Here is a 103,323-nt window from a genome sequence, read left to right on the forward strand (position 1 = left end):
TCATTCCAAACCCCTAGAATTGAGTACGGAAATCAAATATACGTTCTGATCTTAGCACTTGTTTAAAGCTTGCTAAGTGGTCATAAGGATCCCCAGATCCACTGTATTTTTTGACCCATTTTTGAAAATCAACTGGTCTGACGTGTCTATTTGGTTCAACTCCCGGTCTCCTGGCAGTTGGTCCCGTACGGAGTCCTTCGAACCAGTGTATTGGAAATAGTGACTCATGTAGCCCTGGACTAGCTTTAGTGTCACCCGGTTTTCTTCGTGATGAAATGGTATCTGGTTTCTTAACATTACTCTCGGAAGATCTCTCACGGTGTTCTTCTCTTGGAATAGTTTTTGGTCCTTGGCCCAATATCCAATCCCTTATGCAGTACCCTTGGTATTTGGCTTGTTTCACCTCCTCAGGAGTCATCATAACAAAGTTGTTGTTATAACGATTCCTAAATAGGTAAGTTGGTAAATCTGTTGAACCCTTATCTTTGATTTTGAAGATATAGATGATCTTCATGGGTGTTAGTTGTCCTGATGTGGCATGGGAAGTCCATAGAAGATCTTTGACGTTTCTATCTTCCCAACAATGACTCCGATCCTAGGATTATCCGTACTAAGCCGTTTCAAAGGCTTCAAATCAACTTGATCATATCTCTCGAATTCTAAAGTTGGTGGTCCTTCTTTAGCTGCCATATCTGGAATTATGGTGTTTACTTCTAACCCCCATTTGTCTATCACGTCAGGCTTTTTAACTTGTAAATACTGAGTTCCGTTTCTATCCATGAATATTTTTCCTTGTTTGTTTGCCCTGATTTCATCTTCGAACTCAATCCATGGTCATCAATGCGAATAGCATACTCTTCGTTAGGATCCAGGTAAACCTGAGCTCCATGGCGATTAGTCTTATAAAAAGAGAGTATGTGCTTATAGCGCACTGTCGTTCCGGTTTCTGAGTGAGTCGAGTAGCACGACATTTCAGATGTTGAATCCGAAAAAGTGTCTAAGACTTCTTCAAGGATAGTGTGCAAGGGCAGCTTATCGTTGGATTGACTTGTTGTCAATTTTTTCCACTTAATTTGAGTGCAACTTCTGTCAAGCTGCTAATTCCTTATCTGCAACCTGATTCCTATATCAATTTTGATCAAGTTAGCTATTCTTTTGCAAAGATTGTATAGTTTTTGCTAACTATTGTGATTGTTCTATGTGTATCACTTCAAATCGAGCTAATTGAGTCAGCAATTGAGACCTTCATACCTTAATTTTGCAAAAAGTCAAAGGCCTAATCTGCAACCTGAAAACTGAGTGAACATGTATTAATTTGGATCCGATTGAATCCAAAATTTCCCGGTGGCCTTGTATTATGTTGGTCTAATATTGTACAAGTTTGAAAGTAAAAAATGGTGTCTCTATGTAGCAGTAGTAAATAATCACGATTATTTACTTTTATCAGTTTTTTGCACTTTTTGGCTTGATTTGCCAAATATACAACCTGTTAAGATCCCTGGACAAGTTTCACTAAGTTTGGACAAAATCTGTTCAATTTTAGCAACTGTTTTGTGTCCGCAGACTCTGATTTCAAAAATCTGGCTTAAGTCTCACTTTTGTGATTCAAATTTCATTAAACTTGATTTGTGTGGTCTACTTGATATGCTTGACCTTGTGGTATACTCAAATGTGCAAGATTATCAGTTTTTGAAGCTTATCCACTAGTTCATACAACTTTTAAAGCATACTCTCCAGTCGGATTGAGTGGTTGACAGTCTTTTCGTGCTATTTTCTAGCCGTAGACATGAAATTCTGCAACTTCAAATAACAACTCACAATTGATTCTTTCCGAGAGAGCAATGTTCTGAAATCCACTTTGGATTCTACTTACCCTACTCCTAAGTTCTATTGCAATGGGGTTGTGGAAAGTGTCCACAAACACTCGTTTTGTTGTTTTTTATGGTTTTCTGAGCATTGATCTTAAGACTTGTCTCGTCTATCGATCATTCTCAAAATCCTAATCTAGTTCTACAATCTTACAATCCTAAAGGCACTCAGCAAGTACGATTACTTCCAAGCTACCTCTACACAGCAAAAGACGAGAATCTTAAGCTATGCGGTTCTAAAAGAAAGTTTTGACTCTAGGAGATCTTAGAGGAAATTAAAGAATAACTTCACAAGACGCTCGTGTTTCTCCCTAATTTACGTCTCTTCGATCCCCGACAACGGTGCCAAATGTGGGACGGGTGTCTAACCTCACTCCTATCTTATTGCAGACGTAGCGAGAACCACGATTAAATTGTCAATCCATGGGACGAAGCTGACTCGACTAGTGCATAGAGGATACAAGAGGTTGTCAAGTTCTTGGAAAACAACAAACAACTCGCATCTAACTCAAGCTACACTCAAGTGACTGAAATCACTAAAAGCCAATCGCTCATCGGCAAACAAATCACATCGTTACAGCATCAAATGACATCCAAATGTAACAAAAATTATAGGACATGTTTATAAGACCTAAGCACACATGCTTATGGTCTCAAATCTCACTTTAGGTCAAATGCAAAAATCGTGATTATTAACAGCAGTGGATTTTTGACCTAGTCGTTTTTGACCCAGAATGCATCTAAATGCTTAGCAATGATGCCCCAATACCCCGCCTATGTTTAGTTTTTTATTTTAAAGTGTAAATTCCTACTTATGATGAAATGAGGCTGCGGATTGACGACGCTAAAAGCTACGAAATACTATAAAATGCTTACGTCAATGCGTAGAGCTCTTACCTACGGTTGCAACGCAACATACACGATTGCAATGTGACAACCGGGGAGGGAGTAGGAAGTGTGAGAAGGAGAGAAGTGAGTGTTGTTAGCTCATGCTGTCGTGCCTCTCCGCTCCCCTGACAAGAAAATGAGCAAAGGAATGTTGATCAAGAGTATTTGAATCCTGCATGGTTAATCAGCAGTTATAAGGGCTTGCTAACAAGCCAAATTATAAGCTAAAAGTGTGCCAGATGTGGCTCTAAGGGCCAAAAGATGCATTGGCAATGAAAAACAGTGAGTATGCTTAATATGGTTATAGCTGGGATTTTATTAACCAGAGTTGAACTACTTGAAGAGCTCTACATGCCTGTCTTTATGGCTCGTCAATTGGAGCTACAGATAAGAAGTTATGACAGTTTTAATTTCAGTCAGTAGCAGATCCGTACCGGATTGAGCACCTGTTGATAAAAGGTCAAAGATGAAAGAAATGCATGAGTCCGAAGTGCTCACTTTCAGGAGCATGACCGTCTTTCCAGCTCATCAATCGGGGTTTCGGTTGGCAAGATATGGCCAGTTTAAGTATCGCCGGGGGCCGGGTTCGAACCACCCCGGTCGCCCTGATCAGTCACAGTCATTTGGCTTAATGCAGTGCGGTGCCCGATGTGTATGCCAAATGTGGGCCAATGCGGAAGCATTTTTTATCATAAGCCTAGCTTTGACGGACACAGATACTTGCATCGTGGAAGCCATGGTGCCATTCAACACACTAGAGTGGGCAATAGAATTCGCGGTGATATTGCTAATCAGTGGATGTGGAAAATGATGTCAAGGAGGCAAAGCCTTAACCGATATTTATGCCAAATGTGATTCCCTTACAATGACTATGGCCGCCAATGAAGAAGCCTGCCAAAGCCTTGGCCGGTATGCATACCAAAATGTGAGCCTTCTTATGGAGAATGGCATTGCTCGGCCGATAGGTATGCCAAATGAGATGTTTTTCAATGGTGCCCTTTAAGGGCCAATGCCCGCCCAACTCAACCGGCCGCCCCGGGAGCGAAGCCAAAAGCCGCCCTAAGTAGTGTGGCCCCCCATTAAGTCAAAAAAGGGGGTTTTTATTTAACCTAATGTGAAGGGGAAGGAAGGAGATGACGGGCGGCAGCGAACAGAGGAGGAAGCGGGGAAGGTAAGCTCGCGCAAGGCAATAGAAGGCGCAGATGATGATGCCGATGAAACGAAAAATGCTCGGCTTGCCTTGGCGCACCATTTCGATCTCGTTCCCGCTTGGTTTTGCGCCGGTCGAAGTTTCAGCATGCCACATCATCATGAGCCCATTCCCATAAGCGAATCGCTAATGGGATGGCCGAGTATAGAGAGTTTTTTGTGCCATGCAATATATAACAAGGAATGTCGTGTGATATCAAGCTCTCCTCATCTAGAGAAATTGGGGACTTCTCCTCATCATCTTGAGGTCCTTCCTCTCTCCGGGAGAAGGAGCCTAAGCTCTCATAAGTGGAGTTAATCCTATTATCCCTAAACCAAGCAAATCACCTAAGCTCTCACCAAGCCCTCTAAGCCGGACCACTTACATTAATTAAGCTAAGACTAATCTTTAGGCCAAGCCGTTTTCTTAAGCTCTAAGCTAACCTCTCCTCATCTTATGAAATCCTCTTCTCTCCGGAGGTGATTGGCATGCTTAACTCAAGCAAGGCGATTAAGCACAGATTATCAAATCGAATTCCTAAGCTTCTTAATCTCAAAAGCTTGAGCCAAGCTCTCTACATCAAGCTTTATTTCTAATCTCTCGAGCTAGTTCTCGGCAAGGCATGCAAGCAAGGAAGATAGAGGTCGAAGCTTGAGAAGAAGCTTGTCAAGGATTAAAGCAAGTAATGAATTGAAGCCTGTAGGATCCACGGAGCTGAGCCGATGCCTAATCTCTTGAACCGAGCCAAGCCTAAGCGAAGGTAATCTTAATCTCATTGAGCTTAGCCTAATCTCGAGCTTCTAATTCTAAGCCTAATCCCTTTAAGCCAAGCCAAAGCTTTCAAGCATTGATTAGCCATTCAATTTCTCGAGCTTAACCTCTATTAGCCATCATAATCCTATTCTAAGCATTCGAATCAAACCAAGCTTAAGCGGATCACGATAAGCTTTTTAATTAAATCCTAATCTCTATATTCTTAATCTCCGAGCCTAATCTTAAACCATTAGCCGAGCCTAAACCCATTCAATTATGGAAGACAAATCAGATGGCCATTGGAAGAGGAAGTTCCTAAGCCATAACGGGAAGAAGCAGAAGACAAAGTTAAGCAGGTCATTATCACTTTTCTTGATTAGCACCTGGATTAAGCCAGGTTTCATCTCGTAAGGAGCATTAAGACTCCATTAGTGATTGATTAATCATGGATTCTGTCGATTAACTGAAATTAGGCAAACTATTTGTTTTGAATAATATTGTCTAATTGTGCCGGCAGCACCTCTTTTCCCACACCTCTGACAGCCAGGGGCCCGGTGCCTTCCTGACTCACCTTTCGCACAATTATCCCCCGACAACGCTGTGTATTTCATTATCCAAAGCTTAAAAATAACTTACAAAAATTGGCTTTTATACCTTAGCCAAGACTAATAATCTGGGAGCTCTAACTAAAGATAGGTAAAGATAGGTTGATACAATCTAGAAGCTTGTAGCCCCGGCTCATCAATTACAAGGTTTATTCGGAAAATAGCAGTTACAATATTCCCGATTCATCAAAATAATAAATGTTTTTACAATGAGAGATCCAAAAAATGGTATCCGAGTTGGCTTGCTGCTAACACTCAGGTATAAACTTCTATGGGTTATGCACATCGAGATCCCTTTACACAGCTTGTGGGAGGTGTTGAGTCTCAGTATTTTGACTACCACCCCTAGGGGTTACAGCACCTTGCTTATATGACCCAGTGTAGCCGCAAGAAAGAGTTCCTTGTCAGGGATTTGCTGGCACACATCACCATGGTTGTTAGTTGGCAATCTCAATACCATCTAGGACAGGTGCTTCCCTCTGCAAGCCAGCAGTTGGCCGAAAGGGCCAGTTTGTCAAGAGCAAGGCGCAACCGTTTATGATCCATCTTATGGCTCCACCTCCAGAGACAAACTCTTTGGGTGCTACAATGGCGACAATAGCGATGACACTCTCTCTAGGTTGACACGATTGGGAGAGCACAACTTAACATCCATCGACAATTCTTTTTTCAGCTTACTTAGTACATGCGATTTCCTTTCATAATTTTTAGTGTTTTCTCTCACCGAGACGATGAGTGGTCTTGTGGCAGGCAACTTGTAGCAGGGCTACAATGTAACTTGCACAGGATAGACAGTTAGTTACAATTGGTTTAGATTTCACGCTGGACAAACTCTTGCCTGGGTAGTGTCAACGTGGCAGTGATATGTGTTGTGGTCTAGTGGACACCGTGGCCAAACCACCATCACCATAGTTTGGAGATAGACTTAGCTAGGCTGGGTTATTTTGCTAGCCGTTGGTGGCTTTCCATGATTGTATCTATGTGTAGTTGGTCTAGTCATTGTATGCTTCAGCTACTTTCTATGGTCTAGCGTCTTGAGTGTGTCTTGTGTCCAACACCACATATCTGCACTCTCCTTGCACATTGAAGGCTTGACACCCCCATTGTACCTGTGAGTTCTAGGCTTGGAGCTAAGTGTGCTTCCAGCCAGAGTCTGTACTGGTTCCACGAGTTAGTCGCGTTCCATGGTGTTTTGAGTCTATTGTTGTGTCTCTTGAGTTGTGGGTTCCCTTGCTATCTTGTGTTTTCCTTCTGTTGGAGTGAGGTTTCACACATACACCCACAATAGAGAGCACGACACACTTTTCCTGCTACAAAAGGACCTCTTAAAGATTAATAAAACCAAGTGCTTAAAATGGATATTTTCTATTGTGTCGATGATCTGCTATGATTTGTGAGCCGTGCCTGCTTCAATTGATGAGGCCTTAAATGCTCAGAGTAGATGCGGATTTCTATTTATTACTCGGAGCTAGTGCTTTGGTAAGTGTTACAACCGTCACATTCAATGACTTAAAGCCACGTGGATACAAAAGTTGTGCTCGATGCTTTGGCCAAGGCTAGCAAGATGCAGCTACTGGAAAAAGATGCCCTCGAATTATTGACAAGCATGTTGCAGATAATTCAATGTGTGCTCTCCTTGGTCTATGCCAATGGTTGAAAGTGACCACCGTTGTCGCAAGCTTATCGAGCCAAATTTGTGAGGATGATTTTAGTGCCCATCAAGTAGGTTGTAGTGTTGTTGGTGATTTACACACAAAAGGTGCTGATTCTGGCTTATGCACTACTAGTGATGTACATGCAAAAGGTGCCAATTCTAGACTATGCAAATTGGCAGTTGAGGGCAGATGTAGCCACACGAGTCTGGCTAATGATGCCAAGAAAAGGCTTAGAAAAACAACAAATAGCATACTGCATCTTACTAAATTGAACCCTAATGCAACCTAATTTTCTTTGCTTATTGCTTTCGATTGTGTACCAATCCTCCTACTCACTCTACCTTTGCTTTGCCCTTCTACAATACCCGACTTGGGGATTTGAGCAGATGCTAAGTGTTCGTTGAAAACGGTTAAGGTCCTCCTTCCTTTGTGTTAGCTAATGTCAAGATCACTTGAACCCTTCCAACCTTATCTTGTCAAGGTTACAACCTTAGACTCTTCCTTCCAACAAGCCAAAGTCTTAATACACTCCTTTTGCATTCAAATGTACCTTCAAACTTGCAATGGTAGGTTCTCAAATATTGGTGCTCAGAAGGAAAGAAAACAAGAGAGACAAGCTTGAAGTGGAAATTATGTACATACACAAACTAATCAATGCTTAGTTGACCTCTACCCAAAGGTAGTGGCACAAGGCATTGCCAAGTACATGTCCAAATAGAACACTATTAGACAATGATTAGTGTCATGCTTATTAGAGTACGAGTTAACTATAGAAAGGGAGAGGGTAATCCGAGTAGAGATTAATAGCTAATGTCACACCACCATGTCTCTGATACTAGTTGTTAGGATCTGCAGTGGGTGCAAGAGTGCACCATTCATGGTGCATGTGCGGAATGGAAAGAGATAAATGGACACAATGAAGACTCTAATGATAACTAGATTAGATTAATGAAAATGGAAATGCAAGCCTCTTATATAGGCTTCATAGAGAGTGACATCATGGCTATGTCATGGGGTGATATGTCATCCTATACATCATTTAGGTGGAAAGCTACACATGTTGTCACATGGATTGTCACATGGTTCTGCTACACAAGCATTGACTAGAGTAGGGTAGTGCACACATGGGAGTTGGCATAGGCTAAAGGCCACATAACCAACATTTGCGCTATTTATAATAGGAAATGATCAATTGGACAATGGGGGATGAAAGAAGGCTATGCAAGAAGCCAAATCTCCAAAAAGAGTGGAGAAAGGGCATTCTATATATGGATATCTCTTTCCCTCAGAGAAGCAAGTTGTAGTACCTACACCAAGGCCCTTCACAAAAATGGGCATAACTTCCACATCCATTGTCAGAATTGTGCAACCAAGGCCTCAATGGAAAGCTTTCTTCAAGCTCTAAACGTACATATATTATTTGCATTTTTTGGGAGGGTTTGTTATATTTTGTAGAAAAATAATTCATTGACATGTATGCTCCCAAGAGAAGGTTGTAGAGAAGAAGAACCTGAAGACAACTGGTAAGGATGCAAGCTCTATCTTCTTGCGTGGCTCTTATGATTCATGAAAAATCACAAGAATGTAATTGTTACATGAGGGAGAGGAGAAAAGAAAGATAGATTATGTTTATGATGATGTTATGGTGATAAAAGGAACACCCCTATAACAACGTGATAAGGAGAGTTGCATGCAGTTATTTGCTATGCATCATAGTCACATAATATACTATGTTGGTTCTTATGATAGAATGTAATCCAATTTGATGATTCATATAAATTTGAATTAAGATCTTCTGTAAGATGCAAGCAATTTAGAACCCTAACGGGGGTTTCGCCCATCCCGATCCTCACGAGTGTGTACTTTCTCCGCGTGTAGCTCTATGTGTGTGTGTGTGTGTGTGTGTGTGTGTGTGTGTGTGTGTTTAATTTTTCTAAATTCAATGACATGGTTAGGAGGCTCTCCAAAAAATATGGTTGACCCTATAATTGGTGAAAGGGTGATGTAATCCACAAATGAACATAACCATTGACCCCATACTAGGGAGGAAAGGATAGTTCTGGGCTACATCTACAAAAACAAAAGGATAGTTATGTGCCACATCCGTCTTTGCTGCTACTACTCTCTCTCTCTCTCTCTCTCTCTCATCATGTCATCTTCTCCCCTCCTAACCTTTTCCAAACAATACCCTCTCTCTTTGTATATTGTCAGTCCCTTTCACTCCCACCCATGTCTCCCAGCCTCTCTGGCTCCCTCCCTTTCACGATATTCATAACTTTTACATGTTTGCAAAGAAATTCTCATGAAACCTCATCTTTGACAACATTTTCGGGAAGATTGTGAATGGGTTGTAACAAATACCATTAATTATTATGAGAGTAGCATTATTTGGAACCTAAAGGGGAAAAAGTTAATATCGGCAATGAAGAATGAAGACGTGTAAACAAAGGGAAGAATGAAAGAAGCTATTTCTAGCCATTTCACAAATCTTTTGGTACCTCATTTGCTAGGATATGGACAATGATAACATATTGGAGCCCATTCATATGTTTAAGGAATTGGTGGAATGCATATCTTGCTGAAATAAAGGGCTTGGAACACCCTATGAAGGTGTTGTTCATGACACGAGGGATGCATGGAAAACAAGGGGGCAAATGTGACCATTGTGTATGCTCCCTTGTAGCACCTAGCTACCATGAACAATTTGATGAATGCATGGAGCTCATGGGAACAAAGTGGTGGAATAAGGGGTGCTTTTGAGTTGTATCTCATAATGATGGCCTAACTTAGTTGCAAAATATGACATCCCAATATGAAGAAACATTGCCCTTACAAAGTCCGTACAACATAAATATGCACTCATATAGGAATGCAGAAATAGTTCAAGCATTGTTCTTCCGGGTGACTTTGCTTCAACCCATTTGGTCAAGTAATCTGTGGCCACAATAATTTATTGCACCTAGTCTTGCATGTAGGTGGTTGTATTGGACCAAAAAGTGTCTATGCCCCACTTAGCAAATGTGTGTCCTCCGATCATAGGTCGCAATGGCATGCTGTTGATTCTAGTTGGCATTTTTGCTTGTTGGGACAAGAGCCGCATCGTCGAGAACAAATTTCTTCGCATAAGCAAATAGAGTTGGCCACCAAATAACCACCATCAATATAGCTCTAGTTGTGGTTTTGTGGGAGAAATGACCTCCTACGAGATTGGTGGGGCTTGTTCCAAGATAGAAAGATATTCATCCTTGTTGCCACACTGTCTGAGTTGTTGGTCCCTCCCTCTTCTATAGAGTTGATGATCGATCATCACATAGTTGGTTGCTTTAGTCTTGATCGCTCTTCATCTTTGTTTGCTCATGTCTTGTGGGAATTTCCTATTTGTCAAATATTCTACCAGATATCTACTCAATCTCGGTGTAATAGAGATCTCGAATAATGTGGCCTATTTTTTCCTTACACTAGGAACAATTGTTCATATAGGCATGAACATCTTGTTTCATAGTAGGCCAGTAAACTTCTAACTAGGTTAATCATCGCAAGGTTTGATCTTCTGCAAAATGAATCCCTACTACCACGGTATTAACTTGATTCAAGTAGTTTTCTTGTTCCTTAGGGCTAATGCACAGAAGTAGAATCCTATCTTTGTTTTCCCGATACAATCTCCCAGCTAGCAAACTGATATAGGAAAGGTTGCTCTATCAGTCGTGGTGTAATTGAAAGTGGGATTTGTGAATCTACTTGAGCAATGGTCATCAAAGAGACAAGGTTTTTTTACCATCTAAGAATAATTTCTACTATGAGAAGAGATAAGCATCTAGAAAATTATTATCTACCCCTTTCGGAGGCTCCCCCAAAGTTACCCTTAACAAGTGATCCGCTCTTTGATGCGTGATTCTCTTCTTAACTGCCACTGTAAATCAAACTCTAGTAGGATGATAAACCATCTTACTATCCTTCTCGTGTTGCATGGATTATTTACCAAATAGAGCAAGGCTTGGTGGTCCACAAAAAAGACAAATTTATTGGCTAATAAGTAGTGTCGGAATTTTTTGACTGCAAACACCATTCCAAGGCATTCCCTTCCAGTTGTGGTGTAGTTCTTTTTGGCCATTAGCTGTCTGCTAGCATAAGTGATAGGAAAATCCATTGTCCCCTCTCTTGGTTGAGTTAACATGCAACCTATAGCAAAACTTGAAGCGTCGACATACACATGGAAAAATTTATTCTATTGAGCTTGTAAGTGATTGAGGAACACATTTCCTCAACGGGGTGATATAATTGTTGCATGATTTCATGGTAATCCATAAAAATCTACACCCTATCTGAATGGCCAAGCAAAACATACAAACAAGATCTTGAGCTCACTGCTTACTAAGATTGTAAGCTCGGGAAGAGTTGATTGGGAAATGAATCTTCATTCAGCTTTGTGGGCTTATAGAGTGTCATTCAAAAAGGATTTGAACGATACTCCCTTTAACTTGGTCTAAATCCTTCTTGTGGTGGTTGAGGAGGCATATACATGTGTGAAAGAATCCCTTATTTTCCTTAATCTACACACATCACCTACCGTCACTAAAGCACTAATCGAATGAGAAAAGTGTCATTACTTGGCACATGTCTCATTTCACTCCATCGTATCTTGAATGACCTTGCCCTCCAAATCTATAATGCAAGGTAGTGAGCTTGACACATGCTTGTGATCTACAAGGATGTTATCATTTACCTCAAAAATGTCAGCAACCAATTCACTTGCATGAAAATCATACATTGGTCCATACATCGGTCATGGAATGCTCCATGACCTACTAGCATGAGGATAGTGATGATCGATATCGATACATGGGGGCAAATGAGTCCCATTTTTTGTGTCACCAGTTTTCTGACATCCTAAAATCAATGTAATGTTTAAAAGTGGACACAAATTGTCACCCCTTTACACTATCTTCTTGAAACACATACATCTTTATCACAATGGAGTGCGAGAACAAGATGCAATCTTTTGTCAGTTTCCTCACCTTGTTGAGTTGGAAAGAAGAGTAAACATCTTGCTCATTACCAATAAAGTTAGTGCTACAATAATTAGAAACCAAGTTAGTGCTACAAGCAGTAATGTAACATTTCATTATGAAATACATATCCACTATGCATCAAAATATTAATTTCATTTCTCAAAATGGGTATCACCTACTACGAGACGAGACCCACGTCTCTATTTGACAACCTCATTTATAGAGGGGATCTATGGTCCCAGTTGATTGTTCATTGTGGACCATTAGATTTGTATGGAGGAAAAAATAAGGGTTGGGTGAGATTTGACCTCATAATCTCCCTGTCCCAAGGCCATCGATTTACCACTAGGCTATTGCGCACATTTTGATAGGCAAGGAGAATGGTAGCACTACACAATGTAGTTCTAGCTTGTCGCTAATTCGAGACAACGAGTTCACATTGAGTTTACACCACAATAATATAGTACATATAGTTCAAGTTTACATCAAGTTCACACTTGGGATCAACGGTTGTGATCTTCACCGAAAAACAACGCCGATTTTTTACCGTAGATCCCCTCTAAAAAAATGAGGGTGAGGAGGCTACGAAACGGCAGCAGCGACTAGATCCTCGTCCTCGCGTGAACTCTTGCGCTCCTATCATCGTCCTCTCAAAAATACACAAAGAACGTGTAAATCTACCCATCAGTTTCCTTTACGGAAAAGCTTGTAATTTCAGCTTTAATGGCGTCGGATTTCTGACTCTGAAGGACAGAAAGCATGTGTTCAGCTTTTAGTCGAGCAGCGTCCGACTTGTTATGATTGATTGCTTCTTACCCCGTCGCTGCATTTGGGTTGCGTTTACGAACCCGCAATTGGAGCACACAGCTTTGATGCAAAGGCTTGTTCCTCCATTCCCAAAGCCCTGTTTGATTTCTCGGACGACTGAGCGGATTCAACACAAAAGTCTGCTAATTCTCGTGTGATTCGATTGAATGCACTCGTTCAATGGGCTGGAAGTACAATGCAGGCTTGCTGCTCATAGGCTCAGTAGTCATCATATGGGTTACCTCTGCAGAAGTTACCCAAGTAAGAGCTCTCACGCACTACATTTATTTTTTCCTCACACACGTCACAAACCAGCGTTTCCTGGTCTGCATAATGTGTGGATACTGTGTCTTGGCATGAAATCTTTTTGTTAGAGTCTTGCATTGATCTTGCGTACATCACCATTTGGACAATTGCAACTAATGCATCATCCATCATTGAACCCGATTGTTCAAAATGCAAATTGCAGATACATTTCTATAATGTGCATATTTCAAATTCACGTACTAATTGGGGAGGACATGTATGCTCATCAATATCTCAATAAAATCAATCTCTGTTTCATGAGATCGTGCAAAAAAAGAAATGGGTTTTTATGTTTGCTTCATCAGTTTTATTGCTCTATTCTGTGTAGAATATGCTTTTGTCTTGTATTGAATTCTACTGTTTTCCAGAGCATCTTCACGGCATACAAACATCCTTTTGTGCTTACGTTCCTTGGAGCATCTCTCATGGTTGTGTACCTTCCGGTTGCCCTCTTGAAGGATTTTATATTTAATTTAGTGAAGAGAAAATATTCATTAAAGCGCACTGCTTCATTAGAAATTGTTCCTTTAAAGACTAACAGTGGACACCCTCAATCACCGTTGAAAACGAATGGTCTGCAAAAGAGTTCAGATCCAGATTTACAAAATCTTTTAACAAGACATGAGGATTCTTATGTTTTGGAAGAAGGGACACTGAGTAAAGTAGATGACAGCAGTAGCTTTTTGAGGAGTTCAAATGAGTTGAGCTCATGGGAAATTGCAAGGAGGAGCTTTCTCTTAGCCCCATTGTGGTTTCTTACAGAGGTATGCAAAGAATTTTTGTATCTGTTTTCACTTGTGCAGGTGATGCATTACTAAAGATAATTTGAGCTTATCATTCACAAAGGGTAGAAGGAGGTTTGATACATTGATTGTGTTTTATGCTCACAGTATTTATCAAATGCTGCTTTGGCAAATACAAGCGTTGCGAGCACCACAATACTCTCATCTACGTCAGGGCTGTTCACCCTCTTCTTTGGCTACTGCTTGGGCCAGGATTCTTTGAATATAAGTAAATTTGTTGCAGTTTTTGTCAGTATCACAGGCGTATTTATGACCACGCTTGGAAAGACATGGGCAGCAGATGATACGCAGATCTCCTCAAATGAGTAAAGCTTCTTTTGAGGTTCAGCAAGTCTGTAAGAGCCAATAATTGTATGTGTATCACTAAAGGGATGAACTCAAGAAAATGTATTTTGGACAGGATGAGTGAGCACTCAATACTTGGAGATGCATTGGGGCTGCTCTCTGCAGTTACATATGGTATCTTTACAGGTGATAACATGTCTAAGAAACAAGCATTGTTTTTACATTTTTGAAGCTTGTGCCATTTGGTACTTACATGCTTCATTCTTCTTCCTTGTGTCGCTTATGGTGCAGTCTTGCTGAAGAAATTTTCAGGACATGAAGGGGAGGGTGTTGATGTCCAGAAGGTGTTTGGTTACATTGGCCTTTTCACTCTAGTCGCAATGTGGTGGTTAGGTGAGGTTAGTTGATTGGTTCTGCAGCATTAGTTCTGGTTAAAGTCTTGTCATCTGATATGTGTATATCCTTGTTTTGCATTACTATGATGCAATGCTACTGTTGTCAGAGTTTATCACCACCTAGAGCTACCTATAGCCTATCTCCCAGGAGCTATGTAGGGAGTGAGGCTGCTTTGTGGCAATGTTTGAGGTGGTTCTCTCATCTCCAGCCACGTTTGGAGCCCTATCAGTGCCTCGTGCTGAATATGCTGCCATGGTATTTTTCCCACCTTCTGAGTCTTTTTTCTTGTGGGAAACAGCTGAGAAAATATATGCATTAATACATCCAAATTAGAGTCTCGGGCCCATATGCAGTTGTCCCAAAATACACCATTACAGAAATAGGGGTCTAGCCCTTCCACAAGATACTACTATCAGGAAAATAGACTCCCCCAGGTTTATTAAAAAAAAAAAATCCTTTAGCGATTCCTGTGGGCAATTTTATGTATCTCTTAGCAACTTTCTGAATGTGCTTGGCAATAATTTCGTTGGTACCAATCAGGTCTCGACTTGATCATAGAGCTTCACATGTCACTTGTCAATAGGACCTATATATGCCATATTAAAGTCATGGTTTATTTGTGTATAGTCTTGGGCTCTCTTTTAACATATTTTTTTGGATCATTCGTTCTCAATCAGCAACATTTTCTTGCATGATTTTTTCAGAGCCACCACCTAAGAAGGAACTTCATGGAACCATTCTTTATCCACCGGATGTGCATCATTAAAAACCTTATTATTCCTATGAATATTAATACACCAAAGATTCTCTGCTTTGATTCCATTTGTGAACAAAGGTGTAAATGCCCTAAAAAGATGTTTCCATGAGAGGTCAATTGGTCATGCCCATCAAGTATAGTCATATCATGGTATTGTCATCATTGAAATACTCTTCTCATGCATTCATAAGTCAAGGATTCAAGCCCTCTTGCAGTCCATAAGCTGTCTCCACCTAAACGGTCCACCAACCTCCACCATTTACTCCCTTGAAATATAGGCAGCTGAGACATTGAGCAGGGGTAAGCCGTACGGCTCCTTCACAAGGCCATTGTATACACTAGCCAAGTGGTGTTAATGAATTAAGTACTCTAGTTCATATTTAGCTCGTGTCTACTTTTCATTTAACGTCCATTAACCATGACAACTGGTATTAGGCGAAGATCTAAACTTTAACCCTAGTTAGAGTTTCATTCAATTATCATCAGTACTATGCATGATGGAGCTGATGGTTATATTGTCTTGTGGGTATGTCGTGGTATTTAGTCAATACTATGCATGATGGAGCTGATGGTTATATTGTCTTGTGGGTGACTACCATGGGTCTATACCTTGCACTTTCCTTTATGGGTGAATCTAGGCTTATCCTAGATTCATCTAGGTATATTTTTTAGTCGTATAGCGGACATGCAGTCTTCACATTGTGAAGTTTTCGTCCGAGTTACGACCAGTTGATATTGTGCTAATTCTTTCTATCTTTGTGGTGCGTTTGCCCTATCAACTACCTCATTTTTGTGCTAATTTTTCCGATTTAATGCTTCTTTTAGTGCTAGGCTTCATTCTGGCTGAGTCTGCCCTTGATCTCCGGAGTCATGACAGAAACTCAGTATGTTGAACTTTGTGTTGATGTATGCTCGTGTGTGTGTGTGTGTGTGTGTGTGTGGTGTTGTGTTTGGGAGCATATGTTAGTACCTAGTTCTACACCCACTATTGGGCACTGACGACGTTAGTGGGGATGTCGTGGTATTTAGTCAATACTATGCATGATGGAGCTGATGGTTATATTGTCTTGTGGGTGACTACCATGGGTCTATACCTTGCACTTTCCTTTATGGGTGAATCTAGGCTTATCCTAGATTCATCTAGGTATATATATCATCAGTATCATGTAGTCCCACTAAGATCACATCCCAAGTAGGTTTAGTCATTTTCAATCATTATGAGCTTTAATCAAGCTCTTTAGCCCTCAAGTCAAACCCTCCCTAAACGGTCCACCAACCTCCACCATTTACTCCCTTGAAATATAGGCAGCTGAGACATTGAGCAGGGGTAAGCCGTACGGCTCCTTCACAAGGCCATTCATTGTATACACTAGCCAAGTGGTGTTAATGAATTAAGTACTCTAGTTCATATTTAGCTCGTGTCTACTTTTCATTTAACGTCCATTAACCATGACAACTGGTATTAGGCGAAGATCTAAACTTTAACCCTAGTCAGAGTTTCATTCAATTATCATCAGTATCATGTAGTCCCACTAAGATCACATCCCAAGTAGGTTTAGTCATTTTCAATCATTATGAGCTTTAATCAAGCTCTTTAGCCCTCAAGTCAAACCCTCCCTAGAATTGCTGTTAAAGAGTACTCTTCACAATCAATCCTGTAGGTCCCTTAAGGGAAAGCTCTCTTCTGCCTTTTGGAGGCCAAATTAGTGTGGGCTTCAACACACAAAGGTGTATGCCATCTAAGGGCGCACGATCTTATTGCCTCAATCGTTGCAATCAATTCTAGTTGCCCAAGTAAGGGTTGCTTGCCCAAGTAAGGGTTGCTTGCCCACATGGACAGTGGCAGGCAGTAGCTGAAATTGTGTAGCTTATATACGTGCGATTGGGCTGCTTGCTCCTAGCTGTGCGCGTATGTTGCACGTGTCAATGCAAGGAACTTGCCGATACACTGTGTGCGAGCCACAGATGGCTCCAAGCACGCAACTAGCCTAAACTAGTAAGCTCAAAGAGGACGATGGTGTGTCACTCACCGCTCTACGCTTGCTGTCGTGGAGGATTCCTCGTCGCGAAGAAGAGGGAGACGCCGCTACGCCGCGCTCAACCGCCTCGCCGCCGTCGTGCACACACACAAGGAGATGAAGAAGAAGAAGATGGAGTGTAACCGGCCTGTTCTTTCCAAAAAGGGCGGTAGACTTTACTTTAAACCTTGATTTAGCTTTCACCCATTATTAGTCGTCTATTTTACCTGTACTTTCAAGACACAACAAAGGGGAGAGGGATACAGGCTGCTAGATTGCACCTGTATGAGTAGACAGACACCAGATTGGCCCCTAACTTAGGCGCCCCTTTCGGTATTTCTTTATTGTTCAAAAGAGGGAATAAACGCTGTGGTTCCTACAAGCTGCCCCGCACAAACTCGGCTGAATTTCCACTGTTCTAGCCCGATTTCGGCAGCATAACTGTACTAGAACCCTTCACGGTCAGTATTCCCACGCATTGACTGACTTTCCCGACGCATACGGGCACTTTGCAAAACCTGGCGAGAATCTGCAGCACGCTGAATTCTCTGTTTTCAGCCCTGAAAATGCTCCAGATCGCCTGTACAGCGGTCCCCTTGCGTCCCCGAACCTCCTGGGGGTATTAGGGTCCGTTTAGGGCCAAAACCCTAAACCTGCAAAAATACACAGCAGGCTGTAATTCACTGTTTCGGGCTCCGTTTCGCGTGCCGGTCGCATCCATAGCAAGTCCTCGAGCTCCCGCACCTGTAGGGCTACTTGCCCTTTGAATCGGACGAGATTTCTGGCGTGAAACCTCTCCGAATTCACCTGTACCTGCGGGGGGATTAGCCGCTAGCTAATCCAGTACCTGTGCAAGAGGCTCTTGCCTCGGCAATCGCGCATGAACCCACACAACTGTACATTGGTCAAATGAAGAGCCCACTAGAGGGGCATAACATACTGCCAAAGGGGAGAGAGAGGGCAGTGCATAGCGTGCAAGGCATTACTCCTGGCACCGCACTGTGCATAAGAGGGAAAGCAAGCACTCCATAGCTCTTAACCTGTGACAAATCTGAAAATGAGGCTCTCCCCCTCCTAAATTCAGCGCCACTTCTTGTTGCATGAGGCAAGTGCACCAGAAGGTGCCACTTGGCACATTTACAAGCATTTTCCCGTTTCGGGGTTGCCACCTAAAAATATCCCAACCGGTTGCCCAGTTGACTTCACGGCAGAGTAAGAAAATATTCCCCTTGTCATTCCGGCAGTAATGACGTCAACACATTTTCAGGTCCCAAAATAGCAGTTCCCTAAATTTTAGGAGATGCTGCCATTGTATCTTTCTAGGTCATCCGACCCTCTTTGTACACTGCGGCCACACCCAGAACTGAAATGTAGCCTCTGTAGCAAAGGATTCCACTTTGGCTAGTCAATGACCCCACTTGGCTAACCATAGTCCTTGTCCAACCTTAGTGCTCTCTTGCCCTCAGGCCTAGACTCCCTCTGAACAGTTCCACACTAGCTATGCAATGCAGGGCAGTTAGATTTCCCGAGGGGTGTTTCCAAAAAGTGAAAGTAAATAGATAATAAGAAAGAAATCAACAAAAAGGATAGATAGTAGTCACACGCTGGTGACATACCCCCCTCTTGAAATCTCAAACGTCCTCGTTTGCATCTATGTCGTACATGCTTACTGTCAACACTGATGTATTCAACACCTGTCAACACATATACGACACATACATGCTCATTGTCAACCCTGGTGTATTCAACACCTCGTCGACTCATGTATTGCCTGCGTGTGAACCCTGTCCCAATGACATAGTGGTAGCTTCGCACTCTGCCATTGCTTTGAGTCACTAACGTTCCAATGACAAAATGGTAGCTGCACATTTTGCCAGTGTCTTATAGTACACGTTGGATCCCGTAACACTTTCGAGCATACCCAAACCGACAGTTTAAGAATGCAGTTACACATGTACTCTTCAATAGAAGCAATCACTGTATCCTTGACAAACTGACAAGAAATACTCACTTCTATAGCACTAACCAAACTTTTGGACATTCCATAAGAGCAATTGCCAAACTGACAATCTGTACAGCTCTAACATTCATGTAACAGGTATTTCATTTGAGCTCACTTTAAATACCATGTACATCATTTGTTTCAGAAGCCATTGTCACACTGACAATCCATTTAGCTTTGAAACTCAAGGGGTCAAGGTAGGTTGCAAATCGAAGGCTTCCAGGTAAAGTGATAACACAGTTGGTGACTCTGCAAGTTCACCTTCTTCCATCCACTTAGCATCCATTGGTGGATAGTTTCTGAACTTTACCAAGTAACGCCTAGCAACCTTGCCTTTCACTTTCCTTTCTTTGTGTGCCAAAATCTGTTCAGGGACCAAGATCTCGTCAAGTTCCTCGACTTCCGGCTGATCTTTAGCTGGCATATCTTCTGGCACATCACCCACATAGGGTCTGAGAAGACTCACATGAAACGCATTGTGAATCTTCCAACTGTCAGGCAATTTCAGCCTATATGCAACATCACTGATTATGTCGCATACTTGAAAATGCCCATAGTAACGCATGCTGAGCTTTGGAAACACTCTTTCCTTGCCCTTCATCTTCTTTAACCTTGCCTTTTCAAACCGTAGAAGCACCCAATCACCAAGTGAATATACCACTTCACGACGGTGACGATCAGCTGCTTTCTTTTGCTTTGCCTGAGTCCTTTCTAAGGCCACTTTGACCTTCTTGTACATTTCATCCATGTCCTGAACATACTTATCTGCTTCAAATATCTTGTCCTTTGTATGCAGTATGGGAGGAACTTTCTTGCCACCTTCAACTATCTCAAAAGGTGCCTTGCCAGTTGATGAATGCACTGTATTATTGTATGCATACTCCACCAATGGCAAATACTGCTCCCACTTTCCTTTATGCTCTGACACATAGCACTTCAGCAGATCTAGGACAGTAGAATTTGCCTCTTCTGACTGCCCATCTGTTTGAGGATGAAATGACGAAGAGAATTTGAGCGTGGTACCCATATTCTCAAACAAGCCTTTCCAGAACAAACTAGTCATGCGTGGATCACGGTCGCTAATAATCGACTGTGGCATGCCATGATACTTGAAAATATTGCTCATAAACAAGCGTGCCATTTGATCTGGCTTTATCTTCTTCCTGACAGGAATAAAATGAGCCTGTTTGCTGAATCTGCAAATAATGGTCCAAATACCATCATTTCCTGTCTGCGTTCTCGGAAGATCAAAGATAAAATCCATAGCAATACTTTCCCATGGTTTATCTGGAATAGGTAGTGGTTGCAATAACCCTGGTGCCTTTTGCCTGTCAAACTTGACCTTTTGGCATATTAGGCATTCTCGCACAAAGGCATCCACATCCCTTCTCAATGTAGGCCAATAGAAGAATGTCTCTACCGCTTTAACTGTAGCATCGATACCACGATGCCCTGCATACGGTGGGACATGACTCTCTTCCATAACTTTGCGTCGCAATGGCTTTGTGACACACAATCTGCCATGCATCATCATGAACCCGTCTTTAAGAAGATAATGTTCATGACGTTGTCCATCCATTAGCTGCTCGAAGACCCTTGCAAAATCTTCATCATTTGCATACTGTTCTCTCATATCATCAAGTTCATGATGATAAGGAATCGACACAGCTGAAATTTGTGGCTTCCTTGACAAGGCATCAGCCACAACGTTCTTCTTGCCTTCCACATGCACAATCTGAAAATGGAACATGGACAAGATATTTGCCCATCGCATATGCTTCTCAGATAACTTTGTCTGTGTCAAGAAGTATCGCAAGGTCTGATGGTCCGTTTGGACAACAAAGTCTGCACCTAGCAGGTAGTGTTTCCAACTTAAGAGCGCATGAATCACAGCCAGTAACTCTTTCTCATAGACCTGCATGGTCATCTCTGGCCCTTGCAAAATTCTGCTCTCATAGGCTACTACCCTGCCATCTTGCATTAGCACTGCACCAATGCTACTACCGCAGGCATCACACTGGACCACAAATGACTTCCTAAGATCCGGCAACACAATGACTGGATCTGAAGTCATCTTTTCCTTTAAGAGATTAAAAGCTGAAATCTCTTTCTGTGTCCATCTGAAGGTGACTGCCTTCTTTTGAAGAGCATGTAAAGGTGAAGCAATCTCAGCGAAATTTCGAATAAACCTTCTGTAATAGGAGCATAGTCCCAAAAAGCTTCGGACATCATGCACCGTCTTCAAATTTGGCCATGACTTGATCGCTTCAACTTTTGCAGGATCCATTCTGACACCATCCTTTGAGACAATGTGTCCCAGAAAGTGAATCTCTTCCAGAAAAAAACTCACTTTTCTTTGCATTGATGAGCAACCTATGACTGCGTAGCTCTTTGAACACAATGGCCAAGTGATGCCTATGCTCCTCTTCATTCTTTGAGTAGACTATCATGTCATCAAAGAACGTACCAACAAACTGCTGGTGTGGACGGAAAATTCTGTCCATCATCCTATTAAACGTAGCAGGAGCATTTGTGAGACCAAAGGGCATCACTAAAAATTCGTAAAGGCCAAACGTTGTTCTAAAAGCAGTCTTGTGCACATCCTCTGATCTAATGCGGATCTGATGATACCCACTCTTTAGATCTATCCTGCTAAACATAGCTGCTCCTTCTAATTTGTCCATAATATCATCAATTCTAGGTATAGGGAACCTATTCTTGATGGTATTCTTGTTCAGTGCACGGTAGTCGATGCACATACGCCATGAGCCATCCTTTTTTTGCACCAACAATACTGGAGAACAAAATGGAGATGAACTGGGCTGAATCAGCCCTTTTTCTAACAACTCCTGTACTTGGCCCATTATCTCTTTCTGCTGAGCCGCACTAACCCTGTACGGAGGCTTATTTGGTGGGCTACAGCCTGGCACCAAATCTATCGCATGGTCCTCGGGTCTCTCTGGCGGTAGTTGAGACGGTAATGAATCGGAAAAACAGTCACTATACTGTTGTAAAAACATTGACCTTTCTTTATCTAGCACAGATAAATTTGATTCATCACAATCTGACACTTCACGTGCAAAAACCAAGTACGCAGAAAGATGCTTTTTCATTACAGAAGTAATAGCAGAAGCTGATACAGTAGGAATAGACTCCCCTTTAAGCTTTACATCCAGAATGTGAGTCTTTCCCCTGCTCTGTACAGTGATCTTTTTGTTGTAGGCATCCATGATTCCCTGTACACGAAACAACCAAGGAATACCTAACAACACATCACATCCGTCCAGTGGCATGATGTAAAATTCTTCAGCATCTACATAGGACTGGATATGTAGACGCAACTTTCCAATGATGGGTGTCACAGCCTCTGTATGGCCAGGACATGCCAAACCTGCCTCTGCTGTATACCCCATCTCTTCAGGTCTGATTCCCAACTTTGAAGCCAATTCTGGGGAAATGAAGTTGGCTTTGGCACCTGAATCAAAGAAGATAAGCATTGTTTGATCCCTGACCTTTCCCCACGCTCTGCAAAGCTCACTTGCATCTGAATTTGGCTTATCGCCCACCATATCTGGCACTAGACCAGCCATGGGCTTCTTTCCTTTCCTGTCTTCCTTGTCATCAGAATCAGCTGGCCTTTTCTTTGTAGGACATTTGTAAGCAATGTGGCCAGGCTGCTCACATATAAAGCATTTGTTCTCTGTCCTCAGGACCTTCTTTTGCTCTTCTGACTTGCGAGGAAAACGTCTTTTCCATTTCTTTGCTGGTCCTTTTTCTGATTCAGCCGTAGCTTTGTCTTTCCCTGCATTGGCTGACTCCTAAGTCCCTTTAGGAGCCTCATTGGGAACGTGCTTCTTGGCTGAATTTTTCTTGCCTGATCCTGCCTTGACGCCAGTGTTAAATTCACAATCTTCTCCCTTGAGCAAACCATTGCCAGTGTTTGCTACCTCGATGAGCTGCGTCAAAGTAGCGACTTTTGTCTTTGTACAGTACTTTCTCAATCCTTTAGGTAGGCCACAACAGTATTTTTCAATCTGTTCTGTCAATGGCACAAACCTATAGGAAGTTACTGGAAGTAGAGCTTTCCAAAACTTCCGATTGTAATCATCCAGATTTCTACAAGTGGCAGCATTAAGTCGGTGCCATTCTGTCATGACATCTGCTTCAAAGTCATCAGATAACCATGCTGCTGCAAAAATCTGCTTGAAGTAAATCCATGTGGACGGAGCTTGCCCTTGAAGCAATAAAGTTGTCCACCATTGTCCCGCATTCCCTGTCAAGAAAGTGGCTGCCTTGCGGACCTTTGAAGCCTCTGTAAAGTTTCCCCCTGCATAGGCCTTGTCAAACTGCTGGAGGAATGAAAGAGCCTTCTTCCTGTCATCAAACCCTGTAAAGGTCGTGAATGACACTCCTTTGCCACCTTCTTTGTACGGAGTTGGCCTCTCCAGCGGCGTTAAATTGTCATATGGAAGTGACTGAAACATGGGAACACTATTAAGGTTCATTTGTGTTCCTTGGCCGCTATTAACTTGACCTGGAAATGCCGTATTTGGCTGCTGATTTGTAATTCCAGCCATACCAAAATTTACTTGTGGCATCCCAAATTGTCCCTGAGTGCTTTGAAACCCTGGTTGCATACCCATGACACTGTACATGGGGTTAGGCATCATCGTTTGAGCACCCGCAAACACTGTTCCTGGCGTATAAAACTGATTTCCAGGTGCATGACCAGCCATGCTCTGAAATACCGATCCACCTCCAAAATAGCCAGGGTGTACTGAAGGTGGTGGGAAGACCTGTTGCATAGCCTGTAAGTTGCTTCCCTGCCCATTAGAACCAGCTATAGGCTGTTGAAAGGTGGCGGGCTGAATTGGTACAGCTTGAAAAACTGGCATCTCAGCCACCTGTTCTTGCACCTTAGGCACAGGTTGTGGAGACTGCATGTTCTCCGTCAAGTGTACAGGTGTTTCCATTGACTGTGTGGTATGAATCACCTGTGCTCGAGCCTTAACAGGCTTTTCAATATGATCGAGTGACCCAACTTGCTGAGACGGAACAGGAGGTTGCAGAAAGGCTAAAAACCTCGGATTCTGCATTACTTGTGTGAACATAGCCACAGCAGTAGCCAACTGGGTCCTGAATATATGGTCATCTGTCTGTCGTGGTCTTGAGGACTCACCCACTTCATGTGTCTGTTGACCCTGTGAAGAGGAAACCTCTTCAGTCACATCATCTGGTCTGTCAGCCATAATTGCAATTCCCTGTGTCTGGTCTATGATCCCCTGTGTCTTCAAGCCGAAAACTGCCCAAGGCTCACTTCTATGGGAAAAAGTGATTTAATCCCGTCGATGGAACCATGAAACCGGCCTGTTCTTTCCAAAAAGGGCGGTAGACTTTACTTTAAACCTTGATTTAGCTTTCACCCATTATTAGTCGTCTATTTTACCTGTACTTTCAAGACACAACAAAGGGGAGAGGGATACAGGCTGCTAGATTGCACCTGTATGAGTAGACAGACACCAGATTGGCCCCTAACTTAGGCGCCCCTTTCGGTATTTCTTTATTGTTCAAAAGAGGGAATAAACGCTGTGGTTCCTACAAGCTGCCCCGCACAAACTCGGCTGAATTTCCACTGTTCCAGCCCGATTTCGGCAGCATAACTGTACTAGAACCCTTCACGGTCAGTATTCCCACGCATTGACTGACTTTCCCGACGCATACGGGCACTTTGCAAAACCTGGCGAGAATCTGCAGCACGCTGAATTCTCTGTTTTCAGCCCTGAAAATGCTCCAGATCGCCTGTACAGCGGTCCCCTTGCGTCCCCGAACCTCCTGGGGGTATTAGGGTCCGTTTAGGGCCAAAACCCTAAACCTGCAAAAATACACAGCAGGCTGTAATTCACTGTTTCGGGCTCCGTTTCGCGTGCCGGTCGCATCCATAGCAAGTCCTCGAGCTCCCGCACCTGTAGGGCTACTTGCCCTTTGAATCGGACGAGATTTCTGGCGTGAAACCTCTCCGAATTCACCTGTACCTGCGGGGGGATTAGCCGCTAGCTAATCCAGTACCTGTGCAAGAGGCTCTTGCCTCGGCAATCGCGCATGAACCCACACAACTGTACATTGGTCAAATGAAGAGCCCACTAGAGGGGCATAACATACTGCCAAAGGGGAGAGAGAGGGCAGTGCATAGCGTGCAAGGCATTACTCCTGGCACCGCACTGTGCATAAGAGGGAAAGCAAGCACTCCATAGCTCTTAACCTGTGACAAATCTGAAAATGAGGCTCTCCCCCTCCTAAATTCAGCGCCACTTCTTGTTGCATGAGGCAAGTGCACCAGAAGGTGCCACTTGGCACATTTACAAGCATTTTCCCGTTTCGGGGTTGCCACCTAAAAATATCCCAACCGGTTGCCCAGTTGACTTCACGGCAGAGTAAGAAAATATTCCCCTTGTCATTCCGGCAGTAATGACGTCAACACATTTTCAGGTCCCAAAATAGCAGTTCCCTAAATTTTAGGAGATGCTGCCATTGTATCTTTCTAGGTCATCCGACCCTCTTTGTACACTGCGGCCACACCCAGAACTGAAATGTAGCCTCTGTAGCAAAGGATTCCACTTTGGCTAGTCAATGACCCCACTTGGCTAACCATAGTCCTTGTCCAACCTTAGTGCTCTCTTGCCCTCAGGCCTAGACTCCCTCTGAACAGTTCCACACTAGCTATGCAATGCAGGGCAGTTAGATTTCCCGAGGGGTGTTTCCAAAAAGTGAAAGTAAATAGATAATAAGAAAGAAATCAACAAAAAGGATAGATAGTAGTCACACGCTGGTGACATGGAGATGGAGCAAGAGCACTCTTGAATTGCACAAATGAGAGAATAAGTGAATTTTAGGTTTAGTTTACTTTTATATGAGCTCGCCCCATTCACACTTGAGCGCCCATGCTTAGCCAACTAATCCCTTGGATATTCCAGTTAAAGTGCGCCTCTCATCGGCGATCACTCTTACCCTTTTCCTATTGGACCGACAAGCCCGGTACCTGACTCTAGCAAATAAATAATACGGCGTCCGTCTTAGGTGATAGGAATGTGCGTGAGGGTTAACATGCTCCATTCCTGATGTAGATTCCGTCCTCGGAGGCTATTGAGTTGAAGCTCGTTCGTCGAGGTGGAAGAGCGTTTGAGATGAATGTCCTTAGCCTTCTTTAGTCATTGCAAAATCAAACAACATTGGCACAGTAATTGCATTCTCATATACAATTAAAAAGCATATGCAATTTAAGGCACACAAATTGATTGGTAGCATAATCTATACCATTTGTCAGCAATAAACATTAAATTGCAATATAATCAAACGTATAAACAGTTGGGAAGGTAAAAAACTAAACAAGTTCGGGGTTGCTAATTCAACGGTCGAAAGGCACTAAAGATTGACCATTAATACCATGGGTAAGCTTCTTAATTTTCTCTGGTCAATTAAGTTGTTTAATCGCGAGAGCTAAGTATTTCCTGTTCGAGGGTTGACTAGAGGCTATATCTAAAAGACCTTGTAGTTAAGCTACGATAAAAGGAATTTCTCATGAAATCATCGCCTTATTGATTACCTTTTCTTTGGCCCCCCAAAGTCTTTTCACAGTGATTCAATTTTGATGTGTGTGCTTATTTTGTATGCCTTAGGTTTTTTGCTTTTCAAGGAAAAGCGCACACACCGGGAACCTCTAGGGCTCTAGTACCATAGGCGATACATGTGAGTGGAGTACCAAATCAAGCCGAGGTTTCTCTTCCAACTTAAGATTTTACATTGTGGCACTTTGATTTTTTGTTTGTTCGTTTTCAGCATTTTAATTTTGTAACTTTGGGGGGTGATATAACACTGTTACTCTCCCCAGGCTCATCACAGTAGTAAACTCCCTTTATAATACTTAAGCTAAAAGTCAATAGGGACTAAGCCCACTAAAAAGCCCTAGTACATTTCACAAAATACTGCCTAAATTGGATTAAGAACCTAAGTAACCGTTGATTATTAGGAAGGCATTTCCCATGGTATTAAGAGAAGATCTCTAACACCGAGCTTGGGCAAACTAGCTTAGTCGGATTGCTTGATTTATAAACCTAAACAAGTGATTATGACAAAAAATTACATTGAATTAAATGTTTGATACTAAGCAAATGTGATGGATATTATGCTATCAATCACAATTAAAGGAGACAAACATGGATGCAAAAAGATAAGGGGCAATGCTAATGGACAAGAAACACCTGTTTGTGTTGATGGTCGCGCTTGATTTGAAGTGTTAACGAGAGAAAGATTCCATGAAGGTCCAAATCCTAACCATAGCAACACGTTCCTGTACATACGAGGAAACGCAAAGAATACCTCTAGGAGGCACATCAGTGGGAAGAAAGAACTTTGCTAATCACTAGAACTCTAAAACAGAAACACTCCTATCATACTAATTCTACCTACCCTCCATCACTCGAGTGATGAGGATCAAAGGTGTTTGATGATATAGGTTTCTGTTTCAGTGTACCGGATGTGAATGTATAGGTCTAGCCAATGTTTTGACTTTTATTGTGCATACTCGTTTGCTAATTGTTGTTGCTCTTTATTATTTTTGTTTTTTATGGGTATAAGGCTTTATATATACATTCCCTAAGATTGGGAGATTGAGAGGTCAGGGAGGAAGGTTGAGAGGGGAGTGAGTGAATGATGACTGTCAGCAAACACTCCCCCCTTCCTTGGGTAGATCATACCGTTTGAAATGTACTCGTCACTCTTTGAAACTAATTGTTCTAGTTGGTAATATGTGAGGATTTTTGCCAGTAGTTTTCTATTACCTTAGGTACCTCGTCGAGTTGCAAGGGTGGTAAGGTACTCTCCCAGGATCGAACTTGAAGTGGTTCATCAGGTGATTCTTGAACACTGGGAGGTGTGGATTCCTTTGTAGCTTTATGGAGGTCCACTATTGTAGGTGGAGGCTGCGGAGAAGCTTTTACCTCTATGGATACATTACATGAGGAGCTAGAAGCTTCATGGGACTCCCCCCTTCCTGAGCTAGGTGGAACAAATTGTTTTTTCTTTAATACCCAAACTAGCTCTGGAGCGGGTGTGCAACATTTAGTGATTTTTTTCTTTCCACGATCGTCAATCCGTTTTGGAGCTACAGGATTAGGCTCACATGGGTCAGGTGACAAGTAAGAACACAATCTACGTTTTGGCACGTAGATTTGATCATTTCCTTGATAGTAGCGTTGGGCTTCCAATAGTCGTCTAGGAATCCACCGCCACGTTTCCTTACATTTTTTGAAGCGAGTGGGACGTCTCTTACCAGGCTCTTGTCTTTTAGCACTAGCTATGGTCGCTAAAGAAGCTTTAAGGACCCACTTGTATGTTTTCTTCGTTATATTAGGATAAGTCTTGTCAGAAGTTGTATGCATTGCTTGTAGCATATTTAAAGGTACAGGGTAGCATATTTAAAGGTACGGGCATTTCATCCCCCTCAGGTGTTAACCACGTCGTCCCCCTATTTCCCAAGTGTCTATGGTTGCTGCTAGGTGGACCCAATCCACATTGTCCGACTTAGTCATCCCAGGTAGTACATCCATATAAGGAGAATCTTCCCCAACATCAGTGTCCGCTTTACACGTGTAACAATACTACAATGGGGCCGAGTGAACTGTGGTGTCAGATCTATGATCAATTATAAACTTGTTTCCTAGAGGATGTGCTCGACCAGTCACAAGATCCACTCGAATGACAGAATCTTGGAACTGCAAGTAGACATGGTTTTTAGACCAGTCATGCACCATTTTTGCTTTCCTCATGAAAGGACGTCCTAAGATCATCTCAGATGCCATAGTGTGCTTAGAGAAATCCATAACAATGAAAGTAACTCTTATTTTATGTCCAAAGACCTGATCTTTAGATCTTCTAGCATCCCAATAGGTTTAACAATAGAACCATTGGCCATCTTCACTACTATGGTTGTGGTTGCAGGATGAGGTCTTCCCATAGTTTCCCAGCAACTTTGCTAACCCCAGCGCCACCATCAAGGATTCCCTTCACAGTTAATCCCTTAGTAGTGATTGGTATGGTCGCATTGGATTCATCACCCGCAAAGTATTGTCCCAACTTGTTAACAGGTATTTCTATAACAAGGTTCTCATCTAGGTTAGGTTGTGGATCTAAGTGTTTCTCCTCTATTGGCATCTCCCTAGCTCCATCCATCTGTGCAAATTGTGGTAGCCCAAACTTTAGTTCTCCATTGAGGAAGGCTCGAAGAGCTGAGAGTAGCTCAGGGTCTTTATATAATTTGGACACGATGGTGGTTCTAACTTCTGAAGACATGAAATCCATCAATTTGGCAATGTTTAAAGGCACCTTTTGGACTTCAGTCCCTTGACGTGGGAAAGATGGGATCTCCATTTTTTCGATAGGATCAGGTAGTCCCTCTGTAAACATTCTTTCCATCAAGAAGTGTACGCCCACTTTTCCATGACTTTAAGTCACTTTCTTCTTAGATGACACTAGGTATGGCTAAGGATCTATGGACTTGGTGAGGTTGTTGTTGCGTAGGGAACACGGTGTTTGTAATCTGGATATGCATAGGTGCTGGTTCTAGATCCCTTTGGGTATCTTCTACCAAACTCATTGATTGCTTGACGCGCACATTTTTGGCGCCGTTGTCGGGAAATGCCATACACTATCCTTGAGTGGCACTCTGTGCTTCTTTTGTGGTGCAATTTCAATTGTAGGAAAGGTAGGAAAGGAAAGTGTGTGTGTTGATGAGAAGGATTTTGTGTTGCTACTGTGTATTTCTTTGTTACTGAAGTTTTGAAAGGTTACTGTGTTTTCTCTGTGATAAGGTCTTAGTATTAAGGTTGTTAGTTCTGTGTAATGCAAAGTAAAGTAAGTAGGAAGTAGATCTGTGAGAGCTAATGAAGTGTGTTAGTGTGTAACAGAAGGTGTATTAGTTGTAAGTAGGTAGGTAGAGTGTGTGTGTGCTCGCGCGCAAGCCGCGGCGACCTTATCTCCAAAAAAAAAAAATAAAAAAAAATAAAAAAATTTAAAGGTAGAACTGGGATCGAGAATATCTCCCAGATCCAAGCTCAAGCTCACGCTCAGGCTCACGCCTCAGTCGCCCTTTAAAATTACGTATTTTAGCTTCACACGTAGCTAAAAATCGACTCTTTTGAGAACCAACGGAGCTTCAGGTGACCGAATGTTGTGTTGTAAAGCACACTGCGATCCTTTGAGTGATACGCTCGTTTTGAGCTATCACACACTTTAATCAAAAAATCGATCATTAAAAAACTTAAAAAAACATAAAAAAACGAATGCCTAAAAAAGTAAGCGGTTAACCTTCGAGGTTATTTGCAACGCTTGTAGGGTGTCAAAGGCACATGCATCTGCGCTCTGGTCGTGTGCTAGAGACGGAGCAACTAGAGAGAATTTCGACTTAACGCGAGTTCTCATTATCCACCTAACTTAGGTTCCGGACCCTCGGCGGGGACCCAAGGTAGTACAAACCAAGACCTGAACATTGCGGCTAGTGACTCTTCCTTTGACTACGACGTCATGGAGGGTTTCCCAATGCCTAATCCCGATAGCTCAAGCCAAGACATGCATGCCATGGGTCCGTGGTCCGGGCCGAGCGTGATTAGCCGCTTGAAGGAAATCTTTAGTAGAGCCACTCGCTCCGAACATGGAGCTAATGATATAAATTAGGGAGGTGGAGAAGTAAATTCTCCATTCATGACCAACGTAGACTCTAGTCCTTAGAGAGTGTGCACGTGAATACTCCATTCACTGCACCCCTTGACTCTTTAGAGCTATTCCCCTCCGAGGTTATATTACCTGATGGTAGAAGCCTTGCCGAAGTGCAAGAGGTTGAGCGGTATATCCTTGGAATGAGGGAAAAGGAAATCGAGAGCTTACGCAAGGCGGAGCAACGAAGAGAGTTAAAATCAAAAGCTCCTATGTCAATATCCTTGCTAGGAGAGCAATCGAGGGCTCCTAACTTAGCAACCGCTAAGGGCCAACCCCTAGAAAGTAACATTGCATTTAGTTCAAAGGACACCCCTAGCACCTCAAGTTTAAATGGAGCGTTCCTAAATGAGAACTGGGAGTACGAATTACAAACGGAAACTCTAACCGACCTATACACAGGTCACACCTATCACGTGGGTTGGTTAGATGTCCTACAATCCACAATGGGTGCTACTAGTGTGGAGAATCAACAACAAAGAGTTTGTGAGGTCATCCATAGGGTCATTGAGTTAGAGAGACAGAACAAGGGGATCAATTACACATCGATTACACATGAGTATCGGCATTGTAGACGTGTTCGCTTGATTGGTTTGCATTAGTGTCGCGTTCTTTTGTAGCCTAATAGGACACTTGGCTACACGATGTGGACCTCCACACTCATAGCATGGAAGAGGTGGTCTCTTAGCAGTGTAATTGATATTTTGGCCTCTTGCCGCAAGAGCAGCTACTTGATTGACAGGTTTTGACTTGTCCCCAATAGTCTTCCATGTAGTATTGTGGACTTTCTTCAAGCACATCCATCCGATAGGCAATATTAGGATCTATATCTTTCTCACAGCCTTCCAAACAAGCAATAGATGACTCACAACCCACTTGATTCAGTGAAGTGATTCTAGGATGTGGTGGTTGCGGTCCTAGCACTGGAGGTGGTAAGGGTGTTGTTTGAACAACATTTTGGGCCCTAGGGACTCGAGGTGTGTCTGTCCATGCTAAGGTTGGTCTATTGGCCATCGCGCGCTTAAATACTATGCAATCCTTAGCTTGATGACCATACCTCCACACGCATTGCAGTTCCCATTGAATTTTATCCTAAAAGTAGGGCATTCACTGGTACTATGCGGTCCATAGCATACTGAGCACCATTGTTGCTCCCTTCTTGGATACATATGATTGTTTTGCGGAGAACCATTGTCTCTAAGACTCTCTTGAATAGCCTCGGTGAGATCTGCTAAAGTCATCTCATATATCTTTGGCTCCTTAGCAATAGGCTTTAGGGTCATTGACTGATGCCTTGATGCTTGCGAGCTAATAGATTTAAGCTCAACAGACACTCTTTCTCCTTGAATCATTAAATTATCCTCCAATTGGATTGCATTGGTGGTGACTGCTTCCCAAGTGGTGATACCTCTAATGACTAGGCCATTGTAGATATCCTCATGTTGTAATCCCCTAATGAATCTATCAAGCAATTGATTATTATTGAAGCGCTCATTTGGATTACAATGAGAATTCAAATGCTTCAAGCGACTAATAAAGTCTCTCACCGACTCTCCTTCCTCTCGTTGGGCTTCCTGGAGCTGAGAGGCTACTCCCCAAAGCACTCCCTCTCGTATGTATTCTTTCAAGAACAGTCTCCTAAAGAGTAGGGTAAATCGTTTTTTCTTCCACCCTTAGGGTTCTATACCAATCTCGAGCCTTTCCACTTAAGGTTAGGCTTAAAGCATTACTCTTATGCAGGTCATTGTGTTCTCCTAGAGAATCGCATATTTGTTCAAACACTTCGATATGCTTTCTCACATCCCCGTCTCCACTAAATTTTTGTGTGAGCTTGGCTATTTGTACTACCTTACTTCTAGGCTCTCTATCAGGTGTGTGTCTCATATTCTCAGCAATAGATCGACCAATAGCTTGAGCAAATGTTGCCAAGTCACCTAGGTGAGCAGGCACCGTGGGTGAAGGTGCTCCAGAGACTACATGTGGAGTAGGTATCGGCATTGGGCTTGGCGCGTAGGAAGCCCTTGGGTTCCACGTTGGGTACGATGTTGTGCCATGTGGTGGCCCAAAGTTCATATATGTGGCTCTAGGCATAGCAGACGTCGGATGTGACATGCTAATGCTAGCCGGTATCGTCCCATGGAAATAAGAACTTTGGTTTTGTGGTTGTGGAGCATATGTTGTTGAAACAATGGGAGGGACAGGGATTGCATGAGTACGAGGACCCATAGGTGCATACGATTGGTATACACTTGTAGGTATTGTTGCAGGCATTGAGCTACCATGTAGTGGTGCTTTAGTAACAAATGAGGTCCATGGCGTGTTTCTCGGCATGCCCATCATTAGGGTGGGCATGGTAGCTGTGGTATCATCAAGGAAAAGATGAGTTAGACTTGGAAAGGTAAAGCTATCACTTGTGGGCTCAGATTGCACCGAGACCCCTGGCGAAACAACATATGGAGGATCCCTCGGACTTACAGAGGGAGTCTCCATTTGCGATAAGGTCGATTGTTTAGCCTTTCCTGTATCCAAGAATCTCATGAGACCCGTTGAAGGCATGTTGATCCCCTTGTTCTGTCTCTCTAACTCAATGATCCTATGGATGACCTCACAAACTCTTTGTTGTTGATCCTCCACACTAGTAGCACCCATTGTGGATTGTAGGAGATCTACCCAACCCACGTGATAGGTGTGACCTGTGTATAGATCGGTTAGAGTTTCCTTTTGTAGTTCGTGCTCCCATTTCTCATTTAAGAACACTCCATCTAGGATTGAGGTGCTAGGGGTGTCCCTTGAGCTAGATGCTATGTTGCTCTCTATGGGTTGACCCTTAGTGGTCGCTAATTCAAGAGCACTCGATTGCTCTCCTAGCAAGGATATTGACATAGGAGCTTTTGATTTTAACTCTTTTCGTTGCTTTGCCTTGCGTAAGCTCTCGATTTCCTTTTCCCTTGCTGCAAGAATATACCACTCAACCTCTTGCACTTCGGCAAGGCTTCTACCATCAGGTAATATAACCTGGGAGGGGAATAGCTCTGAAGAGTCAGGAGGTGCAGTGAATGAAGTATTCACATGTACATTCTCTAAGGGCATAGGGTCTACGTTGGTCATTGATGGAGAATTTACTTCCCCACCCTCCTCATTTACATCATTAGCTCCATGTTCGGAGCGAGTGGCTCTGCTAAAGGTTTCCTTCAAGCGGCTAAGCACGCTCGGCCCGGACCACGGACCCATGGCATGCATGTCTTGGCTTGAGCTATCGGGATTAGGCATTGGGAAACCCTCCATGATGTCGTAGTCAGAGGAAGAGTCACTAGCCGCTATGTTCGGGTCTTGGTTTGTACTACCTTGGGTCCTCGCCGAGGGCCCGGAACCTAAGGTAGGTGGATAATGAGAACTCGCGTAAGTCGAAATTCTCTCTAGTTGCTGCCTCTCTAGCACACGACCAAAGTGCAGATACATGTGCCTTTGGCACCCTACAAGTGTCGTAACCTCGAAGGTTAACCGCTTACTTTTTAAGACGTCCGTTTTCACTCTTTTAATTTTTTTTTTTTTTTAATGATCGGTTTTTTTGATTAAAGTGTGTGATAGCTCAAAACGAGCGTATCACTCAGAGGGTCGCGTTGTGCTTTACAGCACAACATTCGGTCACCTGAAGCTCCCTGAAGCTCCCTGAAGCTACGTTGGTCCTCAAAAAAGTTGATTTTTAGCTACATGTGAAGCTAAAATACGTAATTTCAAAGAGCTACTGAGGCCTGAGCGTGAGCTTGGGCTTGGGTCTGGGAGATATTCCCGATCCTGGTCCTACCTTACAATTTTTTATTTTATTTTTTGTTTTTTTGGGATAAGGTCGCCGCGGCCTGTGCGCGAGCACACACACTCTACCTACCTAGTTACAACTAATACACCTACTGTTACACACTAACACACTTCATTAGCTCTCACAGATCTACTTCCTACTTACTGTACTTTGCATTACACAGAACTAACAACTTTAATACTAAGACCTTATCACAGAGAAAACACAGTAACCTTTTAAAACTTCATTAACAAAGAAATACACAGTAGCAACACAAAATTCTTCTTCTCAACACACACACCTTTCTTTCCTACCCTTCCTATAAATGAAATTGCACCACAAAAGAAGCACATAGTGCCATTCAAGCTTAGTGTATGGCATTCCCCGACAGCGGCGCCAAAATTGTGCGCGTATGTCGCACGTGTCAATGCAAAGAACTTGCCGATATGCGAGCCACAGATGACCGCTCTACGCTTGCTGTTGTGGAGGATTCCTCGCCGCGAAGAAGAGGGAGACGCTGCTACGCCGCGCTCAACCGCCTTGCTGCCGTCGTGCTGTCGCAATGCTCGATCGCACACACTCTCTCTCTCTCTCTCTCTCTCTCTCTCTCTCTCAGGCATATACACACACACAAGGAGATGAAGAAGAAGAAGATGGAGATGGAGCAAGAGCACTCTTCAATTGCACAAATGAGAGAATAAGTGAATTTTAGGTTTAGTTGACTTTTATATGAGCTCGCTCCATTCACACTTGGGCGCCCATGCTTATCCAACTAATCCCTTGGATGTTCCAGTTAGAGTGCGCCTCTCATCGGCGATCACTCTTACCCTTTTCCTATTGGACCAACAAGTCCGGTACCTGACTCTACCAAATAAATAATACAGCGTCCGTCTTAGGTGATAGGAATGTGCGTGAGGGCTAACACTAGCAAAAGTCTCCCCTAAACATTCAATATCCTCCCAAGATCGAGGTAATTTAGAGATATGTTCACCTTCCATGGCTTTTCCTCTTGCTTACATGCTTCTCATCACACGTGCATTGGCCCTTGGTTGTGGGTTGGCCACCCATACATCTCCTAGACAGGGATTTCAGGCGCTCTTAGGGTTTGCACCAAGATTTTGTTATCTCATGCCTGTCTTGGCCATCTTATTGGTTTGAGGATGAGGGTGCTATTTTTGGTCCTTGCATTTGACAAAGATGTTTGCCCGACCTTACCCTACCTCACTATATATGTCGCCTAGGGGGCTCTCTGTTCTTTGTCTTGTATTATTTGTAGATTTCTCCATGTGGAGTGTTTGGGCTCGCTAGCCTTTCATCCATCCATCTCTCTCTCTCTCTCTCTCTCTCTCTCCGGACAGAGGACACATGACGTGGCAGCAGGCTGTACATACAGATCCGTGATTCGTGCTGACAGGTGGTGATGTGGCATTAGTATGGTGCCGACGTGGCTGCTGTACGGAATTTCGTAATTTGTGCTGGCTGCTTTTTGGCAGTTTTTGGGACTTTATGCTTTTGGAACAATTTGCTTTTGAGTTTAATTACTTTTGGGGTATCCCTTGTAAGAATAAATAGACCCTAGGGGCCTCACTCTACAGAGCATCTGGACGTAGAGTCTGAGAGCAGAGGTCCCTTTGGGAGTTGTAACTTTGCTCAAGCATTAATATAAAAAGAAATACCGAAAGGGGCGCCATATTTTGTGGCTAATACTTGTGGGCATGGAACTACGCCGGGCCGTGTCGACTCAAATTTTAAAGTTGTGAAGTATTTAAGTGATTCTCTCGTGTGTCGTCCCAGATTCTCGTCTTGGGGTGTCCAAGATTGTGACAGTGGTATCAGAGCTCCAGGTGTGTGCTAAGGTGCTTTTCTCGAAGCATACCAGTCCTACCAAAGAGCTGACGGAGCACTTGGGCACTTTAGAAATTGTTATTAAAGAATCTTCGTGCCCCGACTCCGCACTTATTAGCCACTCCCACCCTTACTTTATCGTGCATCGGACACGCTCCCGTCTTCATCACTCTGTGTTACAAGGCATAAGCCATAAAGAATCCCATATTACACATAGGTTCTCGTGGAGAAATTTGATAGAGATAACATCTCTCGGTGGGCAGGCAAAGAAAAGTTAAAATCCGGTGTGGGAATTGAAGAACAGAATGAAGAATACGACAAATTTTCGGCAAGGAAGTTTGCCAAAAGACCTTAAAAAATCTTTTCAAAGGTTGAGAATTTGGATATGTGACAGAAGTCAAACTAACTATTAGGAGCGAGGAACATGCATATGAAAGCATGGAGCCGGACATCGACTCTTTTGCAAAGAGGTTGATCATTTGCTTGAAATTTTACCTGCTTTGTAGGTGAAATCGAGGATGACATGGCAAGGAATTGCCTTTGAAAGCAATCGGGAGCAACGGCAACTCAGGAATGAATCAGTCGATTCAAGATAAAAATGATGGATTTTGTTTTGCAATTTGAATGATGAAATAAGATTCTAGTACATCAAGATTCCCATATGAATGAGATGACTGGATACTGTGGTGAGCGCATCAAGAGTTCCCGTGGAATGAGATGGCTACTCAGGGATCTAGGTGCATCGAGATTTCTGGACGGATGAGATGACTAGACTAAATGATTGAAACATTGTGTTTAGTATGAACTAAGTGTGTGAATGAAGAACTTTGGAATAGAATTTCCGAAGATGATTTTACTTTATGTATTAAAAAAAGTATTTCTGGAAGAACTTGCTATTTGTGAACAGATAATAGGTGAAATCGAGAATGAGATGATGATGGATTCGGCGCAATGACCGCTCTAGAATGAACCCGATCATGATCATGAATGATGATGATGAATGATTGAATGGAACTGCCGTGAGCGCATCAAGAGTTCTTGAGGGATGAGATGGCCACACAACGAGAACTGAATGATTGAAACACTATTCAATATGAACTCAATGTCTGATTGATGGATTGGAATTCCTAGAAATGATTACTCACGCATGATTGTGTTTGAGTGTAGATGGAATGATTGACGAAATGACTGCAGCGTTTCGATCTCGAGAAATTTATGGACATGATCGCAATATAGGATTAGTTAATCTGATATCAGTGAGGTCCGGTGCGGATCTAGATGCGATTGCTAAATAGGTTGCCAGGAATCATGGTCCTAGATCAGCTATGTGATATGATCTGGATGTGATGTGACTATCGTCTTTGTACAAGTGCTGGATTTGTGTCGTCTAGTGCGTCGGTACTTAGAGTCAGTGTCTACTCAATTGGTTTATGGCTTATGTGTGATTTTGCAGGCGTAATCGAGGATGATTACAATTCTTTCAAGAGGGGGGTATGTCACAAAATGATGATGTGGTAGTAGTACGGATTTCCGCATTATGCGTTGACATGCTGACGTGGTTGCTATACGGAATTCCGTAATTTGCATTGGATGCTTTTTGACAGTTTTTGGGACCAGATGCTTTTGGAACAAGTTGCTTTTGAGTCTAACTGCTTTTGGTGTAAGAATAAATAGACCCTAGGGGCCTCACTCTGCAGAGCATCTGGACGCAAAGTTTGAGAGGAGAGGTAGCCTCTTGCTCAAGCATTAATATAAAAAGAAATACCGAAAGGGGCGCCAGATTTTGGGGCCAGTACCTCTGGATACGGAACTACGCCGGGCTGTGTCGACTCAAATTCTAAAGTTGTGAAGTATTTTAAGTGATTCTCTTGTGTGTCATCCCAGATTCTTGTCTTGGGGTGTCCAAGATTGTGACCTCCCCCCCCCCCCCCCCCCCCCCCCCCCCAACACACACACACACACAAAAAATAAGAAAAAGAGGCTGATTCTATTACTTAAATGTCCCTCAGAACGTCCAAATGGTGCTTATTCTCTCTCGTCATTCTCTCTTTCCTCTCTGTCCGCCGCTGCACACTCCGACATGGCTCAGGCTCCCACATGCTAGATCTGCCATCGCTATCTATGGAGGAGCTTGTGGGCCGAGTTTCATTGTGGGATTGTGCCCCTCTTTGTCAGCGTTTGTTACAACTTGCTGCCTTTTTGCAGTTTTGACATGGTTTACCTGCTCGGTGTCCTTCTCTTGCCTGCTGTTTTACTCTCTGGCTGATCGCCTTGCCTAGACAGGCCAATGTTTTTTACATACTCTATAGCATTTTTTTGAAACACAGCCTCTAAGGTTCAGTATCTTTTAAAATTGGTACTCGGGGTTAATTTTTAAATGCAAGGCTACTGCAGCATTTTACCTCTAGCTGCGATCTTCCACCCTTTGGGCAGCACTTCTGTTGCTAAATGGACTATTTTCTTATTTTCTCGAGTAATTTCTTTTTATTGAAATTAGGATATTTAAAGATGTGTACTTGAACCGTAAGGTTAGGAACTGTAGATCTACTAGAATTATTAAAAGCCATTAGGAACGGAAAACTCTGATGCGTCATATGATGGGTGACACTAAGCATCGCGAAAGGGTTTTACCGTTAGTTCGGTGGGAGAGACCAGGAAACGAATATTCCTGATGCGTCACGTGATAGGGTGACGGGAGCATCGGAAAGGGAATATCTCGTTGGTCTGGTAGGAAACCCGAGCTGGAAAGAGAATACGTGTAAAGATGCAAGCACAAGAATAAAGATGGGTTCTGAGAAGCTTTTCTTAAAAAGCGGAATATTTTAACGAGTTTTCCAGGAAGACCAGACGCTTTCCCACGAGGAATCTATGTTTGCATTGCATTCTTGCATGTGATTGCATCCAGGGATGCCTGGGAAGTGTTGTGAAAGGCATTGTTTTTAACTTATAAGGTTTTATTGAGTTTTTGGGTAGGTTCAGACCAATTTTAAAATATGCTGGCCATCCACTTAATAAGTGGGCAGCCACTTAGAAAATAAAGCAACAAAACTAGCCAACGAATTCTCTCTCCCTATTTCGGGTAGAACAACGCAAAAAAAAAAAACCGGCTGCGATCTCTACGCGAGCAGTTATTCGTGCCATGGCCAAGGAGCTATAAAAGCACCACATGCCCTCACTGAAAGAAGGTTACAACGTCAGCAAGAGAAGACTCTATCGTCAGATAACGCAAGAGATCGTGAGACTATGAAGCACGGAAGTCGCTTTTCCCACACAAGAGCGACATGTATCTATTGTGGATTCGCCATACGAATTGTTGTCGCGTGTTTGTGTGTGTGTGTTTGCAGGTACTTCATCGCGAAGGAGAAGCGAGAAGGCTTTGGCCTACGCTTGGGAATTCCCGGAACGGAATTCGGAAATTGTCTGTGGAGTCTCGACTCCGAGTACAGACGGAAAAAGGATTGAGAGCTCGTCTCTCGGATTTCCTTGACGGGAAGGAACGACCATTGAGTCAGAGATTTAGAACGGAGGGGTTTTCTCCGGTTCTTGTGCTTGTAAAAAGATTCTCCCTAATAAAGGATTCTCTTTAAGGGGGGGGGACCAGCCCATCTTCTGGTCCCAAATACTGTGTCGAACTTCTCCCTCAACTTTGTTTAGTTGAAAGATTATTTATTTTTATCTGGTTGATTATTCGTGTGCGCTCCCGTTTGTGATAGTGGTATCAGAGCTCGGATTTCTCTTTTCTCTGCAAAGAAGGACGATTCCGGGAAGGAACGGGAAGAACCATGACAAGCCACGGAAGGACCGCTGAAGACGGACTTCAGCAAGTGCGAGCCCAACTCGCGGAATTGCAACAACTCATTTCGTTGCCGGCTGTCCAAAAGGCTTTGGATGGAATCAAGAAGCCGCAAGGAACAGATGCCGATGAGCCTCAGGAAAATCTTGTTAATGGAAGCAACCCGCAGGTGGATGGTGCGGAAAAAGGTGCCGAAACGCACAAGGGATCTCCGGATCAGGACAAACGGCCTTCCAAGAGCAAGGGCAGGAAAAAGAACCTTCTCTGCTTAATGAAAGCAAGGATGTCTCTATCTCTTCTTCATCATACTCTCCTGATTATACTACTATATCTACTTCTCATACAATACCTAAATCTTCTCCCAAGAAGAAAACTCCTACTACTTCCCTACATGCTACTAAAGAGAAGCCCCAGTTCAAGAGGGATAACCGCAGACGTCACCGCAAGATGCGGATTTTCAAATCCGGTGACAAGGATGTGAAGTTTGATAACTACACAGGACGGAGAGATATCTCCAATGCACTGTCTTTCATCAGGCAGTTTGAAGTTGCTTTTGCCAACGGAAACTTCACTGAAAAATCCAAGTTGCGTCATGTTGGGATGCATCTCAAGGAGACTGCAAGCAACTGGTGGCTAGCCAAAATTCTAGAAGGTACTCAAGCCAGAACCTGGACTCAATTCAACGCTGAATTCTATGAACAATTTCTTCCACCTGATTTCGAGAAGGACATTTGGAAGGAATGGGACTAGCTCGCCTGGAAGGAACAAGAGAAAGTCACGGCTTATGTTGATAAGTTTTGGTCGGTTCTTCTAAAAGTTATGCCTTTTATGAAGATTTCCGATGAAGAAAAGATGCGAAAGTTTGAAGCAGGTCTTCAACCACCGCTTCGGAAGAGCATGAAGGTGTACCCACATGACACCCTTCAGTGGATGATGGAGTCGGTAATCATTGCCGAGGATTTACATTCCACTGGTACCCCCAGACGGATGGAACATAGCACATACCGTGCAAGGCAAAGAGCGGTCTATGATGACCATGGCAACCAAGGCAAAAAGCGTTCCCCAGAGGATCCTGACGAGCCTAAGAAGCCAGAGGGTACCGGAAAACGGCTTAAGTATCTCACACCGAACCAAGTACAAACCTTCAAAGAGCAAGGAAGGTGCTTCTAATGTGGTGAAAAAGGACATATGAAGCCGGACTGCCCTGTTCGGCAGCAACGGCAGGAACAAGCATCTTCGAAGAAGGAACAATCGAAGAACGAACCCGCTCCATTGAGCTTGAATTCCATTCTTGATGTGCAAGGGAATACAGAAACTGAGAAATGGAAGCGCCAGCTCCTTAAAGGCTGGGGATCTGCGAATAACCAGCGGATGTTGATCCTCTACGACCCTGGATTGACGGACAACTTCATCTCATTGGAAACTGCAGAACGTTTGGGCCTTACACCGGCTCAACTTGGAACTCCATTCACTTCCGGATCGGTATTGAGGGGTTGACCACCAATGCAACTCCCGTGCAAGGACAACTCAATCTCCGGATTGGTGTACAAGGACCGCGAATGTTTTTTGATGGCACCTATCGAGGGATGTGATATCATCTTGGGTATGCCATGGCATTACCATATGCAACAGGTCCCAGATTATGTAGAAAAGACCCTCGCTTTTGAGCATGAGGGCAAGAACATTAAAATTTTTGTGATGCAGGGGATTGGCTATTCCCTATTGTAAGCCATATCTCCATTAAGAAGGAAATAAAGAAGTGCGTTTCTGCTTACTTGATTTTCGCACGTGAAAGAGATAAAACTAATGAGGGTTCGTTCTCTATTTTGGAAATTAAACGTTTTCAATTTCTTGAAAAGTATAAAGATTGTTTCACGGATACTCTACCAAACAAGCTACCTCTGGAACGTCCGGAAGATCATTGCATTGATCTCGTACCAGGTAGCTCTCCCCCAAACCTACCCCCTTATCGGGTTAGTCTTGCTTAGCAAGAGGAAATTTTGAAGCAAGTCAACGAGCTTCTGGAAAAAGGTCTAGTATGACCAAGTACTTCGTCTTACTGCTCTCCAGTTCTACTGGTGCAGAAGAAAGACGGCACGTTTCGAATGTGTATAGATTATCGATCTCTAAACAAGATCACTATCAAGAATCGCTTTCCGATACCCCGGATTGATGATATTCTCGATAAGCTGCAGAGAGCAAGCATCTTTAGTCGCATTGACTTAAAAAGCGGTATCATCAGATACGCATAGCCCCTGAAGATGTCCATAAGACTGCCTTTCGCACAACTTTTGGACTTTATGACTTTTTGGTAATGCCGTTTGGCTTGACCAATGCTCCCGCCACATTCAATCGAATGATGGACCGAATTTTCAGCCCACACCGAGCTTTCACAGGAGTGTTCTTTGATGACATACTCGTCTTTTCAAAGACCGAGGAGGAACATCGGAAGCACTTGGATATAATGTTTCAGGAATTGCGAAAGCATGAGTTGCATGTGAATGCAAAGAAGAGTGAGTTCTTCCTCACTGAGATACACTATCTCGGCATAGTCTCACACAACCAAGTGAAAATGGATCCCGCAAAGATCCAACTCGTGCAAGATTGGCCAACTCCCACTACGGTACATGATGTACGAAGTTTTGTGGGATTGTGTTCTTACTATCGGAGGTTTATCCAAGGCTTTGCTCAAGTAGCAGGACCACTTCATGACCTAACAAGGAAAAAGATCCCTTTCAGGTGGGGATCGAGACAACAAGGTGCCTTTGGTAGGCTAAAGTACCTATTAAGCTATGGACCTATTTTGATAGTGCCAGACTTACGGAAACCATTCGAGGTTCACTGCGATGCTTCAGGTGATTGCATCGGTGCAGTGCTTAACCAAGAAGCCCATGCAGTGGCTTATGAAAGTAGACGACTTAAGGATGCAGAATTGCATGCCTCGATTTACGAGAAGGAACTTATGGCTGTGATCCACGTCTTGTCTACCTGGAAGCATTATCTTCTAGGAGCGAATTTTGTGATCAAACCGATAACCAGAGTTTCTTATGCAACGGAAATTATCTGAGAAGCAAATGAGATGGGCCAACTTTTTGTCCATGTTTCACTTCCAGATCCTCCATACGGTTGGGAGTAAGAATGTGGCTGCAGACGCATTGTCTAGACGGCCTAGGGTGAACGCATTTACTTCTGTGTATCACCAAGAATTGGAATCACTTCCAGAGTTGTATCCGAATGACCCAGACTTCTCCTCCACTTGGAATAGATTACAAAACGGAGAGGATGAATATCCCTATTCTATTCAGGATGGTTACCTCTATCACCACCAAGCAATTTGCGTGGCAGAACCATTGAGAAAGAAAATCATGGAAGAAGCACATGCTTCACCATATGCAGGTCATCGGGGAATTCTCCCTACGACCTTAGCATTGGAAAGATATTTCTTTTGGCCAAGCCTTAAAGCAGACATTGATCAATATGTCAGGGAATGCTTGGTTTGCCAAAAAGTAAAGTATGATCGGCATAAGACGCCTGGGTTACTCCAACCTTTACCTGTGCTTGATCAACCTTGTGAGAGTATTGCTATGGATTTTATCATGGATCTCCCAAAGACTCAAACTGGAAATGATGTGATCTGGACTATCGTGGACAGATTTAGCAAGCAAGCTCACTTTATTCCAGTTAAGAAAACAATCAAAGCAGATCATATGGCTAGAATTTTTCTAGCACAGATCTTTAAGCATCATGGGCTGCCCAAGTCTATTGTGAGTGATCGGGATCCTCGCATGAGAGGCAACTTTTGGTGTGCCTTGTTTGATAACCTTGGCACAAAGTTGAATTTTTCTTCTGCATATCATCCTCAAACGGATGGGCAGAGTGAGATCGCTAATTCCACAGTATTGGATATGCTGAAATCTTATGTGTCAGAAAGACAGTCTGACTGGGAGAAGTATTTGCCCCTTGTTGAGTACGCGTATAACAATACCGTGCATTCATCTACGGGGAAAGCACCTTTTGAGATTCTCTAAGCCATCGATCCTTGTCACTAAGGATAAGATTTTCGCAGCAGATGAGTTTGTCCGGGATTTGGACACGGCCTACGGACAAGTTAAGAGAGCAATTTTGCGCTCTCAGGAAAAACATAAGAAAGCTGCGGACAAGCACAAAAGGAATCTGGACTTAACAGTCGGTCAATTAGTTTTACTCAAGTTTGAGAAGGCAAGACTAAAGAAACAAGCGACTCATAAAGGGAAAGTGGTAAAACTTTCCAATCGCCGTTTAAGATAATTGACCAAGTGAACGATGTGACGCTCTGATTAGACTTACCATCTAATTGGAAGATCCACAATGCTTTCCATGTTAGTTTACTCCGGCCATATGTGGGACCGCCTCCAAGTCAACCTATTGCTGATGAACCTCCTGAGGTTGAGGAAAGGGAAGAAATACTCCAACCGGAATAGATCATTCATCATCAGGAGCGGCCACTTAAGTCTGGGAAGATTACACGGAAGTATTTGGTAAAGTTTAAGAATTATTCTACTCTAGATGCTCAGTGGATGACCCAGTAGGAATTAGCACCCTATCTCGAGATTCTGGAAGGATATGTACAAGCACTACAGTTGAGGACAACTGTTTAGAAGCCAGAGGGATGTTGCTAAATGAACTATTTTCTTATTTTCTCTAGTAATTTCTTTTTATTGAAATTAGGATATTTAAAGATGTGCACTTGAACCGTAAGGTTAGGAAGTGTAGATCTACTGGAATTATTAAAAGCCATCAGGAACGGAAAACTCTGATGCGTCATATGATGGGTGACATTAAGCATCGTGAAAGGGTTTTACCGTTGGTTCGGTGGGAGAGACCGGGAAACGAATATTCCTGATGCGTCACGTGATGGGATGACGGGAGCATTGGAAAGGGAATATCTCGTTGGTCTGACAGGAAACCCGAGCTGGAAAGAGGAATACTCGTAAAGACGCAAACACAAGAATAAAGATGGGTTCTGAGAAGCTTTTCTTAAAAAGCGGAATATTTTAACGAGTTTTCCGGGAAGAGCAGACGCTTTCCCGCGAGGAATCTATGTTTGCATTGCATTCGTGCATGTGGTTGCATCAAGGGACGCTTGGGAAGTGTTGTGAAAGGCATTGTTTTTAACTTATAAGGTTTTATTGAGTTTTTGGGCAAGTTCAGACCAATTTTAAAATATGCCGGCCGCCCACTTAATCAGTGGGCAGCCACTTAGAAAATAAAGCAACAAAACCAGCCAGCAAATTCTCTCTCCCTATTTCGGGTAGAACAACGCAAAGCAAAAAAAAAAAAAAAAAAAAAACGGCTGCGATCTCTACGCGAGCAGCTATTCGTGCTGTGGCCAAGGAGCTATAAAAGCACCACATGTCCTCACTGAAAGAAGGTTACCAACGTCAGCAAGAGAAGACTCTATCGCCAGATAACGTAAGAGATCGCGAGACTACGAAGCACGGAAGTCGCTTTTCCCACGCAAGAGCGACAGGTATCTATTGTGGATTTGCCATACGAATTGTTGTCGCGTGTTTGTGTGTGTGTTTGCAGGTACTTCATCGCGAAGGAGAAGGGAGAAGGCTTCGGCCTACGCTTGGGAATTCCCGGAACGGAATTCGGAAATTGTGTGCGGAGTCTCGACTCCGAGTACAAACGGAAAAAGGATTGAGAGCTCGTCTCTTGGATTTCCCTTACGGGAAGGAACGACCATTGAGTCGGAGATTTAGAACGGAGGTGTTTTCTCCGGTTCTTGTGCTTGTAAAAAGATTCTCCCTAAAAAAGGATTCTCTTTAAGGGGGGGGACCAGCCCATCTTCTGGTCCCAAATACTGTGTCGAACTTCTCCCTCAACTTTGTTTAGTTGAAAGATTATTTATTTTCATCTTGTTGATTATTCGTGTGCGCTCCCATTTGTGAAACTTCATAGAGTACCATCAACCCTTCCTTTGGCAGTACTAAGCATTTAGAACTCTCCACCCTTGTGCTGGCTCTACCACCCTCGACACTCTCTGTTCGTGCTGCCCCTCGTGGTGACGACATCACCTTTCGGAGTCGCGTTTGCAGATTCCTGCCGGGTTACCCGTCTTTTCCCTTGGTTGCACTATCTTCCGTCAATATCCGGTCCAGTATTTCTGCTATTAACGGTGTCCAGCCGTGATAGCATCCCCCTCTCCTCCTGCGTTTTGGTGTGGACAGCTGGGAGAGTTTTCCCTTTTTGCGACTTCTTGACTTCCTTTGTGATTTTCTGGTCACTTTCCCTCTTTCCCATTGGTTTTGATGCTTCTTTTGGTGCGGCTTCCAAATCTCCTTTGACCCTTGTTTCTTCAACCACTTGATACATGAGATTTGTGGCATAATGGACGGATCTTCCTCGGTGTTGCAGATCTTCTCTCCGTGTGGCCTTGGGAAAATGTAGGAGATGGTGTTGCTAGAGGCACTCGTCTTGTGGACATGGCTCGGTGTGCCTACCACTGGTACGTGTCCCTTGGCGATCTCCAAATTCCTTGACTGCTACCTTTCCAAATGGGATTCCCTTGTGTGCCTTCTTAGTGGTTTTTTGTATGTCTGACCCTTGCCTATTCTTTGCATGTCATACACTTCTTTTGGACATGTTCTTCTTGATGTGAGTAACCTTCGGCATGCGGATGCCTGCTATTTCAAATTGCTAACGTGTCAAGCCATTGAAGAACGGAGCCAACTTGCAGATTCTGGCTGAGAGGCCTAAACCCTAGAGGCAGCAGAAGCAGTAGAATAAGTTTTATCAACTTGCGTAGTCTTGGCGAGTGGCCTATTTCTAAAGAAGAGTTCCCACCAACGTATGGACCCCGTTCGATGGGGCCCAAGTGACCTAAAGAAATCAAATAAAGCAGGACCCACACACACACACACACACACACATACACATTGGCGTAAAATTGTCGATGACATGGTAGTTGTACGGACGCCCGTGATTTACGTTGATGACGTGGTAGGTTGTACGGACTTTCGTGAATTGTGCTAGCAGGTCTTGACGTTGTAGTTGTACGGCATTCCCTGCTTTGCGCTGGCAGCTTTTGGGGAAGATACCAGATGCTTTTGAGTTTGAAGCTTTTCATGTAATTGCTTTTCATAGGCCAAGGGCCTTTAAACATGGGCCATGGGTTCATTCTCTGCACACTTTCGGGTGAAGGTACAGAGCGTGGACTACCGGCTTGTACATAGTTGAAGCAATATAAAGAAATATCAAAGGGGCGCCACGGTTTGGGGCCAATGCTCTCTAGGGGTGGAACTCCGCCACTTAAGGTCTAGTGTGTCGTGGAGTCTCTATCGCTTTCAGTTGGATTGTTATTTGAAGTGCTTAAAGTTGTTCAGTCTGTTCTTTTCCGTTGGCACGTGGTGCCGGTCCGTGACAGTGGTATTAGAGCTTTTGGCGTGTGCTTTTTTGAAAGCATACTAGTCCTACCAAAGAGTAGACTGAGCAAGATGTTGCTTCCAAAGCTCACTAGAAGTTTTATTCAAGAATCTTGGTGTCCCGACTGCGGACTTATTAGCCACTCCCACCCTTACTTCATCGCGTATCGAACGCGCTCCCGTCTTCATCGCTCTGACTTACAAGGCATAAGCCAAAAAGATCACTTGCAAGAGAAGGATTAAAGGTATTTTTCGAGCCATCGTTTTTTTTTTTTCTCAGAGGCGGTGCCATGAAGTGGTGGATCTCTTTAGCTACCAAGCCGTACACTCCAAGGACTTGGCAAGCTTTCAAGAGAATTATTTCCCGAAGTTACATAGACTTCCTCCTTTGGATTGCTGCTTCGGGCAGAGTGGGGTATCCTGAAAGGCTTGCCATAGAAACCCTAGCAGATTATAACTTGATATTTCTCGACAGCTCGCAATAGGTGTCTCTTCTCAAACCGATAACCTTGGAGTGTGATTGGTATATCTTCGAGCTACCATCACCGCCACAGGAAGACTATCTATCGAGGCTTGTTTCGACTATTAAAGAGTTCATGGACCATGTTGCAATTGTCTACGACCTTATGGAAGGAACCTAACCCTAATTTTTTGTGCAGGTTTTGGGATGGAAATTTAGTCGACTTTTCGAGCTCGACTGATGTCGAGATTGCTTTTTAAGTTCGAATTTTGTTTAAGGACTTGTTTGGTGATCCTGTTTCGATTTTGTTCGAAATAAATGGTATCTGTTTAAACCTGGCTTGGTGCCGATTTGAATTGTTTGACTCTGGTTTCAATGCTTGGTGATTTACTCCCTGGTGGAGTAGTGAGAAATGCTGTTTTGGTATTGTCAGAACCTCGGAACGATGCAGACGAGTTATCTAGGGAGCGTTTCATTGTATGTTTGAAAACCTCGGAACGACGTAGACAGGATGTTTGGGGAGCGTTTTGTTGTATGCTAGAAAACCTTCGAACAACGCAGACGGGATGTGTGGGAAGCTTTTGGTTGTATGCTTGAACCTCCAAGTGACGCAGAGTGTTTGGTTGTATCAGTCCTCTGAGCTCATGGCTTGGACCTTTTTAGGTTATTTGTAGGGGGAGTGATGAGGTAGTCGTTGAGTAGCTTGCCGCATACCGTCTGTCTTGGGGAAGTGCTCAACGGCTTTGTTCGTTGTGTCTCGTAACATGCATATGTGAGCATTTGTGTTGCATTGTGATGTGCCAACGACTGAATATTCCTTATTGGATGAGATACTTCTAAGAAACCGACGACTCAAGATATCAAGAGCTCTAATCTGGAATGAGACTCCTTATTGAATGAGATACTTCCGGGAAACCAACGACTCTGGATATCAAGAGCTTCTTCTGGATTGACAAAACTGATTTTCCCTCGGATTGTCCCTCGGAATGATCCTCAAAAAATTTTGAGCTAACTTGAGTTGTTTTGTAGATATACGGTAATCGCGGACGATTACATTCTTTCAAGAAGGGGGGATGCCACAAATTGCTGACATGTCAAGCCACTGAAAAACGGAGCCACCTTGTAGATCCAGACTGAGAGGCAACTTGTAGATCCAGACTGAGAGGCCTAAACCCTAGTAGCAGCATAAGAAGCTTTAACAACTTGCGAAGTCTTGCTGAGTGGCCTATTTCTAAAGAAGAGTTCCCACCAACTTATGGGACCCCGTCCAATGGAGCCCAAGTGACCTAAAGAAATCAAATAAAGCAGGACCCTCACACACACACAGATTGGCGTAAAATTATTGATGATGTGGTAGCTGTACGGACGCCTGTGATTTTCGTTGATGATGTGGCAGGCTATACGGACTTTCGGGAATTGTGCTGGCAGGTGCTTACGTGGCAGTTGTACGGATTTCCTTGTTTTGCGCTGATAGCTTTTGGGGAAGATGTTTTTGGACCAGATGCTTTTGAGTTTGAAGCTTTTCATGTAATTGCCTATCATTGTCACGTGCACATCTAACCCTATGTGCATGTGGACAAGCTACTTCATGACTAGGATTCAATTCAGCTTAGGAAGTGTTCTGGCACCTTTGTGAGTATGTTCGCAGGCCGTGCATGTCCAGGTAGTTAGAGTAGATGCATATCCTCTGGTTGCACACAGCATGATCATCAGATTACAGTCGGTACCTATCAGGAGCATTTTATAGTGCATAGAACCCATTTTCCCTATTTTAGCCATTTTTCACGTATTATTATTAAGTGACTTTGTTGGGAAACTGGGTAGGGCAAATTGGCTAAGGATATATATAAGAAAAGCTAGCGCTAGCACTTTCTGGCAAAAGAGGCAGCAGGGACTAAGTGTCTGGCAGTGCACCTTCTCAACAAGACCCCCGGCGGAACAACCTAGCGTTTTCAGCCATCAAGAACAGCTAAGTACGGTGTCATTTACTCTCAACTATTTAGATTTTCTCGTCTTTGTTCTAGTAAATCTACTTTTGTTGTGTTGCCATCTTATTTCTTTACTAGTTGAAAAAGGATACTCATTCAAGAGAATCATGAAAAACGTTCGTTCATTTTTGCATCGTAGTAAGTTTATTTTTAATGTTTCTTCCTTTGGAATGTTTAAGATAATCAGTAGTAGTAAATTCAATAGAAGTGGGGAGCTAAAAAGCCCACTTATTGTTTGACTTAATATCACCTTATGTTGTTGTTTTGATCTTTAGCGCATCTAGTATTTTTACTATAGCTTGAAAAATGCTAGCCTTTATCATGGCTAAGTATGCCCATCACCTTCGGAGGGTGATAGAAACTTAGCTCGTTGGTTTTGTAGAGTAAGTTCAAAGCATGAATGACCTCTATACAAACCTTCACCTACTCTTGGGCACTGACGACGTGAGTAGGGATGTCATAGCTGTTGTCCAAGCTATGCATGATAAAGGTGATAATCCTATTCTTCCCGTTTGGACAAGCAGCGAAGTTGAGATCACATATTGTTAAGTTTGGTTCTTTGCTCTTCGTATGTTTGTAGAGTATTCATTTTTCGATTTCGTATTTAGCTTACCTGAGGACTTAAGAATGTGTTCCGTTAGAAGTTGTTGTGTGAAGTTTGATTTCTAGGCTTATCCTTCTTTTGCTTAAAGTTGAGTACTTGTTTTAAGCCAAGTAAGTTGCGTCATCTTATTTTACACATGCCTTTTGTAAGAACATTTTTAAGTTAATAATGTTTTGTTTTATTTAGTTTTGTTTCGTAGCAAACTAAGTGATTTAGTTTGTTTGTTTGTTTGTTTTTGTTTTTCTTTTCTTTTCTTGTGTCCCTTGCTTTTATTGTTTTATGAGTGCTTTATTCCCTCTTATAATTCGTGAGTTCAGACTATTCTGAACTTATGAAGGTATATTTTTCAATCATCTAGCGGACATGCAAATCTTTTTGATTTTCGTCCGAGTGGTGACCAGCTGTTGAGCTTCATGAAGATATATTGGGAGGGTGTGCATACCCCAACAACTACCGATCTTATATTCATGTGTGTGTCGATGTAATTTTATGTGTGTATTACTTTTATTCTTTGTTTTAAATAATTTTTTTAAATAAATAAATAAATAAATAAGTAATGGGTCTTTTTGTTATTTTGATTGTATCTTGATTTATTGTGTAGAGCTTCTTTTCGTCTTGATTTTGGTTTGTTTGAGTGTTACGTCTTTTATTTTTTAATTTGTTTTGGTTTATCTATTTGTTGTTTTTTGCTTTTGATTGTGTGTGTGTGTTTGGTTGTTATTGTGAGAAAGTTATAAATCTAACTTTGTAGTTCGCATGTTTTTAATAAATAATGTTTTTTCTCTTAAAACTCTTAAAAATAAAAATAAAAATAACATCTTAATTTGGATCCTTTGGATCAAGGGTTTCTTGTGTGGTTTCATGAAATATCTCTTGTGAGAGGAGAGATTGAGTAGTGATTCTAGCAAGGGATCACGGGCACTCGATTGCGCGCTATTGTCGATGATCTTTTGAGTGTAGCAAGCAACCTTATTTAAGGACCTCACTACTTGGCAGCAGCCCTGCTATACAAATGAGGGGTGTGGCTAGCACCAATCTAGCCTTAGGATCTTTAGCCTTGAGGTGGGCGTTGATCTGAAACAGTGACCTTACTACAAAAATGAAAAACACTTTTACTTCTTCTTCAGCTTCAACCAGCAATGTTGACGACTCTCAGGTACGTCTTTTCGACCCTTCTTTCTTTTCAGTAGCTAGAAGTAGTCATAATCTGTATCAAGAAAGATTTAAGTTTTTAGCTAAGTCTAATTTGAAGAATTTGCATGTTTTTGGTGATGGTCCTATTCGTTGGGCTTCTTTTAAGAATGTCTTAGTTAGTACTCATTACCCAAGTTCTTCCATAAAAGCCCTCAATCGTTTGAGGCGTTTAAGGAAAAATCATCTTACGGTAGATCGTCCTCTAAGTCCGGTTCATACTTCTCAAGTTATTTATGTTATTTATAATATTCACGATAGTTCTATGATGTATGTTGGCCAAACCTTTCGAACAGCTTTTGTTCGTTTTCACGAACATGTAAGAGAAGCGAGAAAGTTCAAAGTAAGAGCACCGTACGTGAAAGTGTGAAACCCTTGTATGCGGCAATAGCAAAACATGGCTTTAAGTCTTTTTGTTGTTTTCCCATTGAGCACATAGAGGGTAATTTTAGAAACTCTAAAGAGTTCTATAAATCAGCGTGGCCTCGAGAGTTGTTTTGGATGAGAACTTTGCATACTTTTTTCCCTAAAGGTTTCAACTTGAAAGGAAAGTCTTCTTTACGTAAAAATAAGACAATTTACCATAAGAAACCTATGCTTTGGCGAAGGCATCCCAAAAACCCGAGTTAGTTCTCCCTTCAAGTCAGTTTAAAAGAACTTGGATTCCTAAAGGTTCTCGTTCAGATCCGCCTTCTATCCCCGAAATCAATCCAGTTGTGTTGCACAACACTATTTCAAGTAGAGTACAAGGTCTCCCTAGAGCTTCAATCTCTAGAATTGAGAGTGATGACCCTTCTAACTATAGAATTTTTGCCTATAGAGATTTCAAACGGAGAATGATTTACCTATCTAGAGCCATGGAATTGGGTTCTTTTTCTTATAAATTATTTGAAAGGTATAATATAAGGATCCTATTTAAGCTCTTGTATACCCTTGAGAACTACTCTTATGAAGATTTGGAGCTAAGAGAGTCTCATAGTACTCAACTTCGAGTACTGTTAGGCAAATTTCTGAAGTCCAAATGTCCTAGTCAGAAAAATCCCTTGGTTGGAAAGAAAGATTTGGTGATAACTATCTTTACCTCCCCTCACTTAGACAAGATTGAATTAAGCTCTATTTTGAGATCTCAAGAAGCTTTGGATGCTCTCCCTCCTTGTGTGAGAAAGGTTTGGAATCATCCTGTCGTAGCTTTCAAATATGTGAAAACTTTAGGACAAAAAGCTTTCAACTATAGTGACATAGGATGTAATCTTAAAAGGCAAGAGAGGCTAGCAATCTTAAGTATTGATTGCCCTTGTAGTAAAACTGCCTTTTCTTCTTACGTAAATGGAGCTTTGGGTCATGTTGTTACTGCCGATTGTTCTATCCTTCCTTCAGATTCCTTGAAAGACCTTTTCTCAAGAGGTACTAAATATAGGCTCCCTTCCTCAAACGACTCTTGCCTTCTCAAAGCCATAGAAAAAGGAATTTCTACTTTCGTAGTAAAGTTTGAGGAGTCTTTAAGGTATTTTTACCCATTGGAAGTCTGTAATCCTCAAGAAAGCTTCTTTGAAATTAGCATCTTGCTCTCGGAACGTTTCTTCAGGAAGGAATAGCTTATCTTCTTCTGATCGTGATGCTCTTAGGAAATTTCATCGTGATTTTGTAATCTCGTATGTAGGTAAGTGCTCTAATAACTTTGTTGTTACATGCAAAAAGTTCTATCTAGAATGCTTGTTAGGTGAGGTAATTACGATGATTGTGATCTTTCAATGCAAGAGGTTATCTTGAAACATCAAGACTTTTGTAAGTCTTTTGGTTTCAAGTGCCAACCTAAATTACCTTTTTTATATACCATTTGGAAGTTCCACAAGAACCCTATAAAGCCTAGATTTATAGCTGCTTCTTGTAACACCTCTTTGACTGAAGTTTCCAAATGGCTTAGTTATTGTTTCAAAGCCATTTTACCTAGCGTAAATGAATTGTGGAAAAATATGCTAAAGGAAGCAGACGTACCTACCGATTCAAGTTGGATTTTAAATGATTCAGTAGGTGTGATTCCTGTTTTAAAGTTTTTGAACTCTTCAAGAAGCCTTAAGGAGAAATCTTCTCCTTTATGTCTCCAAACTTTTGACTTTACAATGCTATACACAAAGCTAAATTTGAAGGACCTTAAATTTAGAGTTAAGTCTCTTATTTCAAAAGTTTTTGCGTACAAGCTTGAGAAGGATAGGTACAAGGCATTGCTAGTAGAAAAGTCAGCCTTGAACTTTGACTTCTTATGGCTGAAAAATAAGAATGTAGATGTAGACAAAGGAAGAAAGAGATTCACCAGGATTGTAGATGACATTGACATCATATCTTGGTTAGATTTTCTTTTGGACAATTTATATATAACCATCGGCGACTCTCTTTTCAAGCAAACAATTGGTATCCCTATGGACACCAATTGTGTTGTTTTTCTTGCTAATTTCTATCTTTTTACTTATGAGTTTGATTTTATGGAGCATCTTGTCCTTGCTAACACTTGCCCAATATTTTTGTACAAGTTATGCAATGTAAGACGCTTTGTAGATGATCTTTTTGTCCCTGACGTTCCTTCTTTTCAAGATTTTATGTACTTGAATTCGAGTTCTGTAGGTGGAGGAATTTATCCCAAGGAGTTTTGTGGACTTAATTGTACCGTGATTGTTGTGCATTTTTAGACCTTAAGATTTTTCAGACTCCCTTGGGATTAGAAGTAGATATCTATGATAAGCGCCTTGAACCAGAATATGCAAACCTTAAAATCATCCGTATGCCTCACATTTCTTCGAACATTTCTCTTTCAGCTAAGTACGGTGTCATTTGCTCTCAACTATTTAGATTTTCTCGTCTTTGTTCTAGTAAATCTACTTTTGTTGTGTTGCCATCTTATTTCTTTACTAGTTGAAAAAGGATACTCATTCAAGAGAATCATGAAAAACGTTCGTTCATTTTTGCATCGTAGTAAGTTTATTTTTAATGTTTCTTCCTTTGGAATGTTTAAGATAATCAGTAGTAGTAAATTCAATAGAAGTGGGGAGCTAAAAAGCCCCCTTATTGTTTGACTTAATATCACCTTATGTTGTTGTTTTGATCTTTAGCGCGTCTAGTATTTTTACTATAGCTTGAAAAATGCTAGCCTTTATCATGGCTGAGTATGCCCATCACCTCCGGAGGGTGATAGAAACTCAGCTCGTTGGTTTTGTAGAGTACGTTCAAAGCATGAATGACCTCTATACAAACCTCCACCTACTCTTGGGCACTGACGACGTGAGTAGGGATGTCATAACTGTTGTCCAAGCTATGCATGATAAAGGTGATAATCCTATTCTTCCCGTTTGGACAAGCAGCGAAGTTGAGATCACATATTGTCAAGTTTGGTTCTTTGCTCTTCGTAGGTTTGTAGAGTATTCATTTTTCGATTTCGTATTTAGCTTACCTGAGGACTTAAGAATGTGTTCCGTTGGAAGTTGTTGTGTGAAGTTTGATTTCTAGGATTAAGCTTTTAAGATGTCTTATCCTTCTTTTGCTTAAAGTTGAGTACTTGTTTTAAGCCAAGTAAGTTGCATCATCTTATTTTACACATGCCTTTTCTAAGAACATTTTTAAGTTAATAATGTTTTGTTTCGTAGCAAACTAAGTGATTTAGTTTGTTTGTTTGTTTGTTTTTGTTTTTCTTTTCTTTTCTTGTGTCCCTTGCTTTTACTGTTTTATGAGTGCTCTATTCCCTCTTATAATTCGTGAGTTCAGACTATTCTGAACTTATGAAGGTATATATATATAGTGTTTTCAACATTTGTAGATCAGCCCCAGTGTTTTGCACGTTGCAGATTAGCCTGGTGACAACAGATTCTCTGGTGTTTTGCAACAAATATCAACATCAGCCCTAGTGTTTTTGGAACAGAAAATCAGCTTAGCGTTTTGTAGTTACTTGGCGACAACCACTTTCTGCATCAACGTTTTTGCATTTTCAGCAGTTGGGATCCGTACCGCAGCCCCCAAACCTCGCAGATCTCACCTTCTCGCAGCAGATCCTCGCCACACGGTCAAATCAGCAAGCGTTTATAGATTCAGTCTGCTATTCGTAGATTTCAGCATCTGCGTTTTCAACGCGTCGTCGTCGTGTCGTCATCATCGCCGTTGTCACCAACATAGAGTCAGAATTCAGCAGATACAAGATTTGCAGATTTCAGCCCTTAGCGTTTTCAGTTTTCAGCCCGTCTCGTCGTCGTCATCATTTTCGTCGACATCGTCGGCAAGTCCATTGCATTCAGACCATTGTAGAGATTTGTGCAATCAATAGTAGACCACTCTCGCCATAGAGAGTGGGGCCCTTGGAGGAGGGTTTGACAACATTCTAGTGTCGTATTCTTCTCTCTCTATCTCTCAGTCTTAGCACCTTCATTCACAGTGCTTATCCACTTTGTTTGTGATCATTTGTACTCTCTCATTAAAGGAACGGAAGGCTCTCCCTTCCGTAACTAAAAGGTACCCTTGAGCATAGTTCGGAGCACTCATCTTGAGCAAAGTTCAACATTCACTTCCGCTGCACCTTACATTGGTATCAGAGCTTTGGCAGTGTTCTGTATCACTCAAGGAAAGAACCACAAGAATTTTTTATGTTTATTTTTGCTTGTTGCGGTCGCGTCGCACGTAACCCAAGTCCACTTGGGCATGTCGATTCCTAATCGTGTTTTTGAATAGTGATAGGAAACCCAAGAAAGAAGGGCTTGTCAAGCCCCCCTTGTTTCTCTTTTCACTCATTGAGAGCGGACCGTGCACTTAGCGGCCGGCCAATCGACGTGAGGTGGAAAAAAGCAACCTTGGTGTGAGCACAAGGCCGCTAAAGGGTGCGACCGCGGGAAACAGAAGAGCTCGGGTAAGAGAAGATCTTTCTCTTACACAGATTGCAAGCTCAAGAAGAACCTCAAGACCCTCAAGAACTCAAAGACACTCAAGAACCCAAGAACCACAAGAATCCAAGTTCCTCGTGAACTTAAGAACCCAAGACTTGAGTGTATGGTCATCATTCGAAGCGGAATGGATACTTCGCAAGGAGGTGTCGCAAGGAGGTGATGAGCATGGAAGTGGTGAAGAAGAATTTTCCCCACTAGGAGGTTTTTCCGACCTTCCCCCTTCCCATCTACGCCAAGGATTGCACCAAATCCTATGGAGGCTTTGGTCAAGACGATGATGTACATGATGATACAACAAGAAGCGCAACGCGCCCCCTTGGAGCACAAGCGCGAAGAAAGAAAGGTAGAATTGGATCGTGAACGCGAAGAAAGAACGACAGCCTTAGAGCGTGAGCGCGAGAAAGCACGCTTGGCGGTCGAAGAAAGAAAGGCAGAATTGGATCGAGAGCGCAAAGAAAGAAAGGCCCAATTGGATCGCGAGCGCGAAGAAAGACGGTTAGCCTTAGAGTGTGAGCGCGAGCAAGCGCTTGGCGGCAGAAGATAGAAGGGTAGCGACGAGCAGCCTTGGAGTTAGAGTGTGAGGCGTAGAGAGACCAACGCATGCAAGAGTTGGTCCTACAGGTACTCACCTCGAAACCCGAGCCGATCAAAGATGTTGGTGGTTCATCAAGTGGCGCAAGCCGAGATTCGGACTCCAACAACCCCGTCAAAGAAAAGTTGACATTTAGTAAGTATGACGGTAAGATGGATGCTAGTGTTATTCATTCTTGGTTGCATCAATCTAATGCTTATTTTGCGACAACTAAGAAGACAGGGAATAGTAGCCATGTTTTGACGACAGCCATGTACCTTGCCGGTGATGCCATTAATTGGTGCCACGCATGGCAAGAGACACAATTGGCCGCGCACCTAGAAGAAGCCGACGAAGGCGCGTCCCTTTCTTTCAATTGGGCCGACTTCCAAGACAAGCTCAAGGCGTGGTTTATGCCACCATAGTACCTAGCATGATTGAAGGACGATTGGTGCAGTCTCAAGCAAAATGGTTTACCTGTGATGTTTTTAGGTACCACGCATGGTAAGCGACACAATTGGCTGCGCACCTAGAGGAAGTTGACGAAGGCACGCCCCTTTCTTTCAATTGGGCCGACTTCCAAGACAAGCTCAAGGCGCGGTTTATGCCACTATAGTACCTAGCACGATTGGTGCAGTCTCAAGCAAAATGGTTTGCCTGTTATGTTTTTCTCTATTCGTGTTTTGCAGCTCGGCACCCAATTACGCAAATCGGATGATGAGCGCAAGGAGGCTTTCATTTTCGGGTTGGACTACTATATCAGGTTTGATGTCGAAGTCCTCGACCCCATAGATCTCAACAAGGCGGTAGCGATTGCTCTCGCGCAGGAGATGAAGCACAATAAGGGAAAGCCTAAGGAGACAAAGACTTCTCAAAGTACCTCTCAGACTTCTCAGAACCCGCAAAACGGTAAGAACGGTAACTCTTCTAACCAATCTTCCTCTAGTCTCTCGTAAAAGAACTCACAAAATGAATCTAAGGGTAAAGCTAACACAATTGCTAAACCTAAGCTCACTCCACATGAAAAAGCAGCACAAGGAATTTTAGGAGGATACATCACGTTAGAAGAACAAGTCTTTTTTTTAATTCCGTGAAAAAGATCCTTCTATTAGTTAATGAAATTGCCCATAGGGCTACAACCACCTCTATAATAGAGGGCTACAACAATCAGGATGGGGAGACTCTCCCAATGAAAAAAGAGCATATGTACAATGAGGCTAAATCAAGAGATGGGAGGAGGGAAAAGCCACACAGGTGGACGGTAGTGCCATCTTAGCACACCCTGGACCATGGTGAAAAAAGGCCAAGGACTCCAGAGTCGAAGGAAAGCCTCTTTGTGCTCCCGCATGCGGTTGGTGCTGCCCTGAAGTCTCTCAAATTGTCCTCTGAGAGTATGGATCAGCTCTAGCCAAAGATCCAGAACAGTCTTTGGTGGTGGTACAGGGCGAGCCTCAAAGATGCAGAAGCAGCGGGCCCGCCAGATGAACCAGAGTGTCATGCCGCTGATGAGCTCCCAACACTCCTCTCTCACTGCACCACTCCTGTGAAGTAAGCTCTGTAGCAGACTGGAGTGTAGGTCGACCCCCTCCATCACTATCATCGTGCCGGTGGAGGATAGCTCAAACTGAAGTGTCGGGCCCGTGAGAGTGGACCAAGCAGCTGCCCCCCAAGTGTATTGCCGAGCTGAGGAAAGAGCTGGCATTAGCCAAAGAACACGAAGCCACACCTGCTGTGCCAAAGGAAAGTCCCAAAGACAATGACACTGACTCTCTACAAGATGGTCACAAGCTACACATGCGGCCGAGAGACCACTATGTACAAGCCAGCTCCCAACTGCTATAGCTCGGTGTGCAACCAGCCATTGGAACAAAGTGACTCACCTTGGCTGTCTGGAGTCCCACAACCTCTCCCAGAAAGCTGCCAAGAACTCAGCTGTGATACCCTCCTTCTGCCAATGAGGTGCTACATCAGGACGAGCCTCCCTCTACGCTGCCAGTAAGTGACGTCCCAGTCGAACAGTGTACTGAAAGAAAGGGACACTTGGATGGTCCGCTGAGGAGAAAGGGTCCCTCCAAAGCCACTCTCCAGGATCCCACTGTACTCATGCTAGTGGACAACTCTCCCAAGCCCACAGTCTCCTGTGGCCAGTCACAAGAGCTGCTGGGTCAGGATCTATGACACAAGTTCTCTCACAGATGTCCACCACTTGGATCCTCTGAAAACAACACTCACCTGTGGGGCCTCAACTGCAACTCGGTATAACCGTCCCTCACCCTGTATCTCGAAAAACAAGGAGGGTATTGTCTCTGAGCAAGCCCGAACTGAGATGAGAACCTCAGTCGCGTGAAGGCCCCCATCCATCTGGGCGTTGCCGACTCGAGAGGTGTGAGCCACTCAGCTGGTACTGCCTCTGAGATGTCCTGACACATGCTCTGCACCCCTCTCATGCCTTGTAGTTGAATGCCCTAAAGCTCCTCTGACAAGCCTGAAAATTGTAGCCAGTCACCTAAAGTGCGTACTGGACCCTTTGCCATGGAACCCCAAGAAACATGAGGCCTACTACCAACCAAGTGGCCTCTCTGAGTGCTAACCATGGGGTTCCAAACAAGGGGTTGTCTCAGGCGCTCCTCCGTGCAAGTAGGCTGACGGTACCCCAGGCCTCTGCTCTCAAGATCGGAGCAGACTCATAGTGAAGCGGTCCTCTAGTCTCCTGCTCGAGCCAACTCTGCGCATCTCTGTGAAAATCCATCTAGTCGAGGGTCGCCAGGGGTCTCCAGCCTGAGGCACCCTAACACTAAGCCGCTGAAGCAAGAACTCCTTCCAGAGCTCCTCTCCTAGAAGAAGTCCTCTGACGATAAACGGAGAAGGGCTCTGCTCTGCTGTGCTGGGTCTATGATCCCCAACCCTCCCTGAGAGCAAGGAAGAATGATGACCTGCCATGCCACTTTGGCCTGGGCTATCTGAGTATCACGCCTTGACCAAAGGAAGTTCCTGATCAGCCTCTCTACCTGGCTGATACAAGAACTCCAAAAGATCCAACAAGAAGTGATGTACCACATAGTAGCCAACAACACTTGATTGGCCTTTATAACTCTGCATGCCAGAGAAAGTCGTGCAGAGCTCTAATGTAACAACTTCGTCCTGATAGACAGGAGGAGGGAAGCAATTTGCTGCTCGGGAGACAAGTCCAAACCAACTTGACAGCCAAAGTACCGAATTGCAGTCCCTGGGGGAATCCACCTGAAACCCTCACCTGGCATCCAATCAGGCGTAGGAGCACTACCAACCGAGAAAGCCACTGTCTTTCTCCAGTTGATCAGTGCGCCTGATGCACAACAAAAAGTCTCTAGAGCCTGCTCACACCTGTGAAGGTTGGCCTCCTGGCCATCCAAGTACAAGGCTGAGTCGTCTGTAAACTCAACATCCAAGAACGCATCTCCCCGAATAGGGAGCGCTAAGCCACGTAAACCAACCTGCTGTGAAACCAAAAACCTGCTCATCGCCTCAGCATAGAACAGAAAGAGGAAGGGGGCAAGAGGGCAGCCCTGTCTAACCGACTGTGTGAGCATGAAACGATCACCTCTACCTCCTGACAAAGGTACCTGACTATGTGCCTGTCTGTACAAAGCTGACACCTCTCTGATCTAAGCATCTGAGAAGCTCATCCTTCGTAGAGTGCCCTCCAAAAAGTCCCAGTCAACTCTGTCGTAGGCCTTCTCAAAATCGAGAAGAAGTATCACCAGATCCTCACCACGGAGACGCGCGAGGAAAGAAGCCTCCCAAAAAGTAAAGATGTTGTCAAGGATACTACGCTCCTTGACAAAACCTATCTGTGTCCCATGTATAATGCTCTCCAGAAGTGGCTGAATCCTCAAACTCAGAGCCTTAGCAAGAATTTTGTAGGCTGAGTTGAGGATGGTGATGAGGCGCCACTGTCGAATCTCATCTAAGGAGCCACCCTCCTTCGGAATGAGGCAAATCAGGCCCTCACTCATGCTGTCAGGCATCTCTCCTGTGTGCAGGATGAAGTGAAAAGCACTGTAGAGATCTGAACCAAGCAAGTCCCAGTACTCCAAGAAAAAGATGGGAGCCCTCCTCACTTGGACAGCTACAAGGGGGGAGTGCTCTAAGAGCTGTGTGTAGCTCCTCTAGTTGAAGAGGTAGCTTAAGCCTTTGGCGCATCTCCTCAGTCACAAGACAAGGCACCTGTGCCCGCACCTACTCTCTGCATGCATCCTGACGCTGTGACTGGGGCTCTGCCGACAGTAGATCACGGTAGAAGTCAATAGCAATTGCACGCATGTCCTCTGGCTCTAAAGCAACTGACCCGTCAGGCCTCCTCAACTGGCTGACCTTGGCATGCGTATGCCGAGGTCATGCTGCCTCAAAGAAAGCGCCTGTCACTCTGTCACCCATCTGGGTCCACTGCGATGCCTGTCGATGGAAAGCAAACTCATGGCGCCTCTCCTCTGTGCTGACGAGCTCCTGGCGAGCCTGCTCTAGCTGCTCCTTCAACCAAGGACTGTTTGGATGCTGCTCCTGCATCCTCTCCAAGGAAGCAACGCCCCGTCGGAGACGCTGCTGCTCCTCTCTCGTTGCAGCCAGGCGAGCCGAAGACTCTTGAAGAAAGAATTGGCTAAGCTGAGCAAGTCCTGAGGCCACTCTGTCAGCAGGAGAATCTTGCATGTCTAAGCTCTCTGTCCAAAGAGCCTCCACTCGCTCTCTGAGCACATAGTCCAGCAAGACCCTCTTAGGATCAGAGTTACCCGGAACACGGAACGGGAACGGCGACGGGCCTCCCTGCGGAACGGGGGAACGGGAATGGGCCCGGAACGGGAACGGCAGGCTAAAAAAACACCCAAATATTATTTTTTTTAGCGTTATGTGTTTGAATACAAGTAGTATTAGAGTCCTTTGACTCTAATACCCACAAAAAACACGATTCGAAGACCATTTAACCTTATTATGACTTGATTGGGATGTGAGGCGCCCAGAGTACATAGCCAGATGAACAACAATGAGCAAACACAATGCCCATAGTACATACACAATGCTCTCAAATAATTGCAAGAGTAGTAGTCAGAGATAACACTTTGGAATTAATTATGGCTAACATAGTAACAAGCCTCAAGGGCCGCCAGTGGCCAAGGTGCTACAAAAAAACCAAAGGGGGGCAAAGTTCAAACCAGACTTCAGTGACCATAATACCAAAAGACTGAAGGTGACAAATACCATAAAGATGCTAGTAGCTACAAATGGCAAAGAGGGCAAGGCTCAAGCAGCCATACAAAAAGGTGTATAAATGGCAAAGACTCAAGACTCAAGAGCCACTAGCCTGAGAGGCCTCCCAATCCGTAGTAGCCGGCTGTAAATCATGCACATCCTCCCATTCCTCATCATCGAGGTCTAGGTCCGGCTCGATCTCAGCCACAGATGAAGTACCTGGTGTTGGTGGATGTGCATCTCCACCCGCCTGAGAAGCCTCTTGCTCCATCTCCCACTGTGTAAAAGGATCTGTCTGTTTGTCTGTACTCTTGCAAAGCATTTTCAAATTTGCGCTGACGAAGACAAGATCATTAGCCTTCTCCACTCCAAGCCGATTCCTCTTCTTGGAAGCAATGTGGTTAAAGGTACTCCACAATTGCTCCAAGCATGAGGTACTAACTGACTGGCTGAGAATACGGATCGCCAATCTCTGAAGCTCAGGGCCATCATAGCCATAGTCCTCCCACCAAAGCACTGAACCTATTTTCCTGCGATCAATCTGAGCATCTGGACTGCCAAATGACCCTCGCATCTCTCTGTACTGTCTCAGCTGATCTCTGACAATGCGTCGCCCATCTCTGTCTAGAACCATCTTGTTTAAGATCTCTGTAAATTGGTTCATGACTTCCCTATCTGTCTCTTGCCCTGCACCTTGGAACTCTGGATCCACCATGTACGCTGCCCCGTGTAAAGGAGAGGCATATGAATTCCACCTCGAGCTGCAAAGCGCATGGATCTCCTCATATCGCTCTGCGTTCGGCTCAAGCTGTGCAAGCTGCTCAATCATGCGGTCCATTGCCTCATAAATCTTGCCAATGCAAGGATCCATGCCATCCAGAACTCGAAGCAAATGAACCACCGGTTTTACGTGTGCATCTAGACTCTTGAGCTCCTTCCAGAACTCAAGATCCTCTGCCTTATCCTTGCACCAAATCCCTGAACTGTCTTTGCATAGGGGGAGGTGGTGAACTCATCACTGATGAAGACCTGTCGGACGGCATTTTGACATTCAGACAGCCTGCGTACAAGAAGAAAGTTGAATGCGAAGCGGGTATCTGAATACTTTAGAAGCACTTTGCCGCCCGACCTCTTGAGGTACTCACTCCGAACCAAGTTGTGATTGTTGATGAAAGTAACCATCTTCACTGCATCAGCAATGACTGGAGCAATCCAGTCTAGCTTGCCGATGTCTTTCAGAAGGTTGTTCAAGCAGTGTGCCATGCAAAAGCACACTGTCACATGCGGATAGTGGCCCTCTATGATAGCTGCTGCTGCCCTGTTTGATGCCTCCCCATCTGTGACAAAGGCCACCACGTGTTGCTCACCGATGGTTTCTATGGCCGCTGTCCACTCTGCAGAGAGGACATCGGCGGACTTGCCACTCTCAGTGGCATCATGAGAGTGCACAAAGTACATCTCTCCACTGGAGTATGCGACGAGACCATGGATAGATCTCTTCCTTGTATCGCTCCACCCGTCAGCAATGAGGGAAACGCCATGTTTTGCCCAAAGACGCTGAATGTTGAGGGTTGCTTGCTCCACGATAGCCTTCTCTCGATCGAGCAAGGTGGTTCGGAGAGCCTCTGAAGAGCACATAGCCGGTGCTATACTCTCCTATCTGTTGCACCATGACTTTCCAATACTCCGACCTATTTCGATCAAACATAGAAGAGGTTAGTATCAAAAAAGTGGAAACGACGATAACGGAAGAAATGAGAGAGAAGATTGATGAATCATAAAACAATGTACATACCTCGCTGCGACAAATGGGATATGGTCGTGATAGAAGAATCGGGCCACGGCTGCATCCACCTCTTCTTTCTTCTTTGGGTCCCAAGAGGTGGTAAGGGTCTTTTGGCGACGAATTGGACCTTTTGAAGATGCACCAACACCTACACCGGGTAGAGAGGAAGAAGGGAAAATGAGGGTCTTTGGATCAATACCTTTGCGTGCCGGCTTGGCTTTATGGTTGAATTGCCGATCCTTTTCCTCGAGCTCCTTCCTCTTCTCGATGGTTACGTTGGCACAAAATTTCACCTCATGTCCCGGCACTCGAAGAAAGTGTGCCCTCACTTTGTCATGCCCCCCTTTCCGCGTGTAAGAGCATAGCTTGCATCCCCATGCACGAGAACCTCCCGCCGCCGACAAGGTGCCCTCCGAGGTCACTTCATCCCACCACGACCATTCCTTCGCCTTTTGAGTGTTGCCGCATGAACGGAGGGGGTTGAACGAGAAGAAGAGGCCATGGATGATGGATTATCCGTGAAAGAGAGAGCTTGATCTTGAACTTTGAGAGAGAGAGAGAGAGAGGGATTGAGAGAGAGAGGCTTGCCGCTTGATTCCGTGAGAGCTTGAGCCTTGAGCCTTGAAAGTTGAGGGTTAGAACTTAGAAGTTAGCCCAAGAGAGAGAGAGGTTGAGAGCTTGAGCCTTGAGGCATGCCGCGGCGCCACACTATGGCTTGAGAGTTGAGAGCAAGCTAGGGAGAATGAGCTTGGCTTGAGAGTTGAGAGCAAGGCTCAAGCAAGGGAGAATGGGCCTTGAGGCTTGATGAGTGTGTGAAGAATGGGGGAGGAGGGGGGCATTATATACTTTTTTGACTGCTGAAAATGGCCGTTGGCTGCCTAACAGTCATTTTTTTCAATTTCAAAAACTGCCGTTTATGGCCGTTGGGGCCGTTCCGGTCTGTTCCGTCCCGTTCCAGCCCGTTCCGGTCGTCCCGTTCCGGTCGTCCCGTTCCGGTGACAGTTTCCAGCCGGAACGCCGTTCCGTTCCGACGCGTTCCAGAAAATCCCAGCCGGCCGGAACGCCGTTCCGGCGTTCCAGCGCCCGAAATGTCCGTTCCCTGGTAACACTGCTTAGGATGCGTAGCATCGTGCTCCCCTCCTCTGCCTATCAGTCACTGTAAGGATCACTGGTGCATGGTCCAAAAAGGAAGTCCTTGCAAGAATGCCAACTGTCCCATCCAAGTCACAGAAGTGGTCACTAGTGTAGAAGCGATCTATCCGAGATAGATTCACGCCTCCCACCCTGCGGTCCGAACGAGAGAAGGCCAGGCTGTCTGGGGGCCTCACAAAGCTAGAATGCTGCCACACATCTGAAACCCGCAGTCATACAAAACCTCTCCCAAGTTGCCAACTCAACTCTATGCACAATAGTATGGCTACCACCAATCCTGTCAGAGGGATCCTCCAACATGTTGAAGTCACCCCCTATGCACCATTGCTTTGCCTGCGGCAGAGACTCAACAATCTGAGACCAAAACTCTGCACGTGCACTCGCCACATAGATGTTTAGGAAGCCCACGAACAACCCTGAACCTGCATAGTGATCCACTGAGCCCTGCCTGGCACAATAATCCCTCTGTCCACAATGGCCTGCTGCAAAGAATCCGCAATAGTCATACATACTCTGCCCTGGATGCCTCCAGGTCCAAATGCAGCTGACCAAAAAGTCTCATATCGTCCACGCAAAAGTTGACCACACGTCTAATGCGGCTCTCATATAGATGATGCTTCTGTAGCATAAGAAGGTCAAACTCTCCTCCCACAAGACATCGCTGAAGCTCCTGACGCAGTCAGCTCCTCTGACACTGAAACTGGGGCCCACCTAATCCCTGTACGTTCCATGAGACGATCCTCATGGGGAGCGAGAGAAACTGATGTTGCCGCAACAAGTAACCGTGCTATCTTCAAGGCAGGCTTGGATGGGGAGTAATCCGCATCAGAGCGTCCTCGAGATAGGTGTGACTGCAAAGAGTGTCTAGCCGAAGCCCAAGTAGACCGAGCCGTGCGTAAAGCAACCTCCTCTGTCCAGGAGTCCTCATGTATGTGTACATAGCATGGCCGGCTCTGCATGTCAGCAAAGAAGTGAACCACAATGTGTCTACATCCTGTTGCATCTAGAGGTGTCACAGAAAACTTGGCCAATGGTCAAAGAGTCTGGAGGAAGTCTATAAACTCTAGGTCTCCGATGTGGTGAGAGAACTCTAGGGCCTGTGTCTGCAACCACGTGTCTGCAGCCACTCCAACATTGAGTCCATAGTCCACTTAGCCTGGTCCCTGCCGCATAGGGAAAAAGAGAAGCCAACCGCTGAGTCCAAGGCCTCTATCCCCCTAGCTGCAAGGAACAATACATGGACTTTGAAGCAGGCTGCCTCAAGGTCTGGTGAGGGGTCGCCGAGAAAATGTGTAAAGTCGTAGGCAAAGAAATCCTAGCGACGACGAATGTCGAAGCTCGTCAGACCACGAGGAGTTGCTGCAAAGGGAGACGTCTACACCAGAAGGGGGGGTCGCAAGAAATGCTGTCCCTCTCTCGCCAAGCGACTCATGGCAAAGGTGCTGCCAAGAGATCTCCTAGCAGCCAAAGAAGGCCCTGACCCCTAGGACGGCTGCAGGACTGGAGTGGGAGGAAGTGAGGGAGCAAGGGGAGAGGGGGATCGGCAAAGGTAGGAGGGTGAGATGGCGAGGCAGAGGGAGAATGAGGGGGCGGGAGGGCGGAAGGGGGGTGGAGGAGGGGGGGCTGTCGAGGGTGAGGCTGGGGCAGGGACCTCTTGCTGCTGAAGAGGGTCGAAACGGTTCCCCGTGGGAACCCACTGCTGTTGGGCAGGAGCCTGAGGACCACTTTGAGTGCCAGGCTGGCGCGGTGGCCCCTACCGACGTCGACCATGAAACTGCTGCCAGCCCTCCTCCGCTTGAGCCCTAGGCTCGGAGGGTCTTGAGGGCTGGGGCTGGGCCTGTGGCCTAGGTCGGGGTCTCCTCCGTGGACAGGCCTTCGCAAGATGGCCCATCTGTTGACAAATGAAACACTGATTCGGGAGGCCCGAATACTCCACACTCTGTCGGAACCAACCCCACTCACCCGAGGAAGTAGGATGACCTTCGGGAGAGTGTGGGTGTCCCTAACCAAAACACGTACTGAGGGAATGCCGGCTGCCTTGGCAGGTGCTGAGGCTGCCGTGCGAGGTGTCTCCAGGACAGTCCCAATTTCTGAGCCTATCGTGGACAAAAGTGGTAGGTACTCCCGCTTCAAACCAGGAAAGCAGACGGAGATGGGAAGGTCTGTCTCCTCTATCATAACATCTGAAGCTGGGTCAAAACCATGTCTCCACCGTCGAAAGTGGGTCGGACTGCTCGGATGGTCAAGGGGCTCATCGCGATGACCTTGGACGCCATCTTGGAGGTCTCAAACTGTTAGGTGCAGCGGAATGATTGTTTGCACTTTGCTCAAGATGAGTGCTCCGAACTGTGCTCAAGGTTCCTTTTAGTTCTTATGGAAGGGAGAGCCTTCCGTTCTTAATGGAAAGTGCTATGATCACAAACAAAGTGAATGGACACTGTGCGTGCAAGTGTATGAGACTGAGAGATAGAGAGAGAAGAGAGATACGACTCCAGAGACGTTGTAAAACCCTCCTCCGAAGGCCCCACTCTCGTTGGCGAGAGTGGTCTACTTTTGATTGCACAAAGTGGTACAATGCGTACGCAATGGACTGATGCAACTTGGGACTATGCCGATGACGAGGACGGTGATGACGACGACGACTTTAGGGCTGAAATCTGTGGTCTTCTATCTGCTGAATTTCGGGACTGTTTCGGTGGCTGAAAATGACTGTTTTGGCTGCGTTTTTATGGCTGAAAATGGGGTTCTTCTGCATCCAACTAGGGCTGAATTGTCTGCTCCTAAGGCTTGCTGAAAACGCTGCACATCTGTGGCAAATTGGGCTGAAAACCAAAAACGTTGGTGTTGCTCTGTCGCTAGCAAAAACGCTAGGGTTGATGGGGAATCTGCAAATCTTGGGGCTGATGGTAGCGTTAGTGGAAACGCTAGCAAGCTGGGTATCTGTGGCGATGCAATGCTGTGGAAAAACGCTAGGGAATGGGAGGTTCTGCTGGATACCAAAAACGCTACCTGCTGGGAGAGGAAACGCCAAGGTTGGGGGGGTTCTGCTGAGAAGTTTCCTGTTGAGTGGGGAGCTCCTGTTGCCTCTTCTGCCAGAAAGTGCTAACTTGGGTTTGCTTACATATTAACTTAGCAAAATTGCCCTACCTACTTTTGTTGGAAAGTCACTTAAAAATAATAAGTGAAAAATACCAAAAATAGGGAAAATAGGCTAAATGCACTGGAAAATTCCCCTGACTGAATCTGATGGATTCTGAAGGGAATACTGATGATCATGCTGTGTGCAACCAGAGGATATGCATCTATGCTAAGTGACTGGGCATGCACGGTCGACGAATAGACTCACAAAAGTGCCAGATCACTTCTAATCTAGACCGACTGGACTGATTGAACCTTGATCATGCTGTAGCTTGTCCACGGACATATAGGGTTGGATGTGTCATATGACACAAACTCTATCTGATAGTAGCCACGTCCGAGGAACTGAATATCCAAGACCTTGCCCACCTCTGCGAGAAGGCGGGCCTGGAGAAGATCATGCAGCTCTCCTCTACTGGGTCTGGTGCCGAGAATCTTGCAGATGACGGAAGTCGCCTGAAGGCGTTCTACCTCTGCGGCTAGGTTCTCTTGCTCCGTCGGTGAAAGAGCAAGTCGAATGGTGGGCTTAGCGGGGTCGGGCGAGGGGACTTAATTGGAGTCCCTCTGAGGCGGAGCTTGAGCCTCCATCTGTGTCTGCTGCTGCGGACGAAGAAAAAAGGGGGGGGGGGGAGAGAGAGGGCGATGTCGAAGGTGGTACCCGAATAGAACCATTAGCTTGTAGGAACCAAGGAGGGGGGTAGGAGGCGACAAAGACGGATAGAGCGAGGCAAAAAAGGATGTGCGTGGGTGCAGGAATGTGCATGAGTGGGAATGAGAGTGTGGGAATGCGGGGGGGGGGGGGACGGAGGGGCAGCACAAGCAGCATGGAAGGGGTACGGGAAAGGGAGGCAGGGGGGCAGTGCGAGGGGATACGGCAAGCGGGGGGCGGATAGGGCAGCGTGAGGGGAGGGGCAGGGCGCGCGAGCTAGGGGGGGAGGGGAGGGGGAGTTGGGCGATGGCGAGGGGAAGGTAGCACAGCAGCAACGAGCCTGTAGTGTTTGACACTTCGGTAATAACAGTGAGCCAATGCTTACCCACAAGTCATTTATTCTAAGGAAGGTTGATGTTATCATTTTCACATCAAGGGTCACATAAAAAGAACATGTCCTAAGATTGAATCTCGCGAATCTAAAGAATCCACAGAACCCACATTCTCTGTTAATGCCATAAATGAGAACACGAGTGTGACCCAAGTTTCTCATGATCGTCCCATTGATGAGTCTCTCATTAAGTGTTATGGTCATGTGAAGGGTCAGCGTTTTGTCATATTGTTTGATCCAGGCAGTATGCATGATGTTATAAGTGACTCTCTTGTCGAAAGAGCCTGCTTGGAGGTTAGCAAGACATCTCCTTCCGAGGTGTCGGGCTTCGATCCCGGTACGGACTCTCTCACCATGCAAGAGTGCCTTGATGTGTTGTTCACTGTTCAACAAACGTCCTTCCGCAGAAAATTTGTAGTATCTGCTCTTTCTGGATGTGATATGCTTTTAGGCATTCGATGGTTTCGTGAGCATAACCCTCTCATTGATTGGGTAGCCAATACTTTCAATTTCAATGCCAAAAGTGACTCTCCCATTGTCATTCGTGAGGAGGAAGTTGTTCTTTCTTCTTCATCTCTCATTTCTAATGTGCAGGCGAAGTTTAAAAAGAAAAAGGAGAAGGAGACTCTCTCAATCGTTTCTTCTCCAAAGCACGACACACACGATTTGCATGAAAAAGATGTGTTTATTCACAAGGATCATGATTTGCAGGATAAAGATGTGATTGTTCACAAGAATGATGCTTGTTCTAGTGAAGCTAACCTCATTGTAGATTTGATCGATCACGGAGAATTGAACTTGGCTCTGGAGTCAAGATCTAAGGAACCCCCACAGGAAATATTGTGTATGCGCTTGACTAGTTAGTACGCATTGTTCGAGTGTTTCACTCGTGATGGTTTCTTGTATTTAGTCACCGTCTTTATGTGTTCCCTTTTCATAAACATGCCATATTGTACGATGAATACGGTGCACTCATGAATGAGCTCGGATGTACACGGATTACTCATGAAAAGATGAAATGTTTGCATTCAAGGAATTCACATTCCATGTCTCTTCCTTGGCATGACACAGTATCCGAAAGAGCACAAGAAGGATTGAGCATCAAGCATCGGCATTTTTATTGTGATTTGCCACAGTTGATAGATTTAGATCAGAAAGATAAGTTTCGATTCCAATTTTTGTGTGTGTTTGATGAACAGTTTGACACTCCGTCTCTTTGTTCATCTACATTGCATGCACAGTCTTTAAAGAAGACTAGAATTTTTCCAATCACTTTACATGGAATGGTATGTTCATGTTTTTGTGTTGGAAGTGGCTTCAAGAATTTTCCTCCTCGGAGATTCTTGAAGAAGGTAGATCCACGACTATAGCGGAAGTTGGACCTTTAAAGCAGCCGCAGATAACTTTGTGTCGTTTTAGACGGGGCCCAAAAAAGCAAGCGTTGCAGACCTTTATGAAGTTCAAGTATTGCACGACTCACACATCAGAGTGGGCCGGCAAAGAGTCCTTACTTGGATTCATCTAGACACTGTTGTCGATCTCCCTCAACGCCATACAGTTTGGTACCAGTACCTCACTTTAGAAAAGAGGGGATGTCACGTGCACATCTAACCCTACGTGCATGTGGACAAGCTACTTCATGACTAGGGTTCCCTTCAGCTTAGGAAGTGTTCTGGCACCTTTGTGAGTCTGTTCACAGGCCGTGCATGTCCAGGCACTTAGAGTAGATGTATATCCTTTGGTTGCACACAGCATGATCATCAGATTACAGTCAGTACCCATCAAGAGCATTTTACAGTGCATAGAACCCATTTTCCCTATTTTATCCATTTTTCACTTATTATTATTATGTGACTTTGTTGGGAAACTGGCTAGGGCGAATTGGCTAAGGATATATATAAGAAAAGCTAGCGCTAGCACTTTCTGGCAGAAGAGGCAGCAGGGACGAAGTGTTTGGCAGTGCACCTTCTCAGCAAGACCCCCAGCGGAACAACCTAGCGTTTTCAGCCATCAAGAACAGCCTAGCGTTTTCAGCATTTGCAGATCAGTCTCAGCGTTTTGCAAGTTGTAGGCTGAGCAAGTTGTAGGTCAGCCTAGCGACAACAGATTCTCTAGCGTTTTGCAATAGATATCAACATCAGCCCTAGTGTTTTTGGAACAGCAAATCAGTCTAGCGTTTTGCAGTTCCTTGGCGACAGAACCACTTTCTGCATCAACGTTTTTGCATTTTCAGCAGTTAGGATCCGCACGGCAGTCCCCAAACCTTGCAGATCTCACCTTCCTGTAGGCAGATCCTCGCCGCACGGTCAGATCAACAAGCGTTTGTAGATTCAGTCCGCTATTCGCAGATTTCAGCGTCTGCGTTTTCAGCGCGTCGTCGTCGCGTTGTCATCATCGCCGTCGTCACCGACATAGAGTCAAAATTCAGCAGATGCAAGATTTGCAGATTTCAGCCCTTAGCGTTTTCAGTTTTCAGCCCGTCATCGTTGTTGTCGACATCGTCGGCAAGTCCATTGCATTTAGACCATTGTAGAGATTTGTGCAATCAATAGTAGACCTCTCTCGCCATAGAGAGTGGGGCCCTTGGAGGAGGGTTTGACAACATTCTGGTGTCGTATTCCTCTCTCTCTATCTCTCAATCTCAACACCTTCATTCAGAGTGTTTCTCATTAAAGGAACGGAAGGCTCTCCCTTCCGTAAGTAAAAGGAACCCTTGAGCACAATTCGGAGCACTCATCTTGAGCAAAGTCCAACATTCATTTCCGTTGCACCTTATTTTCATAGGCCAAGGGCCTTTAAATAAGTGCCATGGGCTCATTCTTTGGCACGCTTCCGGATGAAGGTGCAGAGCCTGGAGTACTGGCTTGTACTGAGTTGAAACAATATAAAAAAATGCCGAAAGGGGCGCTAAGGTTTGGGGCCAATGCTCTCTAGGGGTGGAACTCTGTCACAAGACGGGCACCACATGCCAATAGAAAAGAATAGACTTTTAGCACTTCAATAACAACTGAACTGAGAAAGAGAGACAACACGCGACACGGAGTGGCGTGTTTGGTTAAAGGCCTAAACAACACCTTTTGTACATTTTTTATACTTTGTCCATGTCCAGGTTCACGTTGAACCTGGACACATTTTAAAATCACTTATAATAAAAGTGGGATGGTCACAAAAACCATACATTGTGGGTTTCCCCAAAAACGAGCGTGCCTTCTCTCTCTCTCTCTCTCTGAAGGAGTGGAAAACAGAGATGAAAGGATGGTGGAAGGAGAAGGCCAACCTTCTTCAGATGGTCTTCAATGAAGGCGCAAAGTGGAAGAAGGAGAAAGAGAGCCTTAACGCAGAAATACAGACACTCAAAGAAGAAGTCTCAGTCCTCAAACAAGAGAACCCAAACGCCGAGATACGGGTACTCAAAAAAGAAGTCTCTGCCCTTAAACAGGAGCTTGCTGATAGAGTAAGCAATGGACTAGAGGAAGGCGAATTTCAACCCTCGGTAATAGATGAAATCAAGGAAATTAAGGAACAGGTAAGGATGATCACAGAGGAAGAGAAACTGAGTGTAGCAAAGACATCTTCATGGGCGGAGATGATAACAAGGACACAGAAAAAGGCGGACGAGGCTGAAAAATGGATTGAGGTCGCCAAGAAAGGGAAAGGTCAAGAAACTCCTTGTACACCAACGCTTATCAACATGAATCTCGAAGAGGAACAAAGAAGACGGATGCGAGCACTGCATGTGAGAGTGACCGGTCTCAAGGATATAAACAATGTGGAGAAAGAGGTCACAAGCCTTACATCCATGATGGGCATGGAGAAGCCCTTGCACACAAAGGCATGGAGGGTAGGTAAGAAAAGTGATGGCACGGGAGAGTCTTTAAAGGGGAGAGCTCTCATACTACGCTTCCCCTCGTTGGTAGAGAAGAAGGAATTCTTGAGGAAGAGGCCTACTCTCAAAAAGACAGGTATTTTCCTCGGTGATGACCTGACTCTCTCACAGCTCGCACATATGAGAGAGGTAATGCCAGAAATTACAGCGGCAAGGGAGAAGGGAAAGATAGCCTTCTACAGAGATGGACGGGTGGTGATTTTAGAGCGGCGTACTGCATGACGGTGCGAGACCTATGGGACCACACTGAAGATGGCTACCTGGAATTGTAATGGGTCTATGAGGTTGGACGTGGGTGCATTTGAGGAGAGTTTCAAAGACAAGGATATTGTGTTCTTCTCAGAGACTCATCAGGCCCCTGGACAAGTAATGCCACATGTGGTGGGATACAGATGGGAAACAGCTCACAGGACAAATGCGAGATCTAAGCACGGGAGTAGAGGTTTAGGAGGAGTAGCAGTGCTATTCAAAGAGGAACTACAACCATTACTGTATATTGTACGAAGAGATGATCATGCTAGATATATGTGGGTGAGACTGAGACCTGACACAGGTCGATTCCTATATATTGCCATATGTTACTTTCCTCCCAGTACATCAATGTATGCCGCATCCAGAGGGCAGGCGGCTTTCTCTATCCTAGATGATGACATTTGGGAGTTTTCTAGGGATGGTGATATCATTCTCCTAGGGGACTTCAATGCCCGAACGGGCAACTCGCAGACAGTCTTCTATGACACTTTAGATGAGGTGCTTAGAGAGCTGGATGGGGGTGAGTTGGGACTTGACAGATGCTCAGATGATAGAGAGCAGACGGAGTATGGGAGATACCTCATGGAAATGACGACTACACATGGATTAGCTATACTTAATGGTTTATAGCGATTTCTTGGAGCAGCTGGTTTCACATGCTTTCCACACAGACATGGGGCCAGTACAGTGGATTATGTTATGACACAACCGAGCTTTATCCCCTACATTCAGGATTTCGTAGTGGGAGCCAGGTCAATGGGCATAGCAGTAGATCATGCTCTCTTGACACTGTCTGTCAAATTTCAATATAGTACAACCCATACATCAGAAGGCAAGTCACACACCCGCTATACATTCACTCCAAAGAGTGATTTCGTTTATATAGAGGAGATCTGGGACCGTCTATTGGAAGGCACAGCTGGTACAAATGGTACAGGCCTCTCAATGGAGGAGTGCACCACTCTACTGATTGAGACACTGCATGGGGCTGCATCAGTGGCATACCCACACACTCAGCCGGGCAAGAGACGACATTCTGGGAGCATGCCCCATAATAGTTGGTATGATGAGGAATGCAGAGAGATGAGAACTCAGCTTCAGAGGGATCTTCTTTTAGGAGTCATCACTTACAGAGAGTCTCGGAATGCTTTCCGACGCCTTGTGCGACGGAAGAAGCGTGCTTACCTAGCTCGGATGGAACGAGACCTATATCAGATGTTCTTGAGTAGGGACTCAGGAGAGGCATGGCGACTCTTCCATGAGCACTCCCCTCCCCCAGTGATTACTTCACCTGATGTGTGGGGCCAATATGCGACATCATTATATACGGTTCCTGGATAGGAACCCCTTCCAGACCCTACCAAGCCTTGCCCAGCTACGAGCACTTTCTTTACACCTGAGATGGTACAAAGAGCCATCGACAAGATGAGGACCGGGAAGGCATATGATCATGACGGTCTAGTAGTGGAGCACTTTATACATGCCAGGGATATGTTGATGGAGGTTCTCGCAGTGTTGTTCAATCGTGCCATGTGTGAGGGATTACCTGAGACTTGGAGGCTGTCTAATATTGTGCCCATCTTCAAGGCTGGGGACCCCACAGAGCCTGGGAACTACCGCACTATTATGGTTGGACACACATTGGCACGGCTGTATGCATCTATTATGGAGCAACACTTGAGTAATTGGGCAGAGGGCGAGGGTGTACGAGCAAAGGGTCAAGCCGGCTTCAGGAGGGGTTTCTCCACTCTTGATCATATTCTGACACTCAGGGCCATCATTGAGGAGGGTAGAGCACATGGGAGACGGATCTATTGTAGCTTTGTGGATTTTCGCAAAGATTTGACATGGTACCAAGAGCCCGATTGATGCGTAGATTGCAGGAGATGGGGGTGCCCATAGAGGTGATTTGGGGGATTATGGCTTTGTACAGATCAGTGGTAGGACATGTACGCACTCCGGAAGGGGTATCTGATTTAGTTCACTCTACTATTGGAGTGAAACAGGGCTGCCCATTGTCTCCTACTCTATTTAGTATGTATGTTGATGAGGTGTCTGAGTACATTGATAGAGAGGGTGACAGGGGGTGCCCAGCTGGCAGGGACGTGGATCCCATTGCTACTATATGCTGATGATATTGTGCTGATATCTGACTCACCAGAAGGTATGCAACGACATTTGGATGCACTACGCAGTTTTGCAGAGGATAGTGGACTGTGTGTAAACCTAGGTAAAACCAAGGTTATGGTGTTTAACACCACACCGCAATGGATTAGGAGATCAGTACCTACCTTCAAATATGGTCAGGAGATTGTGGAGTATACAGATGCATACACTTACCTGGGGGTAGTCTTTACTGGGCCGAGATTTTCTTTGAGAAGAGCAGCAGAGACTAGACTAACTAGAGCTGGTGTGGCTCTGGGAGGAATGGAGAGGATGTGTTCGCAGGTTCAGTTCCAGGAACCTAGGACAAAGTTATGGCTCTTTGATACTTTGGTTGCTTCTACTATGTTATATGGGGTGCAGGTTTGGGGACCTTCTATAGGCCAAGATGGTTGGAGGCGTATGGAGAAGCCCCTGGTATCTATGATCTCTCGGCTGATTAGAGCCAAGGCTTCCGTACCGCATGATATCATTCGAGCAGAATTAGCTGCCCCCCCTTTGGAGATTGAGGCACTTACCAGATCAATCTCCTTTTTACACAGTCTGTGGGATACTACTAGAGACAGATATGCTAGGGTGGCTCTAGAGTCCTCCAGACAATTAGCTCTTAATGGGGATACATCATGCTGGTTTGCACAGATGGCATCATGGTTTCAGACACATGGTTTCACCATGGACAGGTTGCCTCCTTTTCAATACTCTCTACAGGCACCCTGAGGTCTCCGACACGGGTAGAGATTAATAGACTTATTCGTCAGGATCTGATCCAGTTGGACACGAGGAGGACATGGATAGAGCCGTTACAGGAGTTGGGCAGAAAGATGGCTTTCTATAGAGAGCATCTTCTCCACCTCACGGGGGATGGGTTTGTGATTCGACCTAGCTATATGGACACGCATCTTTCTCATGGTCTGCGCTGTGCCATTGGCCAGATACGCACGTCATCACATCAACTCGAGATTGAGACTGGCAGATTCAAAGGGACACCAGCAGATAGCAGGATATGCCGCCTATGCCATCTAGAGCCAGAGACAGAAGCACATTACATATGTCATTGCACAGTGTACTATGAGATACGAGGCCGTTTTCATTGTCTATTCAGAAAAGGTTTTGGGCCTCTATCTAGGGTCATGAGTTATGAGGATCAGAGATGTCTTGGGCTATATCTACTTGAGTTACACAGGCATAGAGAAACTTTACTGAGGAGAGCTGAAGAGCGACAACCCCTTAGACAGATCACAGATTTCTTTACACTAGATATTGTACACCCAGAAGAACAGACAGAGGAGCAGCCAACAGTGGAGAGGTCTACCCGCACTACTGGCATTCTCATAGACCGAGCATTGGAGCTAGGGAGATCTAGACGACCCCGATGGGGAAGAGGAGCTACACAGTTTCGAAGGAGGCTACAGCAAAGGATTCGAGCCATACTCTTTCGTCGTCCACATTGCAGATGAAGATGGATCCCTATGAAGATGGATCTCTAATCCCCTCCCATATTGCCTTCACATTGTACTGCTTAGTTTAGGATCCCGCAGTATTTATATTTTGTTATCCTAGTTTAATTTATTTTGTTAATCTGACTTTGTATCAGATACACCGCATTGTAACTTTCTGGTCTCATAGGTCACTTTGGCCTTTTGAAGACGTTAATATAACATTTCATTTCTCTCTCTCTCTCTCTCTCTCTCTCTCTCTCTCTCTCTCTCTCTCTCTCTCTCTCTCTCTTTTTGCTTTCGATCCCTAGCGCTTCTGCTCTACTGCACGCGTGCCTCGCTCTACTCGGCCCAATCCTGCACTCCTTCACCTTGCGCATCTACCGATAGCTCTTTGTGGCAATATAATTTTCACAATTAGGACTTCTCTTGGGTTTTTATTTTGTCCAAAACACAAACAGAGATGTCTTTTGGTTGCATAATCACAAGGAATGACCACATTTAAGCTCCTGAATACCGGGATCTTCTTGTTGTCCGTGCCTTTTTTGATGTCCCATTTTTCCATCCTTTGTGGCAATGTGTGGTTATTTCAAAATGTTAAAGAAGATTAAGTTGTTGAACTATGGATAATTTTGATGTGGCTTTGTTTGGCACAGTTTGGCCTCTTACTGCCCTGAACTTGGAGCCCCCATTCAGTATTCCCAAATCAGCCAAAGTTGATGAGGTGGTTTTTGCCAATGGTTTCATTGGAAGCGTTCTCTCCGATTATTTCTGGTACGCTTGCTCGCTTGCTATCAAGATGGTAGAATTTCTATAGCAATGCTGCGTTAATCAATCCAGTGAAGTTTTTCTTTTTGTGTAGGGCACTCTCTGTGGTGTGGACAACACCTTTAGTTGCGACTCTTGGTATGTCCTTGACAATTCCTTTGGCCATGGTTGCTGATATGCTGATCCATGGAAGGCACTTCTCTGCAATCTATGTACTTGGCTCCGTTCAGGTTTGTTTTGTGGCTTTTCTTGTGGAAGTATCATGGCTTTTGAGTGAGCTAACAAGAGTGAGGTGCATTTCCAGGTTTTTGCAGGGTTTGTTATTGCCAACCTTACAGATCATTGTACTCGAAAGCTTGGTTTTTAGTTTGTACATCCAGGTTAAGTACACGTGAACGCTCTTTACATACACCAAGTGTATTTAAAATGGGCAGTCCAATTTATGTGAGCCCACTTTACATACACCCTCGCGTCTTGATCATCAACAAACTATTTTCTTTGTGTAAATTTATTTCAGAGTCCTTTGTTACTCTACTTCAAATGTAAATGGGAATTTTTTGATTGACATTCTCCTGTTAATTGTACTCAGTAGTTACTTGTATTGAGCAATTCTCTAAGCATATCCTATGAAAGATTGCTGGAAGGGATCAGTTGGAGGCACCCCAGGTTTTCTTAATATACGACTCCTTCCCAACTTTTGCAAATTTTGTTTTGATGATAGTTGATGAAGAAAATGAGTTCATTCTCTGCCGTTCCCAGCATGTGGTGCATCAATTAGGTGGCAATGGTGATGCCTACCATGGCTCTTGCCCAATGGTACGCAGCTCTTGGCCGACCATGTTTCATGGCTAGTATTTGGAAGAGATAAGCACCTCCCCCTGTGGGCCCTCTGGTGTGTTGCAAAAAAAAAGAGAGAAATTGAGTAAATTTAACTTATATTGGTCGAGGCTCATATTTTTGCAAGGGAGCTGTACATGCGACTTGCCAGAGCATAAGCATCGATAGAATAGTAGTACTGTCAGAGAGTAACCGCCTTAGTGTGAGTGAAAGAAATAACTTTATATGCTTGTGTTCAATCTCTTCAAGTAATTGCTGGTGCTCCTCCTACTGTGAAGATTCCATTTCAAAATTGTGGCGAGTTATTTACAAAGGTCCACTATGACTCTCCTCGGATTGCAATTTTTGCAATGTACTATGGGCATCAGAGAGGTCTTAGAGCTTTTTTTTTTTTAATTCAGAGGATGAGAGGAAAGACTTGTTTTTATTCACAAAAAACACATTGCAAAAGCACGCCGTTGATAGCATCATGACGTGCAGTTAACCCACACCGACGTATGAAGAGCAAGTGTTGCTCCTTCAAGTTCTTCAGTGGTCGTTGGAAGTTGTATTTTTTTAAATGTCGTGGATTGTCTAAATGTTGTGTATTTTGAACAATTGTGACAAGTCCTGCGCTGTTGAAAGCTTTCTGTGAATGTAATCAATAATACATTCCAAGGGCTCAGAGTAGCTGGAAAAAAAAAAGCTTTGGATGATGTCAGATGTCAAATGACTAGACATTATACATTAGATAAAAGACTTAAGATAAGCGACTGGACTTAAATAAATGAACAAGTTCATATCAAAAGACAATGAATAAGATCAGCTCAAAATATACATTGAGATGCAAGGTTGAGAATTAGATTGAGGATTCAGATTCACAGTTGGGGTAAGTTCTCACTCAGAGTGTACAATGGCTCAAATGAGCTACAAGTTACAAGAGACAAGTGTCAAGCTCCCAAATGATACGATGCTAAAATGACATTATCGGGTCTATTTGTAGGTGTTGGGACTAGGTTTTGACTACATGGTATAGACGTGCAATATGGAGTTGCTCTATTGCGCCTCCACTGGCATCTATCATTAGTGGTAACTTCGGAAAGCCTCAATCTATAGGTTGCAAGGAGAACTAGTGGAAGACATCTCTCTAAGGTTTCCAAGAGTCTGTTGTCACCATCTACATTTCTTCTCCCCTTTCTTGGAATTTTCATATCAAAATTTCAAATATAAGGGCTTTTTCATTGCCTTGCCTCTTGTCTTTTGTGCATGGCTCTCCACTTGGCTACCATTCTTTTTGCTACCGCATAAAGCATTTCAAACCTCTCCAGATCCGAGTAAGCATTATTATCATTCAAATAGTTTTGGATTTGAAGGCGTTTTTCTTTCCTTAGCTTCTTATTCATACTCAAAAAAGTTCTCGAGAAAAGGGAGTCAAATTGAGAGTCTAAATATCTCTCTATTTGAACTGCACTCTTGCTTGTAAAAAGCAATTGATGCCAAGTCTGGTCATTCTGTTGGTTGTATGGGGTCTACTTAGGCTAGTTTTCCTTGGGAGTTTGATTAGGTTGATTCTCTTGGGTCTAATCAAGGTGCTTCTTAGGTCTTTCCTCAACCCCTCTAGTTGATCGTATTTGGTCTAGAGTGTCTATAACATCATCGTCGTCATCGTCATTAGACTTTGGAAATGGACTTGTGTTAGGTTCTGTAGTGTCATACTCTTTATCCTCGTCTTTGTCTCCATCTTTTGCATCTTCTTTATCTTTGTCTTGGCTGGCTTGTAGGTGTTCAATCAACACTTGATTGGCCAATGCATTAGTGTATCTCAAAGTAGAGTCTTGTCAATGGTTGCTTGTTTGTGGTTTGAAGTTTATTTGAATTTAGCAGTGTCTTCTTCAAATCTTTTATGAGAATCTTATTCTCAACAGTCAGATTGGAGTTAATCAATTCCAATTCTTCAAACTCTTGTTTCACCTCTTTGATAGTTTTCTTGAATTATTCATTCTTTTCTTGCTTCTCCTGAGGATGATTATGGAGCTTCCAAGTTTCATATTTCCATCTGGTCATGTTTTTGACCTCCTTTAATTCTTTCTTTATCTGGGCAAGTTCACATGACTCTCGACTTGCTTGAACTTCAATCATCTAGGCAACAATTCACTATAGTATTCTAGCCTGTTTGGATAGTATCTACACATCCATTTGTAATCGAATCCACATCCTTCTTCTCACTATCAAATCTTTGCATAGGGACAGGGTAGGGTAAAGGTGGTTGTAGTGAAGTGTCCATTTGTAGTTTACCCACTAGAGGTTATTTCTATAATGCCTACATCTTGTCAAGGTAAAGGCAGTTGTAGTGAATTGTCCATTTGTAATTTACCCTCTATAGGTTATTTCTGTAGCACCTATAGCTTGTCAGGTAGTTTGTAAACCATAATTGTAGTGGTTGTGGTAGCTTGTGCCTTGCAGGTGCTGGTTGTTGCTAGCTGAGATCGTTGTCTCTCTTTCATCTAGCATGGCTTGACTAGTTCTTTATACAATTCAACAAGTAGTACTTGACAGGGGTATTATGGCCTTGTTGGCTGGTGATCCTCGTGCCAGTTCAGCTATCCCCTTGCCTATTTCTCTTCAAATGTTTCAAATGGTTTCTTTGCCTTCGCTTTTAGTTGGTCCCGATACTCCTTTGAAAGTTTTTGTTTCTTGGTAGGGGGCTCAAATGAGCCTACTTCATTAGTTCCCACATCATGTTTCTTCAATGTTGTTGTAGTCTGCTCAGGCTGGCCTTCTAATCCTTTTAGCTTCAATGCCAGTGCCTTGGCAAATGCTTGAGACTAGTTTTCTTTTGCTTTGAACTTTAATGTCATCCTAGACTGGCCTTCTAGTTTTTTTTAGCTTCTGTGCCAGTGCTATGACCTTAGGATGGGTGGGCACACAAGTGGTCTAGTAAGCAAATTTCTATACATAAAATGCTTTAAACAAGTGTTGGGTCTTCACTAGTCTGAGCCACGACACTATTGTACAAAATGCTGCTCAACTTGCTGGGGCAATTCCTGTTCATTGCTCTAGCCAAGAGCATATTGAAAACTTTGCAGACACATATGTCAGATTGTTCTTCAGATTGAGGGCTTCTACTTCAAACTTGTAGGCTGCTTTATGTTCTAGTGCTGGTCCTGGAATGCCTTGAAAATCACTATCTCATTAGTTGTGCATACCTTTGGGGCGGGTATCATTAGAAGTTTTGGACAAATTCTCACAAAAATTCCCACATTGTGACTTACCTCAACGTCATGAGCTTCTGTGAGGGAGGCATCGCATACCTAGCTAGGTACGATTGGGGGCAGGGGGCCGCCGGCCCGGGGGGGGGGGGGGGGGGGGGGGGCGGTGGTCCCCCGCCCCCAATCGTACCTAGCTAGGTATGCGGTGCCTCTCGAGGAGAAGCTCATGACGTTAAGCATTGTATGAAAAACACTAAAAAAGACATTGTTTTCTTACATGAGAAAATTTCTAAATCTTCTTGTGACATGGTGATAGGGAAGTCTCAAAACATGTGCTATCAGTGCTGTAGTGAGCTGAATATGATGTCCACCATTGATAGTCACCTTGGCTATATCTGCTTCGAATGTGTCTATTGCCTACTCTGTGATGGACATGACTATAGGAATCTTTGCTGCCTCCATCAATATTGTCATCCCCCAATTTGTTAACAATTGCATCCTTAAACACGTATATACCAATGGCTTGGTAGGAGATGAATGTAGGGTGTTGTTCTTCCACAAACTGCTTTGCTTCTAAAATTTTTCCTTATAGCCTTCTTCTCCATGGCTGAAGTGTGTGATGTGCCTTGAGTCAAGAAAGAGAAATCATTGAAATTTTTTGGAGAAGGAAACAAAGCAAGGACAGACTCAATCTCGTGCCCACTAGCTGCAGGTAAGAGCTCGTGAGGAGATGGTGCCATGTATGCCAAGGGTTAAGACAAAATTAACTTAGGATCACAAATGCGCCTCATCATATTTCTAATTTAATCCATGAATGACCTTGTCCTTTCGCATCTCAAGGAAAGAATAGTGGGGATTGACATGGCACACATGCATTAGTTGGTTCTTGTAATGATCATCATCTGATTTCCCTAAAAGATTTTCCATTTAATGCACCGCCAGTTACCATTGCTCAGTTTAGATTTGATCTTCAAATTGTCTAGTGGTTGAAACATATCAAAATGTTATCGTGGCTAGTTTGAAGTGGCTCGGGGTTTGCCTATATATAGCTGGGTGAAGAGCGAGGCTTCACATCCCTAGACCTTATACTAGTACCAGAGCTTCACTTACAAAGCTAATCTAGGCATGGTCTTTGCATGCATGCAAATTGTGCAGAAGAGGAGGAAGAACCTTGGGTACACATCGTGGGGAAGATCCCTTAGGTGAAGAGGGGCGGGGGGGGGGGGGGGTCGGCAACCTACACAAAATCGCGATTTCTCTCTCCACGTGTATGCGCTTCCCTAAGGGGCCATTTTTGTCTCTGCTCCTGCGCGTCAAGTTGAGCTTCATGGTGATTGTTCTCTCTCTTCAGCGCACGCTACATTGTAGAGCTTCTTTTTCCACACGTGGCACCCAAGGTCAAGAAAGGTCAAGGCTTTTGGCCATTTTAAATTGATTAGGCGTGCATGCACATCTCATGAACCCAAATAGTCTTCGATCCATATGTTGAGAGCTCCTCCGAGTCTTCCCCGTCTCTAGAGTACCAACCGACAAGGCAATATATCTAAATGCACAACCTACAGATTCTGCAATTTTTTTGGGAAGCGCTACAAATTCTCCGACAAGTTAATTTGGAAGATTTTTGAAGATTTAAAACATATAGAGTCAAAGCACGTCCCAAAATTGAAGCTATTTCGCATTATTTGACAGATTCTCCTAATTATCCCGCAAGGCTCATTATTTGGAGGATTTCTACAATTGTATTTGACATCAGAACTATTTTGGCGAGTTATTTTGAATATTATTCTTCATTTGACCAATTGCTATCTATTGTGGTGGTGTGGTGGTTGCTCTTCTGCTTTTGCTCTTGCCTTTCGCCACGCGATTCTTGGAACAAGGTATTCATTTTCTTTAAGGCCCACACAACACAATTGCACCATGGATTCAGTATAGACATGCATCATGCTTTCGATTTTGAAACCCTTGCATCCATTTTGATTTTGAAAGCCGTGCTACTCTCATGGAGGGTGCACGCCTGACAACTAGACAAGATGATAACATAGAATTGCTTGATTGTAAGAATTTAGAGTATTACAAACACGCATGTCTATTTTGGAGTCTAATTTTGCACACTTGAATGTGAATGTGAGTAAATGTATGATTTGCTTGTGCAATTCATACAATATTCAGCCAGGGGCCCTATTAATGAGTACCCTCAAGTTTCTTTGACTCCTACACCTGGAATAAACACCCCTACTCTACATAAGTAAGACTCCAATCCGGATATGTTGTCCCTTCTCTCTTAGAAAGAGGTGGATAATTTGTTGAAAAACACTCAAGCCAATGACCTTTTGAGGGGAGGAAAAAGAATGCAACAAAGATATGGTGAGTATATTCCTTAGCAAAGTGGATGGAATTCACAATCTTAGACAAACTCTGGATGCAGTCAAGGCATTGCAAACAAGTCTAACACTAGAGGGTAAAGCTTATAAATGGTGGATATCTCTCAAGGAGAAGGACATCATGCCACATACATAGGTGGCCTTTGAGGAAGAATTTATGACCACCAATGAAACGGATAGAAATTAGATTGCATGGGAGAAGTACTCTATGCATTAGCATACAAACCTACTTGAGTATATCTCACACTATCACGATGTGATCCTCAAGATGGAGGGTTTAGATGCCTTCCAGTAGGTGTATGGGTTCATTTGGGGTTAACCCCATGGCTTAAGAAGCACGCTAAAACCCAGGATCCCAAGATGCTTGAGGAAGCTATAGTGTAGGCTCTGATCCAAATTAAAAAGCATTGCACGACACACACATGTCTGACACTTCAAATGCACGTTCATCTCATGGTCATAATAAGAGGAAATTTATTGTAGTTGCATCTAATGTATCCAAAAAGCCAAAAGGGCTTAGGGGCCATCTATCTATTAAAGAGTTTGAGAAAGAAAAGAAGGATAAGTTATGTTTTACCTACTTAAAAAGTGGACACGACAAAAGGATTGTCCCAAAGGAAAATTTGCTACCCAAGGTAGGGAGAAATGTGTGCACATGGCACAATTGCTTCCCCTAAAATTGTCTTCTCATTTTTTCAATGTGGAAAAGCAATAGATACGAAAGCGGTTCACGAGTGATGTCTTATGGCCTCTATGTGGCAACCGACCTTTGGTCCACACAAGCTGGTGCATATGCATGGGTTTATCCAAGGTCACAATGTGAGTATCCTAGTAGACGACAACGCCTCACACTATTTCATTAACTATAAGTTAGTGAAGCGGCTCAATTTTCCCCAGACACCTACTTCCCACCGCTATGAGGTAGCCATGATTAACGGCCATGATATTGAAGTGTGGGATACACAAGTAAAGGGTGCACCTCTAGAGATTCAAGAATATCATACATCCTTGGATTTTCAAGTTATGAATATGGATTGTGCAGATGTGGTACTAAGTCAAGAGCGGTTTGAATTCTCATTAAAGTGTAGCTTTGAGCATAATACTTTAATGTCTGTATCCAATGTATGCATGTGCTGCTGATGGAAAAAAAGGATGTGCATTTGTCACCACTTATTTGTACAATTGAGCTTATGAAGATCTCTTCTGAAGATGAAATAGAAGAACTCCTTTTGTGTTACTCTTTGTGTCATTTTTTGTCAAATGTTGATAATAGTTTAATAAATGACAATTCCTCAATGCCACATTCTTCTCTCTCTTGTTTTCCATCTCTTACGACTTCTGTGTCACTAGGACGAGCAAATACTGCTAGTAGATTAAACAAACTTTTAAGGGGATACAAAGATGTGTTTCTAGAAGACTTACCACCAGGGTTACCGCTGACACGATCTATGCAACATGCATAGATGTGGTTGCAGGTAGTAAGCTCAATAGCAAACCACCCTATAGAATAAGTCATTTTAAAGCGCTATTAAAGTGGAACATCATCTTGTTGACTACCTTAGTAGAGGGTTTTTTCAACCTAGTTCTTCACCATGGGCATATCCCATTCTCCTTGTGAAGAAAAAGGATGATAGTATGTGCATGTGTGCACGCTTTAAACATGGTTACTATTAAGAATAAGTATCTATTTCTACGAGTGGATAAGTTATTTGATAAACTCTCCCATGCTCGTAATTTTACAAAAAACGATTTGCGGTCTGGGTATCATCAAGTGTGCAAATTAAGCTTACTAATACCTAAAACTACTTTTCAAACAAGATTTGGGCACTATGAGTTTTTGGTCATGCCCTTCGGGTTTACCAATGCGCCAACTACTTTCATGATGCTTATAGGTAGTGTATTGAAACCATATCTGGGTAAATTTATCATTGCTTTTCTCGATGACATTCTAGTATACAATGCCTTTGAGGAAGAGCACTTACACCATATGAAGGAGGTGTTTGATTTACTACGACAACACAAATTATATCCCAAAGAATCCAAGTGTGACTTTTTGAAAGATGAGATTCACTATTTGGAGCATGTAATTTTGACTGTTGGCCTTCATATGGATAAATCCAAATTGGATTCCATTCATAAATGACCTTCTCCAAAAAAAAAATAAAAAAAAGTCTAGAAGAGCTTCAGATTTTTAAAGGATTTGTAGGTTTTTATCAAAGTGTTTTTAAAACTATGCTTGAATTTTTATTCCCATGGCGAACAAATTGAAAGCCAATGGAAAATCCTTTCAATGGGGAGAAGCTCAACATTTGTAAGTTTCGATGCACTCAAGATCACTCTAACTACTGCACCAATTTTAGCTATGACCCCATGAAACCTTGTGCTCAAAACGGATGCTAGTAATTGTGCTATTGGAGCAGTCCTTCTCCAAGAAGGAAGACCAATTGCATTTGACTGCAAGAAACTTATTCTACTTATGAAAGAGAGCTCTGTGCAATAGTGTCGCCCTTTGAAAATGTTGCGACATTATTTGTATGGTGCTCAATAATTCTACACAACAAAATTATTTTGCTTATGAGAGAGAGAACTCTATGCAATAGTGTCCACTTTGAAAATGTGGCGACATTATTTGTACGGTGATCAATTTGAATTTGTGTTTGATTATGAAAGTATAAGATGGTTTACACAATAGACTAGGTGGGTTGAGATTCTTTAGAAGTATGACGCCAAGCTTTGATATTATAAGGAACGATACAATGTGGTAGCTGATGCTCTTAGTTGCATGCCCAAGATCAACTCTCTTCTTTTCACAAAACTTCAAAGTGCGGTATGGAGCCATGTCAAAATGAGGGATCCTTCTCACTACAATGCTGGCAGTGTGTCTATTCTCTCCACACCCAAATCTCCTCTTATGATTGAGCTGCAAATATGGAAGAATCTTTCTATAGATGATGTGTACCTACTCCACAAGGGGAGAGTTTGTGTACCAATAGACGTAGACATTCGGTGCCAAATGCTCTATGAATGCCATGATAGTCCTAGTGCAGGGCACCCACACATAAAGAAAACTTACACACTCATACGACAACGGTTTTACTAGCCAATTTTATATGGGTATGTTCAAGACTATGTCTTGCATTGTCAAAAAATGTCAAGTTAATAAAGCAGCGCACCTGGAGGCAAGAGTTCTGTTGCATCCTTTGAGGATTCCCAATGGAAAATGGGGGAGTATCTCTATGGAATTTATTGTGGGTCTACCAACCACTATAAGAGGCCATCACTCGGTATGGGTAGTGGTCTATCAGTTGACTAAGCCTTGCAAATTTATTCCAACCAAGTCCAATATTAAAACTCCAGAATTAGCAAAATCATTTGTTGACAATTTGTACGGGTTATACGGATTGCCGGGCAATATTGTGAGTGATTGTGACCCCAAGTTTAACAATCATTTCAGGAGGGATGTGTTTAAAAAATTGGTAACACAACTCAACCTCAATACTTTAGATCATCCCAAGACGGATGTCTAGACTGAACGTGTTAATCAGGTGTAAGAGGATATGCTAAGAGCATACATTAGCAAAACACAATGTGATTGGGAAGATTGTATTTCTATTTTGGAGTTTGCTTATAATAGTAAAAAGCATGTTACAAATTGATTTAGCCTTTCTTGCAAATGTATGATTCTCAACTTAGATCATCAGATACGGTGGGGTTGGCAAATGAAAAAATTTAGCAGGTCAAGGACTTTATTTAAGATCACATGGATATACTGAAACTTACTCATCAAAATCCTCGACAAGCACAAGATGGATATAAAAAGTACGCTGATCAGAAATGTCAGCAAGTAACCTTCATAGAGGAGAGGAGTTATTTTTACGCGTCATAACATTTAGAAAGTCTAAAAACTGGGTCAACTCCTAAATTGTCTCCTAGATACTATGGGCCATTTAAGATATTCAAACAAGTGGGGGATATGGCTTAAGAATTTGTTTACCATGCACTCTTGTATTCATCCAATTTTTCATGTAAGTCGTTTACATAAACACTTGCATAGGGATGGCAATGCCATTGACAACACATTATAGTTGATTTCATTGAACCTCTAACCCTACTGCATGAACCCGAGCACATTTTAAAATATCATGATTTATGTAATCATCGTATGCATCGTCGAGCATTAGTTAAGTGGAAAGATAGACAAAAGTGCCACTTAAAAAAACATTAGTGTTCTTAAGAAGAAATATCCCACTTTCGTTTCCAAGGACAAAAACATTTCTCCAAGGGGGGAGCAATGTAAAGCCAAGGGCCAGTCTTAAGCAGTTCGGGGGTTGCCTATATATAGATACATGGAAGAGCCAAGCTTCAAATCCCTACGCCTTCTATTTTGGGTTAGGGTAGATCAATAAGACTAGAATTCATGATTGTAGCATTGATAATCACACTAGTAATTAGAGAGAGAGAGAGAGAGAGAGAGAGAGAGAGAGAGAGAGAGCATGTAGTCTCAAAATAAAACTTGATTGATGATAAATTGACAACATGCATGCGATGGGTTGATAGGGTTGAGGGTTGGAAAGCGTGTACAAGAACTAGCTAGTTATATATTAGCTCATATGGCTAGGTGCACCTCTCAAGAGTCACGAGTATCTTTTTCCAAGGGTCAAGGGTAACTCTCCAAGGTGGCTCCATAGAATGTGGAAAGCTATGCTCACTGGGATGGCATTTGGACTCTTGTGCAACTCACCTTGCTAAGCCATGTACCCTCACATGCTCACTAGAGTGTTGACTCTATAAGAGATGATTCTCACAGGCCACTTGTTGGTGCTAGGCCAAAGGCCACAATCCCAACAAACCCTACCTTAGACTTTGGACTAGACTAGCAATCAACTACAAAGAGATCAATTGTCACAAAGACCAGACCACACAGGTAATAATGACTCGTTGGACTATGGTGCCACAAAGGCTAAAGACACCTCCTTTTGAACATGAGTCTCTTAGGGACAAGTTGTCCACCATAAACCGAGTTGTCCACCAAGACGAGTACAAGTTTCCACTGTCATTGCCAAGTCATGGGGTCTTGGCTTCATATTCATCTCTTCTACATTGCTATTGTCTGGATGTTGTTGTTGTCGCTAAACTTTGAGAAATTCTTTGCTAGGTGTTCGGGCTTTTTACACTCGTAGCATTTGTTGATACCTTTATTTGATGAAAGATTGGACGTGGTGCAGGAAAAACTAGGTGCAGTTTAGGTTGGTGGTGTTGATGTTCCTCCCCTTGAAGATGGGTTTTTCTTCTAATAGTGCTTGATGGACCGCTTTAATCAGTTGGTGGTGTTGATGGTCCTCCCCTTGAAGATGAATTTTTCTTCTCTCTCATAGTGCTTGATGGACTTCTTTTATCAATTGGAGACAATGTCTGTCTACTCACAATAGCACATGGTGATATCATCTCCATAAATAAAAATGTGGGCATACATTGGAGGGTATTGTGCCATGGGTGCAGTAGATTTAACTTTGAATTACAAGAGCAAGAAAAATTTCGTGATGCTCGAGGAAATTTGAATGTTTGAAGATCTCTTTTGTTGGATAGAAGCTCACTTGAAGTTCCCTTTTGAAACTTTGTTGGAGGCTTGAATGTTGAGTTTGACACCTTTCCTTGAGAAATTGATGTTTTTTTTTAGTGCTTCTGTTGTGCGGCTGTTATGCAGTTTCTCTACCGGTGGAACACACCTCCTATGAAGGATTTGAGAGCCCATTTTGATTCTCTGCCAGTGGGAATGTGCCTTAAGCAAGAGGCCAAGGAAAGAGGCAATCGGGAAGGGGGGGCCAATAGGGGCAGACCCAAAACTCCTATAGAGTGGATTCTACCGCTTTGGCAAGGAGTAATGGGAAGTGCTAGCAGTGGTTGTAGGCAGGTCAACGACCTTCACCAGGGGCTCACAAAAAGGCCGAGATATCTTTCCGTAGGTTGGATCATGAGCCAGTCACGGTTTGCTTTGTGCTTCTAGTCATACCCGAAAGCTTAGAAGTTATGGTAGCTTCAAAATCAATGGATTTGGGATAATAATATGATCAAGGTATTCCAAATCAGTGTGTCACCACCAAAATTCCTTCACCAAGGTGTGTAGCTTTCAATGCCAATGCAATGCTAGATGAAGAGAAATTCTAAATGCAAATGTAGTAACCTACACACACACACACACACACTAACTGCTACTAATTGCTTGCTTCTCTCATAGATGAGGTTAGTGGCTTGCAATGAATGTGCCCACAACCTATGATATTCGCAACACGATTGTGTACCTTATTTCTACTAGCAGGGGGGAGAGAGAGAGAGAGAGAGAGAGAGAGAGAGAGAGAGAGAGAGAGAGAGAGAGAGAGAGAGAGAGAGAGATTATGAGAGAGTGATTAGGGGGTCAATTAGGCCTAGGGTTGAACCGTCGGCTCTAATACCAATTGTTGGGCTAGGGTGGATCAACGAGACCAATTCATGAGTGTAGCATTGATAATTACACAAGCAATGAGAGAGAGAGAGAGAGAGAGAGAGAGAGAGAGAGAGAGAGAGAGAGAGAGGGAGTAGACTCAAAACATAGCTTGATTAATGAAAAACTAGCAACATGCATACAATGGGTTAATTGGGTTGAGGGTTGGAAAGTGTGTACAAGAACTAGCTAGTTATATGGTAGCTCATATGGCTAGGTGCACCTTGCAAGGGTCACATATACCTTTTCCCAATGGTCAAGGGTCAACTCTCCAAAGGTCAAGAGTGGCTCCATAGAATGTGGAAAAGGTAAGCTCACGGGGATGGCAGTTGGACTCTTGTGTAACTCACTTGCCACATGTGCTAAGCCATGTGTCATCACATGCTTACTACACCACTGACTATACAAGAGATGATCCTCACACATCAGTTGTTGTCGGTGCTAGGCCAAAGGCCACAATCCCAACATTATAATCTTTAGTTTATCTGGTTTTAAAAATATAATATGGATAGGTTCCAAACCATATGAACTTCAAAAAAATGTGGTGACCCTGGTGCAGATCATATCTGACAACAATTAAATCCAACGTTTGAGTTTCAAAATTCGATGTGTCCAATAGTTTAGTGGGTTGTGCTTGGGTTGAATAATATAGCTTTATCTTAGGCTCATATAAACCCAATCGACCATATAAGGTCTAGAGCATGCAATTTTTAGATTGGTTTCTTAGGCCCTAGCTTAGACTAAATATAGTAGAACTAGATCCCCTTTCTAAAATTCACGCACTTTTAGCTTGCTTATGCCGGTACTTTATTCTTTGTTGAACTACCTCCGGCTTCAAAATTTCCCTTTGTTTGACTCATCTAGCATCAGTAAGTCCTCCAATATTTTCTTCAACGTAGTGTTATAACCCAGAAGAACCATCAACAGAAGAGAAACCGAGAGTGCTAGTTCAAGAGGATCAGTCTTGGTAGAAAAAGCCAATGAGCCATTAGATTTCCTCTTGAAATCCTATGAAGTGAGGCTTAAAAACAACCAAACACAAGAAGAGAGGTGGTAACATATCCATATGCAAAACTAGAAAAGCAAAGGCTTGAAATGTGCCAGAATATGATTCGAACAGCCCAAGCTTTTTTTTTCTATTAGTTAATGAAACTACCCGTAGGGCTACAACCACCTCTACAAGAGAGGGCTATAACAATCATGATGGGGAGACTCTCCCGATGAAAAAATAACATATGTAGAATGAGGCTAAATCAAGAGATGGGAGGAGGGAAAAGCCACACAGGTGGACGGTAGTGCCATCTGAGCACACTCTGGACCATGGTGAAAAAAGGCCCAGGACGCCAGAGTCAAAGGAAAGCCACTCTGCGCTCCGGCAAGCGGTCGGAGCTGCCCTAGTTTCTCTTGAACTGTCTTCTGAGAGTATGGATCAGCTCTAGCCAAAGATCCCGAACAGTCTCTACTGGTGGTACAAGGCGAGCCTCGAAGATGCGGAAGCAACGGGCCCGCCACATGAACCAAAGTGTCAGGCCGCAGATGAGCTCCCAACACTCCTCTCTCTCACTACACCACTCCTGTGGAGTAAGCTCTGTAGCAGGCTGGAGTGTAGGTCGACCCCCCTGTATCACTATCATTCTGCTGGTAGAGGATAGCTCAAACTGAAGTGTCGGGCCCGTGAGAGTGGACCAAGCAACTGCCCCCCAAGTGTACTGCCGAGCAGTGGAAAGAGCTGGCATCATCCGAAGAACACGAAGCCAAACCTGCTGTGCCAAAGGACAGTCCCAAAGACAGTGACGCTGACTCTCCACAAGATGGTCACAAGCTGCACATGCTGCCGAGAGACCACTATGTACAAGCCAACTCCCAATTGCTGTAGCTCGGTGTGCAACCAGCCACAAGAACAAAGTGACTCGCCTAGGCTGTCTGGAGTCCCACAACCTCTCCCAAAAAGCTGTCAAGAACTCACCTGTGAGATCCTCCTCCTGCCAATGCAGTGCTGCAACAGGACGAGCCTCTCTCTGCGTTGCCAGTATGTGACGTCCCAGTCGAACAGTGTACTAAAAGAAAGGGACACCTGGATGGTCAGCTGAGGAGAAAGGGTCCCTCCAAAACCACTCTCCGGGATCCCACTATACTCGTGCAAGTGGACAACTCTCCCAAGCCCATAGTGTCCAATGGCCACTGTAACAGACTTGGACACTCCAAGTCGAGAATCTACCGCGACAGCACAAATAACCACTTCAAAACAGTTCACAGTTCACAATTGATTCGACACTGGCCCGCCGGCGGAGTTCCGTGCCTAGAGATATAGGCCCCAAAAACTAGCACCCCTTTCGGTATTTCTTTTTGTATTAATCTGTGTTCAAAGTACAAGAGTGCGGGCAAGTGCTCACTCTCAGACTCTGCGTCCAGATGCTCTGAGTTATGAGTGGCCTACCCACTTATTTAAAGAGTACAAGGGATACCAAAAGCAGAGCCCCAAAAGCTAAAAATCAAAAGCTTGGTAAAAATAAAGCAGAGGGAATTTCTCTCTCTCTCTCTGAACCATTGCCTAAAAATAAAGCAAAGGTTCTTTCTTTCTTGCTTTAATAAAATAAAGCAACCTTCAAAAACTCCAGCGTAAAATAAAGCAACCAACGTGACCAGCCTTGCGCAGACAAAAAGCATCGCCCAAAACTGCCGTTGGTCGTCCGTACAGCCTGCCACGTGGCACTGCCTCCGTTCGGGTACACCCAGCCACATCAGCATTTAGGGTTTTCCCTGCTGCCAGCCACCATTTCAGCCCGCCACAGGGTTGTGTGTGTGTGTGTGTGTGTGTGTGCACTGGGCAGCCACGTCATCACTTTGTGACATACCCCCCTCTTAAAAGCATTGTAATCGCCCTCGATTACGCCTGCAAAACAAACAGAAGCCATAAACTATCTTAGCAGACACTGACTGTTAGTACCTACGCACTAGGAACACACATCTAGCACATGTACCAATCGGCACTTACATCACACGACATCACAGGACATCACATGAAATTCAACATTCATTCGGATCTTAGACCATGATTTATCGGCAATGCAGTTAGCAATCGCATCTAGATCCAGTCAGGACCTCATAGATGCCCAATTGACTAACCCCTATTGCAAACATGTCTATTCGAGATCAATTAGACCAAAATGTCGCAGTCATTTCGTCTATCAGTTCCTGCACTTAAAAACAAGTCAAGAACAAATCAGTTTCATATTCCGGAATTCCATTTCATAAAGCCATACAACAGAATACTGTCAACTCTTAGTATCCCTGAAGCTCAAAGAGACATCAATGACTCTAGTAATCTAAAAATCGAGGCATCTGTTGACGAAGGAGCGGAGTAACTCCCCTCTTGTGCCTCCCACTGCACCAGATCTGCGGCCAAGCTGAATTTTGGGTTCCATTTGGAGTAGACTATGCTAAACCAAAAGCTTCAAGGTAAAGGCTCACAATCTGAGGAGTATCTGCTAGGTCCTCCTCCTCCATCCACTTAGCATCCAATGCAGGATAGTTCCTGAATTTAACCAAGAACTACCTTCGTACTTTACCTTTATTCTTTGTGTCCTTATGTGCCAAAATCTGTTCAGGAACAAGGATCCTCGTTTTCTTCCACTTCGGGTTGCTCATCAGGCTCCCCATCTTCGGGCACATCACCTTTAAAAGGTTTCAAGAGACACACATGAAATGCATTGTGAATCCTCCAAGTGTCAGGCAGTTTCAGTCGGAAGGAGACATCATTGATCTTTTCGGAGATCTAGAAAGGTCCGTAGTATCTCATATAAAGCTTTGGAAAAAGCCTCTCCTTTCCCTTCTTCTTTCTCAAGCATGCCTTCTCAAAACGTAAGAGCACAAAATCATCCTGAGATTTTCTGTAAAGCCTCGCGGACCTTGGCAAAAGCCGTGTCTAAGTCGCGCGTATACTCATCAGCTTCAAAAATCTTATCTTTTGTGCTTAGGAAGAGTGGAACCTTCACAGCACCTTCAATAATCTCAAATGGCGCCTTCCCCGTCGAAGAGTGCACCGTGACGCTCTGATACCACTGTAACAGACTTGGACACTCCAAGTCAAGAATCTACCGCGATAGCACAAATAACCACTTCAAAACAGTTCACAATTCACAATTGATTCGACACTGGCCAGGCGGAGTTCCGTGCCTAGAGATATTGGCCCCAAAGACTAGCGCTCCTTTTCAATGGACGGCCATTACGACATGTATGATATTCTTATAAATGAACCAGGATGTGGACTTGGCTATACTCTTGGGGAGTGCTTCCACCCATTTACACACACAGCATGTTGCCATAACTATGTACATATTCGTCTTAGGCGTGACTTTTTTACAAGGCCCCATAAAATCCAGCCCCCATTTCAAAAATATTTCTAAAGGTTGAATAGTGGTCAGTGGTGTCATGTTTGTTGCAGTGGGTCTACCCATTCTCTGGCAAATATCACATGTCTTGTAGAAAGGTCGAACACCGACATCAAACTCTGCAACCATAGACCAGCATGTAGAATCTTCTTATGAGTGTAAATAGTGCAGAAGTGTCCTCCAAAACTTCCAATGTGGGCCTCAATAATTCCTTGCATAGGTACACATCTCCATTATACTCCAATCTATACAAAGATCTAACAATTATAGTGAATTTTAGACTTCTAAGAATGAGCGTCTTCTCACTTGACTACAATCAGCTAGATAGTAATCTCCCATATTGCAAGAAATCATAGAGTTCCTACCATTCTGGATCTATCTCTTTAGTAGTCATCTGAAATAACTCAATATCTCCTACATCATGTCTTAATGAAATTGATGAGACACTTTTTGTACTTCTAGATAGAAAGTTTGCACCACAATGAGTCTTGACAGGCTTATGAAAAATCTTAAAATCAAACTCCACAAGGAATATCATGCATTTGATCAACCTGCCCTGGATGATGACCTCGTTTATCAGATACAATAGAGCTCGATGATCTACATAAAAGTCAAATAGATTTCCCAAAAATATTTTGTGGATTTTGCAACACTAAATACCATTCCCAATGGCTTTCTTTTTGTAGTTAAATATTCTTGCTCCGCCTTGCTGAATCTTTGACTTGCAAAGTAAACTGGATAACCAGCTCACCCTTTTGATTGAGCTAGTATAGCACCCATTGCCATTACAAAGGCATCAACATGCACATGGAAAATTACATCCCATTTTCGCTGGTGAAGTACAAGTTTCATGCTAATAGGTACTTTCAGATTATAAAAGGCCACTTCACATTCAAGGGACCATGCAAATTTCACACCTTTATGGGTCAATTAATATAATAGAAGAGCCTTAGCTACAAACGTATGAATGAATCTTTGATTAAAAGTTAATATATCCGAGAAAAGAATTGAGTTCAGACACATTTGTGGGTACTTTCTAGCCTGCTAGACGCTTCAAAGTTTGTCTTCATCCATCTCAATGCCAATTCTAGACAATATGTGGCTTGACAACTATCCTTTCCATACCATGAAAACTGATTTAGAGGGGTTTATACAATTTTTATCTTCTCTACATCTTTCAAATACCATCTCCAAAAATAGTGGATGCATCTCTTCAAATGAATACATGGTGAATTTGTCTAAAAAGACTGCTAAAAACTTATGTAAGAACTCATTATATATTTACATCATACAACTCTGAAAAATAATTGGAGCATTACATAAACCAAAATTCATAACCAAATACATGAACGCTCTCCATTCAATTATGAATGTCGTCTTTGCTCTATCCTTTGGTGCTATCTTCAACTGATTGTATCGACTGTATCCGTCCAAAAAGTTGTACATCTCATGTCTAGCTATCTCATCAAGCATCATATCAGTGAAGGATAATGCAAAAGGATCGGGCAAAATCTTCTAAATGGATCGGGCCTCTAAGCACTTTGGTGCCTCTGGCATCGTGTGCTGCAGATCCTCACTGATCGGAGCAGCCAACACCCTCTACTCTTGCCATCCATCCCCCTCCTTGGATTTCCCTTTAGCCTTCTAGATTGCCCTTGGCTTTCTATCCACTCTACTTTGATTGAGTAACTGGCTCCTTTAACATCTCTTCAATAACAACTCCAAAGCTCCTAGTGATCACACACATTGGTATTGGCTCTGCCATCTTTTCCTCAATCACTTTAGCTTTTGAATTTTTAGGAAATTGCCTATATTTCCCACAAGTATAATAGCTGAAATTTATATGGTAATATCAATTATGCCTTTACCTCGTCCAGAGAAATTTTGATATCTACCTCTCCCACCCATACCACTGGTAGTGTCTCCATTATCTCTGTTGTTTTCCACCTTCTCTTCCTTTACTATTTCAGTGTTGGTGTGCTATCATTGATATATCCTAGCCTTCTTTGAACTGGTGTATTCTAATCTTACAATTATTCCACACATGAACATTGGCTTTGCAGTAAGTGCATTGTATGCATTCATACATTTGGTGCAGGTTGGATTTGCATCTTATGCATCATGTCTCTACCTCATGATTGAAGGTTTGGTCCTTGACATCTCAAATATATGTTTAGACAGTTGTTTGATCTTTGTACCTAGTGACCCTTTCTTTTTGGCTTTGGATGCATCTTCAGACTACCAAGCTGGAGCTGGACGATGAATCTTCTGTCAAAGGGTCACTAGAACTTGAGTTGACGTTAGGAAAGATATGGATTTTGCATGGGCCTTGTAAGGAGTCCTAGTTTTTAAGGATCAAGGCTAATTTGTGTAGGGATAAGGGGACAAGGGCATTCAAGAAGCTAGTTTTGAATAGGCTTTTCTAGTCTTATTTTAAGGCACATGTAGGATGTGGACCTAAGAGGTCACTTTCTCTCTCTAGCTTTTTGAAAGTGAAGGGAGTAAAGAAGTGTAGCCACATCATCAAAAACATGCATAAATAAGGGCCAATTATTTTTTTTCAAAAATTCATGTTACTTATCTTTGACTTAAAACTCCCCCTCAACATTTATGTATATAAAAAAACCAATTTTTGATCTTTTTTTTTTAACCTACAAGCACTAAAAGTCCACTTTTTCAAAGATCTCCCCCCCCCCCCCTCCTCCCTCCCCCCTCCCTCTCTCTTTTTATCTTTTGCTTCCTCACGCATCAGCTGCCATGGTGCTCACGGACATCACAAATTGTGTGCCTCCTTCACCACATACTCCACACACCAAAAGCGTACATATTTTCTTGCCCAAGAAGTTTGCACGTGTGGGTGAGTAGAGGTCATCACAAGAAAGTTATGTCGCTTGTGAAACTAATGTCAACATTTGGGTAGATGGTGATTTGTACCCTTACAATTCTATAAGCCACTTCCATCCATCATTTAATAGCCTTTTGACGTTTCTTCAATATCTTGGGAGGGGAGAAGTAGGGTTCTTAGGATACTGCAAGCGGTTGTCTATAGTTGCATGTGCTTCTTTGTATTTGTGGATGCATCAATGTCAAGCCCTTCAAGTCAAGACATTGGCATTACAAGAAATAATTTCCTCTTTAAAGAGGGAGGTTACAACTCTCCACCAACAACAAATGCAGCAAAAGAATGCCCACATTATGAAGCTTGAAAACATCATCACACATTTGAAAGAAACACCCCTTGGTGCAAGAGAACACAAGCGCGTTTTTCATCCATTAAAACACTTGCACATATGGGTGGAGCAGTTGACAGCCATAAGGTGATTTGTTCTTCGCTTATAGAAGACATTTCTACTCCACACTATTCGCGAATATTTATCTTGTTGGTTGCCAGAAACTTTATTAAAGAGGCATGCGGTGGAACAAGCCAAGATGATTGAGTCAACCTTCTCACTAGTTGTCTCAATACCCATGAGTGATTTCTATCTTATATTCACTTGTGGGGGGGGGGGGGGGGGGGGGGGGAGCACATTAAGGATGCAGTCGCCAAGGAGCTTATGCACAAATTAGCAAATCTGGTTAGTGAAGATGACGTGCAACAAGCTTGTGATGAGGATAGGATCAACACCAAAGCCTACAAGGCTATTTTTTCAACTCCTAAAGAAAGCCTTGTGAGAGCGTGGCATCGTCGAGAACCTGTTTCCCATTCTGCATAAGGTCAATCTTTCAAAGAAGGCCAGAAACAAAGATGTGTTCTCCCGCATTGGGATATACGTAGACATTGAGAACACAATGCCAAATTCACTTTATGCTTCACACACACCAAAGGCAAGGGAAAGATCTAGACAAAAATCCCTAAGATGTTATGAGAAGGGCTTCCCTTACAAAATGTGGAATAATATATTTATGGACCTCAGAAAGGATTCAACAAGCTATACTTAGATTCTACGAGTTACGTCAAGAAGGAGACACAATATAGTTCTTACTTTTAGTTATGCTCTCCTTATCATAGACTTTGAAGTTTAAGGTCTTGAGCAGTTAAGTGTCACTCTAATGAATGAATCCTTGTTGCAAACCAAGCGAAGGGATTCAATCAAGCCATCTCCCACCCCGTCTTTCAATGTGCAATCAGAGAAAGACATTTGGTAAGTCGGTGCTATTGAGGTACCCAAAGAAACCAATGGAGAACTTTCATGGATTTTTGAGAGAACTCCATGGATTACAGAAGTACTACACTCCCAACTTGCAGGTGACAAGTTTGAGGTTGAGGGTTTTGGTAGCTTTGATGTGGAATGGCACCTAGGTGGGGACTTAAACACCATGAAGTGTGTTTCAAACAAGAGGCTCCTTCACTTTATCCTTGTCCATTTTGCACTCAAGGATACAAACCTAACAAAAAAATTGCACAAGAAACTCTGCAAAGGGCGGTTCAATGCTTCCATGGCAAGAGGATGGAGACAAAGCATTGGACAATTTTGATGTTGGAGATGAAGGCAAGGAATGAGAAGCATCTATTTTGAGATGTCCCATGCTCAATGCCCCATATCGTGCACTAAAGAACAAGGCTTGGATCCAATCTTTCCATTTTCTCTATCTAAGGTACAGTTTTGTACATTACATACATTCATGCGCATATTCGATAGGCTATTGAAGCTCCACATTGACTATGCTTTCACAATGAAGCCATTGCAAAAGTCCCAAGAGGTGATCATTAGGATGGAGACACTTCTCGATTCCATTGGTTGTCATGGTAAAATATGTCAATTGTTGCTGCACAAAACACAGGGAAGGCCCATGAGATTGCCTAAACAAGTGTCAATGAGTGGATAAAAATCTAGACACTTCTTAAAGAAAGCAACACATGGAAACCCATGCCGACATGACACTCAAACCAGCTCCAACCACAAGGCAACTAATTTTTGCGAAATTTGGAAGGAGTCATGCAAAGCTACTTCTAACAATGATTCGAATAGCCAACTCACTGTGTACAATGGCAACATCGCCAGGGGAAAGGTTTTCTATGTAATATGGAAGGGAGGACTGTGGTGCAAAGGCCGTCCGCTTGCCGCCCGTTTGTACTGCAAATTCATCAAGATCCAAGACATCCTATCATAAACCAATCAAGGGTAAGAAAAAGATAATTAAGGTGAGAACAAACAACTTTGAAAGTAGGGTAGAATTTACCTCCTCCTTATCCTCCTCTCTCTATTTCCCTTGGCATCCAAGTCAATGCACGACTTCACTACATCCATGAACTTTGGCTCATGGGCGGGGGGGGGGGGGGGGGGGGGGGGGGGGGGGGTGCACTGGAATAGGTGTCCTTTCCGTCACAACCTTGGCTTGCGTGGCTTGGAAATCTTCCACAGCCACGTGAAACTGCTCCATTGCCAGGACATCCGCACACACAAGTGCAAGAGTGTCAGTGATAAGAGTCATGAGAGCTTGCTTTCAAGGACATCTAGCAGGTGGTCCAAGTCATGCAATAAAAGAAACTCCTCCCCATCCACTACCACTGACGATAAGAAATTGAGCTCTACTTCTAGGATTGTCTCATCCGTCAGTGGCGCTTTCTCTCTGGAGTGTCATTAGTGCTAGCTACAATGATGGGTTTTCCACAAACAATCACTTGAAGAAGTTGAATGACTTCAAACATCAATTCTTTCTCATCCAATTTCATCACATATTTGCCTATAACAATCACATTCTAGAGCACACAGGTCATCATGTGGGACAATGTATGTTCAATCCTTACTTAAAGTGTCGTGTGAGGCAATATGATTATGGTGAGTGACGATCAAGGCAACATATTTTTGCAAATCTTGATCAAGGCCTCAAATTACAAATTCCCTAACATAGTCATTGTCCAACATTGAGAACTAACACCCATTCTTGTGTAGATTGTAGATTAAGGAAGCACAATCACTACACAAGGATCCCTAATTGAAGCCCATATAGTATAGATTGCCAATTGCAACAAATTGAGGCAATACAACTAAGGACAGCTTCTTTCAATCTTGGAGGTATACTATGAAATAGGAACTAAATATTAATTTTCTTTTTTTTCCTAGGATGTTCTTTTCATGAGAAATCTGATTTAATGTGGGATTTATGTGTATTGGCACATTAATAGATGTGAAGTACAATCACATTCATTTATGTTTGTGTAACTCAAGTAGATACAATCCAAGACATAAGCGGTCTCCACTATATGATCAAGAGCAAAGTCTATTAGCTCTTAGTTTATAGAAAACCTCCTGATTTTAAGCTTTTCTTTTTAATTTAAGGAACACAAGCAAATCTGTGCATGATGGAGAAGCCCAATCATGGTTAAACCTAATCTATGCATATCATCTTCTTCATCACCCTCTCTATTTTTGCATGTAATTTTTGTATGAAGTCACACCAAGTTTGCATATCGTCACTCACAACAACCATAGGGGATTAGAGGAAATCATATTGAACAAGGCAAGTAGAATGTAACCCCCTCTTTGATAGAGAGAGAAATAAGGTCAAGCATCCATGGCAATCATAGTAATACTTTTTATAAGAGAGATATTGAGTTCTATCATTGCAAGAACATGCACACTAAGAGAGGGGCCGGGGCACATTAAGAGAGACTATTGAAAGGGGAAGGAGAGAAGGAAGAAAGACAAGCATGAGGATTGTTGGAAATATGTTTACAATAATGTAAACAATGGAGAAGATGAAGTAGCTACTCAAGATCACAAAACACTAGTAGTATTAGTGGGTGTGCTAATAAGAAGTTGCTACCATCAAACTTTTTTATTTTAAAGAGTTCCATGTCGGTGCCATAGTAAAGCACCAGAGAGACTATGGCAAACACGAGAAAAAAAGTCAATATTCAGTTATGAACATAATTTAACAATATCTCAACCAAAAATTCACAAAATCAAATAGATAAACTATGGCAAGAATCTCAATAAAACATTCACAATCTTTGACATGTAACACAAAAACTGACAACAATAAGCCTAATAAAACAAGCTCATGAAAAAATTTGACACAGTTTTCCAATTTAATAATATCTCAAACAAAATACTCTGGAAATACGCATAGCTATTTGATTTCAACAAAATACTATAGAAATACGCATAAATTAAATAGATAAGCTATGCCAATAACTCAGTAGAATTTCAGTATAATTTTCACAACACATCTGACAACCATAAGCCTAGAAAAACAATCTATAACAAACAAGCATAAACTAAATTTGAATCGATTCAAAATAATGTCAAGCTAATGAGCAAAGCACCTATACATAATTTACACAACCTATAATGAAGCGGCGAATGGTGATGACCAACAAACCTGATCCACCATGCAAGGGAATCAATGCTTCCAATGCATGACTTCAAAAAACAACACAACCCTTGCAACAATTGCCAAACATATAACAAAAAGCGTACATTTGCTTGCATTAAACTGCTTAGAAACGTAAATATGATGACTACACCGTGAGAAAGCAGCATCCATGGTGGCATATAGATGCAAGATAAAAGAGACCAAAAA

The 103,323-nt window shown here is 43.5% G+C and overlaps 1 protein-coding gene across 4 annotated transcripts; it reads left to right on the plus strand.

Annotated features, from left to right (window-relative positions):
- Positions 1-12,582: 12,582 nt before the first annotated feature.
- LOC147439087 (thiamine-repressible mitochondrial transport protein THI74-like) lies at positions 12,583-79,126 on the plus strand. 4 transcript variants are annotated; one of them, XM_086485012.1, is made up of 11 exons: positions 12,583-13,035; positions 13,449-13,844; positions 13,971-14,032; positions 14,117-14,188; positions 14,284-14,354; positions 14,460-14,566; positions 14,671-14,819; positions 50,229-50,377; positions 78,410-78,527; positions 78,616-78,751; positions 78,826-79,126. In XM_086485012.1, exons 1-11 carry the CDS (start codon positions 12,955-12,957, stop codon positions 78,886-78,888), a joined length of 1,404 nt encoding a protein of 467 aa, XP_086341138.1. In that variant the 5' UTR covers positions 12,583-12,954; the 3' UTR covers positions 78,889-79,126. The 4 variants fall into 4 exon arrangements, with proteins under 4 accessions (XP_086341138.1, XP_086341137.1, XP_086341141.1 ...); XM_086485011.1 differs by having other exon boundaries at positions 12,587-13,035; positions 13,971-14,188; XM_086485014.1 differs by lacking the exons at positions 14,671-14,819; positions 50,229-50,377 and having other exon boundaries at positions 12,597-13,035; positions 13,971-14,188; positions 14,460-14,561.
- Positions 79,127-103,323: the final 24,197 nt, after the last annotated feature.

Source organism: Adiantum capillus-veneris, chromosome 16 (genome assembly GCF_014529385.1).
Source record: "Adiantum capillus-veneris isolate H3 chromosome 16, ASM1452938v2, whole genome shotgun sequence".
Taxonomy (NCBI): domain Eukaryota; kingdom Viridiplantae; phylum Streptophyta; class Polypodiopsida; order Polypodiales; family Pteridaceae; genus Adiantum; species Adiantum capillus-veneris.

Bases quoted from the DNA above. Each gene is read 5' to 3' on its own strand.
- LOC147439087 (XM_086485011.1), top strand. From the start codon at position 12,955: ATGGGCTGGAAGTACAATGCAGGCTTGCTGCTCATAGGCTCAGTAGTC. The intron at 13,845-13,970 runs GTATGCAAAGAA...TTATGCTCACAG, and splicing joins CATTGTGGTTTCTTACAGAG to TATTTATCAAATGCTGCTTT. The intron at 78,528-78,615 runs GTACGCTTGCTC...CTTTTTGTGTAG, and splicing joins GTTCTCTCCGATTATTTCTG to GGCACTCTCTGTGGTGTGGA.